This window comes from Venustampulla echinocandica, assembly GCF_003357145.1.
Source record: "Venustampulla echinocandica strain BP 5553 chromosome Unknown scaffold_9, whole genome shotgun sequence".
Taxonomy (NCBI): Eukaryota; Fungi; Ascomycota; class Leotiomycetes; order Helotiales; family Pleuroascaceae; genus Venustampulla; species Venustampulla echinocandica.
This window is the reverse complement of record NW_022474214.1, coordinates 1,160,454-1,297,203: the sequence shown is the minus strand read 5'-3', so window position 1 is coordinate 1,297,203 and position 136,750 is coordinate 1,160,454. Positions and strand designations below refer to the sequence as shown.

Below are 136,750 nucleotides of genomic sequence, written 5' to 3'. Positions count from 1 at the left end.
ATTAGAAGAGATCACTGCATTACTTCGCTACGCAAACGAAACAGAACACCTCTGTTAGGATTCCCCGTCGGAAGAATAACAGAACCGTTACATTAGAGTCTGCGCCGCAGCATCTCTGACTTACGTTTTTTGAGTTGATCGCGTTGGAGTTCTAAGCGGTTCAACTTGGCTATAGTTGTAGCTACGACTTCTCGGGTTATTCGTGTCTCGAAGGCAAGACGCTCCTCAGCTCTGTTGAGAACTTCCCATTCATTCTCGGAAAGGCTCACTACATCACATTTGCAACTACGGCGAATATACTCGCTGTATTTCTTTGAACGTTCGTTCAGGACCACGTAGGTCCGGTTATAACGCGCACAATTCGAGCAGCGAGGTATTTCGTTTCCACGGGCTATAATCTGGTCGGCCAGACTATATCGCTCCCTGAGTTTTCTTGAACGTTCAGGTAATATAATGAAGGAAGAAGAAAGCTATACCCGACGTTCGATGTTTTCGATATGACCTTTAAGCTAAGAGACTACGCTAGGCCACATAGGGGATAGTGTTACAAACGCCAACTTTATAGCCTGAAGCTCGGGTAATACGCAGTATCACTACAGAGAACTATGAAGGCATATGACGGGGTCACGTGACAGCAGGTATCACGAGACGAGTGTCACGTGATATGGATCGAAGGGATCGAAGGGATCTTAGGGATAGGATCGCGATCTACTGGATCGGACCTCGACTTTAGATATCCACCCCGATCCAGTAGCAGGAGGATTCTATATAAGTAATATAATTTCCTTACTAGATAGAAGCTTCGTACTCAACTTGATTCTTGAATATCAATTATAACAGTTTACTTTGATTACACTTGACTCCCTCCGTGATTCACTCACCTTGACATCACTTACGGATTATTAAAAGAGATCACTATATTACTTCGCTACGCAAACGAAACAGAACACCTCTGTTAGGATTCCCTGTCGGAAGAATAACAGAACTGTTACACGAAGCTCTTATTTAGTAAAGGAAATTATATTATTTATATAGAACTTTCTTACTTTTAGATCTAAATGAATTTCTAGAATCTTTATAAATCTTTAATAATTCAGCGGATCGCTTAGTAGGCCCTTGATCCAGTTGTCACGTGACTTCGTCACATACTTTTATAGTTCTCTGTAGTAGTAAGTTATACTACTTGAGCTTCAAGCTATAAAGTTAGCGTTTATAACAGTAGTTTTGTGATATTGTAGTAACTACTTGGAAAGTTTATATTTCCTTGATCTGCGGCTATATTATTTCGTTATAGAGGATCTGTAGATTCTGTCTACTAACTAAAAGAATAAAGTTTTCGAGTCTCCGTAGAAGTTGCTAGGTAATCTTGGCTAACTAGCTTTTCGAAGTACTTTTATTAGTTTTCTCAAATAACTAGAGAACAGTTTCTTTGTCTGTAGTTAAGAAGTACTCATGTTAATAAGAGTTTAACAGGAAGCTACTGAGTTCTTTATTCCCTAAATCTTTTCGATTCTTTTACGTAGCGTTAACTAAGCGTTTATACGATGTTTGGAAATCGTTTAGAGCGCGTTTGATATCTGTATTGTGACTGCTTTCGAGCGGTGCTGATACTAGCCGGACATTCTAGCTAGTAATAAAGTAGGCCTTGTTTCTATTGTTACTTCTAAACGTTTGCAGAATGACGGGGAAGCGATATGAGGGTATGAGGGAATCGCTGTGTTTATTGCTACTTTTGATTTTATGACGGGAGTTTAAGTAGATCCGCAGCTCTTTATAGTTGTTTGTGAGGTATAGACATAGGCGACAGCTGTACTTTTGGATCGTCCTGAGGTCTGCAAAGTGGGATATATATGGAGCTGGAACTAGTACTGCAGCTACTTCCTTCAGGTTTGTAATTCCAAGGGTTTCTAGCTTGCCTAGTAACTGCCCTGCAAACGTTTTGCGACTGGCAGTGCTTGTAACATGCTACGTCAGGTGCTGCTTGATATTAGGAAGACTCCCAAGCCTATGCTGGCATGCCTGGCAGATAATGACATGGAAATCCCGGCTGTATACAAGTGGTGGTAGGAGGGCTTCCACTTCTGCGAGGGTGGCGGATGGGAGGGCTTTAGATGGCATCTTGAGAGTAATTTCGAGCTGTTTGTCAATTGTTTTTAGAAGCCTTGAAGAACCTGTTCTAGTCTTATACGGATATCCCCCTAGATCTTCCCTCCGATGTCCTAATTAGAACAGAATATGAGTCTGAATGGGGGTTTTCCTTGTCTATGTCCAACCACCCACTTTCTGGTATTGTACCGGGATAGAAGTAATTGAGATCAAGACGTAATACCCGACACAGATCTGCACAAGTCTCCACAATAGACCGCCTTGGCGCTGTCAGCATCTCCGCTCACGTCGCGTGAGCAGCTTTTGCTTATATAACATCTACTGTGTAACATCGTCCCGAAGCTCAATGTATCCACTTATGCCCGCTCGCGGGGAACGGGTTTGTCATGTAAGTTGACGTTTATCATTATAGCGGACATGCGGCTCTGTAGCTACCGCACCGACGTTGGTGGTCGGTCGTTCAGAATACGCACTCTGCGCTTGATAGAGCGAGTCAGCGTCTAGAGTTGAACCGCTTCCCATTTACTACCGTGTATCTGAGTAGATATAAAAGAGCATTTCTCGTCTTTCATCTCGTTCAGTAAGTGATTATTTACCATCAGATCAAGCACCGCATCCTGTCAATCCTAGATTTTCCCCTTTCTTTATCCATGACTAAACTCATCACCATCATTGGCGCCACGGGCATCCAGGGCGGCTCTGTCGTGGAAACGCTGCTCAAGAATCCAGCATATTCCATACGGGCCATCACGAGGGACCGAAACGGCAAATCCGCCCACGCTCTCGCCGACAGGGGCATCGAGGTAGTCGAAGCAGACCTCAACAACGTGGAGTCGCTGCATGCGGCGTTCGCGAGCAGCCAGGCCATCTTTGCCATGACCAACTTCTTCGACGCCCTACCCAAGCTTGGTGTCGAGAAGTGCATGGAGATTGAAACGCAACAGGGCATCAACCTCGCCAACGCTGCGAGCGCCACCCAGTCCCTCGAGCACTTTGTGTGGTCCACCCTGCCCAATTCGCAGCGAATCAGTGGTGGTAGGGCCGTGGTCCCGTACTGGCACAGTAAAGCCAGGGTCGATGAACACATTAAGTCGATCCCGATGCTGCTCCAGAAGACGACCTTTGTCTGGTTTGGCTGGTATGCCAAAAACATGGAATACCCCTGGTATCAGCCCTCTCCCGTACACCAAGGTGGCCCAGAGAAGCATTACATCCAGCTGCTAGCATCGCCATCTTCAGTGAGAGTCCCGATGGTGGGCGATGAGAGGACCAACATCGGACTCTTCGTCAATTCGATCCTGGAGCAGCCGGAGATGACACTCCCTGGCAAGTATGTCCTCGCTACGGCTGAAGACATGTCCTTTGCGGAGATCGTGTCTGCTTTTGCGGCTGCCAAGGGCTTGGGCGTGGTGCAGCATGTGCGAGTTACTAGAGAGGTCTATATCAAGCTCTGGCCCCTTTGGGCAGACCTGATGGATGACACTCATTTGTACTTTGAGCTCATGGCGGACAAGAGCTTCAGTGGGGAGGAGGCTATCTTGACAGTGAAGGATCTTGGAGTCGAGGGATTAGTCGGAAGCGCAGAGGCATTTAAAGCACTGAAATTGATAGGCTAAGATAGAACGATGAGGAATGCTTTCCTAGACCTTATGTAGAGATATCAACCCACCTTGCCAAAAGGGTTATATGATCAGCCAAAACTTTGTAAACTGTAGCTCCCCGTCCCACAAACCATTTCGTTGCTGATTTTGTCCTCGACCACGGTAATGCACTCCTTCGGCCCAACGAGGATGCCGATTCCAAACGGGTGATTGGCTGTGCAGATGAAGAACCTACACGCGGGCTCAATTGATAGCAGCTACCTGTGGGAGCTACATGGAAATATCAGCAGCCATCAGTACGACAGCTTTTAAGTTGCCTTCAAGCCCACCATGTCGTCTCGAGGACCTCAAAAGATATAAGGAAGACGCTTATAACCCCAAACCACTGTATGCTTCAACCGTCTCCACCCCTTTGCATGCGACCAACATCAATTTCTCAAATGACTCTACCTCCCTCGGGGCACAAAGCCAACGATTGGTGAATTCACTGTACGCCACCGTCTTGTTCGGATTGGCAAGCTGAAGATACCCATCCTGCGAGATCCAAGCGGTCGATTCGGAAGACACGGGTAACATTTGCAAGGTGGGAAACGCCAGGCAGATGCCGCGAGTCAAGATCGAGTAAACACCACAGAGCATAAACGTGATGAGAACCGTCCGGCGAGTACACTCTGCCAGAATCCAGCTATGCCAATCGAGCTTGCCGTCTCGAATATCGGATTGAGCTCGCTGGAGGAGACGCAGAGCCCGCGTCATCAGCAAGCTCTCCTGCAATTCTGCCATAACTCGTTGCTCTACTCCGCCATAGAACAGCCGTATGATATGATACAACACGAGCGCCTGCAGTTTCGCCAAGTTTTGGATCACGTCTTCATCTGGGAGCTGGAGAATCTCGAGTACTTCTGCATCCAAGACCTTGAAAATCATTGACCGATTATCTTTGTTCATCGACCTGCATGCAGCAGCGGAAACAGTAAAGGCTGCTCGCACTGGCCGTGGTAATGCACCAAGATAGAGCTGCTCGTGTAGGAAGATATTGTTCCCTCTTCGGGAAAATTCCTCTGGGCAAGCTTTCAAGTGTGCAATCACCCATTGCCAGGTTTGTGTGTTTCCCATCAAGGGTTGTAAGTCGCCGAGAGGGCCTAGCAGGTTGGGTATCATAATACTCATCACCTCCAGCGAGATCACTTGTGAAGGCGTGGGTTGAGCCAGGTTGAGATCGAGACTCTCGTGACCTAAGCCTAGTTCTTGCTCAAGAAATTGATCAACATCATCGGAGACGTAGCTAGTGAATAAATCAGGGAATGCTCCTTGGTCAGGGGCAGGCTGGTAGACAGCAATACCGTTTCCTACTTCCTGGAAAAATGGCGTTGCATTATCAGCAGATTCAGGTGGTGGAAGTGGATAGTGGCAGAGCTTGTTGAGCCTCTGGCAGGTCATGCAGACGGGAGACGAGCGATCGCACTTTTGACGCCTTTTGAAGCATGCGTCGCACGACCTTCGACGAAGTGACATGTTGTTACTTATTAGTCTGTAGTCATTAGAGAAGCCAGTAGAACGTGGGGTTTCCTTTCCAGGCGACAAGAAAACAGCGAGGTGTTCGGCTTACAAATCTTTGGTACAGCACGGATATTCGGCTTGGAAGCCGCCGCAAGCGTCGGGTAAAGAGAAGTCGATACTACACTACATGTATTTACAGAAGTACAACTTATAAATATAGTAATAACATTAATATGGAAGTTTTAGTAGTTTTATTTTATTTAATTTAATTAAATTAATAGTAATTTATTAAATTAAAAATACTAAAATATTAAAATATTAATATATTAAAATATTCTATATAAGAAAAAGTGATATTATATATTTTTAGGACTATATTAAATATACCGAAGAATATTACAAAATTCAATTTCATATAGTTTGTTTAATTAGAACGTAGTCGGAGAGGAGAGCGCAGCTCTTTAGAGAGTAAGCTGCTCTTTCACCGAAATCCCTCGCACCGGAGCGCGCTTTAGTCAGCGGGTCGCGCACCCAACCAGCGCGTTCCTCTTTCACCGGAAAGCGGGGCGGGCCGGGGGGCGTGCACCCAATCAAGGCGCGCGCGCAGTCCTCTTTCACCGAAAAAGGGGCCCCGCATAAGAGGTAGGAAGGTCCTGGGAAAAGTTCAAATCTAGGCAGCGATCTTGAACTTCACCGGATCTATGCCGATCAGCTCTCTTGATACTTTTCCGCTTCGTCACCACCTCACAAGAGAGGCTGTTGAAGACGAACTTGCAGAGTGTAGCTATAAGTATTACTCCTTAGCTGGAGTCCGGCATCAGCAATATAAAGAGAGAGCTTTTTAAATGAAGGAAGAGAAAACCGTCGAAATTTCTGTCAACAGCAGAATCATAATAAATTGAAAAACTGTTCATAATCGTCGTTAATCTCCAAAAGGTCGGCTTGAATGTCTTTGAGCCAAGGTCCGCCAACTTCCCCCCAAACCACATAGCACTCCACTGCTACTGCCCGTCCTTTCCTTCGCCCTATACCCGCCCGTCAAGATGCGCCCGAATGCTATACCCCTTTGACAGCGAACTCGACCGTTGACGATGTTGGCGAAGAGGAATGGCCGTAGTGTTTGGTTTTATTCTTTGGGTCTTCCTGGCCGGTTTGCAAAGTAATATCCGTAGTCCTAAGGATGCGATTATTATTCAAAGCATGAATATTAATTTCGCGTTCCTCGTTTGCGGAGACGATTCCAGTGTCCTTCGTGTGGCTTCCAACAGCATTGAGCTCTAGATCATATGTACCCTTCTTGCCGATATTGTAAGCTGTGCTCTTTTGCGAGGGACCCAAAAGATCTTTAAGCTGGTTAAGGATATTGAATTCAACCTTGAGCTTCATGCTGTAGGCCATCCCTTTAAAGCTGCACCAGACGCCCCAGTAACCAAGAAACTCCAGAAAAAGGACGATAATATCCATTATGACGATAAAAATGTTAGCGATAATGAGATCTCTCATGACTTTTTTAGCGTTCGTTCTCCAAATCATTTCGTTATTCTTGAGAAGCTTCCGCGTCTCAAATATATATATGGCGGAAATGATACCTTCCTGGATACCGAATACCACCACGCCAACTTTGTCTATAATAGTAAAGGGTTCATATGAAGATACGGATCCAGTTGAAACTCCCTATAGAACTGATTAATAATATGTTAGTAGTAATTAAAGATATTAAGAACCTTACCACAGTCGAGAGAGCAACTTCAGTAAGTGAACAAGCAATAGCATTAAAAATGATCATACCCAAGACCCATCTTAGTACTCGGGGATTGCGAAGTACAAGATGAAGCCGAGACCATAAAACCACAGATTGGGCAGTAACCATAACCGCCCATCCAAGAGCACCACCCGTATTCACAACATACGTATTCCAAGGAGTAAGAATCATAAGAACGATAAAGGTCTGATAGAAAGCGATTCCTAATGTTGCGACGATCAAACTGTAGAAGTAAACACCAGTATAGCGTTTAAACACAATAAAAATACGACCAAAAACCTCAACACTATTATACATAGCAATAGCGGAAAAGCCAATGAAAATAAACACAAGGGCAACAGTGTCCAGGGGACCGAACAGTAGACCTGGCGGAGATGACATGATGAAGGTGGTCTAATCATATAACAAAGTTAGCAGAGGAAGGGCAAATAATTAATATAGGCATAAACTGACCTATAAGCAAAATTGTGTCTTGCAGAACTAAAGGCTCATGTGTTTTTATCCTCTAGAATACTTTTGGTGGGCGACACTGGATAAATATAAAGGTACAGTTGACGTGTTCCCGGGAATGGTTCTCCCCGCGCGCTTTGTGGCGCAACAGAAGCTGAACACCACTACGCCCCCTAAATACTTGTAATCGCTGTGCGAGAGCAACTAGGCCACGACAAGTACGAAAATACGAGATACGAAGAACGACGACTTTAAAACCTGACCATTTGTACGGAGAAGGTCGTGGCAAGAAGTAACTAGGCTGCTAAGTCTTTACGATACAATTACCTAGATAAGTTGAGTAATTTTACATACAATCATTCAAACTGCCTAAGTAATTATATCGCCCAATTACTTAAACTACAGTATCTGAAACATTGTATCCTAAACGCCTAGTAGTCTAATTGGTCGGATTTCAAAACCGCGGTCCTTTGTAGTTAATGGAGGATCGTTTTGCCAGCGGCTTGTAGTGTTTTACAATATCGCGTCACAAAGTCACTTTGGGGTGGGTATCTCTACTGCTTTAGTAACAAACTCGAGTAAAATCGGAACATTATACTCCGTAGGTTCGAACCTGTAGCTAATAAATAGGCACCTTGTATATAGATACGAAGGCCTGTTTTACATGCAACTTAAAATCCCTTCCAGCCGTGCTACTGTATTGAAATAAGCCTCCGCCCGAACCTCCACAGTTTTACCAAATTAAAATAAGCTTCTGCTCGAACTTCACACAGTTTTACTCTATTAAAATAAGCTTCCGCTCGAACCTCCACCTTCGCTCGAACCTCTCCACCTTCGCTCGAACCTCTCCGCCTTCGCTCGAACCTCTCCACCTTCGCTCGAACCTCTCCACCTTCGCTCGAACCTCTCCACCTTCGCTCGAACCTCCACCTACTACTCCGTACGCAAACGCTAGAAGCTCTATACTGCTGCGGCTGTACAGGTACGTTCTGTTGTACCCGCTAGCCTGATCAGGTGGGAGAGGGGGGATTGGCGCCGGCCTCAGGCGAACGGGTATCTCAAGCGAAAGGTTTGAGACGGTTCGTGCGCGACGTGCCCGGCATAAAGCTCAATGACGCGTTGATGGTAATCGTAGCCCGATTAGTACCGCGAAATGATTAGTTACTTATGGCGAGTCGAGATGCTACTGCATCGTATCAAGGTTGATCACGAATGTCCGTCGACCTTCGTCGATAATAGCCACCAGCATTCCTATTTTGGACATTCCTGGTCTTCACCTGGGTGACTAGTCGTCGTTCTTCTCGAAGTGACAGTCGTCGCCCCTGACCGGTCACCTACTTTCGAAAGGTGACCAGTCAGAGGGCGACGACCAGTCATCCACTTTCGAGAGGTGACCGGTCAGAGGGCGACGACCAGTCACCCACTTTCGAGAGGTAACCGGTCAGGGGCGATGACTAGTCTCGAAGTGACTGGTCGTCGCCCTCAGACTGGTCGTTGCCCTCATTTATTTATTTATTAATTCATAGGCTGTCCCAGCCGCCCTTGTGGCGGCTATGCAGCGTACGGCTACAAATACAAGTGCTCCCACTTTCCGTTTCCAGAGAATAAGCCCTTCCTGGACAGAATTGCTTCCCTTTCTATCTCGACGCAGTTACACCTCTACTAATAGCCTTACTAGTTGTTCTGTATCTATGACTTGTCAGGCCTTTCCTGGCCCTCCTTTACTTCTATGTACTAGTTGTCACTCGTCTACGCTACGTATATTTGAGTACTGTGGACGGGACTGCCCGGAATTGCTCAAGGAGCCTTGTCCGGAGGGTCATCTTTGCTGCTTGTACTGCCGTTGTCGAGCTACAGAGAATGCGTTTGATGTCCACACAAAGACGCTTGCCTGCCCACATCTTGTGTCTCTCCTCTACCCAGTCCCTGCATTCCAGGAGGATGTGTCGTACGGTCTGGGATCACCGAGCTGATTGCTCTGTGCGTGCCTATATGTGTGTCGAGTATCGCTTTTCCTGGACGTACTCCAAGTTTGAAGAGCTCTCTGCCATGCTTGGCCGTTTCCCAGGACAACTCCCATTCGTCTCTCATGGTTTGACGGACGGTGGGTTTCGTTGTTGCCGTCAAGATCCGTAAAGAGTCTGGCTCTGGCGGCGGTTCAGCATGTGTTCGAGAATCCGGGTTATAGCCAGCGGCTTCCTTTGCTGCTTGGTCCGCCGCTTCGTTGCCTGGCACTCCGACATGTGCTAGGACCCATCGAAATTCAACCTCCCATCCTAGACTCCGGAGCTCGTTGAGTAATTGTATGGCCTCAATAAGGATGTATTGCCCGGATGGACACTTGGGATTCTGTATTGCTTGAATAGCGGCCTGGTTGTCGGTGAAGATGGCGCATTTGCTAGGGGTGATAACTGTTGCATGTATGTCGAGTGTCATCTGCAGTGCTAATGCTAGTCCTTTTAGCTCTGCTGCGTATACTGTGGAGGCGGTTGCTGTGCCCATGTATTCCGTCCGTCTAGTGCAGATGCGGCTGATCTGTAGCGCCGGTGCTAATGCAGCTGCGCCGACATGACCATTAATCCCGCTTCCATCGGTATAGATACATATCGTTCCTGGCTCTGCGGTATCGTGTTGTTTGATTGCTGCTTCGGCGGATTCGGCAATAAAGACGGACGGTGGAATCCACCATGGCGGCACAACGTGTTGTTGGCGTTTCTCGATTCGGTCGAGTTGCACATTGTACTTGCGTTCCAGGATACTCGAAAATTGATCGAGGGGACTCTGCGCGCTACTTCTCCGGGGGGTCCTCCTCGGAACTCTGTTGTTGTCCGCCGGTGAGGCCATGTCTTTGTGAGAGGGCGTAGACCTGATACGTATTGTGGCTTCCAGGGCTGTTTGCTCGAGTTGCTGTGGTGCTGGGAGCAGATGTGCCTCCACATCGACGGCAGCTCCAGCAGTTGTCCGGAAAGCTCCGGTGATAATCTGTGCTGCCCGTTTCTGTATTTTTGCGATAGCAGCTACTATGGAACTGCCTCTGCCTGCTCGGCCACTCCCAGGGATGTGCCATGCAGAACAGCCATAGAGCATCTGGGGTACAACCATCGCTCTATATACATGCCGGAGGTTGATTGTTCCGGTACCCCACGATGAAGATGCTAGGGCTGACAGGGCGGATAGTCGTCCTGTAGCTTTTGCTTCTACTTTCTCGCGGTGGTAGTCCCAGCGGAGCTTGGTGTCCATTTGAATGCCTAAGTATCGGCATGATGGGGAGGCCTGGATCGTGGCATGTGGTAGGCGGAGAGCGTGCGTGCTATTCGCTTTGGGGTCTCTGGTAAAGTGTACGAGCTCGTACTTCGCCGGCGCAAATTGGGAGCCATGCCGCAATGCCCATTCCTCGGCTTTCCGGTGGATACCCTTGAGGGTCTTGCAATTGTGTTGTGCTGTCGCGCCCACAGCTAGGATAGAGGCGTCATCAATATATCCCACTGCCTCCGTGTCCTGCATCTTGCATATCTCAATGAGGTCCGCGTTGTAGAACAGGTAGAGGATCGGCGAGACAGGCGATCTTTGTGGGATTCCTGTTTGGATAGGTGCAGAGGGTGCCGTGTATTCCTGAAGCTTAAGTGTGGTGGACCGGTCATTCAGAAAGGACTCCGGACGAGTGTCTGGTTGACCCGACGCTTCTGGAGGTTGTGTAATAGCCGTTCCCGAGAGACATTGTCGTATGCTCCCGACACATCAAGTAGAAGTAGCGAAGCCACTTGGCTGTCGGTCCATGCTTTATGTATCCGCTGGGGGAGAAAGTGCATAGCGTGTTCAGTCGATGCGAGTTTCCTCCCCCCGGTGTGACGGCTTGGGAGGAGGTTGTGAACGTCGGCAAGGTAGGCTAGCCGGCTGGCGATTATGGCTTCTAGTACCTTCCCTAGCGTGTTAAGGAGAGCAATTGGCCTATATGACTTGGGTTGCGTATAGTCGTCCTTGCCCTGTTTCCGGAGCACTACTGTGATTGTCTCTTTGAAGTGTGTGGGGCAATAGCCCTGCTGAAGACATGCGTTAAAGAGCTTGCAGAGGCTTGGGAGGAGTATATTGAGCGTCAGTTGTAGGACGCCGTTAGTGATGCCGTCAACGCCTGGGGCTTTGTTCGGAGCTGCCCTGCGTACTGCTTTCTCAATCTCCGGTATAGTGATGTCTGGGCACTCGATTGGTGGAGGGTATTGGTATCCTTCGATGTCGGAGAGATCGGCGTTGAGTGGAGGCGGGAAGAAGGATTGGCGTAGGATCTCTGCCTTCTCGTCTGGCTGGTGGGCGAGCTCTCCGTCTGGTTTTAATAGTGCCGGCGTGCAGGCGGATGATATAGTGTGCCTGTTCTTGGCCCATTTGAAAAGGTTCCAAAGGCCTGGGTTGTGATGCCGATGCATCTTCTATTCTCTGACGATGAGTATTCCGGAGGATGTTTCGGATATGACGACCCTTCCTGTTGCGCGCCTCTCGGTAGGCCTCATAATCATCCTCTTGCCTTGTTCGTTGCCATCTTCGGCGCAGCTGTTGGACCTCTGTGCATATGTCCTTGCACTCTTGATTGAATCCTGAGACAGAGCGCGGTGATGGTTGGACCATGGCGTTGCTACCTCTATACCTGCATTAATGGCCCTGATAATCGAGTCCACGTATTCATCAATGCTCGTCCTGTCCGTTAGCTCTGTGGCATACAGTATTCGAGACAGCTGCTGCTCAACTACCTGCCGGAGACGCGGTATGTCTGTCTTTGTCCACATTCGTTTCCTTGATAGGTCGGCATGTCGCGGGGTCCAGTCAATAGCTACGGCGATTGGCAGATGGTCAGAGTCATGGTCTAGGTTTGTGTCGATTCTGCAGTGGATCAGCCGTGACGCCACATCATCTGAGCCAAAGGTTAAGTCGATTGTTGATTCACCCTCATTCCACCTATGTGTTGCAGTGCCAGGGACTGTGAGTAGCTGTAGTTCGGACACCTCTATAATTGTGAGTAGAGACTGAGCGGCCGAAATCCCGTTATTATTGTACCGATGTGTTGTTGACCAGAGTGGATAGTGTAGGTTGAAATCCCCGAGTACGAGGAGTCTCTCGTGAGAATCTACCTTGGCAATAGCTTCTTCTAGGTCGGAGATAGTTCTAGTTCCGACCTCGTTATAGACATTGAAGACGCAGATCTTGCTGTTTGAGCCTGGGCTGGTCATCTCCAGAGAGGTGATGTCCTTGGAAACGTGTTGCACGTTCCAGGTGCTCGGGTCGATCCGTTTATTGATGTAGAAGCATACTCTAGTTTCGGCGTCGTCACAGTAAGTCAGCTGGTAATGCGTTTTCAAGGGGTGGTAAGTCGTAGCGGTAAACGGGTTTCGCCAGGGTTCTTGAATTGCTAGAATATCGTATTCCAGAACCTTCTCGTCACTGAACAGGCTGGCTAAGACGACATCTCTTGACTTATGAACGTTATACTGCAAGATTCGTAGTTCACGGTGTGCCGTCATAGATTAGGGGTGGCGGTGGCACTATGTATGAGGGACTGGCTCCGAGTTGCCCTAGCACTCAATCGAGAGTTCGAAAGATTCGGTATTGGCTGGGAGGTCTCGCTTTGAGGTTGTCTATAAGTCCAACTAGGGGCACTGGTAGAGCGCTGTCCTCCTAGTTTTCCGATGTTGATCCTGAGGTTTTTGTCGTTGCATTCCGTCTTGATCAGATACTTCCGCAGGTTCGGCGTTGTGGGAAAGTCCTTGCCACAATAAGGGCATATCTTCATGCAGCTAACGATGTTGAGGTTGGCATTTTGAGTCGGCCAGTTGTCATACATATCCTAGTGCTGGGGACATCTGCATCCCTTATAAATCCCTCCTTGAGCTGTACGAGTATCCGTCGCTAAAGACGTTGGTGGAGAGATTGTTGTTCCTGATATGTTGTGCTGCAAGTCGTCGATGTTATTACTTGCCAAGTTCGCTAGCTAGAGGTCTGCATCTATTGAAAACTCTCCTTCTATTCCGTCCGGGAGGTATAGATTTGTTTGAGATGGCTCGCTATCTAGTAGCGCGAATTCGGCGGTCTCTCCGCTCCGCATGTCTTCTTCTGCTTGAGCGCGGGTGGACAATCCCTCGGTTGTTATAGTATGTGGATCGGCTATTAGTTGTTGCGGTGTAGGCTCTTGTTGTGTTGCTGGTGTTGCCCAATTCTCTGCGATTGACTGATCGAACGATGTACGTCTTGCTGTGATCTCTGGGAGTACTTGAGCTTCTTAGGTTGCTTGATATACCGTGTACCTTGCATCTATGCCTTCTGGTACTGTAGAAGCTGTGCCTATCTGTGTCACTGGAGGGCGTGGTCTATCGGCTGCTCCTGCATCAAGTGTAAGAGTGGGAGTGTCCGGAGAAGGGGTTGGGGCTTCTGATATTTGGATCGTTTGACTAGCTCTAAGATTGCGTGTATAGCTTGTCCGAGTGTCGTTGGCCTTAGAAGTGTCGTCTCTCGAGGGAACATGCTAGTAGATGTCCCGGATCTGCTTAGCTTACTCTACTCTTCCTATCTCTTTCTTTCTTGCTAGGCAAGCGTTGCTCTATACTGTGTGGGCACCTCTACAGACTACACATCTGGGAGTGAACCTTTCCACTCCCTAACGTTAGTTTTTGGAGATTACAGTGTAATCTTGATATTTTTGTATATAATAATAAAGTGTAGACTGTGTGCAGAGTACAGTGTAATCCAGTTAACCCCAACTTTACAAATAAAAGAAGTTTTCATCACCTAATTGCCACATGGCCGTAACATGGCCGTACATTGTTAAGCCAGAACTGGCGGCATTTCCACGATTCTATTCTTAGAAACTTCAGCGCCAAATCTGGCTGACATAGTCTGTGCTCATAATTATCCTCTGGGGAATGAGCGACACCGATTTTGCAAGCGACTGTACAGTAGAGTATACAGAGAAAAGAAGTATAAGCTAAAAGTAAAAAGTCGGATATTTGTCACACAGAAGAAGTATTTCCCTAGATAGCCGATTTTATTAGTACTACTTTTCGCTTTAATTTAATCGGAAGATATCGGAAAACAGAATTTTCCAGCTAAGAATAAATAACTATAAATATTTTTAGTTATATATTTGATAATTATAAATTTTATTAGAATTTTATTAAAGTTATTATAATTATATTACTATAAATTAAAGTTTTTGATTATTTAATTAGAAGAAATATTAATTTATATAATAATAATATATATTATAATACTAAAAATAACTTTTTAATATTATAAGAAAATTTAATAATCTATATTTAATTATTTTATAAATTTAAAAAATAGAAAAAATTTAATAATAATATTATAAATTGAAAAATTTATTATAATATTAAAGAAAAACTTTTATAAATTCAAAAGAATAATAAGAATATAATTATAATTTTCGGAATTATATCATAAACTGACAATTAATTTTAACAGTAACAAATAATAAAAGTAAGATTTTATTCGAAATGTAGTAGAAGAAATTAAAAGTAAAGACAGGACTAATACTCTGCTGGCGCGTGCACTCACCAGCAAAGCATACAACAACAATTTACCACCTCGCACTATACCGACTCCTCCAAGCAATCTATAGCACAACACTATCGACCTCTAAGCAGCAATCTCAAACGCTTTGAAGACTTCTGGAATATCCGCTACAACAGATCCGTTCTGTGCAAACCCAGCCAATTCTTCAACCAGACCATGGTCCATGTCGACAATGTTGTACTTCTGTCCATCACCAAGGAACAACACATCCGGCATCGTTGAAGTGCAAGTCCCCGGTGCCGATGAACAAGCACCTTCTTGAGCCCCCCTCTTGTTCGAGCGGAAGCCGTAGCCTGCACCGGTGTAAGGTCCTGAATTAAGACACTTTTCGGTGCCGCCAAATAAAGTGTCGATGGTCTTCACTCTGGCACAGTTACCACCCTCGTGTCCTCTCAGCTCGAGGAACCAGTTGGTCGGGACAGCGTAGAATATGATACTACCGAATGTTCCGGAGGGGATACCGCAACATAGCTGTGGAAGTACGTTAGAAATTGTGTGGTTTAAGGGGGTGCCGAGTTTATGGAAGGAGAGAATGTTTACATTGGGGTTTAAATTTGTGCAAACCCAGCCTCCACTGCGGGAATCACAGCCGTTTCTGATTCTGAGACCGACATCAATTGCTGAAACCGATGCTGTAAGACCGAGAATAATGGTGAGGAGTTGCATATTGAAGTTGATTTATAATTGATTCTCGAAACGGGGAGGTTCGGTGGCAGTTGAAGATCGATGCAATGAAGCTTGAGAAGATGGATGCGATGAAGAAAGAAGTAATATTGTTGCAGATTTCCTCATCTTTATACAAGTTCTCGGTGTCGAAAAGCAGTTGTTTCTTGAAAATTTGTCAGATCCTTTCTGTCGCATCATACGTCTGTTCGTACAAATCAGCACAATAAATTTCAGTACATTATTAAAGCGCGCAAGTAAGACTGAAAATTTGTCTTGTCAGATCCTTTCTGTCGCATTATACGTCTGTTCGTACAAATCAGCACAAGAAATTTCAGTACATTATTAAAGCACCCCCTACTTACACGGTGCTATGTATTCTATAGGTCTCGCTAGTGAACACAAGTGAGATAAGCACAGTATCTCGATTTATTGGTAAGACAGATGGGCCATAGTGCATGTTTATTACTGTATTTCAGCAGTCAGCCGTAGCCGCCCGAGTGTTTTACCGACTCGTATTGGTCCAAGTATAACACGCGATAGCGCGCGCTCCAGAAAGTCCCCATGTAGCAGCAAAGGCCCCGGAGGGCCACCAAGGGGAGCTGTACGCCACGTGCAACGGTGGCGCCGCAGCCGAGCATAGGGCGTGCATCGTGTCGACCCCAACACACTACCCCGGAGGGACACCTTTGAGAGAGCGCAGGCGTAAATGACGGCCTATCGTGAATTGATTTGCGCTCAGAGAGCGGCGGTTATAGTTAGGAAAAGGATAGGGTAGTAAGCTTGAATCCTATTCAGGTTAGTATCTCGTACTATCCTTTTCTAACTCTATAAAGAACGTGAAATATAGAAGTATACAGAGGGAACCGCAACGACCCAAAGGCCGACAGACGCTCAGACGTTCACCCAACAAGGGCTACTGGACACTTCCCGAAAGACTACTTCGTAGCAGTAAAGGCACAGAGACAGCAGCTGAGCCGAGGGAGAGTTCTATGAGTACTACTTTATTCTAGGACGAGATCTTGTCAAACAAGTTATCTGTCCTCTTCAAGGATTTAATAAATAGTCCTATGAGTAACAGAGGAATTAGTTCTCTGTATTTCACTTATTCGTCTATATACGAAGTATAATTGACAAGTATCTACATCGTCCAAGTACTAACATGAACTTCTCAACTCTTTCTTCGAAAAGTCGTTTCGTAGAGTATATAGTTATATAGTATGTCAATTCAGCTTTGATAAAAGTTTTCTTCACCGATAATAAATAAGCCGAAAACTATAGAATATACTGATATTAATTCAGATATTTCCGAAAGACTTTTGATTGAATCTTTACAAGTCCGAAGTTTTACACGAAAAAGAACTCAACGTCTAAGAACGAAGTCAGTTTATATATTAAATTAATTTTCTACTTAATTCTAAAAGACGTTAACTTTGATAAAAAGTAGTCAAAGTAAAATTAAATAACTGATTTAGATCTATTAAATATAGCAAAGATATCGTCTATATATCGCAAATAAAGAATCAAGTTGTCTTTTAGTTTATTTTATAATCGTATAATTAATTTAATAAATTGTTCTTTAAATTTAAAACTAACATTTGTAAATGTAAAAGTATATAATGTTTTTATTATAATACTATTAATTTGGAAATAATATTTATTATAGAATCTAAAACAGTTGTAAGTTATAATAGTTTCTAGAAAGTTTAGAATCTGTCAATAATCTATTCTGTCGCTACTATTGTAATCAGCTAGAGTTTATTGTAAATGATCAATAGTTTCCGTAGTTAGAACGTTAGTATAAAAGGATTCTACGTCGCTTATAACAATCTAAATATTTCCGACCGAGTAATAGTTTGTTCTTTTAATCGAGAAATAACTTCCCTAGTTGAATCTACAACTTAGAGTATCTCCTTCTTGTAGAATATCCGAAAAGTGAAATTACAGATTTATAAGTTATATCTTATTACTTAGGAGTAACTAGGAACGATAAGACGAAGAGTCTACAGAGTTTTATGTACTTTTAGGATAGTATAGAATTCTGGGATAGTATTTTCATCGTTAGATACGAATAAGTATTCAGAAACTTCGTCAGAAAAGAAAAATGACTTTGCGATTTCAATAATCCGTTCGAGAACTCTGTGATAGTATTGTTCTATAACATCTTTATGAGTGATGAATTTATATATCTTAGTATCGGACAATATATGTTCATAGTAATATAGATATTATAGTTTCGAAATAGTAGCTAACTCGAGGTTTTTATCGGTAATCTTCAGTAAGAACTTATTCGACTACTAGAAGTCTTTGATAGATTTTATATCTAGATTGAATATATGAATTACGGAAGAGTTTAAGTCTGTTGTCTTTTCGAATAGTAAGTCCTTTCCTTTGCGTAATCCTTTCTCGATTGTATCGTTCTATTCCTCGGGTAAAGGTGTCCACGACTTTTTAGTTACATAGAATTTCGATTGTTCACGAAGAATTAAACGAAATAACTTATATTATAATATTTTATAATTAATATTTAATTAAACTACTTTTATAAAAGATAATATTAGTTAGAATATATTTTACTATAAAGTAAAACCAATATTTATAAGATTTAATACAATAGCTTTATAATAATAGGATAAACTAACTTTACACCTTTCACTTCCCCTTTCCACACTTCCTTTATCCCATCCTCGACGGCGGCTAGCCCGCCTCTTCTCTCCTCCTTCGGATAAGGCTCAATGCGACCCTCATCTAGCAGACGTTGCGCAACCACATACCAAGCCTCCGCAAACTCACGATCATGCGGGCGGGCATCCAAGTTATACGGAGGGGCCCAAGCTACGGGGTGTCCGAACTGGGTATACGTGCACACCCAGTCTGGAACCACGCTGCGGCGAGTGTGGCCGCGTAGAGGGAAGGCATCCAGAGCCACATAGCGCCCGCCGGCCGGCCCCAGGGCTTCATAGCAGGTGCTCATGGATGCCGTATCGCTGATGCAGTCCAGTGCCAGCGCCAATGAGTCGCCGATGTATTCACGCACGTCCGCGCCACACTTCGGCGAATGGTAGTCGAATGTCGCGGTTGCGCCAAAATGCATGGCACGCTCTGATGATGCCGGTGAGCATGTTGTTATGGGGTTGAATCCGGCTATCTTCAGGACTTGGATTGCCATAGCGCCCGTTGACGTGCCGCCGCCATACACCAACACTGCTGGTCTACCTTCGATACTGGTGGCGGTTTTTGAGTCTGAGCTCACGGTTGATGGCATAGGCAGCTGGAGATAGTTGAATAATGCCAACCCGACCGTGGCCAGCGTGGCTCCGATGGTCGATGCTGTTGTGAGGTCCATGTTGGCCGGGACATGCCAGACAAGGCGAGCGGGAACAGCAGTGTATTCGGCAAAGGCGCCGTTATCGAGGCGGAGGGGATTGTTCCCAAAGACGCCACCGAATACACGGTCGCCGAGTTCAACAAGCTTCATGTTATTGTTGGCTCGGAACTTGTCAGTCTTCACATCGGCCCCTAACTGCACAACGATGCCCGAGAAGTCAACTCCACTGGTCGCGCCAGGTGATGGTGACATGTCGGCCGATTTGCCATCGACCTGGTTGATAGAAACAGCGGCAACTCGAACCAGGACTTCTAACGGGTCTAGGACCGGCAGTGCTGATGCGGTGGACAACCCCACGGAGCTGGGCCCTGAGATCTTCACAGCAGCCTGCGTGGCTGGAATGATAACGGAGGCGGCCATTGTGATTTATTGAGCTAATTATCTGTGCCTTTTCTCTCTAGCTCAGTATGCTCGAGTTATCGAGAAATACTTATGCTTTTTCCCGAGAGTTTACAAGAACTAACTAGATTGCCCAAGCCAAAACGATAATGAGATTAATGATCATAGCATACATGGCAATTTGGACCCTAGACTATCAAAATGACGAAGCGAGGATCATATGCCGAGACGGGCAAGATCTCGGAATATGCCTTACGTGAAGATAGCACTTACCTACGGGGAAAAGGTAGGGAAGAGGGTCCCTGAAGACCGAAGACCTAATATTCTACGGGAAATAGTCTTTATGTGTCTAAAAAGGAGATTTCCGATTGGGCGGAATACCCGTAGCGAGCAACACACCTCGGAAAATACCTCGGAGTATTCTATTAAGGAAAGCATTTTCGTATATCGCATTACCTATTATTATTACTCTATAGACGTGCTCAAACAATCGACGAAGCCTTCAACCTGTCGCTCAAAATCTTTCAAGTCTGTTCAACCTAGTATTTTGAGCGCTTGAACTCGCGACCTAGTTGCGAAGATAGGGGCTTGATTCAGTTCGCGATCTGTAGTTATCAACCATTATACCCTATATCTGCCCCTGCCAACGACAACGATGAGAACCACTGTCATTGATATCTCAGTCTGAAACTCATCTATTTCTCAACGACATTCCTTTTAGCAACATGACGAAACGAAGCTACGTCGAGGAGCCTATCGCCATTGTAGGATCGGCATGCCGGTTCCCCGGCGGCTCCAACTCACCTTCGAAGCTATGGGACCTGCTCGAACAGCCTCGTGATGTTCTAAAGACATTCGATCCCGAACGCCTCAACTTGGAACGCTTCTACCACCCTGATGGCGAAACTCATGGCTCGACAAATGTTACGAACAAGTCTTACCTCCTCGAGCAGGACACACGTCTCTTCGATGCCTCATTCTTCGGCATCACTGGTATGGAGGCTGCAGGGATGGACCCACAGCAGCGCATGCTCTTGGAGACGGTGTACGAAGCCTTTGAGTCGGCGGGCATGACCCTAGAACAGCTCAAGGGCTCCTTTACCTCAGTACATGTCGGAGTCATGACAAACGACTGGACTAGCATCCAGCTTCGAGATCCGGAGACCATTCCACAATATACTGCGACCGGAACCGCGAATAGCATTATCTCGAACCGGATCTCGTACGTGTTCGATCTTCAAGGTCCATCTGTCACAATCGATACCGCATGTTCCAGCTCTCTGGTAGCGTTACATCAGGCGGCCCGGGGTCTGCTCGACGGCGACGGCGAAGCTGCCGTCGTGGCCGGCGTGAACATTATCCTCGACCCAACCCTGTATATTACTGAGTCTAAGTTGCACATGCTTTCATCCGACTCACGATCCCGTATGTGGGACAAGTCGGCCAGCGGCTATGCTCGGGGCGAGGGGACATCGGCGCTGCTCCTCAAGACACTGAGCCGAGCGCTGCGGGACGGTGACCATATCGAAGGCCTGATCCGCAGCACCGGCGTCAACTCGGACGGCCAGAGCCCCGGCATCACTATGCCATTCGCTCCGACCCAGGCTGCTCTTATTCGTCGAACGTATCGTCGCGCTGGACTAGATCCTATCAAGGACCGGCCTCAGTACTTTGAGGCTCACGGTACCGGCACTCCTGCAGGAGATCCGGTCGAGGCACGTGCAATTAGTGACGCTTTTGTAGCGGCCCATGGGCCCACGTCTTTTGACAATCCGATGTACGTCGGATCCATTAAGACGGTGATCGGGCATTTGGAGGGCTGCGCGGGCCTCGCCGGTGTGATGAAGGTGCTGCTGGCCCTCAAGCACCGGACTATTCCCCCCAATCTGTTATTCAACGAGCTCAACCCAGCCATTGCACAATACTACGGACCGCTTCAAATCCCCACAACAGCGCTGCCATGGCCTGAATTGCCCACCGGTACGCCAGCACGTGCAAGCGTGAATAGTTTTGGGTTTGGAGGCACGAATGCCCATGCCATCATCGAAAGTTATGACAACGGCGTTTCGGTACGGGAACACGACGAGCAGATTGGTGTACTCGGTCCCTTGCTCTTTTCAGCAGCATCGGGACCGTCCCTGCTGCGCACCGTCCGATCATATCTAACGCACCTGGGAGAGCATCCCGAGCTGGATATGGGCGACCTGAGCTGGCTGCTTCAAACGCGCCGCTCCACCCACAGGGTGCGCGCCAGTTTCTCTGGGAAATCACGAGAATCCATTCTGGAGAATATGCGAGCCTGGGTAGCCACGTATGAGAAATCGACGGGTGGCAGCATCGGATACCAGCCTCGCCTGGTCAATCCAAAGGAGATCTCTGGCGTTCTGGGTGTCTTTACCGGCCAGGGCGCACAATGGCCCACTATGGGACGGGAACTATTCAACCGCTCCCCATTATTCCGACGCACTATAGAAGAATGTGAGTCTGTTTTGCGGGCTCTGCCCGGTCACGATGCGCCCACATGGTCGCTGGTGCAAGAATTGCTCGTCGAGGCCTCCTCGTCACGCCTCTCAGAGGCCGTAATCGCGCAGCCCATGTGCACCGCTATTCAACTTGCTTTAGTCGACTTGCTTGCTGCTGCGGGCATTGGTTTTGATGCAGTGATAGGGCACTCGTCCGGAGAAATTGCTGCAGTATACGCTAGCGGCATTATTACACGCGCGGGTGCCTTGCAGATCGCTTACTACCGCGGCTTCCACGCGCAACGGGCCGCCGGGGAACAGGGCCAGCGCGGCGCCATGATGGCCGTGGGTCTCTCGCTTGACCAGGCCTCTCAGTTCTGCAGTCGCCTAGAATTCGTAGGACGTCTGCGGGTCGCGGCTAGCAACTCACTGCAAAGCGTGACGCTGTCTGGGGATATCGACGCCGTCCAAGAGGCAAAACAGATATTCGATGCCGACAGTGTCTTTGCACGCTTGCTCAAGGTCGACACAGCATACCACTCCCACCATATGCAACCATGTGCTCAACCGTACCTACAATCCCTGCTGGCGTGCAAAATCGAGGTCCGGACGCCCAAACCAGGCCAATGCATTTGGAGCTCGAGTGTACGGGGAAATACGGAACTGCTTGGGGGTGATTTGAGCTCCTTAAAGGGCCCGTACTGGGTTGCCAACATGGTGCAGACGGTTCTTTTCTCCCAGGCTGTCGAGTCATCGATCTGGCACGGCGGACCTTTCGATGTCGCTATCGAGGTTGGTCCACACCCCACCCTCAAAGGCCCTGTGGAGCAAACCCTCAAGGCCGTTTACGGCTCAACGCCCCTCTACACCGGCGTCCTCAAACGCGATGGCAGCGACGCCGTGGCCTTTTCGACAGCCATAGGGGCGGTTTGGACGCAGTTAGGCCCCTCGGCGATTGACTTCGCCGGCTATCGTGCAGCTTTCTACCATGGGCAGCCACCAGTGCCTCGAGTACCCCAGGACCTGCCAGCTTACGTATGGGACCATGAGAAAATTCATTGGCGCGAGTCAACGATGTCACGGCGTTATCGTACAGGACGCGATGCGAGCAATGAGCTGTTGGGGAAACGCACGCCTGACGACAACGAGCGTGAGCTGCGCTGGCGCAATGTACTACGCCTCGGCGAACTGCCTTGGATGCGTGGCCATGAGGTGCTTGGCGAAGTGCTGCTTCCCGGTGCAGCCTATGTGTCCTTCGCGGTTGAGGCTGGCTATCAGCTCGCGGCCGCTGCGGAGCGCGAGGTCGTATTGCTCGAGGTTGAGAATGTAGATATTCTCCGGCCCGTGGTCGTCCCTGATAATAAAGACGGTGTCGAGACCTTATTCACAGTCCAGTTGCTCAATGGTTCTTCCCTGCGTGGAACAATCGACAATGTACGAGCTAAATTTTCATACTACGTCTGTGTGAACCAGACTGCTGGGACCATGGTTCATGCAAGCAGCGGTGAGCTTGTGGTCCATTTTGGCAAGCCATCCGAGTCCGGGGATATGCTACCGCTGCGTGATCCAGTGCCCGCCAATCTTATCGACATCGATTGTGCCCGGGTTTATTCTATGTTCGAGGGGATCGGGCTTAAATACACAGGGCCATTCCATACCATGACGAAAAGCAGTCGATGTCTTGGTTATGCCACCGCCAATGGCATCTGGCCCGATAGATCGCTGGGTAGCGGCAGCATTATGCATCCCGCCTTGCTTGACGTTGCCTTTCAAACTCTGATTCTCGCCCGAGCTCATCCCGCAAGTGGCCATATCACCACGGCAATTCTGCCCTCACACATTGACCGTGTACGAGTTAGCCCGTTGATGCCAATTTTGCAGAAGCAACGGTCAGGAGATGGGGAGATGAGCGCCGATTTTGAGAGCTGGGCAGTTAAGCAAACTGTCACCTCCCTGACCGGGGATATCAATGTGTACGATGCTGCGTCGGGACGGACCTTGGTGCAGGTCGAAGGCCTGGCTCTTAACATGGTAGGCGAGCAAGATGCATCCCGCGACCGTCCTGTGTTTGCCAAAACGCTATGGGCACGAGACGTAGTGCTTGAACTGCCGGATCTCGAACGCAATGCGGCCCATGATACCGAGCTGCTCCGCTTGTCCGAGGATATGGAGCGCGTAGCGCTATTCTATGCACGACGCTTGATCGAGGAGACTGCTTCTGAGGATAGGGGCAAGTTTAAATGGTATCATCAGCGCATGTTGGAGGCGTTTGACGAGCATTTGGCACTGGCGGCCAGTGGACAACATCCTCTGCTGCGGCGCGAGTGGTTGGTCGATGGTCCAGAGATATTGAAGGGAATGGACGCGGCACATCCAGATGCGGTCCAATTGCAAATGCTTCATGCGGTGGGCAACAACCTCGCAGGCATCGTCCAGGGACAGATATCGCAATTGCAAGTCATGACTAAGGACGATCTGCTCAACCGCTTTTTCATGGAGGACTTGGCTTGCATTCGCGTCAACCAGTTCCTTGCCGATACGCTACGTCAAATTACCTTCAAGTACCCTCGTTGCAATATTCTTGAAATTGGTGCAGGTACTGGTGGCACGGTATGTCTCTATTCATTGTTTTCGCCATGGAGCGAACATGGAAATCTCATTTTACGTACATGATACTAACTTATGGTGATATATTAGACAAGGAGTGCGCTGAAAGCTATTGATGATGCTTATATGTCCTATACGTTCACTGATATCTCATCCGCTTTCCTTCCTAGTGCGGAAGAAAAGTTCGCAGGCTATTCTCACAAGATGATTTTCAAGACGCTCGACATTGAGAATGACCTTGATAGCCAGGGGTACGCACCCCACTCGTTTGACATCGTGATTGCGGCCAACGTTCTCCACGCTACTCACAATCTGCACAAGACAATGCGTAACGTGCGCTCACTGCTTCGCCCTGGCGGCTACGTCCTGCTGTTCGAGACCACTGGCGAAACCCTAAGCATTCCATTAATGTTCAGCGGCCTCCCTAGTTGGTGGCCCGGTGAAGAACCCGAACGTAGGCTCCGGCCCATTATGCCTCCCCTCCACTGGGAACAGATTCTGTCCGACACGGGATTCTCGGGGCTCGACATGGTTGTCCATGATGTTGCCGTTGAGTCTAAGCACACAACAGCGCTGCTGGTCACCCAGGCCACCAACGATACAGTTCTGCGCTTGCGTGAGCCGCTGGCTGACCTTGCAGCTGTCCCAGCCCCACTCGAGCCGATTTTGCTCATTGGCGGGAAGAAGCTGGCGACTGCTAAAATGCTAACTGAGATACAGAAGCTACTGCCCCGTGCCTGGCGGTCCCGTGTGCGAGTAGTGAGCAGCGTTGACGACATTGATCTTGCTAAAATAAACCCCGGCACTGATATCATCTGCTTACACGACATCGACGAGCCGTTGTTTGTAACTACTATGACAGCGCCGCGCCTAGCCGCTTTACAAAGCTTATTGATGAAGTCACGGAACTTGCTCTGGGTGAGCAGCGCTACTACCGGGAAAACGCACTCGCCCCGTGCCACCATGTTCCACGGCATCGCGCGTGTGGCGGCCGCTGAGATGGCACACTTGCATGTGCAGATACTTGGGCTTGAAGCCGGTATAGTACCCGCGGCGGCTGCCCGCTTTTGTCTGGAGGCTTTCCTACGCCTGAGAGAGACAGCGGAGGCGGCTGTTGGCGATGCCGCAAGCGAGGGAGCCCTGTTGTGGGCACACGAGGAGGAAATGGAGGTGCTCGCCCATGGCGAGGTCATTATCCCTCGTGTTGTGGCGGACAAGGCTTTGAACGAGGTGTATCTTGCATCGAGTCGCACCGTCACCAAGCGCGTAGATGCCACCGACTTGGTCACTCACGCTATTCCTGGGCCGGCTAGGATGATGCTACAGGCGGGTGATGATGTGGAGAGGAGCGCCAACACCTCCCGTGTACAAGTCAAGTACGCTTTACACATTCCAGCCAAGACAGGCGACGGAATTTATCTTGTCTGCGGAACATCTGCTTCTACTTCTTCTCCCGTCATAGCTATATCTCACAAGAACTCCTCCGTCATCATGGTGCCCTCTGGACACCTCGTAACCATCGCCCCTGAAGAATGCACGCCCGATATACTTGTGGCCACAGCTGATCGCCTATTCGTGCATGCTGTTACTGCCCTCGCGGTACCCGGCAGCCCTGTACTCTTCTATGGTGCCGAGACAATACAGGCTAAAGAACTAACTGCTGAGCTTGCAATTCAAGGTAGCGGCGCCATTTTTGCAAGCTCGGACCCCGATGCCCCCGATACTTACATCAAAATACATGCCCAGTCCTCCAAGCGTGCCATTCAACGGGCCGTGCCTCCCGATGTTACATTATATATCGACTGTCAAATGTTCCCATCCGCCGTAAGCGACACACTCGGGGACTCCTTTATCCTGGGCGGTAAAGCTTGGAATCTTGATGCAAGACTTTTAGAGGACGCTTTTAGGACTTCCAAGTTGGCGGCGGCCACACTGCTAGAAGATGCTTATTTGTACGCCAAAAAGACGACAGCCGACCTGGTAACGACGCTGCCGGCACATTCATCTCTGAGTTGCGATGTAGTGGAGGTGGCTGCGCTAGCCGGTGCTCAAGTATCATCGCTTGCACATACGCGATACGTAACTGACTGGCAAAGGCGCGAATCTCTCTTGTTGATGGTGCCGCCACTTGATACACGAGGTCTGCTCCGACCTGATCGGACTTATTTGATGACTGGTGCTGCGGGAGGTTTAGGTCTTTCCATCTGCAAATGGTTGTTAGCCAATGGTGCAAAGCATATGGTCATCACGAGCCGCAATCCCAATGTTGACCCGGCTACGCTTGAAGATGCACGACGCGCAGGCGCCTCTGTACATGTCCTTGCTATGGACGTGTCTAATAAGGCCTCGGTCAGCAGTGTTGTGCAACATATCCGAAACACAATGCCTCCTATTGCTGGCGTGTGCAACGCCGCCATGGTGCTTACAGACAAGCTCGTACTAGATATGGACATCAACCAGCTGAACGGCACACTCGCACCAAAGGTAGACGGTAGCGAGCTCCTGGATGCAGCTTTCGGTAATGAAGCCCTTGACTTCTTTATAATGCTTTCGTCGTCAGCAACTGTGCTTGGCAACATTGGCCAGGCCAATTACCACGTGGCCAATCTATTCATGGCAAGCTTAGCGGCGCAACGACGATCGCGTGGACTCCCAGGTTCTGTTGTACACGTCGGCCATATCACCGATGTTGGCTACATTGTCATGGCTCGAGACCGCACCGCCCAGCTCGAGGAGCACTTCCGCACCATCCGCCTAATGCCACTGTCCGAGACGGATGTACACCATGCTTTCGCCCAAGCCATCCGTGGCGGAAAACCTGGCAGCCACGTTTCGCCCGATATTATCATGGGCGTGGAGCCCGCCGAAGAGCCCATGGCATCCGACGTAGTCGAAGTATCCGAGAGCAAGATTCCGTGGCTGGCGAACCCGCGCCTAGGTCACCTAGTGCCCGTCGCCACGCTGCATGGGAGCCGGCAAGCGCAGGCTCAGCTTGGGGTGGCAGGAGCAGGAAGTCTTCGACAACTGGTGCAGGATACTGAAGACGAAGAGGAAGCTGTGGCGGTGGTGCTAGAGGTCTTCTGCGCCAAGTTGGAAGCCACGCTGCAGCTACCAGCCGGCCGGGCTATGGAGAATGCGCAGCGCGCCATCATTGACCTTGGTATCGACTCGTTGGTAGCAGTCGAGATTCGGACTTGGTTTCTCAAAGAACTAGGCGTCGAGGTACCCGTTGTCAAAATTTTGGGCGGAGACAGTGTACAACAAATTTGTATCACTGCTGCGAGAACGGTTATGTCGAGGAATATCAAGGCAGAGAGAGCTGAAGAGATCAAAGCCAAGGCCAAAGCAAGTACCGCAGTTGATAATTCGATTGCTGCTTCCGCTGCTAGTTCTTCTCCTCTTACTGTCCCTGTTCCCAATGCTCAAAATGGATCGCAAGTGGAGGAAATTACTCCTAGCGTGTCCGAAACGGACGATGACTCTGCGAGATCGATCTATACCAGTCCGGATACCGATTCCTCTGAGACCACAAGCACCTCGCTGGTCAAGCCTACTGATAGTTCGTCTTCTTCCATAACAGAAGCCAAGAGCGAAACTGAACAAGAAGCTAATGCAACTGAGGTTGAAATAATCCGCCAAGAGCGCATGTCACGGTCCCAAGCCAGAATCTGGTTTCTGAGCCAACATCTGGATGACCCAGCAGCTTACAACATGGTCCTCTCAATCTGACGCGCTTTCGACATGCCCTCCAAGTAGTGACACAACACCACGAGTGCATCCGCATGTGCTTTTACCAGCGGGTCGGTGATGGCCATGCCATGCAGGGCCTGATATCGTCCTCAGCCTACGAGCTAGATTATGTTCCTGATGCCGATGATAATGATTTGCGTCAGTCATTAGCCCGTTTGAAAACACGCACTTGGGATCTCCAGGCAGGACGTACACTGGGCGTTGCCGTGCTGAGCCGTGGCCCCGAACTGCATGACTTCGTCTTTGGATATCATCACATTATTACCGACGTCGTGGGCTGGTTTATGTTTTTACAGGACTTGAACCATGCATACCGCATGCAGCCTTTGGATAAGGCCAGCATCGGCTCCCACCTTGACTATACAGCCCAGCAGCTCAAGTTGGAAGAAGCGGGCGGCCTGTACGACGAGCTACTGGCTTTCTGGCAAACCGAGTTCTCTACCTTACCTGACCCGCTCCCACTACTGCCGTCAGCCTCGGTGCGCGCCCGCCCTACCCAGCAGGCACCTGGGCGGACTGGAAAGAAGATTCATAGCGATTACCGGACTATGGCGGTCGAGCGAGTGGCTGCCGTCAAGGCGACGTGTCGTCGGCTACGCATAAGTCCCTTCCACTTCTACTTGGCGGTGCTAGAAGTGCTGCTGGCGCGTCAGACAGGGACCGAGGACATCTGTGTTGGGATCGTGGACGCCAATCGAGGTGACGACGAAAAAGTTGCCCGTATGGTTGGTTGCTTTGTGAATATGCTCCCTGTGAGGGTTCGCGTTGAGACCCAGAATAGTTTTGCTGAAGTGGCCCGCGGAGCATCACGCAAGGCGCTCGCCGCATTTGCACATGCTGGATTGCCTTTTGATGTACTCCTGGACGCCGTGAAGGCTCCTCGCTGGGCAGATGGCACCACACCTCCATTGTTCCAGGCAGCGTTGAACTACCGCGGTGCTGGCTGGTCAGACCTCCCTCTAGGCGCAGACTGCCGTATGAAGTTGTCTATGGACGACGGAAAAGATGCGGAGACGCCGTATGATATTAGTCTGGGTGTGATTGATATGGCACAGGAGTGCATTATTGATCTACATTGCCCAGCGACATTATACAGCACGGATGCTGTAAAAGGAAGTATGTATTATTCTAGCTGACATTTTTATTTGTATTTGTACTTGGAAGCTACCTCACCCCCCCCCCCACCCCCGGGACCCCCTTCCATTTTTTTGTCTTTTGGAACATAGGAACAGGATTAACCATGCTGTAGTGATGGATGCCTACATGCGCCTCGTCGATGCATTTGCGTCCGATCCGGATATGCGTATTGATAAATGCTCCCTCCACGGCGAGGCTCAGGTCAGCAAGGCCCTCGACCTTGGAAAGGGCCCCGTGGTAGATTTTGGCTGGCCAGCAACGCTGTCCCAACGTTTTCTTGATATGTTCAGCCTCCACTCTACCCAGCCTGCCGTTATAGACAACGGAACAACTGTTTCGTATACCCAGATCGCTGCCCGTGTCAACTCGGTATCCAACGCGCTCCGCACTTCTGGATGTACCGCAGGCGACCGTATTGCCGTGCTGGTAAGCAGCAGATTCTCTTATTATTTCACTCTATTTTGGTAGTCAAAACGTTCAAAACATTTTTAGAACGTTATTCCAAAAGCCGAAATACTCTCTGCTTTGTATAGAATCACAACTAATTTCCAATAGTGCGAACCGTCAGCAGACTCCATAGTTGCTCTACTAGCTATTCTTCAAACCGGCTGTGTATACGTACCCTTGGACACTAGCCTACCAACGGCACGACATGCAGCTATGTTCCAGAGCTGCGAGCCTATCTTACTGCTTTTCCACGCAGCCACCGAGAAATCTGTTGCCGAACTGAGCAATGAGACCAGCAATCTATTCCGCGAAATGCGTATCGACAATATCTCGCCTACAAACCCCCTCTCCAGGATGTCCTGCTCATCAGACCCCACTGCGCCTGCTGTTCTGCTCTTCACCAGCGGCTCCACAGGCACGCCTAAGGGCATCCTCCTGAGCCAGGGCAACTTTGCTAACCACATCGCCCTCAAAAAGCAGGAGCTGGTCTTGGGTCAGGAGCATGTTTTACAACAAAGCTCACTGGGATTCGATATGTCATTGATACAAACCTTTTGTGCGCTCGCCAACGGCGGATGCCTAGTAATTGCACCCCGCGATGTACGCCGCGATCCAGTGGCAATGACAGCTCTAGTGCGCAAGCATCGTGTCTCCTTGACCATCGCAACGCCCTCCGAGTACCTAACGTGGCTGCGTTACGGGTCATTGTCGTTGCAGGGCCACACCGCGTGGCGGCATGCGTGTATGGGTGGTGAGCTTGTTTCAGAGGAGTTGAAGAATGGGTTCCGCCGGCTCAACCTGGCGGGACTACAGCTGACCAACTGTTATGGCCCAACTGAGATTACTGCCGCAGCATCGTTTCAGACGATCGACATGAACAGTGCTGTTGTCAGTGATTATGAGATTGACGACGAGGAGCAGCATCTGAGAGTCAAGTACGCCGTGGGAAAGGCGCTGCCAAACTACTCGGTCTGCATTCTCGACGAAGCAGGCCGGCCGCAGCCGGTGCAGACTACAGGTGAGATTTGCATCGGCGGTGCTGGTGTGGCGCTGGGGTATTTGGGCCTGCCCGACGAGACACGCAGCAAGTTTACCACAGATCCAAGTACAGGCTACCGTGTCTACCGCACCGGTGACCAAGGACGTTTGCTCGCCGACGGTACCCTGTTGTGCTTTGGCCGTCTAGAGGGGGATACCCAGATCAAGCTGCGCGGTTTGCGGGTCGAACTCCAGGAGGTAGAGGTGGCCCTGCTCCAGGCCGCTGATGGCGTCCTATCCACCGTCGTTGTTTCCCCGCGGGGAGATGTTCTGATTGCACACGCTACCATATCTTCTGGGCACGAAAGTGCAGTCGGCACGGCCGAGCTGGCAGAAATCCTCAAGCGTTTGCGGTTACCACAATACTTCATTCCAGCAAGCATCATCGTGCTTCCAACTCTGCCTACCAATGCGAACGGAAAGCTTGACCGCAAGGCGATTGCAGCTTTACCACTTCCCATCACCCGAGATGCAGATGGCACGCCGCTGGACCCTCGCCCTCAGGAGAAGATGAACGTCCGTGAAGGCGAGCTGCGCTTGTTGTGGGAACGGGTACTCCCCGCTGTCGCAACGGCAGAGCGAATCACTCCATCGTCGGACTTCTTCCTTTCCGGAGGCAACTCCATGCTACTCATGCGCTTGCAAGCTGCTATCACCGAATCCATGGGTGTAAAAGTACCGACCCGCGTGCTTTATGGCGCCAGCACATTAGCTGCCATGTCGCGTGCAGTCCAAGAGCGCCGCGAGGCCGAGGCGGATGACGTCGATGACCCTGAAGACATCGACTGGGCTACCGAGACGGCTGTGCCTGGATGGCTGAAGCAACAGATACGCGAGACACTGCAGCCAAGTTCGACTAAAACCAAGAAGACTAAGAGCAAGGCTGGTGGTCTTGAGATCGTTCTTACGGGCGCCACGGGCTTTCTTGGTGGCCGCCTTCTGCATATGCTACTCGACTCGCCAGCTGTACGTGCCGTGCACTGTATTGCTGTACTCCCTGACGATACACACCTGCTGCCCCAAAACAGTCAGAACAAGATCCACTGCTACACCGGCAGCTTAGCAGACCCAACGCTGGGCCTTACTCCGACCGAGTCCGAGCTATTAGAGCAGACGGCCGATGTGATCGTGCACGCCGGCGCCAGCGGGCACTGCCTAAACAACTATGCAACGCTACGAGGGCCTAATCTTGTCTCCACGCACCGACTTGCCTCGCTAGCGCTTCCCCGCGCTGTGCCCCTCCTCTTCATCTCTTCAAACCGTGTCGCTCTGCTCGGTGGACGTACCGCACAGCCGGCCGAGTCACTAGCAGCTTTCACACCTCCTGTTGATGGCCGTGAGGGATATACAGCGAGTAAGTGGGCAGGCGAGGTATTCCTCGAGAATCTGTCAAACTACTATCACCAGCATCACTCGAAGGGGAACTTGGCGGATGGGAAGCAGCAGCAAAATCAAACGAACTGGAATGTCTCGGTGCACCGACCATGCATAGTGGTCGGCGAGCAGGCACCAAATTCGGACTCAATGAACGCAATCCTGCGCTTTTCATTATCGATGCGTTCTGTCCCGCGACTGAGACGGGGGACAGGCTTCATTGACTTTGCTCCTGTGGATGGGGTGGCGGAGGAGATTGTAGAGGCAGCGCTGCAGATAGGATCTGGAGCAGTCGAGAGAGACAATCTGGTTGTAGCGAAGGCTGAGGATGTTGCTCTCCAGTTCAGGCACCACTCAAGCAATGTCAAGGTGCCTCTGGATAAGTTCCGCGATTATTTGGAGAAGGTGTATGGTGGGCGATTTGAGGCACTCGAGATGCGGGAGTGGGTTGTGAAGGCTTCTGGAGAGGGCATCGATCCGTTGATCACGGCGTATCTAGATGGGGTTTTAGATACGGACGAGGAGATGATATTTCCTTATCTTGGGAAGGATTAGAGGGTTTTGTTATTATGATTTTATATGTTTTGCAATTTTGTTAGCACGGTTACAATGTATGAATCAATTGTAAGATTTTTAGTTATTAGATTTTTACATGTTTTGCAATGTTATTTGTTAGTACTGTTAGAATGTATCATTCAATTATAGAACTGGCCAATTGCCTCATTTGATAATTTTCCGGATCAAGCCTCTATCTCGCTTAACTTATGCTGTACAGCATGTATCAGAGAAGCGATAATCCTGAATCTAATATATGCTCACTATCACGAGTTTCAATGATCTTGATTTCAATTCTGGACAAAGGGAATACTGCTGAACACACACATAGAATAGGTAGAATAGGAATTTGAAGCTTGGCGGAGGTTGCAGGCCAAGTTGTCCCCTATCATGCATGCCTCCTCCTGCCAAAGGTCCCTAAGGGGTATCCTACAAGCTCCGATCGCTACTGATTCGTGGAGTACCTACCTCCCTCACCAGTAGTACGTGGAGGTAGTACAACGATGTGAGAGTGGTGTATCTAGATCAGCGACATACCCCGTGCTTGCTTGCTCATTGAGGAGAGCCGTTGAATAATCCGGTCCCACAATACGCACTCCGAGGCCGAGCCTGAAGGATGATGTTTCCCCGCCGCCATAATATGTCCGCGCATGTCCATCACCAAATCAGATCGTACGGGGGTGTTGAATAGTCCGGGCCCACTCTGCGCATTCCGAGGCCGAACCTAATCGACGCGTGGGAGTTTCCCGCCTATACTACATTATCGCTGGTCAGTTACAGTAAGTACTCGAGTAAGGTCTTAGGAAAGCAAAGTATAGCCTTCAAGCTTGTCGAAGATATAAAGTCAGGCATAATGACTCGTTATACGTCTGAACTGCTTATTCCTCCTGCATCTTGTTGCCATCGCTTTCTACTCACTCCAAACCTCTCGTTTCTGCTCAACCGCTCAAAAAGTCTAGTGCCCCGTTGCGTTACTTTGGTCACAAATTCCCATCATGTCATCTCCCACTCCCAATGTTGCCGAGAAGCTCGAATCGGTGGCGGCCATCCTAAACGATGCTGCCAAGGGCCTCCGAGCTGGGGCCAAAGCAACCCCAGAGCAGCATGCCGTACTCATCGAGGCTCTCAAAAGCACTGTCGAGCTCGTCAATGAGCCCCGCGACGATATCTCCGATGTCATGACGGCTTTCGCCCAGGGCACTATCATCCGGCTTTTTATCAAGTGGCAGGTCTTCGCCAACATTCCCCTCGATGGGGCCATCCCATACAAAGATCTCGCCGTCAAGGTGGCCGGCGATGTCGCCCTCATTAGTGAGAATATTCCGAGATCCCAACAGGGTACTCTTTTCGGCGAATGCTGCTAACTGCTATCTTCTTTCCGTCTCTTAGCCCGCCTCTGTTGGGTACTGGTCTCGACGGGAGTTCTACGCCAGGAAGGCTCAGACCAAATTGCGCACACAATCAGATCAAGGGCCTATGGCCACCGCAATCCGCTCCAAGCCATGATGCAGATGGGGTTAGTTCGACCTCCACCTTCTCCTCCTCCAACTAAGCCCCCAGGCTGTGCCTATCCGCTAGGCAAGCATTCTAACTGTCGGGAGGTTTGACGAGTATCTACCACCACTCCTCGCTCTACCACGGTACTACGAGACCTACGGCATCAAAGAGCCGACCGAGAAACTGTACACGGTCAAGGCTTTCGCCGAGGGCAAGCCGGGCCAGTCCGTGGCCGACATCACCCTAGCAGACCCTGAACGGGTCGCCACTTTCGTGCTGGCCATGGACTCGATGGAGAACATGTATCCGCACGACGGGATGTACAACTACAGCTGGGTGGCGGCACGCGCGGGCGAGTCGCCGGACCGGGCGCTGATTGTCGACGTCGGCGGCGCCCAGGGCAACGCCCTTCAGGCGATGTGCAAGAGCACCCCAGGGTTGCCCATGAGCCGCTGCGTGCTGCAGGACCTGCCGGAGGTGATTGAGACGGTGAAGAAGATTGGCGATGAAGGGATCAAGGGCGCCAGGTTGATGAGCATGGATTTCCACAACGAACAGCCGGTCAAAGGTCCGTCTATCTTTCTCTCTTCTGTCTTGCGTGGTCGGCTCAACTAATGCTGTGCGCTCCTTTCTCCAGGTGCCCTCGTCTACCACATCCGGCGGTGTCTCCACGATTTTGGGGATGACGAGAGCGTGCAAATCCTGCAACACCTGTCCGATGCCATGGCGCCGGACAGCCGGGTGCTGATTGGGGAAGCAGTCATGGACAACCCGCCGGCGCGCTCCGTGGCGCTGGTGGACTTCTTGCTGTCGACGGTCGGAGGCAAGGAGAGGACGGTCGATGGCTTCCGCGAGATCGCCAGCCGCGCGGGGCTGAAGGTACGGGCTGTTCACCAGGGTAAGCAGCGGGGCATGTCGATTGTCGAGTGTGAAAAGGAGATATAGGCGTAAATGCCACTTAGCTACTCGCTCGACTAGAATGAATACCATAAAATGGGTCTACAAGCTTTATTATTTAAGCCGTTGTATAGGTAAAAGTTTTACTTCATGCTATTTTAATGGCCACTAGTGTGTATGTAATATAGACTCGTGTTAAATTCTAGAGTAAAAGACACAATTTCACATAGGAGCATTCATTAGTATCATATAGGCCTGTGTAACTCTAAGTTGTAATTCAGATGCAAACTCTGGCATTGAAGTGTCAAGTTGTCCTTAGCATCTGGCATTACATACCTTACGTGAATACTGTAATATTGTGTCACTAGTCTTTAAGAATACTTTTTGAGCGTTGTGACTCATAGGATCTAGGTGCCAGCTACATACATGTTTTGAGGAAGCATAAGGTAACTTGAAAAGAAGTAAAATAAATCTTAATTTCTTTATTTACACGGAGGCTTTTGTTTCTGTGACTTCAAAATACTTCGCCGAATAATCCAAACCCGTAAGAGCTGCGACCCGGCCTCATTTTATCTTTACTAAAGTGTCGGCATCCTATGATCAATATCGTCGTTAAATATCCAGTTCAGTGGCTCGGTGTTGCCCAGGTCGAACATACCATCTGGGTTCATAAAGCCCCAGTCTTCCATTACTTCTCCCGGTGTGGCCACTGACTCCTGCAGAAGCATATCCTCCTCAGCTCCCTCCTCCTGGCCCTGGGTCGCCGCGATTTGTTTGAGGATTGGCAAGCATTCCTCCTCTACATTCTCCGCAGCCCTAATCAGAAGTTGGGTAATGGCGTCCTTGTCCAGGCCGCGCTGGAGTCCTTCGACCTGGGCCCCAACCACACTCATGAGTAAATAGCCCTTCACATTAGTCTCACCCACCTCGTTGCCCCGCAAGCACCAGGCCTTAGCCTCGTCTAGCACGGTCAATAGGTCCGGCCGCAAAGGCACGGGAACCAGACTTTCCTCTTCTTGTAGCTGCGTCCGGAGCTCCATCGAGATGAGCAATGCAGCATGAATAGTGACCGTTGAATAGAATCCCGAGCTGCAGACCGCAAGCTGCGCTAAATCGTCCCAGTCTGACGAAGTTGCCTCGGTGATGGACGTGAGACCGGAAGACGGATACGCCGCCCGCCAGATTTTGAGCGAGGAATCAACTACAACCTTGCGGGAAAATGCGTAGGCTGTCTCGTGGAGTGCCGGGCCGAAGTACGGGACATGAAGAGACGAGAGATATCGATGCATTTCGAAATCCACTGCCCGGATCTCGAATGGAGAGAGCGAAGATCCAGTAGGTGACGTTCCAGTGCCCGACTTACTAAAAGCTTGCAACGTTCGACCTAGTTCTCTGTATGCCGTCCAGAGCTGTGCATCGAGCCGAAGAGTTTCCTCGTACGTGCCAGAGGAGGAAAGATCGTTTAAGAACTTTACTACAGCGAGGCGCTGTGAAAAGGTTTTGTGAAGTGCTATTGAGATAGACACTTGCGTGAAGACATCTTCCGGCCTTGGCACTGGATCGTTGGTGGCCACGAGCTGGTCGTCGTCGAAATTGCCGGGAGGCGCAGTATCAAAATCGTCAAGAGAAATAAAGGGAGGTCCTCCAGAGGATAAACTAGACTGTAAGGTCATTTCCAGGATCGTGTTCCAAAGTCTTCGTCGCATTTCGGCAACAAAAACCGTTCCTTTAGGTAGGTGAGCAGGATCTCGATGTAGACCTAGGAAGACTGCTTTCTTGAACACTGTACCGATCGAAATCCATATCGAGTCTCCACCGGCTCCTACTCTTTCCTGGGCAATCAAAAGAAGCAGGCTAGTCTGCAGAATAGGGATGTCTAGCCGTGACTTGAACTTGGGCTCTGAAATCCAAGCTATTGACTCGTGAACCCAGTGGACAGCTGAGGCTCGCAATGAAAATTGCTTATCGTACGTAACCGCGCCAATAGCAAGCACGAGTTTAAGCTGAACTAAGAAAGCTGTATTAGGGTCAGGGCTATTCTGTGAGAGCCAGAGCGTTTGGTAGTCCCTGCGGAAAGTAGGGATATGTAGGACTCGATAAATAGCCTCCGTCGTCCGGAGGTAGCAGTCGACTAGCGCATCAGCGATCACTTTAGAGGGTAAATCGGACGTGGGTGGTGAGGGCCATGGAGGTGTCCGCCGCGCTTTAATGACCCTTGCCAAGGATTTGCACCTTTCTATTCCCATCCAGGCGTTCGATCTACCTTCTAGTAGATGGGGCTCAATGGTCTCCCAGATGTCGCGTATCTGATTCTGGTTAGGCCACTAATTCAAGAAACCCCGACCACTAATAGGATGTGAATACTTACTAGGAGTACTCCGTTTACTCCCCAATGGCTTTGGCCAAACAAGCGTGTCTTATGCGTGATGCTGCGGGCAATGGATTGGGGTTGGCCGGTGGAGCCAGTCTCACAAAGGACATGAAAGGTTCCGCCGAGATGAGAGCTTGTCTTCTCGATGCTTGAGTTCGGGGGAGTCGAGACGGGAGACTGTATGGTCTGTAGGGTTGATTTCGACAGCTGGTCTTCAAGCTGGCGAATCCTAAGCTTCAATTTCAACGACTCGGCATCTTGGGCGGATAGCTGGCTCGTAGGCGTCGATGGGTCTGTTGACGCGGCAACGTGTGAGCTTGACGAATGGCTTGAACTATCAATGGGTATTGACTCTCGAGAGCTTGGAACCGCTAGGCCAGGCCCAATTGTTTGATTGCGAGAAGGTGAAGGAGGAGGATGGTTGGGATTCTCATAGATACAAGCCCCGCTTCTGGCCCGCCGACAGTTGCTACAGGGCGTTTCTCGATTGCATCGGATCTTGCGCTTCCTACAGAGCGAGCACGATCTACGTTCTGGCCGTCAGCGCACGTATATCACGAACGAGAGTTCTCAACCTACACAGCTGGCCGTCGTCGCCGTCCATCGTGTTCAGCCATGGCTACCTTGCGTCACGTGAACCCGTGGGCTTTTTCTATTCAGCTCGAGCAGGGAGAGAGAGGTATGTCGCAGATAATTGGTTGGCAAGTTTTTTTTTTTTTGCAAACAGCCAAGGTTAGAGTGGGGAGTGAGTATAACGAGTGAGTATATAGTCAGTCATGCAGTGGAGGCGGCAACTGGGCATGTAGTCTGTCTGTTTGTCTGCACCGCGTCGAGTTGGAGTCCAACAGCTGATGTAATACCCAACTCCGAGCCCGACTTTGAGTATATATATGCCCGAGTCCGAGGATACGCCCGAGTCCGAGTCCGCCACCCACAAAGTATCTCCGACAAGCTCCCCCTTTCTCCAGCCCCACCATGTCTGCGGCACGTACCGTGCAGGACATGGGTACGCACAGGCATGCCTGTCGCCCGGGGTCAACGGCCAGGGCCACTATCGGCACTTGCGGAGAATTCGTGGGCGATGCAACTCGGTGGCTTCCGAACCCCACAAGGCTTTTTGGGGTGGCTGACGTAAAACTTCTGCAGATCTATCTCTGCTTACAAGTAGAGACCTGTTATTGGTGGCGCATCAGCTAGATGCCTGAAACTATGCGACATTCCTGTTCAGGTTATGGACCTTAGATCTAGGTAGTATTACGAACCGTTTATGCATGGATGATGAATAAATTGATCTTCGGCCCAATCTGCACAGAGATAAGGGGTTATACCTTATATAGGGCATACAGTACTAGATCGAAGTATGTACTTAGTTGCACAACTTACATTAGAAGACGTTTCATATGCAGTAGAGAATATAGGTAATATTAGGTAAAAGAAGGAAACGGTGTATGCACTTAGTTATATAACTTACATCAGAAGATGTTTTATATGTAGTAAAAACTATAGGAAAACGTTTTATACTCCGTAGATCACCAAATATCCTTATAGTATACATAGCCACTTCTAAGAAGTACAGTACATAGTTAAAGGAAAGCCCGAATCACTTCCAATTGACAAGCACCGTCTCCCCATCCTTCAGTTTGGTATACCTCACACTGTCTCTCCATACTATCGCCGACTTCTCCACGTCCCTGGCCTCCGCACTCATGCTTCCCGGCTCCGAGCCATTCAAGTAGACGCCGCCGTTCTGCCACCGCGAGTTCATAGCAGCATCCATGACGTCTCGAGCGGACGTTTGAGTGAAACGTATCGGAGGATTCGTCGTCGTGTAATACATCACTCGGGCGACGTTGGCGAGGATGACTTTGTGGAATACGTTGCGGACAAGCCAGTTGTTGCGGCGCACGAGGCTCGTTACCATGGTGCCGGGATCAACACCCACGACGGTGATTTTACTGATGGCTGGGTCTTTTCTGAGGCGCTTCTGAAGCTCACTCCTACGGTTCTGCGGCGTTAGAAGGTCCTATGTTCCCAGTGCATGTGTTTTGGGGGAAGAGGGGAGGAAAGGCCGTACACCATCATTACAATACACAGTTTTGCCGCTCCGTACCGACGAAACCCACCGTTCAAAGTCGGATCCTCTGCGGTGGTGCTCCAGGAGCCGTCGGCAATAGCATCGAGATTCTCATGGATGAACGTCTTCCACTTCTCATCCGGGTAGTGCCGCTCGATAATGGGGTAATGTGGGTCATGCGCAACACTGCCCAGGAACACGACGCGCCCGTTCTGGGGATCCAGACTTCGCAGCAAGAGCACCGCAAGCAGCCAGTGGCCCAGGTAATTCGCCGCGAAGCTGCTGTCGAACCCGCCCTCGGACTTCTCGGTCCACGTCTGCTCTTGAAACTCCTGGAACCCGGCATTCAGCACGAGCGCGCGGATGGGAGGGATTTCTTTCCTCGCTACGCGTTCGTTGATCGCGGTGGCGACCTGGCGCACGTTGGAGAGTCGGGTCAGGTCGAGGGACACAATCTCAGGGGCAAAGGATGCTTGGGCCGGGAGAGCAGACCGCAGCGCTGGGTTGGGCGCGGCTATATCGCGGACGGCGTAGATAGTGTGATAGTTTGGCAGCGTAGAACCTATGTGTGCAACGATGGCACTGCCAAGGCCACCATTGGCTCCCGTCACGAGAATCGTGCCTTGCGGTTTGGACATCTGGACCTGTGTTATGAGATTTTGCGGGTGGAAGGAATTTCGAAGAAACAGGTTGGGAAGGGAGAGAGAAATTGACGATTAGAAAGTGACCATGAGGTCGAACGAAATGATATCGAATGAATAAAGAGTGCGAGGCGGGGGGGGGGGGAATTCCGGGGCGAAATTACTATATACAACCTACAAAGTACTACTTGTGATATTACTCGTCCCCGTACTAGCTCCGTTAGCTGCTTTATGGGCTGTACCTCCGCACAGGCGGGGATGCGTGCCCCTGCCCTGGATTTTTGTGGAGGCTGCACAGACCACTGCAGGTACCGTACCTTATCTCCCCACTTATCGTGTACCGAAGCAAGATTCCCATCGAATTATATGTTTTCAATATTCAATATACTTCGTACTACTGGCCCTGTTGAGCATCCAGCACGTAAGCGCTCCGGTAAGTGACGTCTACCGGGAAATCCATCGGAGAATCCTTCGGAGAATCCTTCGAGGAAGGTCTAGCGATACAACGGCTCCTGTCCCTTAACAAAACGTTATTGTCGGGGAATTGGCATAATAACTCTAGCTGACTGTGCCTCTGCGGCAGATATCAGCACTATTCATCTATTTTGCGCTATAGACGGCATCAATCGCGCGATTCTCCGCCGCAGTATATACCTATATACCGGTATTGACGTTGCATCAGTCCGTCGATGGCCTTAGCCAGTTTCCATCTAGAGAAAGAGCTCTTCAGGGCCATTACTCGCTACGTGCTTTTCATCTAAGGGGTGCCTTCCCTTGATCTCCTCTCATCAATACTTGACTTGGTTTATGTCAGCATCGTCAGTCAAAATGGATATCATCAACTCAATCGACATAATCAACAAATTCAGCATTGGATATAGTCTCAATGTCCCCTTGCTCCTTTTATCCTCCGGCTTCGTTGCCATCGCGTTGAGCAGACTTCTCGGCGCGGGCGAGAGCACCACCGACCAGGACGGCTGCCAGCCCGCCGCACGGCTCTGGCAATGGGACCCTTTCCTAGGGATTGACGTCGTGATCAGCCAGGTGCGGGCGTTGCGGCGTGATTATTACCTCGATTGGTTGCGTGACTTGCATGCCAACCGGCCCAAGACGTTCACGTTGCGCTTCTTCGGCATGCGTTGGTTCTACTCGATCGAGCCCGAGGTCCTCAAAGCTGTCTACGCCACCAACTTTAAGGATTTCGGCGTCGAGCCCATCCGCCGCGACTCCAGAATCACCATGCCTTTTGCCGACAAGGGCGTGAACACCACGGATGGCGATGACTGGGCCCATAGCCGCGTCCTGATCAAGCCCTTCTTTGAGCGGGACGTCTACCACAACACGGAGCGCATCGCACCCTTCGCCGACCGCTTCCTGAGTCTGCTCCCCCAAGACGGCGAGGAGGTGGACGTCCAGCCGCTGATCCAGCGCTGGTTCCTCGACATCACGACCGAATTCATCTTCGGCCAGTCCATCGATGCCCTCGTGGACCCCTCGCGAGCACAGATTACCTGGACGATGATGGACTGCCTTCGCGGGGCGCGGCTGCGGGCGCAGACGTTCCGCTTCCTGTGGGCCTTCAATTGGAACTGGTGGTTGAAGGCGGTGGACGAGGTGCACGACTTCATCAACCCCCAAATCCGCTCCACCTTCGCCGAGATGGATGAGCGGGACGCGCGACAGAAGAAGGGACTGGCGTTGGAGCCGGAGCGGACCGATTTGCTGTGGCTCATGGCGCTTCACCTCCGCGGCGACGAGGCAGAGCTGCGCTCGCAGCTGTGCCTCATCATCGTGCCCAACAACGACACCACCTCCATCTTCATCAGCAACTGCATCTGGCACCTGGCGCGCCATGAGAGGGTCTGGAAGGAGCTCCGCAAGGAGGTCCTCGCGCTGGGCGACCAGCCACTGACCTTTGATGTCCTGCGCAACCTTCCATACCTCAACGGCGTGATGAACGAAAGTAAGCCCCTGCCCCTCCCGCGCTGTCCCGTTCCGGTGAAATGAAAACAATACAATACATACCGCTAACACACCGTACTCGTACCCAGCGCATCGTCTGCTTCCCAACAACGTGACGCAGGTGCGCGCCTGTCTGAGTGACACGGTTCTGCCCGTGGGCGGGGGGCGCGACGGACGAGCTCCCCTCAAGATTCGGAAGGGGGACATTGTGTCCGTGACCAAGACGCTAATGTACCGCGACCCCGATCACTGGGGCCGCGATGCCGAAGAATACCACCCGGAACGCTTCCTGGGCCGCCGTGGCAGTTGGGGGTTCTTGCCGTACGGGGGCGGTCCGCGTCGCTGCCCCGCCCAGATGATGGCGCAGACCGAGGCCGCCTTCATGCTGGCCCGCATCGCCCAGACGTACAGCCGCATTGAGGCGCGTGATCCAGAACCATACCGCGCGGTCATGCGGATTGGGCCGTCCAACAAGACGGGGGTGAAAATTGCGCTGTACAAGTGAGTCGCTTAACTAGCGGCTATGTATGTTACTAGAATTAGCGTATAAAGATATATAAAGCAAGAAATTAAACGAGTCAAACAATTATTTCAAGTGCTGTGCGATTTCGTCGCGATTACTAGCCAAACCAGTAGCGAAGTGCTTAAAATAATATTTTATACCTAAAACGTCCAACTTAAAACTATAAGATACTAAGCACCTCAAGAACGTGTGGAAGGCTTACGTTTATTAACAGCAATAGCTATTTTTGAATATAAAGTAGCTAGTAGCTACAACTTTACCCATGCTGCATTTCCACGCTGAGTTTGCTTTTCAAATAAGTTTGATGAGTATATCTTGTTTTTGAAACTCCTCGTCCACGATTATCACGTATTTCTTGTTAACAGCCTGTTGATACCTGCTCCAACCACCATACCATAGGCCCGGGATTCTCAGGACTCAGCCCGTTCGACGGAGTGGGGCCACGGGGTTTTGATACACGCCCTGGCGCTGCTCGTTTTGATACACGCCCTGGTGCTGCTCGGGTTGTTGGTATATTCTATGTAGAAAGAGATAAGGCACAGGGCCCCTCTCCAAATCCTGCGGTAGGGGCGAAAACAAGAAATTTCGTAAATCGATCGGCTGTTCATTCCCTCGTTTTTACATGTACGAAGTATACAATAGCTCCCTTGTACAGATTGTACGTACACCGACAGTTAGTGCTAACAGGTCCCCTGCTAGCTCTGTTACCTTCCTTATGGGCTGCACCTCCGTAGAGGGCAACTCGAAGTATGCCAAGTTCTATAAAGCTTAGAGGGATACCTTGCAGGCCCATTGTTTTTGCTGGGGAATTTCACTTTGCCGTTATTGATTTTTGCTGTGGGTCAAAAGCTCTTCGATTCCATACTCTGGAATTATTAATTCAATAGTGAGATGAGAAGAAAAGCCCAATTGAAAGAGCAACTGTACTGGCATGGATCCCGGCCCGGCTCACAAGCGACGGCGGCCGGCAGTAGCATGTACCGAATGTCGTCGGCGCAAGATCCGGTGCGATCGTGCCTCTCCTTGCGGGCCTTGTAGCAAGGCCCAATCGAGTCTGCGATGCGTGTATAGCACGAGTAGTAGCCCGAGGCAAAGTATGTATCCAGCCCACAACGACGTCTTTCGTCAACATAGCGCTCACACAACTAACTGGTAGACCACGGCCAGTTAAACCTAGGCCCTGAACTTCCAGAGGAAAATCTCCTCGACTTGGACTTCTTCGATCTAGACTCGCAGACGCTCCATGATGGCATCGACCTCAATTGTCTCACGGGCCTCGACGGCGCCGATTCGCCTCCAGCGCTAGGGAACCACCTCTATAGCTCACAATTCCACAACAACAAAGAGCCGCCCTGGATGGGCACGAACCTTTCTTCCACCGAAACGTGCTGCTATCAGATGGGCTCGGAGCCGGTCCAGCAGCCGTCCTTGAGCGAAGGTTCAAGCGCCAGCTCGGAGGTTCAATTTTTTGCGGAGCTCGGCGACAGTAACCATGAGAGCCCCTGGTATGAGCCATTTACACGATGTGAAAGCCTGCGCTTCATCCTGCAAGGCCTGACCGGCCGGCCACAGGACCATAATTTCCTTAGACGGCCCGAGCATGAGATGGTGCGGCCTCTGAAAGAAATGTTCGCAGGGCTGGACCGAGTGACGCGGGATGAGCGAGAGAGCAGGGCTCTCGCTGTCGTTTTGCGGGCCAATGCCCCCTCGATAGGATTCGCGGCCTGGGACCTGCTGCCGTCCCGCCAAGTATGCGATGCCCTCCTCGGCGCGTACATCAAGACCTTCGAGTCGGTGCTACGCATCCTACATGTGCCCTCCTTTCTGGGCGATTATGAACGCATCTGGAAGAGCCCCACGTCACGATCCATGGATGCGGACAATGTGTTTTTGTGTAAATTGCTCGTGGCGATTGCCCTCGGATCGTGCGTCTGCGTTCACCCCTCGGTTTCCATCTCCGTGGCCCCGGACCAAGTGAGCGGCTGGATTGCTCATGTCCGGCAGTGGTGTGCGAACAAGATGGTCGTACATTCGTCGGCGAACCTGGACATGGCTCAGATCGCGTGTCTTCTTGCGTGGGCACGACACACCCAGCATCACTCCGCCTCCTCCACGGGCAGCACTTGGTTCCCCGTGGACCACGATCTGACCCGAATGGCTCTCCAAATGGGCCTGCATCGGGAGGTGCGTGCCCGTTCTCCAGCTATGCCGGCCGAGGAGGTCGAGATGCGCCGGCGGCTATGGGCGACGATGCTCGAGCTGTCACTGCAGCTGTGTTTTGACGAAGGCTTGCCCGCTCCGCTCGCATCTGAGAGTTATGACTGCGAGACGCCTTCTAGTATCGCCGACGAGGACCTGACCATGGGTGCTGTGTCCCCCGACCGCTCAAACTTCACGCCATCGACGATCCTCATGCTCCTGGCGCGGACGCAGCGACTTCGCCTGCGAATCCTGCACATCGTCAACGCCCCGGGTGTGTCCAAAGATTATGACGAGGGCCATCGGCTCGCAGCGGAGCTCAATGCCGTATGTGGTGCCAACATGGACATGCTGCGCTCCATCAAAACCCCCAAACCCACCCGATTCCAAACCAAGCTCTTGGATCTCTTCACGCGGCCCTTTGTGCTGGCGCTCCACGAGCAGTTCCCTGACCAAGCCGTCACCAAGTCAAGCGACTACTACTCACGCCGGATGCGCATGGAGGCGGCGGCACAAATTCTCGCAAATCCATTGCTCTCCGTGCCTACACTCGCGAAGCACCCCGTGTCAGACCTGGGCTTCGCAGAGGCTTTAAGCCGAAGTCCAAGTCCAAGCACCACGAGACCATTTGCAGCCAAGTCCACCGCCCTGGAGCGGGATGCCTACGCAGCGCTCTGCATCCGAGGTCATGGGCACTTCGCGCTGGTGCAGCGACAGGCCACGATGGTGCTGTGTCTGGACCTGATCAGTGAGCTGGAGGAGAATGCATTCCCGATCACAGACGGCGCGTGCCGGCGACAGCTCCGCGATGTCGTGCGGGGCGGCGTGCGCGTCTTCGAGCGCCGGGTGCGGGCCGCGGGTGGGACGCACTCGACGCGGGAATTCCTGATCTTTACCTGCGCCAGTACCTATATCGATGCCATGCTGCGGGGCTGCCAGGCGCGGGAGATCGACGAGGCCGTGGTTGAGGCAGCACGAGCGGCGTTGGCGGTATGCCACAAGGTGATGGGGCGTCCTCCGAGCCAGCAGGGGGCACGGAGCGAGAGGTCCGGGGAGGGACGGAGCGAGGAGGATGTGCAGCTGTGGATGCTTGGTGACGGACAGCGAGGATAAGATAAGATGGGCGGTGCTCATAGAGAAGGGCGCCTGGCATTGCGAATGTAGTATTTGTATATTAGTGTTTTATAGTATATTAGCTCGATATATATATATATATATATATTGTTAAGAAAATAAAAGTATAAGTTATATAACTAGAGATATATTTTATTATTCCGGACTTATATAAATATAAAGAAGAAACTATCACGGATATAAATAAAAGTATTTTATAATTAAAGAATTATTTCTTATTTGACTATAATTGTAAATATAAAAATATTAAATTAAAGAAGAACGAAGAAAGAGTATACTTTTTCTAACAGTATATATTCTCTCGATAAATTATATAAAATTAATTATAATATTTTAAAAACTATTATTTTCTAAAATTAAAATATTATTTATTATTTTAATAATTAAAACTTTTTTAAAATAAAAAAGATTCTTTTTTAGAAATATAAATTTTAAAAACCTAAAAATAATAGCTTAACCAAGAGTATAGAATATAACAGCTAGGTCTCTTCGGAGTAGCGTTTCGGCTCTACCGAGACTAGAGCACGGGCTTATCTCCTTACAAACCCAACTGTGATGTCGACCGCTCTATGTCCGTTACAACACCCCACAATACTCCGTAATATTCCGGAATCCCCTCCGCTATGCGCGAGATTACTGGAACCTCCTGTTTATCGAGAATACCGCTCTATGTACACATTCTCCATGGCCAAAAACTCAGCCTACATATCCCCAAGCGATCACACCCAGGCTGTAGTTCATAGACATTGTTATAGAAGTTGATTTCAGCAGCTGAACACGAATTTCTTCCACCAAACATCACTTTCCCAGCCAATAAAAGTTTGTATTACAGCTATGGAGTCTTTACTCGCTGGCGTGCCGCGTCTCGCGGTTGGTGAATATTTCCTACTAGGCACATCCTCTGTTATCCTCGCCGTATGTGTCACTCTTTACCAAGCTGTTTACACTCTTGGGGAATATAGCGATTCGGGCTTGCCGTTAGCTGGAGAGCCCCCTGGAAAGAAGACCTTCAGCCTCCGGACGCGTCTAAGATATTACTATGACGCTGCTGCTTTGTATACTGAAGCCTACCAAAAGGTTAGTTAGCAAAGACACCATTTCTAACCCAACGGATATGACTACTACTTGGACTATACGCTAACTCAATCAACAGTATGCGAAGCAGGGAAAGGCTATCTTGGTGCCGGGCTACGGCTCTCGCGCTGACTTGGTCCTGCCCGAAAGCTCAGTCGAATGGGCCATAACACAACCCGATGCAACTCTCAGCTTGTCGCAAGCATTCCTTCAAGCCAATCATTCAACTTACAGTCTCGGCCACTCCAGATATTGGGGGGATGGGTGGCAATTTTCTTTGGTGAAGACCCAGCTAAACGACATCTTATCCACCCTCATTCCCGCGGTACAGGATGAGCTTCATCACGCCATGCCCAAGTACTTTGGCACCGAAACCCAATCGTGGAAAGAGATTGACGTGGGAACCTCCGTCCAGATGCTTGTGGGGCAGACCTCCAGCCGTTTCAATGTCGGACTCCCGCTCTGCCGCAATGAAGAGTACCTAGATCGGACCCAGAAGATCATCAAGGGAGTCATGATTACCGCAATCGCCGGAAACGTCTTCCCAGGCTTCCTGCTGCCCATTGTCGGTCGCCTCACAAGCTTGCATACTTGGTACAACATCAGTCGGGTCAAAAAACATCTCAAGCCGCAGTACACCGAACGCCTGGCGGCTCTGGGAAAGGAAAAGGAGGATCAACCCCAGGACCAACTCCAAATTATGATGCGATTTGCACAGAAGAAGCGCCCACAGGAATTGAACGATGTCAACATCATGGCCACGCGTCTAGTCGCCGCCAACTTCGTTGCCATGCATCAGACTTCCGACACGCTTACCACTATGCTGCTCAATATCATGGACTCCGACGCCAAATACAACACCATCGAAGTTCTGCGCGAAGAGGCCAAGCGCGTCCTGGGCAACGGTGAAGTCGGTTGGAATAAAGAAAATTGCGCGGCTATGACCAGCTACGACAGTGTGGCCCGCGAGACCATGCGCTGCAGCTTCCCGTTCGGCACCCGTGGTCTACTTCGCAAGGTTATGAAAGACGACGTCGTCACGAACCTCGGAGTGCCGCTCAAGAAAGGCAGCATCGTGTCTTTCCTCGCCTCGGCCGCACAGATGGACCCTGGAAAGTATGAGAATGCCCTCGAATTCGACCCGTGGCGCTTCTCACGCGTGACCGAGAAAGACCGCAAGGAGAAGCCGGGCGAGGAGTTTCCCGTTACCTCAACCGGCCACCACCCGCAGGCTTTTGTGACGACCTCGCCCGAATATCTCACCTTTGGGCACGGCAAGCACGCTTGCCCCGGTCGCTTCCTCGTCGATTTCGAGCTGAAGATGATTGTAGCCTACATACTTCAGCACTACGATCTCAAGTTCCCCGACGAGTGTAAAGGCAGGGCCCCACCCATGAAGCATGTAGCTGAGCTGAACATGCCGCCTCCGGGGGCCAGGATCCTGGTCAAGAAACGCGTCTTGTAGACCTGGCAAATCTGTAGGCCATTCAAGGAGCCTTTAGTGTGGCAACTGCTGGTGAGCCGGCATACTCTTTGCAGTGGTAATGGATCATGACATCCCTTGGCACTGGTGGTTCTTTTTTCTTGTTTGAAGAGATTGGAAGATTCAACGTGTATCTCAAAAATGTGTGCAGACAGTTTTTGCTCTAGAGAATCTCCTATTTCTTTAGAAATCAGCCAATGTCAAACATGATTGTATCAATCAAAAATGCAGTAACGTATCTCATTCGAGTGGGTCACTTAAAAGGTTATAACACTACAATCGCTAGTATAATGTGACCACGTTGTTCAAAAACACCTTCCATTAAGCTCAATCGAAAATTAAGATATGTTGTATCTATAGACATTATATTGAGACTGGTTTTAATGACCGGTAGAGGTAAGATCTAAACCGTAGTAGCCTTAATAGGTATGCCGCAAGCGAAACCCCTATTCAGATGTCCTGTAAGCGAAGTGAAGAATTATGGTCATGTGATATGTAGATATGACACAGACATGATCTATGGGAAGTGCGCGCCATGGGCCGGAGTATTACAGATGTGCCTTTAGCATTCTTAGACACCCTTGGCTCGAAGACAGCCCAGAAGAAAACCTAATTGCGCCAATACAACTTGTCTCTTGACAAACTAGCTCTCTTCCGTCGCCCAAAATTATCTACTCAGGGAGAACCGGAAATACGACTGAAGTCTTGTCAGCGGATTCCTTCACATGCATCACTATCAGGACAATATGAGGCATCTAAGCTTGTCTATTCTCTGTCTTAACGCGCGATAATGGCCGGTTCCCGCTGTTCTAAATGTCTAAGGTACGGAGTATAGTAAACTTTATCGGGATATCCCGTTGAATTCCCCGCCAAGTTAGTCGACCCGACCAACTTATCGGGCCCTATCCAACTGAAATCGGAGCTCCTTCAAAATAAGGCATAAGTGTATTACCAACGGCTTTGTAATCAGTAAGGACAGCTTCCCTCGTTTGAAGCTTTGCGCGGGAATTAAAACCTAGACAACAGGCCCATTGAGGGGAACTGAGCTCGACGGAAAACTCGGTTAAAGAACTCAGTATAATCAAGTATAGGTAGCAGGAGGCTAGTTTATTTTCTAAATCCAAGTCCCTCTCCAATCCAAACATTGCTCTCGATTATTGCAACACTAAACTTCAGCGTCCATGGCCCAATTGTCCAACGAGAAAATCATGGAGGATCTCCCTTTGAGACCTGTGGGTGAGCTGCGCACAATAATCCCACGGACTTCAATCTGTACATGAAATCTAATAAGAAACAGGCAACATGGAACGATTCAACATCGTCCGCAACTACCTTCATTTCTACAACAATGTTCAAGTCTCAGCAACTTACACTATTCCCTCCTCCCTCCTATCAAACTTCCCTTCAAGCACCAGCTCCAATCAACTCCAAAGCCTTATCTACGCGGGCACGCAAGAAACACTCAATCAACATCCTGTTATGAGCGTTGTGATAGAAGACGAAAGCACCTCCAAGCCCAAATGGAAAAGACTGAAAACTATAAACCTCAACGAAGTCGTGAAGCTCATCCCTGGAGATCCAAACGCAAGCTCGGATTCTTGGGTTCAAGATGCTCATCGAGAACGCCTGGATCGTTGTGATGAATTGCCTTTGTGGCGAGTCATCGTAGTTACCCAGGACTATCCGAAGGAGGGAACTGAAACCGAAGACGGTCCCGTACAATTTTCTCTTGGGTTCTTCGCCCATCACGCTATTGTAGATGGGATATCAGCTGTGGCATTCCATCGTACGTTCCTCGATGTGTTGAATGGTTATATAGCCAACAATACCCAAAGATCCTTGGATGAGGCCGAGACATCACTCGTGCCCGCTCCTCGACTGCCACTCATCCCCACCCTCGAAGAGGAAGGAAGCTTTGGCGTCCAAATCTTGTTCGCTCTAAAACAGGCCATCAAAGCCCTCATCTACAACCGAGTTGACCCCTTAAACTGGAGCGGCCCCATGTCCGATCCCTCACTGCCCCGTCCACCAGTTTGCAACATTCGCAGTTTTCTCCTTCCCACCCCTCTCACCAACGCCGTGCTGGCGAAATGTCGAAACGAGAAAACGACACTCACTTCGTTAATCACTGTTCTCACAAGTCGAAAGCTAGCGGTGATGTATCCGGATTACAAACGGTTTACGGGCCATATTCCGTTCTCGGTTCGGAAATTTACGAAGCGAACGCAGCTTGATATGGGATTTTTTGTTACGACTATCGAGCCGGCTTTTTCTTCGGAGATCAAAACACCGTCGGGTTACATATCCTGTTTTACTCCCTCTTCCCCATCAGAATCCGATGGTTTGCTATGGGAAAGCTGCCGAATAGTCGGCAAGTACGTCACGGAAAACACGAAATCACCAAATAACCAACTAGTGGGAATGGCGAAGTTCATCCCCGATATGGAAAAAATGTTCATGGGTAGTCTGGGCAAGAAACGATCGCGTGCTTTTGAGGTCACAAATCTTGGGGTTGTGGACGGAGGTCTGGGTGAGGATGGGAAAGGGTCAGATGGTAAAGCGAGTTTTGATCGGCTGAAGTTCTCGGCGTCGTTAGCTACGTCGGGGAATCCTTATGTGGTTAGTATTGTGAGTACGAAGAATGGGTATATGGATATTACGATGGCCTGGGAGACGGGCGTTGTGAGCGATGATGAGGCGGGGAAACTGCTTGGGTGGATTGATGCGGAGCTGAAAAGATTGGGTGGTGAGTAGGAGGCTTTGGTACTAATTATAGCATGGTGCACGAGAGATATATGACGGATTAAATCTAGTCGTGATGTGTAATAATTAAAATAGATATATACAAGTTTATAATATGAGGGTACGAATGTGACACTGCACTATACGTCTGGAAACCATCAAGCAGACTGAGTGTCAAAGGCCATAAAGCCACTGTCTAGTATTAGTATAGCTACTCCCATAGGCCTGTATGAAAATCAACGTTGGCTTTTGAGAGGGAGCTTTCAATTCTGATACAGTATCCTCAAATATCAGTGAGAATCATCCAGGAGCTAAGAGGGCATACGAATACTTCTTCAGTATCTCATATTCGCGTCTGTCAAATTCAGCTTGGCGTTTAGTCGACGGCGAATATCAGACTCAGTAGGCAGGTCAAGGGAATCTCGGTCTTGAATAAAATTCACAGTCTCCTTCTGGACTGTTAGAGCATGAAGAACTCCTGGCTCCATGCTCTCTAGGTCCTTGTGTCATATGAATGATATCATCCTTTTCCTGTGGGAGGGTAGTTCGCTGCTAACTGCGTCTATGGTCTATATGGCTTGCTATTGCCCGAGTCCGACCACCACCGTATCCGATTTCTCGATGTCAAGTCGGGCCAATCTGCGAATTTCACGATGTGTGATAGATCAAATTATCAGAAGACCGTCAACTATGACCGAGCCCGACCGCCAGATCCGATTCTCAGTGTCAAAGTCAGGCCAATCTGCAAATTTCACGATGCGGGATCAAATTATCACGAGACCATGAACTATGACCGAACCCGACCCCGACCCCGACCTCGAATCCGAACTATACTCAATCGACATTCCACAGTTCTTTCTCATGATAATATAAGTGCGTCTTTCGATCATATCGTATCGTTATTGCAGAGCTCAACAGTCATTCGAAATTCATTCACTCGTCGTTTTGACTGCATTCAACCGAAGCTGGGAAATCAACATACATTTCTGTATCACAAATATCCGGGCATTTTTCCCCTTCCCGCAAACAACAATGTACGATAACGAAGAACCAAATATGGATCATAGCGCCAGATCAACCATCGATGATGGTAGAGACAGTTTCCGCCCCTTACACTCGCCAGTTGATGATAGTACACATACGACAGAGGCGGAAAAAGAAGCGCATGAATACATATCTGGACCGAAGCTCTGGCTCGTCACAGCTGCCGTGACCCTGGTGATGTTCTTGACGTTGCTTGACACCACCATCATCGTAACGGTATAGTCCGTTAATAATCGAGTATCTCTGTGTGGTTGCTGATGGAGTGCATAGGCTATTCCTCGAATCACGACCGATTTTAGTTCCTTGTCTGATGTCGGATGGTATGGTAGTGCATATCTTATAGCAAGGTAGGATATCCCCATTGCAATTTTTATATTTGGAAGATCCCATACTAATATTGATGTCAGCTGTGCTCTGCAGCCATTGACCGGGAAGATGTACAGCCAATTTAGCTTAAAGGTATACATCCGCCACTGGTTCCGGAGATGGAAATATGCTAACTTTCTAAAGTACACCTTTCTTGCCTTCCTCGTCCTATTCGAAGTCGGTTCTGCTATTTGTGGCGCCGCGCAGTCGTCGAAGATGTTGATCATTGGACGCGCAGTTGCTGGGCTGGGTGGATCAGGACTGAGAAACGGGGCACTCAACATTATCACGGAGTCTATTCCTTTGTCAAAGCGACCACGTAAGTGTTGTGTTCTTGCTGGAGCTTATCCAGAGCTAATATGAATCAGCATACTTTGGAGTCATGATGGGTCGTAAGTACAGCCATACATAAGACCTTTCGTTTTCTAATGAAATTTAGTTTCCCTATGCGGTGCTGCGGTAGGACCTTTACTTGGAGGTGTGTTCACCAAATATGTTAGCTGGCGATGGTGTGAGTTAAAAAGTTATGTTACCTTCTACCTATTCTGACCTCCCAGGTTTCTACATTAATCTACCCGTCGGTGCTGCGGCCGCCATCCTGCTTTTAGCGATCAGAATACCCGACGCCAAAGAGAATAAGCCAAAATATTTGAGTGCTATCTCTGCTCTATTAACCCTTGACCTCGTCGGGTTCTTCTTGTTTGCACCTTGTGCCGTTATGTTTCTCATGGCTCTCGAATGGGGAGGATCAAAGTATGCATGGAGCAGCGCTACAATCATCGGTCTATTCTGCGGCGCAGGTGGTATGTTGATCGTATTTCTAGGTTGGGAATATCGTGTCGGTGACGAGGCGATGATTCCCCTCAGTATGGTGAGAAGACGAGCCGTCTGGTCCTCATGTCTAGTCATCTGGTTCTTCTTCGGAGCAATGATGGTGTACTCATACTATCTACCCATATACTTTCAGGCTGTGAAGGGTACATCACCACTGGCGAGTGGTGTAGATGTCCTCCCCTTAATCATCAGCCAAATGATTGCATCGATTCTTGCAGGTAGCTTAGGTGTGTATTTATACTCTCTGTTCTAGAGGGCTATAGCTGACATAACTTATAGTCGGGAAAGTAGGATACTATATGCCTTTCAGTATTGCAAGTGGCATTTTGATGGTTATTTCAGCTGGATTGATTTCATCTTTCAAAGTAGATACCTCGACTGGGAAGTGGATCGGTTATCAAATTATTGGAGGCTTGGGCCAAGGCCTTGGAATGCAGATGGTAAGAGATCCTTTAATAATCTATAAACATATGTTCAGATGTACTGACTCATCTTCTAGCCCTACATTGCCATTCAAAACACAATCCCACAAGAGCATAATGCAGTCGCACTCGCACTCATCGTTTTCATGCAGAATCTAGGAGGAGCGATATTCCTGGCCCTTGCACAGACAATATTTACCACGGATCTACGCGGTGGGTTGGCAAAGTTTGCCCCAACAGTAGATGCCGAAACGGTAGAGGCAGCTGGTGCTACAGGTTTCAGAGCTGTGGTAGATCCGGTGGAAGTTATTGGAGTTCTGAAGGCATATAACTCAGCTATAACCAAAAACTTCTTTTTAGCTGTCAGTTGTGCAGGAGCAACCCTTCTCTGCTGCTGGGGAATGGGTTGGGTGAAGATCAAGAAGATAGAGGAGAAGCCTGAGTCTAGAGAAATGACTAGTAACTGAAAACTCAGAAGTTTACTAGTTTATATAATATCACTCTCTTTTGTTCCGTTATATATTCTTTAGTATTTAGAGAAACTAGTATACTATATATTAGTAATACTATCTCTTATTTATAGTTTTCATCAAAAAGAATTCACTTTTCAGTATTTGCGATACTTTATTCTATAGATCTAAATTCGTAAAGTAGTGTTTATAAACTTCACTAATATAAATACAAGCTTTATTAGTAACTTCCTCAAATTTACTTTAAAAGAAAATATATTTATAATTATTTAATAAAATAAAAATTAAAGTTATATTAAATTTGTTTTAAATAAAATAAATTATATTCTTTTATTTATATTTTCTTAGCTAAAATTAATATTATTAGAAATTATAGAATAAAACTAATATATTTTTCTCAAATATTATTTAATACTTTCTTTGTACTTAATAATTGCTTCTTAGAATTTATAGTATCTTTCTTGTTAATAGTTATTTATTATATAACTTCAAAATATTTCTATTTTATATAAAGTATAATAACAATAGAAGTACAATATATAGAAGTACTATTAATAATAGAGAAATACTTGTCGAGTTTAAACTAAGAATTAATAATATAAATGCGGAGGTGTTGAATTGAGAGTATTGAGAGTTCAGGGTTGTTAGCTCTAATATTGAAGTTATTAGAATTTAGTAGGCTTGGTATACTGAATAAGTACTAACTACTATATTTTGGGTAAGGAATCTGTTTCCTTATATACTTAGCTATTGCAGTGTCTATCAATATATTCATCAATACTACGATTAATATCACTTGGAGCCTCATTTCCTAACAGAGGTCATCTCTTATAACTAGCACGTGCTTTAAAAGCCCGTTTAGTGTAGTCATATAATCCGATAAGATACCACGGTCGGCCTCTAACTTGGTGCCTTCCGCGCGTTTTGTAAGCTCGTAAAACTTCTTCAGGATACTCATAACCTCTGATAGGGAGTCCCAATCATCTTTATTAAGAGTATCATGACACAAAATACGCTGTCGCTCTTCCGCCGACGATGCCTTGTTGTAAGAACCGTGCAATATTCCAGGAAAAAGGTTCCTCGGACCACCCGTCAAGCCTTAGCACCATCCACGCCTCCAAAAAGGGGCAGTAATATATATTATTAAGAGTTCTACTATTGACATTAGCCCGCTAAGCTTAAAGGCCGCCTGCTGATACTAGCATCACAGGATGTCAATATACATATATCTCAAAGGCCACGCTCAAATTAAAATGAAAGTTGTCAGGATTCGGGCCCACTGGCGCTTGAGGTTGTAGGCCTTCCCGACACCTTTCCCGACCAGCTGGAATTGGGCCTCCTCAGTTGCTTCAACAGGGCGCAAAACAAAAACATAAAATATATCCTTTTTATCCCCATTCATCATCCTCGACATCTCCATCATCCCATCAATCCCATCATTCCCGTCATCGTCATCATCCCAAACATCCCCATTATCAATATAAATTCTATCCTCATAATCATCCTTGTCATCCCTCTTGTTGTTCCCAAATGTCGGTGTCCAGAGCCAGTCACCCTCCTTAACCCTCGTAGGCAGGTGGCACAAGGGATATCTGACGCGAGGGGAGCCATCGATGCAGGCACAGTGCTCAATATCATGTCGGTTAATCCTCTTGCAAAGAGTAACAAAGTCGTTGTTCGATAATTCCATCGACGTTGAAGTTTTGCTGGGCTGAAATTCGAGAGTTCTCATGGCACATTTTGGAAACACGGTGAGGAGAGCTGAATCTTCCTGCTTGTCAATTTTGAGCCTTCCAAAACCAAACCCTGGGATACCAATCTTTCTACTTTTACGCTCAAGTCTCCAGCCATGGTTGGAACGACTGCGGAGTCGTTCGGGATCTGTTCTCGCGCTTTCAATAAGTCTGTAAAGATTTCTCAGACTGGAGACCTCATCTTCGGTCTTCCAGTTAGGCACCCACGATGGCAGAAAAATATCTTCGTCTTCCCGTCGATCTTCTTCCTCGCTCTCCAGACCTTCTTCGTCCGAATCCTCTCTCTGTAGAGGACCCTGTAGTCGTTCCTGTCGCCGTCGTTGAAATCTTCTTTCCTGTCGGGCTCTCTCCAGTGCCTCGAGACCAGCAGCCCACAAGCAATGCAGGTCTTTATCAAGTTCTATGCACACTCGCGCCGCCCATGTGAAAGTCTCCTCCACGGACAGCGAGTAATCCGCTTCCATGAAATCGTAAAGATCCCGGGGCAACAGCGAGAGCAAACAGTAGACCTTGTCTCGGGGGTCTGACGATTCACGCTCCTGCGTCTGTGCCAGTAGGTGAAACAGGGTCCTGTCCTCCCCAACCTGGGCAAGAGTCGGGACGTCTAGAATCCTGGCGCCGCAGAAATGTTCGGCTTCGGATAGGCGATTGAGCGAGTAGATGGTTTTCAAGAAAATCCGGAAGTCTGCGTACTGGGACCCGCAGCAAACAATGGAATCTGTCGAAAGGCTAATCTCCTGCAAAGTCCAAGCCCGTCGAAACCATGCTCGAGACAAGATTTCTCCGCCAAAATCCAAGAGTTCGTTGAAATTTTTGCCGTAGGTTAGTGACAAATCTTGTCCATCCCTCACTTTCTCGAGGATCTTGAAGAAGTCTTCGCTCTTCTGCGTCGCCTCGCCAAGCCACACAACGACACATTGAGCAATGTTGTAGATGCCGCCCATCATTGTAACTTGTTGATTCCTCTCTGGAATGTCAGTCTGGTTGATGCAAATAGCATCTACCCATAGCTTTTTATCGGGCCATTCTCCCCATATCTGATGTAGTGCGGTCCATAGATTGGACGTAATAGGAACCATTTTGTCATTGCAAACCATGGAGCGCTCCCTGACAGAAGGGTCACCCCAGACGTAGGATAGTGCATCGAACGGCTCTGGTTCAGTCAGAGAGATCACTGACATTTCACAGTACACTGGTTGTTCGACGCCCGTAGCCGATCTTTCAGTGTCCTTCTCGATTCCCTCGATGCCTAACGTTGGTCTCTTCAAGGTTAGAACGCGTATGCTATGTGGTGTGGGAAGAGTTTCGTAGAGATTCATGATGTAACAAAGGCTTTCTAGTTTGGGTTTATATCTAAGCAAGATTTAGCATATATTGAGCTCATAGGCGTTTGCAAAAAGGAGAATAGCGTTTGCTGCAGAAATAATTTGTGTAACTCATGAATAGCGTGGCGCTCGTTGATTCGGAGACATGTACGGGCGACGATAACTACCTTGCCTTCTTTTCAATTTTCGCATTTATCGAACCCCGTAAATTACTGAATTTTTTATAATTTCGTACTTTTTGTACCTTCTTTTATTCTTAACTTATTACTCTTTCGTACGAAAATAACTATACATCGTCCTTCTATTTCGCTTAATATATTTCAAGTAGAGTTTTAGCTATAAGTTTATAACGAAGAGCTTAGTAATTAAGAGATTATTCAACGATTATTAGAACGTCGAAGTATACTTTATAAACTTACTACTATCGAAAGATATCTTCGAAAGAATATAATTAAAGATACTTTTCAACTTTAAATTCGAATTATACTTCTTTAAGTATTATATATTATATTAATTACTTGATATAATAATATTTTATAACTTTAAAGTTTATTTTTAATTAATTTAAAACTAATATTTATAAAATAAATAAAATTAAATTAAAAGTTAAATTATTATTATTGATAGTTAAATATATTCTAGTAAATACTTTAAAGTATTAGAAGAAACTACTAAGATATATTCAACGACAGGGAAAACTACGCCCGCGAGTGTAGCGAAGTAGTATAATTAGTCGAGGATATTATAGCGAGTATACTATACTATCTAACTAATAATCTAGGATCTTTTATCGGTAGGGGTGCGGAGCGGGAATTGAAGCCGGGGAGAGCGTAGGCGGGCTACTACTGATATATCCTGTGTTTATAGCGTCGAGGGTAGGTACTATGAAGGCAGAGATGCGGGAGTACTTGCAGGAGTACTTAGTATAGATTGCGGATAATATAGGGATTGGACAGGTGGCGAGATTCGCGAAGGTGAGAGGTCTTGTTTTTGTTAGTTTTTAGTTTGGGGTGTTCTACTGAGGATAGAATTACTAATATAAAGTTGTAGGCGACGGATATTGATAAGTAGTATTTTGCGGATAGGTGTATAATTGTATAGACGGGGGTGCTAGTTTAATTCAAAAACATATTGCGGGATATCAACAAACCTGTCTATAATTTCCTATACCCAAGAGTGGAAGGTCTCCTTATCAACAAGTTCTACTACTTCACCACCACCGCCTCAACACCTTCAAAATTAATCCCCGAAATATCAACCTTCCTCTGCCCACTCCCCGCCCCTCCAGCCGCCCAACTAACACTCAACACCACCTTCTCACCCGGCCATAGCGTAACATAGTTATCCGACCACACCACCGGTAGCACATCCTCGCCCTCCCCATCCCTCAGCTCAAGACGTACAAAATACGCCGCCACAGCGGCCTTATTCACCAGCGTGATGTCCACCTTCACCTTCCCATCCACTATAGCCGCTTTCCCTGCCGTAGCACTCAAATTCGCCGGCTTAATTGTCGCGAGTGACTTGTAACTCGCGAACTTCGTGACAGGGGTGTAGAACCACGTCGAGTTATCCCAGTCCAATTTATCCACTGTCGGCGCGAGCCAATATACGTTCCTACTCAACACCTTGCCAGCCGCATCACTCAGCATGAGGCGAAGGAAAGCAGCGTCCGTTAAAGCTGTCGCTTGGGGGATAGTAGCCACTTTCTGCGAGTAGTTGGGCGTTGTAGTCGCCTCTACCGAGCGCGAAACCAAGGTCTTGCCATCTTTGCTCAACAAGTCAACCTTAATAGTTCTCGACCCCTTCTTATCAAGCGTGTGGTTAATAAGCCACACATCGCCCTTCGCGCTGCCATATCCGAATGCAACGTGCTCCGCCCTCCCGCCGACTTTTGCGCCAAAGTACGATCCAGCAGGCTTGAGGTAGTAGTCGAACAGGTTCCAGTGGAGGCTGGGCCAGGCATTATTGAGCATCCAGTAGATGATACCCGTGGAGGGGCGCTTGGCACTCTGGAGCGCGGAGTACCCTTCAAATTCGGCGCGCGTGGCTTCGTAGTCCATGGCTTGGGCCTTGAGGAGGTAGTCATCGAGGGAAGTGGGGGCACCGTAGCGGGCGTAGAGCGCATCGTTGTAGATTTTGCGATCGTAGAAGGAGGATTCGATGGTAGACATGTGGTACAGACCTTTGTCGGGGGCGGTCCAGAGATCGTTCATATCGGACTCGGTGAGGAACTTTTTAAGAGATGAGAGCTCAGGGGTGCCGACGCCAGAGCCAAGTTCGGAGCCGAAGCCGAAGGCGGCGCCGTATTGGGTGTCATACCAGTAATTCGGGGGAACCCAGTCGTAAGGGCCTTCTGTGGGGTATAGTTAGCAGGGAATAAGGTAGAGTCGGGTCGGTAGATGTGAGGACATACCCATCTTCATGCCCGAGGACCCCAAATTCTCAGGAAATCCTCTCAGTGATGCAGAAGCAATGATAGGAACATCCCAATCAAGCTCTTTCAACTTATTGACATAGATCGGCGAGGCGCGCTCATCAGGCCAGAAGTCACTGCCAACAAGGAAACCAAGTAAGCTGGCATGGCCCTGCATCATATATGCCTCGTGCTCCATCTGCTTTGCTGCAGTCACATAATCAGCGTCAACCCACTTCACTCCCTCGGCCTCATCGTTATATGTCCAACCCTCCCACTTATCGCAGCACTCCCATCCAGTGAGCACCATCATGCCCATGCGGTCGGCGATATCGTACAGCTCGGGGTGCTCCTGTTTCCCCTCGAGACGCACGGTGTTCTGGCCCATATCGAGAATATACTCGAACTGCTGCACAAGCTTGGCCGGGTCAAAGCGCAGGAACATGTCGGCGGAGTAGCCGGCACCGGTGACGAGGAAAGGGTGCCCGTTAACGGCAAAGGCGCGGTCCTGGTGGGAGTTGAGCGAGGAAGTCACATGGCGGACGCCGAAGGTGCGTTGGGCGGCGCGGTCGGAGACCTCAGATCCGATATAGGCGGCGAGATTGAGCGAATAGAGGGGTTGCGCGCCCCATGCTTTTGGCCACCAGATCTGAGGGTCTTTGATCTGGGCTGTCAGTGTGACGGTCTTGGTTTCATTGGCTTTGAGAGTGTAGGAAGCCGAGATAGGAATATTTGCGCCGGAAGGCTGACCGACCGAGCCTTTAAGCGTGCCCTTGACTGATGTGGCCCCGCTGTTCTTCACGACAATGTTGATGGTAGCTGTTACGCTGCTGACGGCATTGCCTATGTAGTCAGTAACAACGCGGGGCTTCAACAGTGACACTGGTCCAGTCTGTGAGACGAAGACCTCACGCCAGACACCCGTCCCATTGTCCGGTGGGTATGGGTTCCAGTCGACGTAGCCTAGAGCAAAATCCTTAAGATAGTTGGTTGGATAGGCGCGGATTAGGACGGCGTTCTTTCCCTTCAGCAGGTGCTGGGTAATGTCGAACTTCTCACCGCCATACGCCCCCGCAAGAGTTTCCTTGGATGCAAGCTGTTTCCCGTTAAGGTACAGGTCTGCCTTGGAGGATATGCCGTGTGTCTCGAGGAAGTAACGCTGGTTAGCCGCCGGGTCGAAGGTGAGCTCCTCGCGGTAAAGCCAAGGTACGTCGAACTGAGATTTGTCGACCATAGTCTTCAAGTTGTCGGAAAAGAATAGGGCTGTGTCGTTATAGACATTGTTCTCGAGAAGCCCGGCCTGTGTTGAGTCTTTTAGCGGCATTCCCGGTCTTTGACATGCTTGGAGGTATCGAGCTGATGTTCACACATACCATGACAGTTCCCCGGCTACCAACACGGTACCACGACGATACGTCGAAGCCAGGCTGTGACACGGCGAGCATGTCACTGGAAGCCTCGGCCGTCGACTGCATATACCAGCCCTTAATGGCCGCGGCATCGCCGGCAGTCTTCACAAGGGAACAACCATCGATGCGAGCTGGAGAGGCAGTGACCACCTGAACAACGGCAGCGGCCACACCAAAAGAAAGTGAGAGCAAGCGCATAATACCTCGATTCACCAAAGAGCCGTTGTCGAGGAATTGGTTCTTTGTGTTGCGCTGGGTGCATTCACAACCAACATCCCGCACTGGGAATATTCTCTCTCAGTGCCATCAGGGCTACACGTTCGACTTTATATCCCCGTTCTGGACGGCTATGAGGGGTCTTGGGTGTCTTGGCTGACAGGGCCGGCTGGGCTAGACCGTATGTTGCACCACTTTGCATAGTGCTGCAGCATACCACTACCATACCAGCAGGGTAGCATTGAGGATAATTAGTGCGACAACTTATTGCGGCTTTGACAACAGCGTTGCGGTTGCGGTTGCGGTTGAGGTTGAATTTGTTGATAGCTATTGATGTTCGAGACACATTGATGTTCATATGATAGTGGGGATAACCTCAGCCCGGTTGTCGATCTTACTATAACTGTCGTTAGCGTCAGTTAACGTTCCCCTGAGCTCAGAGCTTAAACCTTGCCAGCACGGAGCTTAGCTTCGCCGGCTTCCGCGTCGCCGACTTTGCCGCGGAACTATCACCGAGAGTTGGAAGTTTGCAGTTTCCTAATATAGATAGATATAATATACGATAATCGCCGGCAAATATCTTAGTATGTCGCGGCGCGTGCTTCTTTTCCCCTTGGCGCCACTAGTCACCAACCTAAAAAGCGCTACAACGTTTCATTGCCGCCGCCCAGGTCTTATCTGGGGAAACGACTTAGTGCGGGGAAAGCTTGGTATCAAAATAGTCGCTGATCCCTCCGTGTTGTCGCTTGGCCTTTTAAGAATATCCATTGGCAGAGCCACAACTCTTAGATTCATCGTCAACGGACAGTACAGCAAGTATGAGTGAGGAAAAACAAGTTATCGCGTCCATCGTGGCGGCAGGAGACTGTGGGCAGTGATGGGAAGCCAGTCGACGCCGACGAGCTGAGACGGGCACAGATGGGTATTTATTCTTGTTGCCAAGCAAATCATGGAGTATAAGCAGCCAACTCTCATCCGCAAAGGTCACAAACAAGAATTGGCGCGCCATTTTGGAATTTTCAGTCTCGTCGGCCTCGCATCGACGACGACCATCTCCTGAACAGGTGTGCAATTTATCGCACGTGCCTCTGTACCACACAGCCAGACTAATATTGTATCCAGGTCTTGGACTTGGGCTGGTGACTGAGATTTCCGCTGGCGGCCCAGGAGCCGGTGAGTTGTAATGGCAGGTCTATTTATCGGGGCCCAGGCTTACTTGAGATAGTCATCTATGGCTTCATCCACGTCTGGATCCTCCAGTCCTTCCTGGGCGTATCTCTCGCCAAGTTTGTCTCCTCCTACCCAACCGAAGGCGCCATGTACCATTGGATCGCTGCCATCGCCCCACGGCGGATGACCGGCTACCTCAGCTTTGTTAAAGGCTGGTGCACTGTGTTCGGATGTGAGTCTGAGCATGATTTTCATGTGTGGATGGAGAGCTGACGCGAATCAGGGATCTTCACAGCCGCATCGACGAATCTGATTTACTCTCAAAATTTCATTCCATTGATTGTATTGTACTATAGAGATCTCGTGATCAAGGCCTAGACGACATTCGTGGTGTACCAGGTCTTGAACTTGGCGACGGCATCGATCGTTATGTTTGGCAACAAGGCCATCCCCGGGCTCAACCGATTTTCACGTGAGCTTTGCGGCGTTTAAACTGGCTCTGGTGAGGTGCTAATGAGTTGTCTAGTTTTCTATCTTCAGATCGCTTGGTTCGTGATTATGATAACGGTGGCTGCCACTGCGCCATCTCACAAGGATACCGAGTTTGTCTTCCGGACGTGGATAAACAAGACGGGTTGGGAGTCGAATGTGATTTGCTTCATTACTGGGTTGGTGAACCCGCTATACAGTCTTGGTGGGCTGGACGGCATTTCTCATATCACGGAGGAGATGCCAAATGTATGAGCCACCCTCTTAAATTGCGTGTTTTCTGGACTCAGAGCTGACCTTTGTGTAGCCCTCACGAAACGCACCACTTGCTATTAGTACGTATATCCCTGATGTATTAATATGAGATTCCTGTTAACAGTGAACAATCACAGCCATCACCCTCTCCATCGCTTTCGTGACTGGCTTGACATATCTCATCACCCTCATGTTCTCCGTCCAGGATTACTCGGCGCTAGCTACCACTTCCACTGGCCTCCCGCTCGCTGAACTCTTCCTGCAGGCAACTCAGTCAGTCGGCGGTGCTTTTGCTCTAACATTCATGCTTTGGATTGCCATTGGGCCCTGCATGGTCGGCTCTCAGCTGAGTATGACTTCGGCGTCTTGACTTCCACCCCCCAAGCTGATAATCTTCTCCAACAGGCACCGGACGCATCTTTTGTGCCTTCACCCATGACGGCGCCCTCCCCTTCTCTTCCACGTAAGGCTTCACAACCCGTGTCTTACCCCGCCATCTAACAACCCCCTAGCTGGACTAAAGTCCATCCCACCCTCCGCATCCCCTTGAACGCCCAGCTTGCGGTCACAGCCATAATTGCGATTCTTGGATGTTTGTATCTCGGCTCCTCGACTGCCTTCAATGCCCTCCTCGGCTCGGCCGGCACCATCAACAACCTCGCGTACCTGGTACCAATCCTCACCAATGTGCTGATGCGGCGAACTACATTGCATCGGGGCACCTTCCATATGAGTTATGTCGTTGGAATGACGGTCAATATCATAACTTGTATTTGGCTCGTGTTTGCGATTGTGTTTTTCTCGTTTCCCTACGTGAAGCCCGTTTCTAGTATGCACCCCCAACTCTACCTCCCCTTGGGTCAAAGTACAGATTGGAATGCTAATACGGAATAGCACAAAATATGAACTACACGTGCGCCTGTGTGGGAGGGTTCCTTGTACTAGAGACAGCGTAGTGGTTTGTGGCTGGGAAGGAGTGTACAGCGAATATTTTGAAGGCGAAGGAGGAGAACCATGTAGCGGAGGTTTTAGGGCGGGATGAGAAGAGGGAATGAGTGCAGACTCTTTTGGAGGTGTACTATGTTTGGAACACTTATTTACTTTATTTTATGTGGGGTAGATAATTACAGTTACAACTGTGAAGAGTATTGCATCCGCCCCGTCTGCTCTCCGGTACACTTATCGATATTATAGTCTATAACTCTAGTTAATACTAGTAAGCTCTACTACTTTACTCGAGCAGATTAGGAAATAACAAATAAGAGTACTAAATATATATATATTTATATTAGTAGTTTTAAAGCTCCCGATACTTTAAAGCTTCTTTTACTTTTAAGTTAAAATAGTTTATCGTTATCTTTACCAAGTCAATCTTTATATAATAATAGCTTAAAAGTATAAACTCTTTTAGAATATTTAATAACTTTAAAGTAAAGTATAAATAGCAAAGTATAAAAGTATATTCTATTTAGTTTTCCTTTTAAAGTTTAATTAAAATTATATTTAAAAGATAGTTTCTAGATTTTAAAAATTATTATAAAAATATATTATAGAAAAAGTACTTCAATTTAAATCCGACTTTAAAGTTTATAAGAAACTATTCTGAAATAGAATATTATAATATTACTAAGTTTAGAAGTTTTACTTCTAGAAGTAAAAGAAATCTTAACTTACTTTAACAAAGTAGTAATTACTAAAAAAGGAGCTCACTTAAGTATATACATATTATATGTATATAAAGAATATAAATTTATCACTAAAAGTTTAATAACTATAGAGATAAATAAATATAAGCTTCGTGTTCTAGATCTTAGTCGCTACTTTAACATCCTCGATATTCGCCGCCGCTTTCTTCATCTCTACTAGCGCCAACCTTTCTGTCCTAGCCAGCCTCCATCCCTCACCATAGAACCACTCGATCGCGAGCATTGGGGATAACCCAGCAGTGACGAATGAAAACATTAAGAATGTAGGCCCGGCACCGATGGATTCGATAATTAGCTCCACGGACGCAACGCCGATGGCGCCAATGGAGCAGCGCATGAGGTTATTGACTGCAGTTGCCGAGGCCGAGGCGCCGGGATACAAATCAATGACGAGAGCGCTATTGAGTGAGAAAACAGCCGTAGCAGAGTACGCGATGAAGAATTGTAAGACAAGGGGTACGGCGATTTGGTTCACGCTGAGTGAGAAACCGTAGAAAGCGGTCGTGAGGATGAAAACTAGGACGATCCACCAAATATTTCGTAGACGGGATTTCTCGATCGGAAAATCCACGAGGGTTTTCTTGTTGAGCTTTACGTCGTCGGGGATTCCTTTGGCTTTGCGGTATTGCCCTTCGACGATGCGGTAATCGTAGTCCATAAGGTAGCCCGTCAGATAAGAGCCGGCAACGCAACCGGCGCCGTTGGGGAGGAAGGCGAGTCCGACTTGTAGGTCATTGAGGTGGAAGCGAGCTTGGAAGAGGCCAGTGGTGCTGGAGGTTACCATGCTCCAGACGGTGTAGACGATGCTGCCAAAGAAGAGACTGACAAAAACGTCTTTCTCGAAGAGGAATCGAAGAGGGGCCACGATGCTCGCGAGTGTGACCTTCTTCTTTTGCACGTTGTCTGGTTCCATTATTGCGTCTGGCTGAGGCTTGAATTTGTAGATAAATGGTCTCTGGATGCCGGTCAGGCGGACAGTACCGTTGCCTGCGATGCTTCGCAGGGTCTCAGGGAGGAGCATCAGTATCAGGCCCAATGCAAGGGCACCGAGGCCGAAGAGGAACCAAAAGATGGCTCGGAAGCCGAGGAACTGTGTGATAATACCGCCAAAGACGGGTCCGACTGACTGTCCCATCATGCGAACTGTCGTTGTTAGTGGTGATATTCCTTGGGGGTGGAGGTACTTACTGCCGCCAAAGACTCCGATGAGTCCTCCACGCTCACGGGCAGTTGTAATATCTCCAATCACTCCAGCACCTATGAACAATTATTAGTCTTCCAATTCTGATCATCGGATAGGCATTAAATTTTACCAACTGAGATTGTCGCGGCACTACCAGCGGCTTGAATACCCCTAAAGACCATCAACGACGCGAAGCTATTGCTGAAGGCCAGGCCAACGTTCGCAAGCAGATATACCATAAATGTACCTGTAAATGTGTCAGTACTATACCCAATCGGGGGAGAAGTTTCAGTAAGCCATTTCGATTCCAAAGCGATCCAAAGTTGAATTTCCTGCCTCTGAACTCGAAGAATAGACGAAGGGCCCGAATAGGGGTTGATGCCGTTGAGGTTACCCGAAAGACTCACCAATAAATGTAATACGTCTTCCTTGAGTGTCGGATAACGGTCCCCAGAAGGATGGTGCGAGTCCTTGAACGATCATGTATACGGTGATAGTCAGGCTAACAAGCGAAACACTGACTTTGAGGTCCTATAATGTGTTAGCGCGCCACCGCAGCACTCGATAATCATCAAGTATACTGTAGAAATTTGTCCAAGTGCAGGAAAGTATATGTTACTTGATAGTGGCGAAAACAATCCTGCGAGGGACACAATATAAACCAGCTTCTTCTTCGTCTTGAGTGTGAAGACATGATAAGGCGGTTCTGGCAGCGTCTTATCCAAACTAAACACACTGCTTGCAGACGATGAGACACCCTCCGGTTGAGATGATGCGTTGCGATTGTATTCTTCGACCTCGTCATCTCGTTCAGCCGCTCGTTGTGACCGACTACCTCGAGGGCTCTCGAAGTCGTTGAAGTCAGCGAAGACCAGAATACTTTGTCTGTTCCAGGCCATCGATGGGATGCGGGACTTTCGTGCCATGACCCATCCCCCTGTTCCAATATTTTGGGGGCGCGGTTCGTCTAGGTGTTGGGCGAAGGCCACACGAGGTCCCGATGTTGGCTCTACGAGGGGTTCATCGGTCAACGATGAGAGGGTTGCAGCATGATGTGCAGGAGACGATCGATGTACAGATCCCATGATGGACGATGAGAGTCAGTCTCGACAAGACAAGATGTAGTTAGAAAGTAAGTGTAGGAACAAAAAATGGAACGCTCTAGCTAGAGTTTGCCTATTGTCTCTTATATACAATACCTCCCCTAGGGGAACTCTAGCAAAACCTTTATTCAAACAGCAATAGTAGCGGAGTGTAGTAGTAGATACCGCTTATAATTGGGGCGGTGGTTGGCACTGGCTCAGGGTGGACAGGGCCGCGGCTAGAGTTTACCTATGATCTGTTATAAGATGTAACAGCCTCCCGTAGGGGAACTCTAGAACACCTTTGTTCAAACAGCAATAGTAGCGGAGTGTGGTAGCAGATACTGCTTATAATCGGGGCAGTGGCTGGCACTAGCCCAGGGCGGACATGGCCCTGGCAACAATTGGCCTATTGTGTCTTATATAATGCAACAATAAGTCAATGCTCAGAGTCTGATGCGCGGTCAATCTTTTTGGATGATTTTGACTGGCGTCTCTTAGTCCCCAGACCTACAGAGCCTTTGAGATAGTATAGAAGCAAGAAAGTTATGGAGGCATTAAATGTATTGGATATTACAGTGAATAGACGAGACCTCGAGTGAGTTTAAGTATACTGCTCTGAGATTTGTGGATAACCGGTTGACCGGAAAAGATAAGATTAGAAGTAAGCGGGCTCGCACAACGGCCGAGAAGATCCAGGAAGACCCTCAGTAGGGGATATTGACGATTTTCGTGCCAAGTCCGAAGTTCAAGATCCACACTACTACGAATGGTTTGCGGACCTGGCACTTGCATCTCCTAGCATCTCCGAGCTATGAATAGCTCTAATGTACAGTTTGAGCAGGTTCAGATATACATTGGGACGAGAGGATGACGTTGGCCGACGTATTGGGCCCAGAGGAACAGCCGCCACTTAGCATCCCAGTAACGCGGGTCTGGATGTTTGCTCTTGGTATCAGAATTCAGCAGAAGCCACGCGAGTTTCGTTTGAGTAGTACCGACTTGGTATCTTAAGAATGATCGGCGTCCAGGTGTCTAGGTGCCGGTCTCTTGACTCCTTACTACGCATCGTCGTTTGCATCTCTTTTCACGAAGATCAGAGCGTCAAAGTCACCATGTCCAGGGGCTGCACGGATGTCACTCGACACGAAGAAAGGATTGATGCTATATGACTAAGAGCTTCTCATACTAGTAGAAGCAATCGATCTGCTTTCTGGATAGTGATCATTGAGTGGAAGACCTACTATGTATACTCAAGTGTGAGGATGAAGGAGGCGAGCCTACGATGCGATAATCAGTGCATAGGTGGAGTGACAGGTCACCGGACCTGTATCCAGTAATGGAAACTCAAACCGGGATGCCTCCGAGAGCATCCCAACAGCGATCGTTGGCTTTGTTTGATGGCGGCAGCCACACTTCTTCGAAACTTGGCGATCGGGGTCTCCAGACACTCTAGATGTCCCACCTAAATTTCCTTGCAGTCAATGTTTCTCAACGAACCATTACGGCGCTAGAATTTTGAAACGCGATTCAAATCGAGTACGAAGTAGATCACGTTTGAAACTAAGACCCAAGCGGAAGATGCTTGTGGGGCAATATAGGAACCAACCAGTGTTTTTCTGAAATAATAGCGCGCGCCGGGCCTTTCCCGAGTACCGAATTATACATTCAAGACCAGGAGGGTTCCATATCATATGCTGACCCTTCTGAGATAAAGCGAGTAGCCTCAAAGTATGCTTGGAAAGGCACGCATCTAATGACGATGAGAGGTCGTGGCCTCGCCCTAGAAACGTGTTTTGATGCGGTAGTTGTGGGTGGTACATGCACTGTAGTACTGGTACCAAGAGAAGAGGGGAGGATCAATAAACTACTGATCGCTTCTGGAGTGGGATCTGTTGCTTAACTAGTTTGTTGATAGAGCCAATGAGGCGAGCCCACATTTGCCTTTGCTCAGCCAGCGGGCTCGTTGCCACGCCAGGGGCATGGTGGGTCTTGTTAGGTGTAGGGGTATAAGGACAAAGTGTTTCCGTAATAAATATTTATCCTACCCTTATTTGGCCTGTATATTTTACTCTTATCGATATTGTTACGTTAGGAGGCAGATAGAAATAGAATCAGGTTATAAGTGTGAAAAATATCTAAGCCTTCGCTGGCCCCTTCTGCCCGTATACGACGTAGCTGTAAAATATAGCGTTAGCACGAAAGAGCTGAGAAATACGAATTAGACGAGCAAAACTCACATTGGCCAATATGCATGAATATTCTTATTCCTCAAGTCCTTTCTGACGCCCACTAAAAATACCTGCACTTCATCGTGGGTCCATCCCAGTACACGAGTGAACAACGCCACTATCATCCCTTCCAACCCGGAGTCAAAATTCTCCAAGCTCCACGCTCCTAGCTCCTTAAACTTCGCGGCTTTCGGCCACGTATTCGTAGGCCACTTGTATACCATTTCCACCACATTTTCAAAGCCGGCATCGATCATTAGTTGCTTGTACTTTTGGACGACGTCTACTGGTCTACCCATCTTGGGCCCAGCTTCAAGTATGAGATTGTTCATCTGCCTAAGCGCAGAGTCGTCTGGCCACGAATTATCGTCCGCTCGCATAGGGACTGCGCAGTCTTGCATCTCTAGCCATCCTCCCGGCTCCAGGTTGCTAGGAGCAAGTTAACGCCGTTCTGGACTAAAGAAAGGGAGAAATAAATTACTCCAAGCACTGTGTAAAGAATTTCGGCCAGTCACTGAAACTCGCATTGAGCATTCTTGTGTGAATGAGATCGAACTTTTGCGCGAACGCCCAAAGCTCTTCTGCATCATCGACTTCAAACCTCAGATTTGGAGAAATGCTGCAAGAAGTTATTTACGATTAGGGTTCGTGGTTACGCCCGGGATGCTCACAATTCCGGCTGGATCGGACTGAGGTCTACACCAATGACCTTTTGGTACGTTAGCAGACTTTCCGCTGAAAGGAAAGACGGCGGATAATACATCGGCCTCGGGATGTTCATCGGCTAGTAACCAGGTAAGTAACAAATTCGATACAGACGACAAATGGCTCACCAAAGTCGATGGCCCAAATTCCAGTTCCAGTACCGACATCAAGCACTCGATTCAGCTTATCCCCAAATGGACACACAACCAACTTCGAATCAAATGTCATCAAGAACATATGGTGTTGTAAATCTTTCACTGGTTAGGAAGGCCAAGAACGTTCAATTGGACTTGGACTTACCCAGCCGATCATTTTCCCTCTGAAAACCGTCAGATGTGAGGGTGTTCGGCCAGACCATAGAAACTTTACCTCGTCATTTGGTAGGATATATTCTTCATATTTGAGAGATTAGATAGGCTAAAGAGCGTTTGAGGGATAACAACTAACTTCCATCCTTGTAGGCATGGTACGTTCGGCCATTCTCTTCGCGATAACGAAAGATACTCGAAGACAATGACGTTGTTGAGTCTCTGCAGGAGCATTTCAGCCACTAAATCCAAAACTTGAAGGAACTTAGGTCAAGCTCACCGAAAGCTCCCCAACCCAAGTCCAGAGTCGCCGTCATCGAACGTGTCAGGCTGGATCTGCGCCGAGCAATTAGATCAAGTGATGCTCGTACTCTCAGGGGATTCTTACATCGGCGTCTGGCCCATGATTCTGGTCCGGCGTATTCGTACTCATGATGTGCTGTGGAGCTTTCAACGCTAAATGCTAATCGTCCCCGTAAGATTGAAGAGGGAGAGAGAATAGAGTGATGAGATTTCGGGGAGTCGCAGAAGTATAGCGCCATCTTTTCTGCAGCCCCGCCGCTTGTGCGCGGCCCGAAGCGACTGGGTTGGTGCGCATCCCCATAATTGCGCGGGGAATCGGAAGTGTCCCGGGCGAATCAGCCAAGCCGGGACTACGGAGGTACAGCCCATAGGTAAAGTAATAGCACTAGCCAGGGAGCCCCCAGACGTAAACAAAACCTATCCTTTCCAGCACAATTTTCCTTGCAATTACACCTCAAATAGGATAAGCAAAGACGCCTCACATAGGGGCCCCGACTAGTGCTATTACTAGACTTATGGGCTGTACCTCCGTAGTTAGATGGAATGACCGCCTTACAAATGGGCACCGCACAGTCGCCGTGTACATGGCTACTCTCAGTAGCTTCTCTTTCGCCCACTGTTAGATTTCTTGGAGAGAGGAAATTTTAATCCTGATTGCACCCGCTCTGTGCAACACAGGAAGCCTTGGAATGGCGATTCTTTCGAGCCTGCATTATGACCTCGGCGTTGGGCTCCTCATCTTTGTCGCAATTGTTCATGCTGCTCGCACGGTTTTCAGTGTGTATTTCGGCCCACTGGCGAAGTTTCCCGGCCCCAAACTCGCAGCCGCAACACTCTTATACGAGTTCTACTACGATGTAATCTGCAAGGGCCAATACACATGGAAGATAAAGGAACTTCATGGGCGATACGGTCTGTACCCCTAAAATGATAGTCAGTGAACGAGCTAATCCTGTTAGGGCCAATTATTCGAATTAGTCCATATGAGCTCCACATTGATGAGCCAGATTATTATGAGGAGCTGTACTCCACCAACAAGCCGCGCAACAAATACAAGTTTCTCGTCGCTCAATATGGCCTACCTGATACAAGTTTCGCAACCATCGACTGGAAATTCCATCGGTCGCGACGTGCGGCCATGAGTCCATTTTTCTCTAAGCAGAACGTCAACCGCCTGGAGCCGATGCTAAATCATATGGTCGAGAAGCTGTGTAAACGGATTGAGGAGTACCAGGCTTCAGGAGAGCCATTGTTGATCCGTCAGGCGTATATGTGCTTTACGACTGATGTTATTACGCTCTATGCCCTGAATCGCAGTTGGGGATTTCTAGACAGTCCTGATCTATCACCTCTCTGGGTTGAGACGATGAAAGCTGTGGTTAAGACGGGGGCACTTGTGAAATATTTCCCGTTTCTTATGGTTCTTATCGAAATTTTTCCTATCAAGGTTATTGAAAAAATAGATCCAGGGACAGGGCTACTTCTACGGTTCCGCGAGGTATCCCTTATTAACATCCCATACCTAATTAAATACTCACTTACTAACTCGATACCTTATCAGAAAGTGCAGCAAGACACCCAGAAAGTAATCGATGGCAGATATAAGCACTCACAAGAGCAAACTGATCTTGGGATGGACAAGACTATCATTCACGAGCTTCTAGAGTCCGATCTTCCCCCCGAAGAAAAACTGCATTCTCGACTTTGGCAAGAGGCCCAAGTTGTGATTGGTGCCGGAGCAGACACAACAGCTACGGCGTTGAATGTCACGCATTTCCATGTTCTTGATAATCCGGACGTTTTAAAAATATTGAGAGCAGAGCTCGAGACTGCTATGCCAGACAAATTTGCACCGGCAAAGCTATCTGTTGTAGAACGTCTGCCGTACTTGGTTAGTTGAACCTTGCCTTTGAGAGAGACAACAGGGGTTGACAGGAGCTACAAGGGTGCCGTGGTACAAGAGGGCTTGAGGCTATCTTACGGAGTAGTTTCTCGCCTCCAACGCTCGCATCCAACAGAAGTCTTGAAGTTCCATGACTGGGAGATTCCTCCAGGAGTAAGATTTGCCCACCTATCCTCCCCTAATGTAAGTAACAGCTATCTAATCTGTTTGAAACAGACACCAGTAGGCATGACCTCGGTCCACATTCACGAGAATGCAGACATCTTCCCCGAACCTATGAAATTTAAGCCAGAGCGCTGGCTCAAAAAGGTCCTCGAAGACGCACCACCTCTTGACCGATACCTAGTAACGTTTACAAAAGGCTCGAGACAGTGTGCTGGAATAAAGTAAGTCGCACTTTCCTAGTATACATGCTGGCTCGTTGCTACCCAACGTCGCAAGTCGCTAGACTAATCTCTAAATGTGACAGTCTTGCGAGGGCTGAGTTGTACCTTACGCTCGCGACAATCTTCCGTCGATTTGAGGATCAGGCTCTGTTCAAGAGTTCAAGGTTGGATGTCGACGTTAAACATGATTATCTTCTGCCACAACAAGATGCTAAGAGCAATGGAGTAAAGGTACTCTTTAAATGAACCTTGTCTCCTTTTGAAATTTTTCTTGGGGATAGTAATAGCTTAGCTCTATATTATCAATATAATATACTCGCTATTATATAATTATCGAGAAGATATAATTGAAATAATAATTACGAAGTTAGATAACTCTACTTAGTAGACTTTACTAGTATTTTTACTTAATATTATTTTATACTCCCTTATATTACGAATATAAATAAAAGTACTTTAATTAAAAATCTATCTTTTTATTTGACTCTAATTATAAATACGAAGATATTGAGCTAAAGAGAGGAGAAGAGAGAGTATTACTTTTCTAGAAGTATTTATCCCCCGAAGTAAGTCACGTGACGTAGGTACGTGATATTCCACGTGGTCGGTTAGTGTAGGTAGGCGCACGTGTCAGGCGTCGCTCTAGAACATGTGTTAGGCGTAGGCCCATATGTCAGGCGTAGGTGTACGCGTCGGTCGTAGGCGCACGTGTCGGGGGTCGCTCTAGAACTGTTATACGCGCCGAGCTTATCTACTCCCTAATATAAGTAGTAGGTATATCTTCAAGTCTTTCACGATATTAAGCTTACTACAAAGAGTTCATTCGCTATGCAACGGCTGGTTGCATGCTCCAAGTACGCCTTTGCCTTTGGAGAACCGGACGAAGTCATCTCCAGAAACTATGACTACCTCCTGCCAGAAGACTGCCTACCGCTGTCACAGGTGCGCTGCCGCATCACGGATAGCAAGTACGGATGGCGATACAAGCTGCTATGGGATGGCATAACCTCTTTTATCGACATTGGGATTGGTTTTAGGAGATACGTTCAGGCGGAGGACTTACTCGTTGCACTAGTTGTGATTTCAAATGGGCCATTGTTTGTTGACGTCCGTCGCCAGAGCGTCATGAGAGATGGGCGCCTTGAGCTGTTGCCTGCAGGTGGTGGCTTACATCTTCAGTTCTATATTCCCGCCGCCGCAACCGGTTAGTTAGTTGAGACTCCCATCTATCTTCTTTCTGAGGCTTGGTTGACTTATACCTATATATGGGAAGACAAGAGCCCCTTTATTTGGCCAGCCATCGGCAGAGCGTATGAAATTCCAGCAGGTCTTTCCAAGTCAGAGTTGACGCTGGCGAAGTCCTGGCTGAGCGATTGCATCACGAGGAGGGGAAAACACCAGAACTGTGGCAAGAATGAAGACCCCCCTCTCTTGCCTACTCGAGTGATAGATGTTGGATCCTTGAACGCGGACATTTGTTTGCATGTATCGTACCCTGGAGAAAAGAGCCACTACGTTGCCCTCAGTCACTGCTGGGGCGGAGTGGTACCAATCAAGACTACCACATCTATCATCCACGAGTTTATGAGAAGGCTCCCAGTCGAGATGCCGAAGACCTTCGCCGATGCTATTGCCGTGACAAGAACTCTGGGCCAGAGATATCTTTGGATAGATTCACTCTGTATTCTGCAGGACTCGACGGACGACTGGATCGCTGAATCTTCCCGCATGGATCAGGTGTATTCTCGGGCACTCTTTACTATCGTCGCGGATGCCGCCAAAGACAGTACTTCAGGGTTTCTCGAACCGCAGGCGAGGAATGTTCGGAAGACCTCGGTGGTTATCTGTGACCTTACTACCTTGACAGACATAACAGCTTTACCCACTGCTGTCCACATACGGGAAAGAGGTGACTTGGCATTCCAACTTCCCTACCATGACTTCCATCCTGTCTGGGCTGAAAGGTCAGAACTTCCTCCACGCAGCAAACTATCGACGAGGGCCTGGGCGTTCCAGGAGAGACTCTTGTCCCCACGCACGCTGCACTTCGGTCCCAGCGAGATGGCCTGGGAGTGTCGTGAACTTTGCAGCTGCGAATGCTCAGCGACAAACGAGCGGACCAGCCGCATCACGAATCTATTGAAAGGCTCTATAGCCCTGCGGCCAGTCCCCACACCCAGTGGGGTGTCGATGCAAAGCGTTCTGCGCAGTCTTGATAACGCCTGGCAAAGAGACATCGTAGAAGAATATACCCGGCTGGACCTTACCAGGGATACAGATCGATTGTCTGCTCTTGCTGGTGTAGCTATAAGGGCTTCGACCCTGCGGCTAGGGGACCAGTACATGGCTGGGATGTGGCGCAACACTATCAGAGCAGGTCTCTCATGGTATACTACACCAGGACGACCTAGTCGTCGTCCTCCTAGTGAAAATGCACCGCCAACATGGTCTTGGGCGTCGGTATCTGGGCAAATACAGCATGCGCGTGTTGCTGACGTTCCAAGCGATGCTCCTTTCATGGAAGTTCTTAGCGTGCAATACACCCCCGACGCCAGGTCACCGATGGGGGCAGGGCCACAGACGCCTGCGTCGCTTTTGGGCTCGGGTTACCTGGTTCCTATCGATAGCGTATGGTTCCAGCCCTTTATCGGTGACTCAGATGTGTGCTACAGGTCCTGCTATCGTGTGAAGTGGCCTTCAAATGTAGATTTGCCCGAAAACTGTGTTGTTATGATGGACGTAAATAAAGCTACTGCCCCCTACGATGCAAGCATTCAGCTGGGTAGATTGGATGATATGGAACTAGAGAGCATGGACCTGGTCATGCTTTTAACGGCTCTGTCAAAGGGAGTAGTCTATGGATTGGTATTAAATCGGCGTGGTGCGGGCGGGGATATCCCTGAGTACGAGAGGGTGGGCTTCATCAACGGGATGGACTCGATAGGGGCATTCGTCTCATGGAATTCAAGTTCATACTCGGCTACTCCAATGTTTACGGGAGACTGGGAGCCTGATGAGAGTGGGGGAATAAGCGATATCCTCGAGCGTGCTAGTGTCAAAAGAAGCACGATGAAGATTTGGTAGCTAGGCGGCGAATAGAACCCAAGAGATAGCCCCCTTACTATATTTCTCCTATATCCTATTATTTGTTTAATAAGTCTCTAGTAGATTTTGGATTACTTCCCAGATACGAAATTGCTAATCGACAAACTCAGTCGTGCCAACATCAAAATCTGGATGCTCACTGGAGATAAACGAGAAACGGCGATCAACATTGGTCATTCGTGTGGCCTAATAAAAGCGCATTCCATAATATTCAACCTGAACGATGAAGACGGGGGCGACATGGTGGGGAAGGTTCGCTCTACCATTTCAACTCTTGAAACGGCAGCTCACAACGCAGTTGCCGTTGACGGCAATACTTTGGCAACCATCTACAATGAGCCTTCCGGGTCCCTCAAAGTGCTCTTCTTTGACTTAGTTCTCCTAGTAGATTCCATAATCTGCTGCCGTGCTCAACCCGCCAGAAGGCTCAGGTTGTAAGCAGTATCAGAAAGCGCGTACCGAACTCGGTTACTTTGTCTGTAGGAGACGGTGCAAACGACATTGCAATGATCCAAAAAGCCCATATTGGCATCGGCATCACTGGTAAAGAAGGTTTCCAGGCAGCCCGCAGTTCGGATTATTCCATTGCACAGTTCCGATTCTTGCAAAAGCTTATTTTGGTTCACGGAAGGTGGAACTACATCCGAACGTGCAAATACGCCCTGGGTACACTCTGGAAAGATACGGTCTTCTTCTTGACTCAAGCTCTCTTCCAACGCTGGAATGGATTTACGGGGACGAGTTTGTATGAGCCTTGGAGTCTAACAACATTCAACACTCTTTTTACATCGCTTCCCGTTATAATTATTGGCATTTTCGAAAAGGATCTTGAAGCCTCAACGCTTTTGGCTGTGCCGGAGCTATACAGAATTATGGGCCAGAAGAACCGCGGTTTTAACTTTTGAATATACTTTAGATGGACGGCTATGGCTGTGGCGGAAGCTATGATTATATACTTCTGCATGCTCAGTTTATTCGCAAATGCGGCGATCACGAAAGATAACACCCTGTTCTCTATGGGTGATCTCAATTTTGTCGCGGTGGTCATTGTCATCAGCATGAAGCTGCAAATCATCGAGATGCACAACAAGTCGATCGTCGCGGGGCTTTCAGTCTTCCTCTCTGCCGGCGCAGTTTTTCTGTGGAATATTGTGCTTGCTGCAGTCTATCCACCGATATCTATGTACAAAGCATGTGGAGGCTTTTTCAACGGGTTCGGACAAAATCCAACATGGTGGATGACGCTGGTTTTCATTGTTGCCTGTGTATATATACTCGAATTCAGCGTCAGCGCATTCAGAAAGGCATTTCTCCCAACAGATACAGATGTCTTTCAAGAGCTCGAACGGGACCAGGCTTACAAAGAGCCGTTCGAAGCAGCTGCTGTGCCTGGATCGCGGCAAAGGTGGGAGATATATAGTAACAAGCTAGTAGATACGAGAAATAAGTTAGATATCCAGTTAACAGTATTACAGCGCTAGTCTAGCGATCGCCTAACAAAGTCTCCGCTAAATCTCTATATAATTAGACTTTATATATATAGTAACTTATACTTTATACTCTTTCCTTTTCTCGTCTTTCTTTCTTAGCTTTAGATCTTACTTTTTAAGTAATCTACTTCTTAAGAACTTCGACTTATTAGAAGTTTATAATTAATTTAACAATAAGAATAAAATAAAAGTAATTACTTTCTTTATATTCTAATTTCTTACTTTTTAATTTTATTTCTAATTATATTTTTTCTTTTAATAAATACAAGTTATTTTAAAATAAATATAACTTTTTAGTTTTTTACTATTTAATTCTATTATTTAATAAAATAAATAAATATAAAGTTATATTTATTATAATATTATAGTTAGAATAATAGTTATAGAATAGTTAAATTATATTATAATCTCTATATCTATTACATATTCTTTTACATTCTTAGCGAAATTTATATATAAATAATATAATTGAAGTTATAGCTAGTGAGGATATTTATAGTACTACCTACTTACTTATTACTAACAATTAATTTCAACGAAAATAAACTAGCTGTCGGATTAGGCCACTTCCGATAATTGTTGATAGAGAAATAGAAAGGAAGTCGCAAAGATCCTCGTACATAGAGGGATGTCGACGTGGCGCACGTATCAAGTTCAGTAGAAAGGCTACCCTGTATTGCAGGCTACCTAGGAGCCGCGCAGTTATCTTGCTAATACACGAGGTCTTACAAAGTAATATTAGGGGCGTCTTAATAGGAAAAGAGGTGATACTTCATGAAATAAATGAATTGAAATTATTATAAATTAGTTTTTGTAATATTCAGAAATAGAGAATTTAGATGAGCAAGCTGTTGTGTCATCTATCCCCCTCCTACGATCTCCCTTTATCTCACGATACTAGACAAGATCGTTGTACTCCCGACTTTTACTTTCCGTCGGCTACTAATAGTCGTTTCGACCATTGCTTCTTACTCTATATAGAAATATAACCTGGGAATTTTTAACTGTATGAAAACTCCGTCCGCTTTCTTGCTTGACTTGCACTAGCTCAAGGAGTAATATAATATCACAACACTTCCCTCTCCAAGGCGCTATTTTAGGAGTCGAGCCCTTGCTTCCGAGACAGAGGTCTTGAGACGCTATGCCTTGATTGATTGTTATATATGGTTCCAGCCGTTGAAAATCAGCTTCAGTAAGAGCTAGATCTACTCGCAAAACGTACTGTAAAGAGGGGCTTGTATCCGCCTATCCAAAAGCTTCAGGTAGACTTGCATATCCCGGATATTCTCGTCGTCCGGCGTCTTAGCTCTCATGCGGGCCAGAAATAGGGTCGCATGATTTCGGATATTCGACCTGCAGAGGTGGGATCCCCAACGCCCTCGTCAATCGATAGCCCCGCTAGTCACCGCGATGACGGAATCATATTTCAACCTCATATCGCACATTCCTTCTATAAAAATTTCGTGCAACCAAGTGTAACCTTTCCCCCCGTCCGATGTTTGTGTTCTTCTTTTTTGAGACTGAATTGAAACCATGCGATTTAAAACAACTCTCCTCTCAGCCGCCTGGTGCGGGGTAACTTTAGTGGGGGCACATGCCCATCACGAGCCCGATGCTGAGATACCGCTTCATGAGCGGGAATTCGAGAAGGAATCGGCGGAGGGGCTGGAGAAGAAATGGGGTTTTGAGGTGAGATTTTACGATTTCTTTTTTTGTTTGTTTGTTTGGGTAATGATGTTTTGGAGGGTTGGAGGGGTGAGGGGTCTAAAAATAGAGGGAGCTCAAATTCTCTCAATCTTTCTCGCACTCGCGCGACGTCTTACATTGGCGCTTTGTGGTATATATAAGATCTCTCTCCCTCCTCTGATTTTAATCTTTCTTTTCTTTCGAGAATTTGAAATTTGGGGGCAGCGGGGGGACATTTTGAAAATGGAGAATAGATTAAAGCTAACGGATGATGAATGAAGTGGTCATTCTCAGGAGTGAGCACCTTCGCACATCTCGAGCATGTCAGGTGCTTGACGAAGCCAGATACGCCGTTCGATATCGGCATCTTGGGAGTCCCATTTGATACGGCTGTTTCTTACCGTCCAGGTATGTGAACTTCATATCCTTACCTCACACTCATAAAGGATGGAGTGAGATCACTCTCCATTTTAAACCCATATTGACTCAATATAGGAGCACGATTCGGACCTCGCGCCATACGAGCAGCCTCAGCCCGTCAAACCTCATTCCGAGGCTTCAACACCCGCGCATCCATAAATCCCTACTCCTCATGGGCCAAAGTCCTCGACTGCGGCGACATTCCCGTCTCTCCCTTCGACAACGCCATCGCTCTGGCTCAAATGACATCCGCCTACCTAGAACTCGGTCACCGGTCTTCTCTATCTTCTTCCCTCGCTCACCCAAAGATCATTTCTCTCGGTGGCGACCACTCATTAGCATTAGCAGCATTAAGAGGTTTGAAAAAAGTATACGGAAAACCAATAGCAGTCCTACACTTCGACGCACACCTCGACACGTGGCATCCATCCAAATATCCCACGCCATGGCCAAGTAAACAAGCAGATTTCACCCACGGAACAATGTTCTGGACAGCATCAAACGAAGGACTCATATTGAACGGTTCCAGCGTACATGCTGGCCTACGAACAAGATTAAGCGGTTCCGATTGGGGTGATTATGAAGATGACGATACGCAAGGATTCCTCCGCATCTCATCCGATGACATTGATGATTTGCGCCCCAAAGGAATCATCGAGAAAATCATGGCTAGAATGGGGACAGAAACTCCCGTCTACCTCAGCGTCGACATCGATGTCCTTGATCCAGGACTCGCGCCCGGAACCGGAACGCCTGAACCGGGTGGATGGACGAGTCGAGAACTGATTCGCATTTTGAGAGGTATAGAAGGATTGAATGTAGTAGGTGCGGATATCGTGGAGGTTGCGCCGGCGTATGATGGTGTTGGGGAACAGACTGCGTTGGCGGGTGCGCAGGTTGCGTATGAGATTTTGACGAGTATGGTGAAGAGGGGGCTTGTCGATATGGGGAAGGTGTCTGAGGTTCCGAAACCAACTGTTAAGGGAGGCGTGAAGGATGAGTTGTGATATTGTAATTGTGTTATGTTAGAGGTGAAACGAGAGGGCGCTAAGGATTAGGAGTAGCTAGATATAGCGACGAATAAGAAGACAGTAGTTATAACCTAAGCTAGTAACTTAGTTTAAACGAAAATATTCTCTAGTTTTACTTTTAAGTAATCTTTATTAAAATATTTAAGATTAATTATATAAATAGTATAAAGTAAATATAAGCTCAGTTTATAGAATAGCTAGTTAATAATATAAAGTTCCGGAAATAAGACTATCCTCTTTACTACGTGTATTCCGATTATTACTAATACTACTCTTTATAAATTCTCTCTTTTATCGGTTTTCGAGACTCTATATACACTTATTATACAGTCGATAGATGTACGGATATTCTTGAGCTCCGACCGGAAGCTTTAGTCAACCGCACCTCATCGATGACGAACCTTCCCGAAGGCGGCGCACACATCAAAACTGCTATTCGTACTTCTGAAAGCTGTGAGAGCTATATTTCCCGGGTTTCTTCACAGGCGTGTTTTCTGGGGTCTAATCTTACTTCACAGCCACCTCTGAAACAGTATGCTGATGTTGATACCCGAACATGCTGATGCCAAGAGTCTATTTCAACATCCGCACCAACTCCACAGTCCCGGAAAATGCGCAGTCCAAGCCCGCCCTTTCAGCCGCACTCGTCTCCTCTCACTCTCTCGCCCTTTCGCCGTTCCTCGTTGGCTGCTTGATACCCGACACCTCGGAATCCATCTAGCATATCAAGCAGGTACGAGCATGTATGCATGGCCTTGAGGTCAAGTTTGCTGACCCAAGGGGGGGAATGAGCCTGCTCGTCAGCTTTAGCTATGGAAGATCGAAATGTGTAGCCGCTGTCGGCCGACTCGCACTCGGAGCAAGTATATAACTGTCGCAAGTGCTCGTCGTTATGGTTCATAATTGCTCATCTCCTTTATTCCCCCTTTTCTTGCACTTTTCCTTTGGTATTCTCCTTGGATAATCTCCTTGCAGCTGCTCAATTACGACTCTTTCTCGGGCAATTTCATTTCGTCCTTCTTTCGGCACTTCAGAGCTCTTTCTCTGTTGCTGATCAAGCACAACACTTGTTCATCAACTCGTCCCTTCTGCAAGCCTACAACCCTATCTCCCGACAACCGCCAACATGGTGGGCCTTAAATTTGCCTCCGCCATCCTTCCCTTCGCTGGCGGCGTACTCTCAGCAGCCATTTCCCTTCGCCAAGATCCGCAGACTTCTGGCATCATCTGGCCTATCTCGTACATTGCGCTCGGGGACAGCTTTTCTGCGGGGATTGGTGCCGGAAGATATACCGACCCCAATAATCCTTTGGTCGTTAGGTGCAAACGGATGAGCGGCTCGTATCCGACTCAGGTGAAGGGGAAATTCCCGCGCATCGACGACAAAAATTTCTTGTTCGAATCTTGTTCGGGGGACAAATTGGGCGGTATCGACAGCCAACTTTCGAACCTCGGGACGTCGAGAGCCCAAGTTGTTACTCTGTCGATTAGCGGCAACGATTTCAAATTTTCCAGCGTCGTCGAAAAATGCGTGTACAACGTTCTTGCCTTAACCGACGGTACAGCCAATTCCCAGTGTGACGAGGCACTCGAGGAGGCCAGGGCTCTGGTTAGTGACGAGAGCATCTGGCAAGCATATAAGGACCAGGTCAACAAGATCATGTCAAAGGTCATGATTGCAGACATCAGAGGAATCCCCATACCTTGGAGTGTGCTTGTGATCACCGGCTACCCTCAATTCTGGGGCGAGGTTGTTGACGGCGACAAGTGCAGCAAGACCCGTTTCCCGGTTCCATTGGAGATCTTTGGTATCGTCAAGAATGGTAATCTTATGCGCGAGAGCGTCCGTAGATCAATGAATGAGATGGTCAAGAAGGTCAACAAGAAGATCCAGGAGGAAATTCTTCCGATCAATAGAGACAAGATCGAGTTTGTGGATATCGACCCACTCTACGCAGGTCATCGGTTCTGCGAAAAGGGTGCAGCTGACCCTATCGGCGCCAACAGCGACTCGGTGTGGTTCACTTCCTTCGAAACTATCTTGCAGGAGACAAAATTCGCGCCTGATCCCAATAGCATGCTGGAACAACAGTGGGCCCCATTGACCCAGAGCTTGAAACCGGGCGACGACCTTCTACCGAACGAGCTGCGGATTAACTCCAATTTCCACCCCAAGACTGCTGGGCATTCTCAGACAGCCGAAGCGGTCCGCAAAGTGGTTGTAGACTGGGGAAATCGACATGAGCATACTCCAGTCCCTCCACCCCAACAATGTTTGGCCACGGATGCGCCAAACCTTCCGCAAAAGATCTTTATCAGTTCTGGCACAGTTGTTGATCCAAATGGCTTATTATATAGACTTCGTGATAGTAAGTTTCCCTATATTTGCTCAAGCTTTCCATATTATAATCTTTGCTAACAAAAAAACTTGCTAGCTCTTTGCAATAACAAGTGCGAAATCCCTGCTGGCATTGATGCTCAAGCAGGTGCTATCGTCACTGGCGCTGGTGGTCGCTGCGAGATCTCCGTCGGCATCCAAGGAGGCTCGGAAGGATACGCCGTCCGCGATCGGTCCATCTCTGGTGACGAGCAAGTAAAGCTGTGCTGGGATAATCTTGAGAGACGTAAGTCCATATACCGTACGCCTCCGATTGGCTCTGCTAACATACTCTCAATAGTCATCACCACATGTGTCCAAAACCAGGCCAAGCACGGCTGGCAAGGTGGCATCGATCCCAACCCTGCGTTCTATGAAGCCGGCTTCCGCACGCTCAACCCCCCCGATAATAAACACCAGACCATCGATGAGAACCATGCTCTACAGAAAGATCTCTCGGACTTCCAGAGTATCTGCGGCAACGAGGACGGAGATTGCCAAGCAAATAGTTGTTTTGGTGCTTGGGGAATGTGTACAGATGGGAGGTATAGAGGTTGCAGGTGCGCCAGAGGCACGAAATTCAATCAACTAGAACCCTTGGAGAACGACATGAAGTGCAAGACTAGCTGCTGCAATACTTCGCCAGACCACTGGTACACGGCCGACTGGTGTAATGCCCACTGCGGTGGTATTAGCAGCCAATTCTGCTAGATTGTTAGCTAGGAATGAGTCATGCAGTGACGGATGGCTCTGCGGGGGACGTTTGTTTGGATATTTCAGATACGCTTTACCACTCTATATATAATAAACGAAATAATCGTAAACTCTAGTTATCATAGTACAGAAACTCTCCAGAAATTATACAAAGACAGTATCCGAGGTGCAATTACTGACCCGTAAATAGATTAAAAGTCCCAAACATATTATTCACGTGTGATACAGCTTAAAGCGACGCAAAACTGGCTCTAAGAAAAACCCATTGTAAAGTAACAGCTACTTATAACTTTAAGCATTAGTTATTTATTCTATTATAACTATAAGTTTACTTAATTACTTCTAATCATCTTATCCTTATAATAATAATAATAAACTAAGTAAATTTGAATCGTTGATCTATTGACGTAGAACTATATAGGGAATAATAAAGGACTATAATTTCCTAAACTCATCAATAATTTGGCGCAAGATAGCTGTTGCCTTTTGGGGATCTACCCTCCCATCCCCGTCTTTTCTCATCATCTTTCCGACGAGGAAGTTAATTTTACCCTCCTTCCCAGCCAAAATCTCCTCAACAACCTTCAGGTCTATAACGCTCCTGGCCAATCCTTCATACTCTGCATTAGACAACGGCGAGAACCACAAGCCTGCTTCATCAACTAAGTCTTCGGTCGACCGTTGATTCCCGGCCAACCCTGACACAAATAATTCCGAAAGGATCCTCTTGGCCGACTTCCCTGTAATCTTGCGAATATCGAGAAGATATACAAGCTTGGCTAGCTGGTTATGAGGGATAATGCAATTCCCATCATTAGCCATCCCAAGAGGGTTATCTTCATCAGCGCCGGGATGAGTCAACCCACCCATCTCATGTAAAACCCAATTACCGCAAAGCTTCCCTACTCTCTTGAGATCGTCGTCGGGGCTGAGAAGCAGGAAGTCATCTATCACGCTTCGGAGATATTCGTAGCGTCCCCCATCATTCAACGACACCACAGATGCCGCATCTTTAAAGGTCAAGCCAAACTCGCCTACAAGAGCTTGCACTTCTTGTTCAGGAAGAACCCCAAGATTTTGAGAGAGATAGTCGATTAGATCGTCGCCAATAATAACGGCTCCTAGATCAGGATCTGGCATGTACCTGTAATCGACCTCTCCTTCCTTTCCCCTTAGTCTCCTCGTTTCGGTGCTACCGATTGTCCAACCTCTAGTTTCTCCTTCAATCAGGCCTCCAGACTCGAGGACATCAATTTGCCGATCGCGCTCTGCAACGATAGCATCTTTAACAGATTTGAAACTGCTAAGGTTTTTGATTTCCGTTCGTTGGCCCAGCCCTTTTACACCCCCGTACTCATGATCGCCTACATCGCCATCTCGTCTTCGCACGGAAACATTGACATCTGCCCGCAATCCACCAGATTCCATGCCAAGAACACAGGCATCTACTGCGTTGAGAATAACCTGGACCTTGCGGACCAGAGCGGCTGCCGTAGCTGGATGGTGTATTTGTGGGAGTGTGATGATCTCGATTAGCGGTAAACCAACTCGATTATAATCCAACAGATGTATGTCCCCTGGCTGAGAAAGGGTTTTTGCGGTGTCCTGCTCCATCTGGATTTGCTTGATACCAATGGTGATTTGCTCCCCGTCTTCCTCCGCGATCCCGTCATGTGCATAAAGCGTAATGTGCCCTTCCTTTGCAAAGGGTTCATAGTACTGTGTTATTTGATATCCTGCAGGTTGATCCCAATGGAAGTAATGCTTGCGGTCGAATTTACTTCGCCTCTGGATTTTGCAATTCAGGGCAAGGGCGGCGCGAATAGCAGGGAGAAGTGTCGCCTTTCGGAAGATCGGCTGCGAGCCTGGCATTGCTAGATCGAAGTGGGCAACATGGGTATTCGGCTCATCGTTGATGGTGGATGCGGCGCCCGAAAAGAGTTTCCGGGCGGTATTCAGCTGGGCGTGTATCTCAATGCCCACGGTCAACTCCCATCTGTTAAGTTTTGGATTGTCCTCCTTCCGCCGGCGGCTCGCCGTGTCCGCCTTTCGTTTCCTTGCTTCATCCTTTAGCTGTTTGCGGAAAGGTATTGTGGCATGCTGGGTAGTTGTAGTCGTGACTGACTGATCGGTTGGTGTTTGTGTTGTTGGGGCTACTGATGCGACGTGATATCTTTTTGTGACCATGGACTTGACGATCGAATGCTTTCCAGTCTTTGTGCGGCTAATACATATACATCCCTTGGTGGGAATCTGGCCCTGGAACAGATATTTTCGCAGTATATGGGGGGCAATCCACGCCATTGACAGGTTCGAGTGAAGAGAGACAGCCAATAGGGCGGAAATAGTAGCAAGTTTTCCGAATTGAATATGACAAGGCTAGTAGCTTGAATCGGGTCGGGCGGGCTCCAAAGGTAAAGGCTGGGCCTCTATGAGGCACACACAATGATAGGGCGTTGGCAGACAACCCAAAGGGCTCTATGTCGGCGTCACCTCAGTGCAGAGGTATTATTAGCTGGCCAGAATATGCCCAGTCGAGTCATACTAACGGAGGCAGTTTTCGCACATGTGTACCGGGTAGTGGCGCTGCTGTGGGTGGAGCAGATACTGCAGACAGGATGTGTGCGTATGTGTATGTGTTAATCGTGTATTGGCCGTGAAGGAGTGTATTGCGAGGTAGTCAACATGCGTCTGATAGATGACTTGCCGAGTAGAACGGTAGCACGTCGCCGGGTCGGGCAATCGTCAGGAGGAGGCGCCAGCCGCGTTCACTCAAAGCCCATTTTGTTCTCGTGGTGGTTCTCGTTGTAGTTTTCGTGGTGTTGTGTAGCGGTGCTGTTGTGCTGTTGATGTTGTTGATGTGCAATTGTTTTGTGGTTTCTGCGCCGCGACCGGAACCTTGAACGTCACACCTCCACGTGCTGAAAATAACTCGAAACACCACTGGAACTCTTGTGTACTCGCCCGGACACAACAGCCCTATATCACAGCATCTATACCTACTGCCCCGAAATACAATACATATATTCGAAACCTCAACCCCTCGAAACCCCTCTCCCCCAAATCCCCGAGATCATGCTCGTCGTCATCCTCCACCCCTTCAGCTACGCATACTCTACAGTATCATCGAAAGACAGATCATGGACAGCACACAGTAATCTAGACGATCCACACTCTACGACAGCATCCGTCCAGAGATAGACCTCCAGGAGCACCAAGAAGGTCGGTCATAGGTATTCTAGGTATGTCGTCCAAGCACCCTTTTGAAGATACCGAACTCGGCTTACCAGTATACGATTAGTTGCCATTGATTTTCTTTTGAGCTATAACATCCAAGCCAGGACGATCTCGTTCCGGTTGGGTTCCTGCACGATAGTACAATGACTACGAGCTACAGCACCTCTACCGTCGAAGTAATCCATGCAATTCCTGGGAATGAAAGGGACAAGTTGAGGGCCAAATACCAGACCCAAGATGAGAGGCCCTCCGAAGCCAACGATACCATCCACCGTCTGTCTACGCTGTCGCAGGGACCGGGACTAGGAATGCCACCACCCATAGCAAACACAGGTCGGGAGAGGGAGCGGGAGCGGGATAGGTCTCGACGATACCATAAAAGTGCTCCAAGCACCGGCATCAATACAAGTAGCGGCAGCGGTAGTAGCAGACACATGTCCAAGTCCAAATCAAAATCAAAGAATACCGGCGCGAAAAGGTCCAGCGTACTCCCCTCCCGGGATAGGGACCATGCTTCTGATGGATCACATTTCCGCCACAGACGCTCACATTCTAGTCGGAGTCAAACCGTGTCCTCTTCCGCGTCTTCCTCCGAGGAAGAGGGCGAGCCTGTGCAGGATCATAGGACGGTGTTCACAAACACGAGGGCTCGACTCACGTCGCCATCTACCATCTCAACCCTGACGTCCGCGACCAGCACAACCAATAAGTCCAGCAGCTCTAGCGGGAGCAATTCCACCGTCACTCAGGCCTCGATCGCCAATCGCTCGAGCTTGACAAAGAATCCGGACATATCACAGATTCCAATGTCGCCCGCTGTACCCGATGCGCCTGATGTTTTCAAATTTCTAGACCCGGAAGGGTCAGTAATCGCTTCTGGAGAACCTGAGGAGGAGCCCGGCGTGGGTGCAACCGCCCACTGGAATCGAGGTCAATTGGAGGGTGTGGCGACAAAGTCAGCGTTGCCTCCGCCGACATTACCAGAGTATTCCAGTCCATCCTCATCACCGCCAAGCAGCTTCCACGGAGATGATAACTCGTCCGAGGCAGCTCATGACGTCGAGACGGATCGGAGCACGAGTCCGGAGAGAAGTGTCGCGGGACAGGAAGAGCCCGGACAAGGCCATGACCACGACCTAATCAATGCTGGCCCTCCAATTGACGAAACCTCTGCCAAAATAGCATCGCAAATCGCGGCTGCCCAGCAGAGGCAGAACTTCCATGGGTCGATGCACCCATTTGGGACGCCTACTATGCAAAGGGGCCCAGCAATTTTACCACATATCCCTTCAACCGCCTTGAGCTCTCGCTACACACAGTCCATCAAGCAACACCCCCTCCCGAGAGCAGAGAAATTGCCTGTTACTGGGTATGAGCTTCTCGCGTCCCAACTTTCATCGCGTCGCTACCCTTGTGAGGCCGATACGGGAGAGAGGATCAAGCCAATATACCGAAAATTCGAGGCACTTAACCATCGACTCTTACTCCACCTGCAGGACGAGCTGAGTGAGCTTGAAGAGCAGCTTCACCGGTTAGATCACACTGATACCCAGTCCCGAAGGACGGCGAATGATATTGCTCCTGCATCACGCAGAGCAGCAGCGGCGGCAGGCGGGGAACTGCAGTGGCACAAAACTGATGTACTTGGGAGAATCGGCTACAAGCTCGCGCAGTATAGTATGGAAGGTTCCCACATAGCAATTCCTTTTACTGACTGCCTCTTCAGATCAAGCCCTGTCCTCTTTTAACTCTACCAGGTCGCTTGCCGCTCCCGATCCTGAGGATATTTCCAACTACCGCACATATCTTCGAACTGTAAATCCTATTGCTGAGGCCGAGACGCATTTTCTTGACCCAGAAGGTGATCTTGTCTCGATCTATTCTGGCCATACCCTGACCTCGTCTTCGTTCACGCCATCGGACCAATCATCCTACTCGTCTTACGCACCATCAACCATCCCATCTGAAAACAAACCCGAAGGTCCCATTCCAGCCGGAACGCAGAGTCAAGATGTGCTCCCCGCTGTTGCAATTTCCCTTGCGGTTGCAATACTTGTTCCGATTCTTACATTCTCTGTCATCCCTGGCTTTGTAGGCCGCCTCACCGCTACGAGCCTGGTTGTCGGAGGCGTCCTGACCGCCTCTATCCAAGGAGGGGTGGTTGAGCAGAGAATGCTATTCCAGGCCGAGGGTTTGATATGTTCAGGAATCTACTGCGGGGCTATGCTCGTTATTGCAGGGATCCTACCTGGTTGATCCAAATTCCGGGTGATCCGAGTTGGGGGTTTTCGGTGCTTGTAAGTTTTGAGTATTAGAGTTCTTACGCGGATAGTAGCTTGATACCCTTTATTTTAGTAGGATGTGATGAATTTGACTGTCTAAATAGACTTGAAATGCTTGTCCCCTGCCGCTCATATTTACATTTATGTGTCGATGGTTACTCGTATTGCACCAACAACCGGGTTACCGCGCCGCTTTATCTTCCGTCCACTCGGTCCTAGAAACCCCTACATAGATGACGACATGCTATAATATATTAGGTAATGGTTATAGAAGCAAGAGCACCGATCCGATCGGCTGCTTTGTACAAATACAAGGCTTACTTTGACTACTTGGTACGCGCGCGCGCACACTGGACACCCACTTTGAAGATAATCCCGTTTGTTATGTCCAATACTCTGTAGGTAATTGCCAATTGATACCGTTAGCTACGGGGAACGGCAAAGATGTCAACAACCATACATCCCATCACCATAATAGACCACCCGGGTTCTTCGCAGGCGGACATTGAGAATGAGCCCAACTGGGGAGATGGTCGCCACCATAAAATTGGGTACCGCAATCGACAAGATCGCGTTGTAGGATTAACTCATCGAGGTGATGAGAAGCAAGATGTGGGCGACTTCGATAGAGAGGCTCTCAAAGACCTTGCGCTGTTGCATGATCGTGTCAGAAAAGGCGACCTTGTTAATTTTCGCGATGCAATAACTCAGCAAAAGGCAAGTAGTGGTCACTGCTACTATCTCCTCGTAGAAACGATTATCTATTAAATGGGATTAACTGGCTGTAATTTGTAGGATTTCCACCTTCGTCACCCAGATGTTCACTCGGCAGGATGGCGCTACGTTCTTGATACCACTGAAGACTGGATCAAAAACATCGAAAATTGGCCAGCAAATGTACAAAAGAGGGAAGCCGCAAAGAAAGCGCAGAACCTGCAGAACGACGGGCCCAAAACCCCCGATCTCAAACAAGAGGATGATTGGCGGAGATCGCTCGGGCAGAACAAGCACCATGGTGCGTATGCCAGCAATTCAGAGGGCGACAAAGTGCACCAGGGAGATAAAGATCCCAAGAAAGGCGCGAGTGAACGCGAAAAGCTTCATGGGAAGTACTCAGCGCAGGAAATAGCGCTACTGCGCAACCTTCGGCATGAGAAAGATTATATCTACAATCTGAAACAGAATAACGGCAAGAGGAAGTCGCCAATTGGGAATGGAGAGCAACTTATTTCAATAGACGAAGCCGACCAATTTTCTCCGGACAACTGGATCCCACGATCCGAAAAGCTGATCCGTCTCACAGGCAAGCATCCATTGAATGCGGAGCCGCAGCTCACAGCACTCTTCGATGCCGGCCTCATAACGCCGAACTCGTTGCATTACGTGCGGAACCATGGACCGGTCCCGCATTTACTCTGGGAGACTCACGTACTAGAAGTTGAAGGGACGAATCTTAAACTCAGCATGGATGACCTGAAGAGTAACTTCGAGCCTATTAACATCCCTGTGGCTTTAGCTTGTGATGGCAATAGGAGAAAGGAGCTGAACATGATCAAACGCTCTAAAGGCTTTAATTGGGGCTCAGGGGCGGTAAGTTGTGCGTACTGGAAAGGCCCTTTGCTCAGAGACGTTCTGCTTGCAGCTGGCGTGCCCGAGACGTACCCAGAGGGCAAGCGATATTGGGTGAACTTTGAAGGCGCAGATGAACTCAGCGACGGAAAATACGCAACCTGCATACCATTTGAATATGCATTAGACCGCAGAAATGATGTCATCCTGGCCTACGAGATGAACGACGTTCCCCTTCCCCCTGATCATGGGTATCCTCTGCGCCTGTTGATTCCCGGCTATGTTGGTGGGCGGTGTGTGAAGTGGTTGAAGAGAATATGGGTTAGCGATAGGGAGAATGAGAGCCATTATCACATCTGGGACAACAGAGTACTACCAAGTTTTATTACCGAAAAGGACGGAGATTTTGCGACGACTATGTTTGCACATCCGGATACCCTATGCAATGAGCAGAACCTAAATAGTGTTATTGTGAAACCAGCTCAGGGTGAGAGAATTGCTCTTACGAATGCGAGGAAAGGAAAGACATACAGGATCGAAGGATATGCTTATGATGGCGGTGGACACGAGGTTCAGCGGGTGGAGATATCTCTTGATGGGGGCGATACTTGGCTTTATTGCATAAGGAAGGTATGAAAAGCTGGCCTGCCGAGCGAGAGCTGACGAGGCCGTGCTGATACTTTGGGTGAGAAAGTTCCCAGAGGCTCCTATCAGACACGGCAACAAGTACTGGACATGGTTGCATTGGCACTTGGATGTGGAAATCATACATTTGCTCCGAGCAAAAAGTGTCAGCGTCCGATGCTTCAATGTATTCAAAAATACGCAACCCGAGCGTCCTAGCTGGAACATCATGGGGTAACTATTCTCCGCGCTAATACTTGGCATTGATTCATTGCTCTGGGTGCTTTCATTAACATAGCTGATATAGTATGATGAATAACTGCTGGTATGTTGTCATCCCCGAAATAGTCGAAGAACCCAATGATAGCGTTCCCAATATCCTCTTCCGCCATCCTACCGAACCCGGCACCGGCAATGGAGGTTGGTTAAAGGAATCTACAGACGTGCAAGTTTCAAATGCTAAACAAGCCGCTGGGGGGCCCCAGAAGCAGTTTACGCGAGAGGAGATAGAGAAGCACGATAAAGAGGGCGACTGCTGGGTTGTGATTGACGGGAAAGTATATGACGCAACCAGCGTCCTAGGCTGGCACCCTGGTGGTGTGACAGCAATACTGGGACACGCGGGCAAGGTTCATCAAGAGACGAGCGATGAATTCAGCAGTATCCACGATGGGTATGCGTATCAGAAATTGAGCGGTAGGTACGAACTCCGTGGTATTTGACGGAGCTGTTTTGACAGTGGACCTAGAATGCATCTTGGGCATAATCACGGACAGAGCCAAGGACTTCATTAAGACGGCTGCTGAAAAGGTTGCAGAAGATAAAGCGAATTCTAGCAGAGGCGACGAAGATGTTGCATTACAGAAGCATAGGTGGCTCGTACCGCTTAAATTCAGCTAAATCATGCTAACGATAGCCATAGATGGGTACCAGTACGGCTCCAAATGCGTGAAACCATTTCTAACGATACCCGCAAATACACGTTTCGTCTCCCTGACCATAAAAAGACACTTGGGCTTGCAACCTGCCAACATATCCAACTCGGGTTCCACTTCAAAGATAAAATGGCCATCAGGTCCTATACACCAACCAGGCCAATATTTCCCAACGAAGAAGATGGGACATTTCAACTCGTGGTCAAGACTTATTTCCCCGATGAAAATCAACCTGGGGGAGCCATGAGCAACATTCTCGATTGCATGCCGATTGGAGAAGAGGTCGATATCCGGGGCCCAACTGGTGATATCAGCTACGAGGGCAATGGGAAGTTCAATATCGAAGGGGAGGAGAGGAACTACAGCCGCGTAACCCTCGTTCTTGGAGGGAGCGGTGTTACCCCTGGATACCAGCTTATTTGTCGTATCCTCCGAGCTAAAGGCGATACGACTGAACTCAGGGTAATCGACGCCAACAAGTCCCAGGCTGACATTCTATTGAGGGATGAAATGGATAAGCTGCAGGAGGAACATAAAACGCAGTTCAAGATCACGCACGTCCTAAGCCACCCTGGGGATGGCTGGAAAGGGCTGAGCGGTTATGTGAATGCCGATATCATTAAGGCAAATGCGTTTGAGCCGAAGGTGGGAAATGCGGTCTTTCTGTGTGGGCCACCCGCCATGATCCAGCATGCTGTGTTGCCAGTACTAAAAGGTAATGTTGTGTGTCCTATAGGATGGTCTAAATTGCTCACCAGGGTGTATTACAGATTGGGGTTACGAAGAGGGAAATAATTGCTTTGGTTTCTAGAAACCTTAGTCCTTTGTTCTCTGGTCGGATAAGACCCGTTGCAAATTGCCAATCAAATCAGGTGGGAAACGGCAGGGAAGTGTCAACGCCAAAGAATATATTCTTAGCCTTCGTCTGTATCCATCTTCTGCTGTCCGGTACCTTCTGCCAAATCTGACATGATTGGATGTTGTAGCTGATGAGTCCAATCTTACTCGCATCATCGTGTACAAGTTTGACGCCATCATAAAAGTATGCCGACTTTAAAATTGATACCTACCCCTATACTATTTAAGAGCGTTTACTGGAACCCTAAGTAGGGATAAACTTAACCTAATACAATCTGGTTTGTGGTTAAGTCTGATCATGTGCCTCAAATCCGTACAGCGGCGGAAGCAGTTTTACCATCTTAATCCTTTAATCACATTTCCTATCCCTTGTTAATCCCTCGAGCCTATGACCACACTGACAATACAGATGGCGTCAACTAGGGCTTAGGCTTGTCGACGTTGTTCACCAAGCTTGTCTGTTGCCCGGCTTTTAAAGATAGCTCGAAGTCCCTTGTATATTACTTGCAAAAAGCAATACACTACGGTATCGGCGGCACAAAACCGACGTACCACATGGTCTCGAGATGTAATAAAGACTTATTCCGGGATTTAAAGAGAACCTTCAGGATAGACCAGGCTCCGAGACTGCCATGCTAGACTAAACTTTCAGAAAAACCCTGAACAATGTATTGGATGAATACCTTGGGATATTTGAGCTATAATATTACGATTTTATCAGAGGGTTGAAGATATTGTACGACCCCACAAGGCATCGCGAGGGATTAATGCAGCTTTGGATGTAACAAAAAGATTTACAAAACTCGTCGTCGACTGGATATTCGACGCCTAGGATAGGTATACCGAAAGACACCCCGGTTTGCTAACGATAAAGGGCGCGTCGACACAGGGTGAAGGAAATACTCCCGTGACCCAGTCAAAGCTGGCAAGGTCGGGCACAGACCGAACACTCTCGCGCTGAAAAAACAGCGGGTGCTGAGCTCCAGACGCAAACCCATTCGAGCACGGAAACAGAACTAGGAGCAATCTGGAAGTTTGTGGGAGGCTGGGGCCGAGCCTTGGGAAACACAAGATGATTACCTAGGTTTGCAAATGACAAATCCGCAGGCAATAGCCCGAGTGACGAACTCGACTCTTAAGATGAGAGCGAATGCTAGAGATACCAAGCTAGCTCACGATTCCCAAGACGAGAGTGCAGATTTTGCTGAAAGCATTGGAGTCAACAGCTTTATTGATGATAGTTCACAAGTAGATGACGAAAATGGCGAGGGATCTTCTAGTGACGAAGAGTCTGAAAGGGGAGATTTCCTCGAGAATATTTGCAGATAAATATGGCTTAGTTCACTTGAGAAGAATAGTAGAAGATTAATTGACATCATACAGCTATTTCGTATTCCTAAACGTGACGTAAGTGATTGATATTTCCCATTACCTATTGCTTGTTTCTCGCTTGCCGCCTTCTTGTCAAGAACAAATGCCGAGTATAGTAGGTGGCTAAAGATATATGCGCGCCTCCAACTGTGATCAATTGCGTGTCTCTTCCGTATCTTGCGTAGTGACATATTTTATAGTATAAACTTCTGCCAATCTCCTGTACCTCCAGAGCCAGTGTGCTAAACATCCCGAAGGGGCTTAGTGATAGTATATTAATAGTCGAAGTTGCTGCAAAACTCTTTTGGCTAGAAATATCAGGCACTTACAACTATTACTTATATGTCGCCGATATCGAGCTTGTATACTATTTCTATACAATCTGGATAGTCGGCGTAGAGTACTATACTCTGCTATTCGAATATCTAGCTGATCGTAAAGTAAAGCTATTCCTAGGTCTACCTACTATATCCTCTATATCTAACTGAATTGAGATATTCGAGTAGTGTAAATATCTCAATTTCGGTCGGATATTTGCGCGATATTAGATTTATATCTAGGTAAAGGCCGTTAGTCCTTATAATACTGGCGAAAAGAGTTTTGCTCCAAATTCTCCTAAGAATGCGCTATACTTACCCGTTGGCGCGCCTGAACCCACACGTCGCATTTCGGACTTACGTAATACGCGCTGGCTGGTGCATCAACTCTACTTCAACATCGATTTAACAATACTCTAGGATCAACTTATTATTTGACTCTCGCAGCGAATGTCGAAGACGTCAAGGGTGGATATCACGGAAATGATGTATTGATTAAAACGGGAGTCTTCACGCGAATAAATTCTTTTTATTAGCGTAACAATCTAACACGAGAACAGGACCTGCCAAAAGACATGGTACGCTCTATGCGGCCTCCTTCCCCTTTCTCTTCTCTGGCTTGGATGTGCTGTCAGCTTCCTTGCTGCCCACGCCCTCTTTCTCGATGGCCTACACTGTATCCCCGTTCTTTGAGGATGCAGCTTTGACAGAGTGCCTGACCTTTGGCTTCGGTAGTTATCTTGCGCTTAAAAAAAGCCGCGTATTCGGTCCTATCAGAATTGACAATATCCTCAACCTGTAGGAGAACGTCAACTTCATTATCGCCAAACCCAAAATAAGTCAACTTTTCCCTTCTTAAAGAATTGGCTTTCGTAAGAATTTCGAAATCGGGCATATTTGGGTGGAGCTTCTCGGCTTCCTCGATAAACGAGCAAATGCCCATAAACTTTTCTCTGCAGGCAATATAACGAGCATTTGCTCTATCAGCGTCCATCGTCATCTTGATATGATCTTCCAGCCTATTTTGTGCTAAATCTTGCAGCTTGCCCTTTCTTGCCAGCTGATCGTCTTTCGGTTCCTCTATTCTGGCTTGCTTCACCACGTCTACAAGTGACGGATTCTTTGGCAGAATGGTGGGCGCCTCAGTGGGTCGTACTGCCTTGCGGATAGCAAGAGGTTGCTGCTCTTCTGGTGTGGGAATAGCAGGAGCTTGTTGCTCTGCTAGTCTGGGGCGCTTAGCAGGAGCTTGTTGCTCTGCTGATCTGGGCATATCAGGAGCTCGCTGCTCTGTTGGTCTAGCCATTGCATGAGCTCGCTGCTCTGTTGGTCTAGCCATTGCATGAGTTCGCTGCTCTTCTGGTCTAGGCATTGCACGAGCTCGCTGCTCTGTTGGTCTAGCCATTNCTGCTCTGTTGGTCTAGCCATTGCATGAGTTCGCTGCTCTTCTGGTCTAGGCATTGCACGAGCTCGCTGCTCTGTTGGTCTAGCCATTGCATGAGCTCGCTGCTCTTCTGGTCTAGGTATTGCATGAGCTCGCTGCTTTGTTGGCCTGGGAATAGCAAGAGCTCGCTGCTCTGTTGGTCTGCGCATATCAGGAGTTGGCTGCTCTGCTGGTCTGGGGCGGTTAGAAGGAGCTCGCTGCTCTGCTCTCCTCCGCCTCTCGTTTTTAAAACGTTCGATTTGGTCTGTCGTCATCGGAGGAGGCTGTGGGCAGCCAAAGGCTTCGACCGAGGCATGTTCCTGCCCGACTTTTCCTTGTTAATAAACATCTCAGATTCATCAGATCGAGTACGGAAATTCGACCTACCGTACGCGCAATAGAGCAGGTACTCGGCAGCCCACTGTGCCCGATGAACCTGGTCACCGTGCTCCACCTTCATGTCCCGTAGATGGTCCATGTAGCGGTTGATGTGTGGTTTTGTATGGAGGTTGGAGAGTTTCGAATTCGAAGTTGAGGAGATGGTATAACAACGCAACCCAGAGCCGCCCAAAACATCACGTGAGAGCTTGACAAGTCTACTCACCGCCATCGAGGCCATCTTATACTGGAACTGGACTGGAAGCAATGGGACTCGATAACATACGTTTAAAAAGACTTGTCAATATATACCGGAACAGGGCAACTACTTCTATTTAGCAGATCAACGAATGTGATCCATAAGTCTAAATTACAGTCGACGGCGTCCTCTTGACATATCCACTTGCCGCTGATGCGGTCGAAGGCAGAGCAAATCCACAAGGAAACGACGATTCAATGTAAAAGCTCATTGCTTTACATCTCGAATGCCGAATCAATCAACTGCTGTTGAAGTGACGGTCATCTACCCATTTGTAGCTCGCTGCTACTAACGCGGTTGAAGTACAATAGAATCCATGCTGATTCCATCGTCCATGTCTCTCTTGTCCTTGATGCCTTGGAGCCAGTCTAAAGTCTTCATCCTGAAGGCGAGCTGCGCTTTGCGCTCTTTGATAGTTGCCATTGATTTGGCTGGATCCTCCTCGCAAAGCTTCTCTGTGTCCTCCTCGAGCTCTTTCGTCATCTGCCTCATGGCTGAGATCATCTTCTCCTGACGCTCCTGTACAATCGAGACGCGTTCGTCCATCTCCTCTAAATCATCCCCATATCTCTCCACGTCCTTTATCGACTCGAGCAGCTCAATTCGCAACTTGGCCTGGACCAAAGAAGCTTCCATGTCATCCGCAATCCTTGCGCTCTCGACGAACGCCTGCAACCGTACTTCAAAGAGATCGTTTTCTACCGTAAGGGTTGCGTTCCCAGGTTGTATTGGGTTAATCCCCCCGTACTCGACCATCGACGATGCTAGCTCTGTGATAAGCGTTTCTGCAATAGCAAGATGATCATGCCTCCAGACCTTTAAAATAGGTAGCGATATATGCTCGATTTCGATATTTAATACTGCAAGACACTTAATTATAAGTGCCCATAGGTTTGGGGTATTCTTCATCCCACAGTCCGGGCTATATTCCGGCATCCTCCCTCCTAGATTCTGGGAGCAGCCAACCTGGGCAGGAGATTGTAGCTGAGGTGTTGTCCCACTTGGATCGATGTCGAAGCAGATCCTATTCGATAGTAGTCTGCAAAATCTGCGGTCTTGTTCTCGGATTGGTTGGGTAAAGGCTCTTTTGCCTTCTCTAGTCATCTCTCGGAAATAATCTAGACTGAGGTTCGACCGGTTATAAGCGTATTCGATTCTAGCAGCCTCTTCCGCATTCGCCTCTTGATCCTTTGTGGAATTCTCGTCGATGATGTGTTTCTGACCATCGAGGTATCTAATTCTAGTTAATGCTGTAGGCAGATATCCCTTGGTTGGTTTTAGTAACATACCGAGTTATAATATCTTGAAGGGCTTTCCATTGCTTCGAGTTGAGCCCCTTACCTGTTCCTTTTACAAGGAATGTGTTTAAGTAAACACCAGGGCATCCGTCTTTTGTAAAAAGCTGGGCAAAGTCTGGATCTGCTTTATATCGGTATCCGATTGTACCATCAATTATAGCCTCAACTATCGGTTTCGGGATACTTCTTAGCAGTTGTGTTGCCTGTTTCTCGCCGTTGTAATCATCGATCAAGCGTTCTGCTGATGCTTTTACTACGCTATTATTAGTATATATGTTTTGCATGGTAGGTTATACTTGCTCCGGTGAGTATCGATATGTGGCTTGGGCTCGAGTAACTCATTATTCGTCTCATTGACGATGCATATTAGTTCTGCTATCAAATCATCAGTTATTGATCCAGGGCAACGGAGGACATCAAGCATTCTCCATTTTCTCTCTGCCCAACACGGCATCTCTGCAGTGCGCTCTACTCTATATTCTTTAGACGCGATAAGAGACATCGTCGTGAATTAATATAATATATGTCAAACGTTGGAATATAAGCGTCGCGGAGTTGGAAATTCGTCGGACGAGTTGATTTTGATAGTTAAGGGGGGTGGGTCACGTGATATACACACGCGTTAAGCGAGACCTACCCTCTGGATATCCCGAAGACGCGACCTGCAACACTCGAATCCTCTTCCATCCACATCCACATCCACATCCACATCCACATCCACATCCACATCCACATCCACATCCACATTCACGTTCACACACAGTTAGAAACCATGGCTACGAACGAATACCTCGATACAACCCTGGGTTTGCCTCTGGCAAATGATCAGGGATCTGAGATCGACTATATGTCGCAAGATGAGTTAGAAGATGCCGAGCAGACAGCTCACGGCTCCCACGTCCATAACCTCCCCCACCAGGGCGAGATCTCGAGAGATGAGCAACATGCTCTAGCTAACTATCCCCAGATGTCCCAGGAGCAGCAAGCTCCGACTAATCTGGTCCAGATGTCCCAAGAGCAACAAGCTCGCGGCTTAGCAACATCGAATGATTTGGACGAAGGTTTTCATCCTTAACCCCTTACAATTTGTGACTACATATGCTAACCAAGGCTCAGATACCGAAACTGTTCAATATGGAACACAGCATAGGGGAAATCTCCCGATCTCCATGCAAGGAATAAGAGAAGCCCTCCCAGGAGCCTCTACGGTGGCATCATCAGTGGTTGCCCCCGAAGAGCACCAAGATCAGTTTGTGCCTCCACCAGCCAACTTGACATGTGGCAACTGTGGTCAGCCAAGCCACTCCGTTCAAATGCGCCTTTCTCCGCTTGATGATGGCGGCTTCATCAACGCCTGTCCTTGGTGCAATACCAATTTACACAACGCTGCGACTTGCACCCGGCAACGGCGCACTACAAGAGAAGCTAGGACCTTCTTCATTGTCAAGAGGTACAATAAACCACCCATCCGATGTCCGTGGGATCTTTGGGACTTAGATCTCGATGCTTGGCGACGGAGGCCCCAATGCCCACAAAGCGGCAGATTCGCCCTCGAAAGACATCAAGTACATAGGCCACAACTTCCGTTCCAACACGTTGTAGATCCTCTAGTGGCTCAATTCGACCAGATTCCTGCCGCTGAACAGACCCCAGAGGGGTGGAAGGCAAGATTCGGAAACGCGTTTACCCGGGGTGAGACCGAGCCAGGTCTCCCGGTGAATGTACTCTACAGACCAGTACCCCATCGTCATGCTGCTGCGCGACGGGGGGGTCGTGGTGCTCTGGCAGCTGAACAGGCACCGCGCTTGAGGGACTCCATGCATAATCCCGAAAACCGTCGATTTACCGGCAATAACCCCGGCAGAGATTATTCACGGTGGTCCAGATCTACCCACAATCCGCGGAACCAATCCCAGCCCGCATATGGACCTAGAATGGGAATGGGAAACGATCCTCAGTTAATGAACTTCGTTGGATCGGCCCTTGAGATGGCCGGCTCATCCACTTTCAATCGGATGATGAGCTTAATAAACTCCCAATCTGGGACAGTTGCCAACAATGCTGGGGCCACGTTCGGCAACTACCGAGGTGGTGGCAGAGGAGGACGCAGAAACAGACACCGCGGCAGAGGCGGCGGAGGCGACATACGATCCCAGTATCGTGATCTCCCTGGTGGCCCAAACAGAGGGCCGGAAAGAAACAGAGGTGGCTATCAATAGATACCCACGGTAGCATCCCAAGCATCGGGACAGAGACAGACAACACGAGATAGCATCCCAATCATCGGGACAGGGACAGAGAGAAAGCAGGTTGATCCCAAGCATCGGGAGTAAGAGACCAGGTAGAATCCCAAGCATCGGGACAGAGACAGAGAGAAAGCAGGTTGATCCCAAGCATCGGGAGTAAGAGACCAGGTAGCATCCCAAGCATCGGGACAGAGAGAGAAACTAAAATTAAAGGGGTGGCTATCATTTAGATACCCACAGTGCGATGATGTACTCTGTTGAGTACTAGATATATCAATATGAAAGAATCGCCGCCCTAATTTCCAGTATCAATCGTGACATGTAAATGCCTGAATCTATGCTTGAATGTTAATTTGCGCGATCCTCTCCAGTTGATATTTATGCCAGCGTCGGTCGACCTTTCCCATCAACTGTTTGGCTCACTACTTCTGCATCTGTAATGATTATGTTCGCCAGTTGCATTAGATCGCTATTAAACGCATGAACCAACTTGCAATGATTAATATTCCACTATGTACTATAGGAAATCCCATAACTCACGAGATTGAGATCCTTAAATGTTCTTGTGGGGAGATCTTCTCAGAGTTTGTAGCTTGAAGCATTGGCAATGGGGTATTCATTGATCTTATTTCTGATAAAGAATATGGTCAGTAGGAGTCTTCGAGTCTTCTAGCCGGAAATATGATAGGTTGATGGTATGGATGTATATTTCGGCCAGAGGTATGCGTTCCATGGGTATGCTATTTCTATGTCCCTCTGAGTAGTCGCTGGTGCGATCGACAAAGGCGTGAGCGAGGTCGTCGAAGGCTAGTGGCCTCGTCAACATAACCACCCTTTATTGTTCTCGACCTTCGAGGGCCACATGTTACTCGTCACCATGACTCTTGAACCCGGCTTATCGTTGACCCGTCGCCATTCCCCGGCGTAGGTAAACATAAATTCAATTCATCTAAACATCACGTCAAGCCTCCATCCAAAACCTCCATACCGCAATCCTTATACCATCAACCTCTTACAGCGCACGCCTCTCGACGATCCTGTAACGACGGGATGCTTTCCCCCATTTTGCCACAACATCCATCCTAGCGCTCACCACCTGCCATCAGCCTAAAGTTTAACTTATGGAATTGCAGGTTCTCTACATGTCTTTGATTCTTAGTGTTCCTGGGCATGACCAGCCACACAACCGCACTCATTCTCAGATTGAGCCCATTCCGGACCCTCACAGCACTGCTGTTCACATCGCTCAAGTTCACACTCCTGGTCCAATGTCAAGCTCTATTTTTATCTCGCCTGCCATAGTGTAAACCTTTGCACACAAATTTGCTATAACGGAAGGTACAAGAAGAATGAAATAATAAATGGCATTCCTTCATTTTTGCCTAAAAGCACTTGCTTGCTGAAATTTTTCTTTAAGGTTATTCCGGCTGTTTAGTATAGCGCCTACTACTCTATAAAAGAGCGGCTATTACCTAGATAAACTATATTCAACGGAGGGGCGATCACTCAGCCACTGGCGGAGTTTTGGAGATGTAGCAATTAAATTCCTTTATATCATTTGGAGCAAAATTCAAAATGCTCTACCTAGGTAGATGATTTGTTTTTCTAGTAGTGTGTATCCCCAGCCGCAGCCCATACTTCTTCCAACGCTGAGAAATCCGAATCCAGCCATTGTAGCATAGGCTGTGTATTCATAAAGTCATCAAGGAAATTGTTGCTACAGAGATCGCTATTAAGGTCCTGGCCTAAGCTTGGAATTGACTGGGGCGTAACGTTAAATTCCGACTGTAATAGAGCGGGAGAATCGTATGCCACGATCGGGTGAGGAGGAGGGGATTGGCTTCGTATAATCGGTCCGTTGCTAGAAGCGTTCCGGTTAAATGGTACCATTCCCTTACCACTGTTCGATAGGTTGTTGGGTTCTAATGGTGTGGTGCAGTCCTCCGAACTCAAGATGCTAGAAGCTAATGAGGAGAATGGGATACACAGTTTGTAAAGTTTTGCAACGGAGATGCTCTGGGTAATTATGTTCATTAGCTTTGTCGCATTAAATATAAAAGCGGGTGGAAGAGGGCTATAACTATACAATTTCTTTTGCTTCTTCAAGATATGCAACAAACTGTAGCATGATATTGTAGTCTGGTGTAGAGCGGCTTGAGATAACATTGCAGAATAAGACGAAGAAGGGTGTGAAAGGATAATGGAGGATTGTCCTATTGCATAGTTTAGCAATATATCGAGTGGTAATGATATCGATGGAATAATAATTATAATCCATCGCCACGTAAATATGAGGCTCAAGGTTCAGCTCGGGTAGAATTAATACTAACCAATGTGCAAAGGAATTTTGCATATAGGCACTATTATACTGTGACGAGTAAGAAAGTTCCCGGGCTCTTTGAACGGCATTCAATGCAGATCGTGCGGCATCCAAATACGCTTGGTTATATTCCGGACGCAATCGTTCTGCCCCGGAGTGGAACAGTACTGTCTTCACCGAGTAGTATGCAAAGTCCACCATAGCTGACTCCATCTCCGAGTCGTACTTATCGCCTATCTGTTTCATTTGATTTTGTAACTATATATATATTAACCAAGCAAAGCGCGCCGGACAAAGTCAGAGACATACTTCTGTATTTAGCTTCCAGATTTGATTCATCTTGGCCAGTAGATTCGACATGAGGGCCGCGCGTCGACTCGCTCCGTTAGCTAGCCGTAATTCGGTGGCAATGCAGCTTTGGACCTGCGCAAGCTGGAGATAAATGGTGAAGTTGTCAAGGATAACTGATGTCGTAGTCGGTGGTTTGAGTAGGTCAATTTCAATTATGGAGTCCTGCAGAAAGGCTGGACGGTCAAGATTCATCGCTAAACCCTTGTCGTTCTTGTAGCAGATAGCGAAGCAGTAGTATGCCTCGATTGCTATGTCACGAGGGCCATTTTCGAAGGTATTGCCCTTTTTGTGGAGTTTCATGTCAAGGCACATAGTACTAGCAGCTTCTGTGAGGAGCCAGGCTGCCGAAAAATCGCCAGCTTCTTGCGCAAGCATATTCTGCCGCATGATTAGTAAATCATCTTTGAGCAAAAGAAAAGAGAACCTACACCATAGAGGAACCCCTGAAGATTCTCGAGGCTTGGTGAGGCTTGCAGAAGAATGCGTGAGACTGTGGTTCGTGCCGTTGAAAAGTAGTCTAGTGCTTGGAGACGTAGCTGTTCTTCCAAACCTGTGCTGTCGCCGTGTCCTGAGAGAACGATCTCCTGCAAGAAATACCCAGCATACGCGGCAACGCATATCAAGTTAGCAGGGCTGGAGTGATTCGTAGGTTTATTGAGAATATCTTGAGCCATCCGAGCGATCGTCTTCCGCGATGTAAGTGGCATGAACTCGTTGGAGCATACCGATCTACCGGAATCATCAGCTAGTAACAGGTCAGAGTATAATCTGTAGAACATATTTCAGAAACCTACACTGCAACATCCACTGTATCAAGGTTATATGTGGGATTGACAGGTTTTCTAGGTCCTGTTCCAAATTTCTTTCGCTTGAGGGATCATGGTCAATCATTGATGTATTCAAACTTTGCTTGAGAGAGGATAACGCAGACTGAAAGGCAGCCTGCTTTTTTGCACTCAAGCCGGGAGCACGAGTTAACTCTTCTTGAATCATCGTCTGAGCTTCATAAGCAGAAAAGGGGGGAGTAACATGCGATTCGGCGGTAGCTGAAATGTAAGCAAAATTCGATCCACGAGGTGACTCGTACTGATAAGGATCTCCACCGAAGGCTTCCATACGAGTTCTCTTTCGAGGGGCCGTCTTGGTATTGTGGGGATCTATGATAGATTTAGTTGTGAGGGCGATCAAATCGCTAACTGAGCTTTCCAGAGTCGTTATACGTTCTTTGATCTCATTTATGGCTTCCGAGCTAAATTTAATGTCAGCAAAACATGCTTTTGTAACAGTTAGATTCCAACATACACCTCTTTAGGGAATGCTTCTCGAGACCTTCGCTCTGGCTTCTGACGTTCTCGTAGGCAAGAAACTCGAGAATCCATGCAGTTCCCACATGGACTCCTTCGATCACATCGTATCTTTAATGAGGTATTAGTCCAAACATAAAAACATATCCATTTAATGTGGCAAGGACTTTATTAGCAGAGCTCAAATTGGAAATTTACCTTTCTAAAGTAGCAGACGTCGCACTAAAAAGAGATTTTGATCAGCTTCTTCGAATTCAACTCTAGAGATATTATGATGAAAATGCAGGCACAGAGAAGATCAAGGAACCTCGGGTTGGAGAATCACATCACGCGGAATTAGTCACGTGGTTTCCAGTCTTTCGAATCCATATAGGCAACCGCTACTTTGCATCCATTAGACATGGCCTATAAGTTCCCTGGGGTTAGTTTCACATTAGACAATAATGGAGCATACAAGAGTCGACTCCTAATGACAACACCCCATGTCACGTGGTAATCCACGCTTTTGCCCTTAGCAATAAGGAATTTCAAAGAGAGCGGGTGGCTGTAGAAGCGGAAACTATTCCAACAGATGAACACGAATGCAAGCGGTACGAAACCATGCAGGCTGAGAAGCAGGGGGGGTCTTACAGCAATCGGCGGCAGTGGATCTGCTTTGCTCTCGCACAGGAGAGGTGACCGCTGGGGTTTTCGAGTGTCGTCCATTTGATGGCTGTTCCGATGGACGTTATCGGCACCGAGAGGCTATAAAAGGGAAGACGATATCGCATTAGTTAGGAGGTGTGTATTCCATATTGCGAAAAGATTTCGTCGTTTGAAAACGGGGGCGAGTCGGGCCCTCGGAGGCCGAGCCCCCGAAACCGATCCATGCCATCAGAGCTAATTCAGACAGAAAACATTGGCAGCATCCAATTAGTAATACCAATCTCAAAGAAATGGAAAACGAATATGTTAGGCCTTGCATTTGTAAGGGGAAGATTTTCCTACCCCAAAGGCTGGCCAAAAAGCTGGGTGGACATACCACGTGCCAGAGTAAATAGGGGGAAGGGCTTGCATCGCGGTCCAAGTCTATAAAACTCTCTACATGCCATTTTCGTCGCTACGAGTGTCAAGTTGAGTCCCGAATAATGTTCTTTACACCTCGTATCCAATTTTACCGGAGAGCATTATTATAACATTGGTCTGAAAGTTTCATAACGCAGCACACAACAACTTTAGCTAATTCGTCATACTCGGTACATAAGCGTAACAAGTGGACTCGCATGTTCATCACACTGGCATAAATATTATGTGTGTTTCCCCTTCCATATTTCAACTGGATTAGCTCGAGTAGATAAGGCAAGTAACAACACCCAGGACCAGAGTCAAAAAAGGGAAAGCATGGGCAGCATTATTACGCCCAAGCGCGGCGGATTTGGTAGCACTAGTAGTAGAGCTAGTATTGATGAGCGTAGAAGTAGAGGTAACAGAGGCTAAATACTGTGAGTCTCTACCGCAAAGTAATATATAGGTGTGACTTACTACTCTGTGCACTGCTTATAGTGGGGTTTTTATGGGGTGAAGGGGCCGAAGTTGCAGAACTAGTGGGGTCGGAGGGTACTCCAGATGCCAGAGTTGAAGGCGGATACGATGTGGTTAAGGTCGCGGGAGTTGGAATAGCTGACACCGGAAACGATGTGGTCAAAACTGTGGAACTTAGAACAAATAACCCAGACGACGCTGGTGATGACGACAAGGTGGAGGAAGCTGTTGCTCCAGTTGACACGTCAGTAAAGTCAGAGCTGTCGCTGATTTCAAACTGAACGCTATAGTTTGGCCCTGTGGAGTCGATGATCTCGAATGCGTAGGGTCCCTCTGGGAAAGACCCTGCGGGAGTCCAGGAGAAGCTGGATCCTATTAAGCCGGCTTAAGAATACTTGTCAGCATGGTGACTCGTGATATATCTTTAGGGGTGACCTACATCCGATAGTGCTGGCATCCTTCAATGCGGTTGAGGGGCCATTCTTCAATTTGAGTGTGACCGGCCCTGAAGCATCGACCCAAGTGATAGCGAAAGGGGAGCCAGTTGAGATGCTATTGAAGTTCGAATTGCTAAATTTAGCAGCCCCAGCTACTAAAACATTGATAGCCAGAAATACAGCTCTAGAATACATGGTGGTGGGGGAATTTGCTGAGGGATCAACCTAAAGAGTTATATAAAATCAGCCAACCAGTCTCACATTTCATCGATACTCTCGCGCCATTTGATTCGATGTGCATGGGATGGTTGTACTCACAGAAATAAAAGTGTTGTAAAGGATAGTGTGGTTGATGTATATAGTTCCAGGACGTATGAATTTTTAAGCAGGAAAGAGGTAATTGACCAAGGGAAGAACGCAACTTATATCCGGCAGATATCCGTATAAATAGCATCAACAATAGCTGCGTCACCAAATATCCAATGCTTAGCACACCGACCCGTTAATGTGATCCCATCGGGCTTACTTTGGAATTAAATGCGATGTACATAGCATCCAACCACAATAGAGCCCTTCCAGGCTTCTCACTTGAACAACACTTGTCATCCACTTCAAGATGAATATGCCGACCGGTCTCCAGGAACTTCCTAGATTCTTTCAGTTACACTCCGCCTAGCTTGGCGAGTCGGAGTTCGTATAATGCCAACGAGTCAGTGAAAGTTTCGGGGCCGAGCCTCCGACAACAGTTGTAGCGGACAGGACTTGGCTCTGTGTGACTGTTCTCAGGCTCTCAGCGTTGTATAATTCCCAGAAGTAGTTAGATCATACTTTAAATGAAAGATTCAATAGCAAATAGCGATGGAATTACCGGGTTTGAAGCAGTTTAAGCTATTATATACTTGCTCAAAACCGACATCAGTAAAGTGACTGGAGCTGTAAACCACTTGATTCACTCCTTTCAAGCACATCGAGAGGTCGCGTGTGAAGCAATGCGCTCATGTAGCCGGAGGCTTCCTCCGTCATACCCACAAAATACTGACCTGGGAGTTCGTCAGCTTTTGATTCCAAGACACAACTGCCCCAAAACTTGGGTCTGGAGCGCCAACTCCGAGGACCAAGGCGATAGAAAGGTTTGTTTCTCAGGGGCTGCCTCGTCAACGCCACCAGCTGATCGTTACTCTAGCGCACTATTCGGGCGTCCGAGGGCCCGAAAATATTTAGAATTATAGAATATGGTCCAAGCTCTCAACAACAACCCAACTTCCGAATGCTCATTAACGTTTTAATAGGAAAGCCTTGTTTGAAATGGCGAAACTTCTCTCCGGGGCGGTGCACTCTGCTTTCTCTAAGCTGAGCCACAAGCAAGAGTAGCCAAGACAACAGTTGTAACCATTTTCACTACCCAAGCCACTCTAAGCACTCTCCATAATGGATCCACTTTCTCATCGTTGGTTTGGTATATATGTTCAAGATTCCGAGTTCAATGTGTCTGTACCAAGTGATTCTATCCCAATACTTCAAGAAACTAGATCCCATAATACAAGTCAAACACTTACGCTCATTTCCCCACAACCCACAACCGTTCATGGAAACACATCTTAGCCAGCTCCGCCAGCATTCTGGGGAGAAAGCCGCGTCGGTTTCCACGTCTTCTCTACATTCATTTTCCAATGAACTATCCCCTCCAGCTAGACTGGCGCCACACCTCGGTCCGCTTACCCTTGACCACGACCTTCCCATAACGCCAAATGTTTCTCCTATCGAATCTGAGCCTGGAGCATTTCAACAGCTGACAGCTGATTGTGACACGTCAGTTTCCGGTGCCTTACCAATGCAGTTGTCCAGGTCCTTTGTAGAGCATCAGGCATGGTTGGTTATGGAGGACGAGGCTGTGAAATATTTCTCGAGCCAAACTCGGTGCATATTCGACCTCTTCCAGAAATCTGCCGACAAATTTAAACCAGTCTCAACAGGATCCGTTGACGATGTTGTTAGACTAGCGATATGGTGGTTTCTTGATGCTCGCATGAAGCTGGACCCTTTGCTCAGGGAAGGTTCCTCGTTTCCCTTCGCCCAGGAAGACAACAAGATTCTCCTCCAACGTGCACACTTAAACCTAGCGAAATCTTTCTGGATCCTCCAAGAAACCAACAATCTCAATCATGAAGCTTCTAGCAAGAACATTTTTGAGTCAGCTGAATTTCGCGATGCTGATCATACGGTTGCAGTGCTGTCACTTCGTCTTGCCGTTCTCGTTCGGATACGCCAGGCGATCTGGTCCATGCAGCGAAGTGAGCTTCTTCCCCTGTCCTTGGATATGGCTTCTATATCGGAGGATGCGGATACATCAATCTGGGTATCCTATCCTTCGTTGAACCTCAGCATTGACTATCTCATAACAGGGCATTACGCTGCTCCTCAGGACAAGCTCAATGAAGAACTGCCTCTCTCCGCATTTTTGCCACTAGGTGATACACGGGACGCATTCCACTACGGCGGAATGCATATCGATCTCTTTCTGCTCGCTGAGTCTTCTAATGCACAGCAAATCAAATATCCTGCTATACTGTCAATTATACGAGCACGAGATGAGCGATGCTTTTCTGTTGCCATTGGGACCCAACATGGGCTCCTGAATTTTTCAATACATTCAAGCCGGAAGAATCAGCCAACATGGGATGATGTCACATGGGTGCCCGTTATAAATGCCTTGGAGCTCAAACTACGCACCGGTTTTAGGCTACAGCTACGTTGCAGCACTTGGGATTTTAAAATCCTCAAAGGGATGTATGACTACTATTGTCAAACACTTTTGACCTTCCAGGCATCTCAGGACGAGACTCTGCTATTCGAAACAGGTATTAAGTCAGCGAAGTACCATACCAGTCAAGTGGCCGAGTTTGAGGATTTCCCAGCAGGCGTGATCGCAAACTGCACGTTTCGATTATTCGAGGGGACACTTATACAGCAAGCGGGGACGGGACCACGGCGGCTGCATCGCAGTTTTCGGATCGCAATCATCACACCACCGTCAGCCAAAAACATTACAGTCAGTTCTCAGACGATCTCGCCCGGACGAGCAATACAATTCGGCTTCATGCGAGGAGATACCGGAAGCCCAACACTAACACTTAATATCGACACCCACGACGCAGAGAGAACATGGATCCTCGACTTTGACGATTCCCAGCAAAGAAACACCTTATTTGCACATCTGACTGGCTGCTTTCTATGCCAACAAGAAACGGTTCTTGCGCAGGTTCACATAAGCCACTTTTCGGTCTGCACTGGGCTCGAGGCACAGACTCCAGCCCAGGCGTTTGATGATTGTCAATGGCACAGTCTCCGGGTGATCAACAAGCAACCAACCGATCCAGACGGGCTGAAAATCGAGAGTAGCCAGCCAGTCTTATCAGACTATCTTCGAATCATTGTCGACTCTCCTAAACTAAGGGTCACCGATCGTGTAAATGTCGGCATTGGCGAACTAAAGATTAGACGTAACGTTGTAGCTTCCGGCCACGAACTTTACGTTCTGCGTCAGCCGCAGCAGGACATGACTTGCTCTTTATCCAACTTGGCAATATCAAGCAATGTTCCGAAAAACCTGGAAGAGATTCTGGAGGGCATCAAGACGCAAGAATCGATTCGTGCATACACTTTCCCCAACCTACCTGATCTCCACCTATTCCAGTTAGCTATCACCGGCTTCTCGGTCCTGTTCGATGGAAGTCCGGCGTCATTCTCTATCTCGCGCCGTAGGATGATAGTGCCGGTTCATAAGGAATGGTCTGCGCCCCATACTCGACTCCAGATATTACGTCGCGGAGGGATGTTCCAGCTAGCAGCGTTCTTCGAAGGCTTCAGCCATGGCAAGTGTATGAACTTTGCCTTGAAGGAAACCGATATCTTCAAGAAATCCACCAAAGGCGGGAAAATATACTTGAAGATTATCGATGCCAAATTTTCGCTACCACCTGGGGGGAAGAAAGATTTTGGGCACGAGAAAGGGTTTGTTAGCTTAGATTCGTTGGATTATCCTGGGGAGCATTCTGATATTTGTATTGGGTTTGCGAGTAGTTCTGGTAAGTATGGTTATTAAAACGAAGGTCAAGTAGGGGCGTTTGCTAACTTTTGCTCTAGACTTTACCAAGTTCTCTCAGGCGCTGCCAGCACTCGTAAAAGTTAAATAGATAGTATTCAAAAGTATAGTGATGCCAGATTATTAGAATAGATCCATTTTTTTTTAGAAATAAAATGCGGATTACCTAGATATAATCTGAGTTCAATTGCTCGACACTATGGCACGCCTCGTAATAAAGTGGCTGTCGCACCAGAGCCCATCGCCTCTGGATATAGTCTTGAATCACTGACCGCGCGACCAAGCTCTTTAGTGCCTCCGCCCCACGAATCTCACTAATAAGAATGAACTATTCAAAAAACGTTCAAGATCAATGTCTAGCAATTGAAAAATTATAGAGTGAGGCTACTCCCTAGGCTTTGATTGTAAGAGTGAGAAGGGAGCATTACTTTTGTAGTTCCTTGAGCAAGTTATCACGGAGGCAATAAACGTGATAGAGGTGCTTTGTGCATTCACACTAATGATTCAACTGTCTTTAAATATTAAACTGGTTTAGATGCCTATCTTGAACTCCAATGCACCAATATAAACTTACGCTCAAAGCATGTCTCGTCAACAAAATATTCCACCTATAAGTTATAAACCTCCCCAAACTCCTTCCGCAACATCCTCCAACATCCTCAACCCATAAAACCTTGCCAAATTCCGATATATGCTCAGTTTCCTTACTATCTCCTCTCGTTTCACACTCCCCGCCCACTCCCCACTACAAGCACAATGTTCCATAAAATCGTTGACCCTTATAACTTTACATTTTATACACTTTAAATCTTGCGTGCACCATTCAACAACCATACCCTGCACAGAGGCAATTAATCGCTCCTCAATATTGAGACGATTATACTCAGCATCACAAAATCCGCATTTCCAAGGTCTTGAGCTGGCATCTTGCGCGGGAGTCCTAGTTTCGGGGGCCAGATCCTCATCGCGGCAGAAATCCAGATCGCGGGCCATCGTACAGTTCTCGCAAATTATTTGCTGCATTTTGAGACTTTCAGAGGGATTCTCGAAGCGTGCATCGTTGCTGAATTCTCGGACTTCAAAGAGGGCGAGGAGTTCTTTGCGGAGGAGGCGTGCTTCCAGAGTGATATTTTTGTCAAGCGAGAGGACTTGCATGAGGGACTTGACGAGCTGAAGGACCGGATTACTGAATTTGAGATGCGAGCCAGGGAGAACAGGGAACTCATAATCAGACGCCAGTTCAGGATGTAGCATTTCGTCCTTTTGGCGGCGTATAAGACCTGCGATTTGGCGCTTGAGGGGTTTCTCGAATTCCCTTCCGAGGACGATCTTGTCCTCTTTACCGTCGCCGAGATTCTGGACTGGCAGTTGTGTTGCTCTGGGAGTGGATTCCACGCCATTCAAGGCCCGAGGCCTTTTGAGCTTGTGCATCACATCAATAAACTCAACGACCCAATCATGGAAAATTGGTTGAAGGGGCTGTGGCAAAAACTTGGCAAGTTGCCAGTTCATAATACAATCAAGAGTCTGATTCTCTGCTTCGATGACCTCTTGGCATGCCTTGCCGCCATAGTTGAATTCATCGTACCAAACAAGATAGTCCCAATATTCCTTGATCTCGAGGTCGAGGAAATGGAACAGAGGCTTGGCCTTGATGGATTTGAGTATATACTGGCTGTATGCATAAGCGTTACCGACTTCAGCTTTGGTAGTCTGTAACAATAAGCGATTTGCGCTGGCAAACACAACATGAGAGCCAACTCTCCGGAAGTCTGTCATAAGTTGTTGAAAAGCTTTTCGGGACATCATTTGCACATAGTAATGCAGTGATCGATCATATAGGAACGAATCTGGATTTTCGACCCATCGTACGAGATGCTGTACCATGATATCCGCCATATTGCTTCCTTTGCAGGCTTCTGTCCACCAAGCCTTGACCATTTCACGAAGGACAGTGACGCCTGCGGTTGCAAAAGTATTGTCGGCATACAGAATGGTTGTTCCATCGCTTGGTTCATCTGATGGTGCAGCTGGGTTGAAGGAGACGGAATCACTACCCTCGAGCTCATTTATAAGAGAAGAAGTCAAGATAGTATTAATTGTGAGATTGCGAACATCGAGCTCAATGCAAACAGATGGATATGTGCCGGGGTTATTGACGGAGGGCATTTGGACGACATCTAGTGGCCCGAGAACATCATCTTGTTCATATCCAGCATGATCTGGTCTTGGGCCACCTGACCACCACAATACCACGTTGTTCTTCTGAAGTCGCCTGGCGTAGGCAATATCGATTAGAAACCGGGGATCATCTCGCTCGAGGTTGCAGAGTGGGATATCTCCATATCTCGCCAGCTCAGTCAGGTGCAAGACCCATGCTCCAAGACTGAGGTAGTGATTCACCAGGCGCTTGGCAACGAAGGCTTGCCATTGGAGGGGTGGCAGGTTGCTATCGGATACTTCGCATTTAAGCGACAGGACTGGAAAATCTCGCAATATTGCAATATCATGGACAAGCATTCGTCGCTGAGGTGATTGGATAACAAGCATAAGCGGCTTTGTCTCGTCATTTTGAATCCGCTTAATCAGATCGCTAACTTCCAGAAGAGCTTTCCGTCTTGTCGTAACCTGATGTGTTTTAAACTGAATGGCTTCTTGGTATGAGAAACAATTTTGCCACAACTGGCCATCTGCTTCTTGATTCCGTTTTGCAAGCATATCTGTGTATATCTTGCCAATGTTCGGGAGATCCTGGTTTGAATCCTTTGACTTTTGCAATATTATAACATGGGCTTGGTCTTTTGCGGTTGAAAATAACGCAAAAACCTGTCGATCACCAGCCACAACGTGGTACAAGTAGAGGTACGTGACAGGTGACTGTGAGAGATATGGTTGTTGGGAAGGGGCTCTGCATAGACCGGCCAGATCAAATCCAGATTCCAAACCCTTACCTAAAATACCAGGTTGCGTTTCATCAAAGGTGCAGAGGTTGCCAAGTTGTAAAACTGCCCTGACGTGTAATGGAACCTGCTTCTCATAGACGCCTTCAACGCTCGGGTGGTTGAACAACAGTGAGAGCTTTTGTGCCTCGTTGACGTAAATGTCTTCGGACATGGTGAGTTTGAAAAGGTGGACTGAAGGATGACCATTAGGTAAGGTATGATTTACTTTCTGTGCCTCGCATCCGTCAATTTCAATATCGGGAAGTTCCTTGCCCTTCAGGTTCAGGAAAAGTTGTCTTGGCACCTTGACCTTAACGGCGTGAATCTTAAAGTCAATCAGCACAAAAGCCATCAATACCCCAGGACTCTCTGTGGCCTGGAGTTGAAGCACCTGCCAAGTGCTCTTATAGGTCATCTCAGCTTGGGTTCGGAAAGTGGCACCAATGTTGTTCTGGGCACTAACGCGGCTCTCGCCGAATAGATGCCGGCGCCGAATCCGTGCTTGTTTTTGAATCTTCCACTTCTGTTTCTGATATTCAAGGAAGCCGAGATAATCCTCTGTGGGGATGGGCATCTTGTCGGGCAGAGCTGCGTATGGGTTGACCGAGACGGGAGCAGCGGGCTCTGGAGACTTCCGCTTCTGCGCTTTCTGCGAAACCTGTGACAGAGCAGCGTCAAGAGTCCTGGGTTTGAGAAGTTTAGTCCCGTAGTCTTCCATATCAGCCGTCCTTGCATTTCCCAGATTGGCTATTTCGTCCAAGGGGGCGACTTTGTTAAACAAGTCTGTCATTTTCTTCTGTTTCATCTTGTCATCCTTGACATTGATTCTTCGCTGCAACCACTCCGGATGAGGTACTCTTGGAACGGGATTCCTCACTTTCTGCAATGCAGCTGGAATGGTGATCAGTTTCTGAATGACTGAACCGAGACGCTCAAGATAGTAATCCCAATCCAAAAGGGATCTCGGGTCCATGTCCGCAGGATCTTCTTTCAGCCATTTCTTCAAGAAAGCCCTCTTTATCAAACTATCCGCCGAGAATATTGCCACGGGAATGGCCCGTTCAGTAACAGGGGCGTTTTTCGGTTTTGCGCAGATAATGTACTTGCAATTCAAGCCTTTGTCTTTTACCATCTGCTCTCCTAAGAAATCGGCGAGGCGTTTGGCAGTGGTGATAGAAGTCGATTTCTGCGTCCCATATTCTTCCAGCGTTTTCGACATGCTCCTATTCTCGCAAATAAGATCGATCAGTTCCTCGTCTGCAAGCGTCCGGCCTTTAGAGTGAAGCACGTCCAACCATTGGTTTGCTACTTTTGCAACGGCGCTGTAAGTCTCGGCAAGCGTTGTCCCTTCCAGGAAGAACTTGAAAATCTGCTGCTGGAAGATTTTAATAAGTTTAAGCTCCCCTCTCCGCTTGACTTCGAAACCTTTTAACTCTGCGAGACTTCCATCATCATTAAACACAGCATAACGTTTCTTCAGATTCTTATCCTCCTCTTTAGAAGTAGGTAAAATCATTGCTCGGTACGGCCCGTCAACTTCGAAGAAAATTGAGTTATCGCTGTGAGTCGCGTATTTAAATGTCTTCGAATCAACTAGCGTCTGGTACTGGTGGTTGGTGAATTTTGCGTGGACGAGATGGTTCAACATGACACAGGGGTATGAAATGGCGAGCTTCTTCCCACTTTTTAGTTTGAATCCATAGTTTTCTGGGAATGTCGCAGGCAACATGCACCAAATCCCGTCAGTATCCAGTTCCAGGGGACGGCCAATTCGCTCGACAAGCTGCCTGGCCATTTGAATAATATGTGCCCCTGTCAAACACGTCACACCAGCCATTTCCATGGAATACCACCGAGAACCTTTCCTCATCACATATCCGTAGAAGGAATTCAGAATGACCTTGTGCGCCAGCTGCAGGGAGTCGAATAAAATAACCATCTTTTTGCCGTTTTCAATCTCAGCAGGCGAGGCACCGGATGCTTTGAGCTCCTCCGTTTTCCCCTTCCAGACTTTCTGTTTCCCTTTGTAATCATATCGTCTGTCCCTGAAATCTCTGACGGTATTGATATAAAACGGATTTTCTCGTTGGCAAATTATAGCCTCTCGCTCAATAGTCTTCGACTCGTGTATCTTGTGGTAAATTTTCTGGCTATAAATCTGGAGCCGTTTTCGGATAAGAGATGCTTGTTCATCCGCTGGTAGTTCTTGAAACGTTCGGGGGGGGCTAGTAGGATATTTTCCAGGGAACCTTTCGTTCTCAAGCGAGTTTCTGATCATAAGATACTCGTCGCGTTTTGCTGGGAGGTACTCTGCCCTCCAAGCCCAGGGCATGCGCCTGTCGCAGGTCTTTCCCGGTCTATTGAAGTCGCAAGCCGCGCAGTCCGACTCTTGAATCATGGAATCCGGCTGTAATCGATTGGTGGTCATGATATTGGGATACATAGATGCGACATCTAGATGGTAGATCAGAGGCCGCTCGCTTCGATTGGCGGTGATCTTGAGGCTGTTCAGCCGATCTGTGATTTCTTGCTTTACCTCGTCGTAATTCGTAACATCATCCAGCGATTTCTTTTCTTCGACCGTGATGCTGAACTTCAGAGCAGCGTCCAGGTCGTGTAGAAGCTCGTCAATTGCTGTGGTATCAACCGCGAAATTAACGGGGATATCAGCTCGGAAAACTCCAGCCTCTATACTCTCGACATGCCCGCCAACGTAAGTTTCCGACTCCAAAAGATGGCCTTCCCAGAAGGACTCCTTCGGTGAGACATGTTTATTTGGTAGCACTATCTCCTTCTGATAAGCCTGGACCATGAGCAGCATTTCGCAAAGCGTCCCTGTTCCTTTCCTGAGGACGGCATCCGGTCCGAGTGGAATGATCGTACACAAGGAGAAGATGAAAGGGTGTACATATTTCATATACAGATAATATGTTGCCACTGCATCTGATACCGAGTATTCCGCAAGGGTCTGAGGGCGCTCACTTGCATACCGAAGCATCAATTCCGGATCCAACTCGTCGGGATCATATCCAAGTTTGGCTGTCGTGACCGCTTTCAAACCTCGGCTACCTTGCGGTAAATAACTGTCTCGATTGACCCAATGAAAACAATCCATATGAGCACTATAGTCACAGCAATATTGATCATCGGTGCCTTTCCTCCAGCCTATTTCCTGGTACATGTCAATGCCATTAACACTCGAGCGCGCATCAACAAAGGGCCAATCGAAGAAATCTCCGTTATAAGTTGCTATAACAGTCGGCCGTGCTTCCTTGATATGTAGAAAGAATCGTTCGATGACTGCTTTTTCATCCGGCTCGTTGAAAATCATGAAGGGGCCATCGTATTCTGGTTTGGGGGTGTACTCGAAGTCCTCGATATCTTCGGATACAATCTCTCGGTTCGTGATAAGAAAACCTTGCCCATCAATCATATAAGAGATCATCATAATCTGGTCAATCGCCGCATCTGGGAATTTCAGAGGCAATTTCGTCGTCTCGATATCGTAGGCCATCACCACTGGATCTGCTCGTTGAAGTCGCTCCTCTAAACATTTCATGGTTGTATGGCCATGTTTTGCCTCCACCGTATACCATTTGCCCGTCCGTATATCTGCAAGTATCAGCACCGATTTTACTATCCCAATGGACCCTTCTCACCCATGTCTATCATTACCCGCACATGATATGGTACATCCCATTCCCGTATATCCACAATGAAATCGCTGCCATCCGTAACAGAAGCATTAAGTCGTCTATCGTCATCTCGGTCGTCATCAAAGAGGTCAAATCCTGCATTTGCACTGTCCACTATTAGATTATTTCTCCAAATTCCGGGAGAAAAGCGAACCTAGCAACCTCCGCATAAGTATCCATCGCATTCATATTCTTCTTGTTCTTCTCTGCAATGGGCATGATATCTCTCCTAGCTGCTAGCAGATCGCTGACATTATGAAATCTGAGCTCAAAAAAGGTCCTGCGATAGCCCAGCAAATGATTGGGCATCTGTAAATCCTCCTTCTCGACCTTCCTCAGGCTTTTTACCACGCCCCCTCCAGGCGCTCTTTTTATCCATTCCTCTGCTTCTGGTTCATGACCCCTCTTGACCGCAACCAAGAAATACGGATCATACTCAAGCGTGGCCTTGAACGTCCCACCATCCTCTTCTATAAAGTAGCAATCCAAGCCCGCCCTTCCATCCGCAATTTTTTCGTCCTCTATAGTCGTCGGCTTGAGATTGCAGAGCCAGCCGACTTTCTTCTTGCCAGAATCGTAGCGTGCGAAACCCATGGACTCATCGATTGAGTCCGCGAGCTTGACGGCCTCGCGCTTTTCATCTGCAGAGGTAGCTTCATTGCGGTTCGAAGATGTGAAGGTTTTAGTTTTTGAGGGCCCGTGGTAGGCATTCTTTCCTCCTCGCCGATAGCCATTTTTTGGCAGCCGCGGTCCGGGCATGGTGGCCGTGGCGAGGGTAGGAGAAGGGCCACTTGATGGTATGGGAGCTCGCGCGATTTGCGCTGGAGAAGCCTGTTGAAACGGTTGCAAGTCTACTTAAAGAGCTGCTTCTCGTGCTTCGGACCCAGCATATATATCAAGAGTTTAGGGATTGCAGGGAAAACATTGAGGTTAGCGGTGCTCGGGTGGTGTCGTGGTGTCCGAAGTGCTTGATATGAATTGTTTCTGGATTCTAGAGACGGGAGTTCGGGCGACGCGAAAGACGCGTTGAACGGATCGCGTGGCGCGTAAAGTGGTGGACAGGGACCACGGATGGCGGCTGGCGGCTATGCGATAAACGACGGTCCATCAATAACATCGAAAATCCGAACCTGTCGGCTCTCCCACCATCTTCCTCCACCTTCTCACCCTCACGGCCCAATCCACTATTGGTATTGGCCACGGACACAATAATGGCAGGTGATACGCGAGATTCTGCTTCCACACCCTCCCCCATCACCTCCCATCCTCAACCTCGAGGGCCTCCGCCCGGCGAAACCTCACCACCTCCCCACGTTCAGTCCCCCCCCAAGATCTACGAAGTATTTACTGGCCCACCCCCAAATGCGAATGCGCTTCCGCAGGGCTCCGGCCAGAATACTGCAGGAGGACATGCAAAAATGCCAACTTTGTCCGAGGGAATCAAGACGGTACGGCTGGAGGATTTCAAACAAATGTATATGTATCCCTGTGTAAGAGAGAGCCTGCTCATGGGTATTGGAGGCGGCTTTGGGATGGGAGGAATCAGAGCTTTATGGGGCGGTATGTTGGGACCTCTCTCGACCCAGTCCGCATGACAGGAGGAGTGCTAATTTACTATTGGGAATACATAGCCCGAATACCCAAAGCCGCCAATTGGGCCGTAGGAACATTCATCTTCGCAGCGTTCGCCAACTACGAATTCTGTCAGTACCGGCGCATGATAGAGAAAGCCCATATGAAGCGTGCCGTCGAGATAATCGACCGGAAGAAGGCCGAGAAGGAGGCCGCGGCCCAGGCGAAGCGGGAAGAGAGGAGGCGGCTGAAAGAGGAGGCGGACAACAAAGCAGAAGAATCCGGTAACAAAAGCCGCTGGAGGTTTTGGTAAACGCAATCAGCCAATGTATGTAATATAGGTAGGTAGTGTTATGCTGTATACGTATTTGAGTCCAGCCAAATGATGTTTCAAGACGGAACAGATCATGGATCGCTTCCATAACTGGTCGTGATCTGCTGGCATAGAGGCAAGGTTGTACTCGTCGTGGAGTTCTTCGTACTATGAAAGTACATGTATGTATCTATATACTGCGTGCTAGATGCCAACCCCAACATTCTATAAGCCGCTGAGCCCTAGGGCGAGCTTGAAATATTACATAACCTTGACCCAGAATCACGTGGTCCGAATCCGGTTACTTAAAAGGGGCAAGTTCAGCACTTGGTAGGTGTTAGCGTGCTGCACTGTATTTGCTTTTGGCGTCAGGGTGCAGAGGTGCGATGTGCAACAAAACTCCACGCTACATGTGGGGCACGGGTCGTCACAGAGTACCTAGGTACTTAGGTACTTATCAAGTGATCATGAGCCTCAATGATTCAATGATAACCCCCGCCAACGACACAGCATCTTAGCACCACACAAGATATCGGCTACTACTTCTCTAACTTTAGTATCCAATATCCCACACCTCTTTTCGCCTATAACATTACTGCGTAACATCCGCGATACATATTTGCTTCGCCCAGGAGCCCGATCAAATATCCATCCTCTATCGTACAACCTTGTACCCCCGAACGCCCCCGCAGTAGTTCACGTCAGGCATATCTCTGCTGCCCCCCGATGACAATCCAATTCCAGCTATGGAATCCAGTCGATCTACAGCCTCGGATACACCGCTCATAGCCCCCTTACCATCACCAAAGCGGAAGCGCAATGTTCCTCCAACACCGCCGCCATCCTCTTCGGCGAAGGAGAAAATGCGACTCGAGACCGACGTCAAGATATCTACAGTTGGTGTTGATAATGGCCTAGCGGGAAGTCCGCGGACGAAGGTCGCGTGTGACCTTCAGGGCATGCAGCTTGAAGATAGCATTGTATCCAAGCTAGAGCTACGGCCTATGTATTGTCCAGCGATTCGGAATAGGCACCAGGCTGTGTACGAGGACGGAATCGATGAGGATGAGGCCCTAAGCAGGAAACGTTCCAAGGTGTACGAGATCCCCACAACGCCTGAGACGCGAATAATCAAAGCTTCGCCAAAGCTGAAGGAAAGGACGGCAGTCGCCATAGCCTTTGGGTCCCCTACGGCACAGGATCCACATATACCTGAACAGCCAACCGAAGTGGCGCTGGGTGAGGATATTGACCACCATATCGTATTCAAATCAGGTAGCTCGCTAGGAAAATTAAAGGGAAGCGGGCTTGGGAGGGCATACCCAGGTATCAGCCAGCTACCGGACTCAAATTCAAGAGGCAGGAAGCGTGCAGGTACACCGCCGCTCGCCACCTCGTCGGCATCCAGCTCCCCTGGGGGCGGAGGGAATAGGATTATTGATCCCGAACGCGCAGCCCTAACCTGGCATGACGACGAAATCACTGGGCACAATACATCTGATCCAGAAGACGATGGGGAGGGTATTAATGGGATCGGATTTAAACCCACCCCAGCGGAAGCGTATGCCCGGGCCCAGAAGAGACAGTTGCAGATGGCAGAGTACAAAAGTCGCGAGGCGCGGGAAGCGCGAGCGAAGAGAAGTCAGAGGCGCAAGGGGAGCGACAGGATGGAACAAGTTGAGCGAGAACAACAGAGACAAGTGAGGTTCCTAGATGTGGAGCAGAGTAGCGTGATATCTATCAATTGAGCTCAGGAAGATAGTCGATGGTGGGATTTATACTACCAAGCTTCACATTCGGCTGGAACAAATAGCCCCAGGTTCTTTTTAGATTGTTAAGCTTCTTTAACATAGCAAGGCATAGCGTAGGCGTTTTCGGTTCCGTCTCGCCTTTCTCCCAGGAGTTTGATCGATCGAGGCAATATTTTGCTGGTTGTCCGGATTTCTAGGGGCGCGATTCGGGCTTTGGGTTCATTAATGGCTCCATTGAGTCGAATACAAATCTGATTATTATCATTTTAATCAGGCTTGGTCGGGATGAAATATAGAAAGTTAAATCACCCTCCCCGAGGGATGCGTTTCGTTCCCTACCATGTCCCCAGCCCAGAGTCTCCCAAAGCCCTTATGTTGGTCGACTGAACTCTGTCCCAATGACGCCGAGTAAGCCGACGAATGAAATAAGTTAACCTGCACTTGGCCTTGTTCCTCCTAGTCCTCGCTGACCATAGATGCCTAGTGAATGTCTATGATGTGCGCTACCATAGGCCAGAAGTAGTTAAGAACAAGCACGTAGGTAGTATCAGAGCTTACCACGTGAGTGCGAGGAACTCCTCGAGCATCTTCTAATGTGTGGCCGAGGTGAAGGGGAAACGCTGTCCCCAGTCTAGTAATATTCACGAGTTGAGGAAAATTTATCATTTTTAAGATCTATGCAATGACTTCTATGGAGAGACGGTGCTGTCGTGGTGGCCTTCGTGATAAGCGGATACCCAACGGTGTACTCATAGTAAGGCTGCGAATGAAGAGTAGTAAGACTGCGGGCTAGATGAGAGGTGCTAGAGGGATTGAATAAACTCGAGGCAAAATCCCAAGAGCAGGGACCGACATAGCTAACAAGCATTGGCTTAGAAGCAATTTCACAGGGTATCCAGAATGTCTCTTACGATTCATACATATATCATACAATACCTGACTAAACCTACAGTTCGTCATTTCCCTCAATTGCCCCTCGACTTGACCTGGTTCCCTTTGTATGTTCCTCAACTTCAGGCCCCCGCGCGCTCTTCAGTTGGCTGGCCGACTTGACTGTTGAGGGATGCATCTCGGGCATGCCCAGTCCCGCCGGCGGAGACCACGTCACTATTCCTTTTGCAGCGGATTCAAGTCGCCTGCTCTGCCCTTCTTGGCCCGCGCGGCCGAGAACACCAGCAATAACTTGGATGCAACGGAGACTAATCGTCAGACGTTAGCATTGGCTCAATTAGAAGCAACGGAGCAAGGGGAAGGGCCAACCTGTCGTCATTCGCGGGAATAGGATATGTGACCCAGGTAGGATCCGCATCAGTATCAATGACACCGATCGTAGGGATATTGTTAAGTCCACATTCGTGCAGCAAGATATAATTCTCTAGCGGATTCATGCAAACCACTAAGTCTGGCTTGAGCGCTTGCCATCCCTCCATCTTGCTTTCGAACCCAGTCGTGACCTCCACATCATTCTCGTCCACGACTTTCATGCCACATTTTGACAGAATCTGATCGCCATTGGTTATACTGCCTGGAATCCATTTTTCAAATAGATGGCAACCTTTTGCTAGCTGAGCAGCCCTGACAACGCAAGATGATTGGCCCGCCCGAGTTCCAACGAAGAGAATCAGTCCACCATGATAAGCAACACCCTCCACAACTTTAGCAGCGCGACGTAGATGTGCCGCAGTTTCTTCTAGGGAGATGATGTGGACGCCCTGTCTGATGCCGAAGATGTATCTCTGGTTTGTCGGGTTCCACAAGCTCGTACTATGGCCCAAATGACTTTGGCTTGCCAACAACAGCTCCAATGTGACGTCTTCCGGCTTCGGCGGGTTCAAGATCAGAGATTCGGGCTCGTAGTGCTTCTCTACAATAGAGCCTAGCTTCGCGGTACGTTTCTTGACATGGCGTTTGAAAGCGTAGGTGTCGCTAATTTCGTCGGATGGTTCACCTTCGTTGGATGGCGGAACAAAAGAGCTGGTAATGTGCAATTGGTTTATGGTAGCTTCGATTGAATGCGTTTCTTTGAGGTGGTTTTGAATGGAGTGTTCTATTGCTTGGGTTTCGTGGGTGAGAGCGCGAGCGAAGGGTTTTCGGAAGGGAGTGCGGAGAGCCTTGCGGCCTAGAGAAGCAAATCAGCATGCCAATTTGGGATATTCCGAAGGGGGTAGACTGTTTTACCATGCCGTATGGCTACATTTCTTAATATCATCGTTCTTATGCAGCTGAGACGTTTGTTTGGTCGCTACAACAACTTTTTTGACTCGCAGACGGGGTGTTCACGCTAGGACTCCAAGGTCAGGTGATGCGCTCGATCTCGCGTATAAGGTACCTAATAAAACATTAAAGTACTTAGGTACTTCAACGTATGACATATGGTAAGGAAGCGGCTGTCACCGCACAAAGTGATAATTGATCAAAGTCTTGTATTAATTCAAGTAGTATTGCTAAAGAGGCTAATTAATGGTTGTTCTATATATGTAATCCAAACAAGCTGCAGAATAAGATAAGTTCCATTGGATCCTAGCGACTGGCTGGGATGATAGAACCACACAGTCCTAACTTATATCTACAGGGAAGCGTCCGAATGCGCCTATTCAGTCCGTCTTGGTTTATTCGAGCGTGTTAACGGCTTGTCGCACGGGTCAACGCAAACACACCGACAATAACAACCGCAAGAGTGACGATAGCGCCAGGCAAGAGCAACTCATTCGGGACGCCAGCAAGTACTTGCTCTTCTGCCTGCTTGCTGGTTATCTTCCGATATCGAGGTTTCACGGGCTGCTCCTCTTCGCTCTCTTCATCCTCGTCAGAGACAATTCTTCGTCGTTCTCGGATGGTGTTTGACGGTAGTGGAGTCTGCGCTTGGCTGGTGATGACTGGTTGAGAATCAAAAGTGGCTGCAATTGGTGGCTTTTCGGGATCGTGAACAAACAAGTCGACTTTATCCCGGCGGCCTTGCCTAGCGAGTAAAATTGCTTCGAGAAGATCGTGATCTGTGGTGATTGAAACTGTATCGCCGTCATCGTCCAGGTAGCTAAGGGCGAATCCCGAGGTGCCCAGCTTCCCGTCTTCAAATGTAGCAGCTCCCCCCACAGCCTCTACCTCGGAGCCGAGCTTCGCAATCACAGCAGAAATGAGTTCAGCTAGTCCATTGGCACCAATAACTTGAAGTCTGTGCACACGACCGCTAGGGGCCTTGAATTTGAATGAAAACGGAACCTGTTCAGCGGGAGTATCTGCCGCTGGGCTCAGGCCGGAGTGTTGAGGAGATCCCACATGAGACGCTGAGTCCCCCGGAGCAACGCTTGAGTCGACTACCCTTTCGTGACCTCGAGAGTGGTCAGGCGACATCAAGGACCTGCCACCTGCAGTGTGGTGGTGGTGACTCCCTTCTCCAGAGACCATTGATTCCGTCTCATTGTCCAAAGACATCCAAAATTTGTTCCAGGCAGGACCCTCACTGTCTCCGGTTGACATGGTGTTGATTTGTTCAAGGGTCGCGTAAGTCAACTTCAGAACGTCGACCATGCCCACAATCTCACCTGACTCATTCATGACGGGAAGATTCAAATAATGACCGTCTACGAGGGAGTTAGCCCGAGTCTATGCCCACAGTCGCATTGCTTACCATGCATCTTTCTCAATGCCGCCTGAATGCTCATATCCATTGGAGCAAAGTCAGGGTGAGGCGTCATAACACGCACAACACTGCAAGTTGCAGGATCCAGTCCAGGAGCGATCACACGCAGAACGACATCTTTGCTTGTGAAAATACCAGTAATCGAGTCTTGGTCTTGGACGAGAACAGCAGTGGTATGGTTCTCTTTCATCTTAGCTGCAGCCTCCTTCACTGAAGTCCGCACGCTAACCGTGACAGGAGGCCGGCCATCGAGGACGGATTCCAAGGTAGGGCCGGACATTTTCGACCGAAGGGCCTCGACATATTGAATGATTTGTTGGGGCTGACTCGATCCCAACTCGGACTGAACACCTTCTAGGGCATCATACAACTTCCGTGATGAGCTGTAGGCGCGTTCCAGCTTCTCCATAGCATCGTAGAAGCACTTGGTAATATCAAGAATGCCAGAGATATCTTGATTCTCGTCCATGACAGGTAGATGGCGGAAGCCTTTTCGGACCATCAGGTCCAAGGCATCCGTAGCGCTTGTATCTGTGCGCGCACAAAGCGGGTTCTTGGTCATGATATCGGCAATCATGACATTGCTGGCCTTGATGCCGGCACCAACAACCCTAAACGCAAGATCTTTGGCCGTGAAGATACCAGCGATACGATCGTCATCGTCGGTAACGAGAACACAGTCCTCCCTTTTCGCAGCCATCAATTGTGCAGCCTCTGCAACACTGGTATTTGGCTTTATCTGGAGAGCTTGACTCGGTCGCAGAGCGAGAACAGTTCCTGGTGGGGCTTTCCGCGAATGTCTTGACCGCGAAGTAGTGTGTTTCTTCTTGCTGAGGTCGGTTTCGATCTTTCTCCGGATAGCCTAACACAAGGCGTCAACAATGCTTGCCACTGGAGGGCCGCAACCTGGGCGATACTGCAGACATACCTCATCTCTCTTCGACTGCTTCTGTCTGCTGGCACTCATCGTGGATCCGCCTGCTTCACTTTGAGCTTGGCTGGCGGAGCTTGCATGTGCCTCAAACGCAGGACGAGGGATATTTGAAGCAGGACTGTTGGTGAACGCGGGTATCGTTCCTCGGCCTTGCCCACGGTTGGGCGTCCCCCGCATGGTACCGCTGGAGGCCATGGTATTGATATTGAAGGGTGGGATATAATATGCGGAAGGACAACCAGAAGCGCTGAAGCAACGAATTGATTATACTGTGTAGGCGCGGGGGATGGCCTGTCGCACTGGGCCAGTGGATGTTGTCTGGTTGACTGGGTCTACGGTCTGTGGTTTGCGGTCTATTGGTGTTGTGGTGAATGTGGTATTGTGGTATTGTGGTATTGTCCAGATGTTTTTTCGGCGGTTCAGGGGCCGGCTGTTGATAGGGGAACGAGGCTGCGCGTCCTGAGGCACCAGCATGGCTCCTGGTTGCCCGGCAAGACCGCGTTGCTATGGCGAGTTTGTTGACATCGTCTCGTCCTCGGCATCTGGAACAAACCGCATCCCCATTCACATCCACATCTACATCTACATCCACATCTGAACAAGAACTTAAAACATACAAAAGCTTCACCCCCAAAAACTACATTGAACCAAATTTATACCTACGCAAACCCTCTGGTCGCGAAAACACTGCTTTAAAAGACCTCCTTCGGGTTTTCAAAGGCCAGAGGGCCAGCACAACCAGCCCAGACAGACTCCACCAGAGTCTACTAGTACTGAGCGGCCCTACAAGCTAGATCTGCCCGGCCTAACGGCTTGCGCTGCGTGAGGTGAGGCGATACAGAATGCTTTTGCCGGCTCTCCGCTCTAACTACTCCCCAGTCTCGGAACCTACAGGTTTGCTTAATTGCAGTACCTACACGACAAACGACATCTCCGAACTCTTCGAGCATTCATAATGCTGTCAAATCCAACAACCAACCTTCACACCCGACAACGACAACACCGACGACAAAACTCGACCCCAACGGCCTTCGAGCCAGTGAAGGCAACCAACCTGCGGAAAATACAAAGACATGGCGCACATCGACGTGGCATGAGTCTTGATCAACGACGACGACAATCACCCCCGCAGGATATAGAGGTAAGTACTACTAACCAAGGATATCAAACGACACAACAGCATATATTGCGAGAAACGCAGCAGCAGAGACTGGTACGCCCGGGCCAGCAATTTCATTTCGACAATGACGAGAACTACCTCAGTTCACCGGCCGTCACACCACTGAGACAATCATTTGATGCTGGGAGTATGAATTATGAGGAGAGCGGACCGTCTCAGAATTTATACGGCAGACCTATCAACTCGATAATGAGTGTCGACCCCAGTAGCTTTGCTGGGGGCAACGACTTCAATCTATTTACTTCAGAGACCATCTTGACGACGGCCCCATTCTTGAACTTTTCGCCAGAATTTGAAAATGGAAACCAAATACCGGATGGGAAAGCTTGCAGCAGGAGGTGCTCTAACGGTAGAAGAATTAGCGGTGGGATTTTTGACCGAGTTTCTCAGTTTGAGAACCTAGCACTCCAGTCACCAGGACGACCAATAACACCTCCAAATCAGAATGCTTTGAGTAAGTTGATCTTGCCCTTTTGTCTAGTATATATATTTACAAACTTTCTCAGACTATTTTCCACCTACTCCGACTGATACTCCGCATGGACGGATCGCCAAGCACGACCAGCTAGCTCAGCGGTTCTTTGATTCATTTGACACGTCCATGGAAGAGACAATCAAACCAAAGAGCACCCAGAGGGGGAGAGATGTCTTCGAAGATATGAGAAGGGAGGCAGAGATGAACTCCATCCCAAGTCCTCCAATGCTTGCTGCATCTAGCTTTGATTCTGCCCCAATGCCAACTTCAAACTTCATGAACATGTCAAACATTGATATGAAATTCATCAACAACGAGGCACAATTCGGCGACGCGCAGGTTTCCCCAACTTCGACCAACCCTTCCCCAACCGTGTCATATGATTCATCTCCGGAGGTGTCCAAGATGACATTGATGGCCGGTTCCCTTGCAAACGAACCCGCCCCAAATGCCCCGGCGATGTCATACCCGGAACCCCCCTTAAATAGTGGCTACTCTATTTCACAGTCGCCGGCCCCTTCTTCGCCCCACCGCCGGTCCGAATCAGTGTGTAGCATCAATATCGAAGAGGCAATAACAGATACCGGCATCACTGTCGACGATATCGCTACCTTCATTGATGGACCAGATCCCCAGGATGGGAAGTGGATATGTCTGTACCCAGGTTGCCAGAAACGATTTGGGCGAAAGGAAAATATCAAATCGCACGTCCAAACGCATCTAGGTGATAGGCAATTCCAATGCCCACACTGCAAGAAATGTTTTGTTCGTCAACATGATCTTAAACGGCACGCCAAAATTCACAGCGGGATAAAGCCTTACCCTTGTCAATGTGGAAACAGTTTTGCTCGGCACGATGCCCTCACTCGCCATAGACAACGCGGAATGTGTATCGGTGCCTTTGATGGAATCGTCAAGAAAACGATGAAGCGTGGACGTCCTCGTAAGAACCGACCCGATGACGAAAAGCGCCACCAAAAGTCTTCCCGAACGCGCGCAAAGAACAAGGCTATGTCCTCTGCCTCGTCGACAACAGGATACTCGGAGAGTAACGGAGGGAATTCGCCTCGGAGTGACCTTGACCTCCTTGACGACAACGCCTTTGGAAATTACCAGTTGACACAAGGCACATCTGGGATGGAGATGGAGGGTGGTAGCTTTGTGTACTCGCAGCCACAATCACCTGCGGCGAAGGGATGCATTTCCCCACACGCCATTCAGAACGCGGCCTCCCCAACAGCCTTCAGTACTCGCTCGCAGTATTCTCATTCAGCATCAATATCTGAGCACTTACCCTCACCACCTCGGTCTCCAGCTAAAAGCGTGCAAAGTCAATATCATTCACCTCCTGGTCTTTGTGATTCCTCTTCATCGCCTGCTCCAAGCAATCACTATTATGATATGGATAATATTTCTAATCATGGCGACGAGATGATAAATCTAACTACCCTGACAAATATTTCAAATCATGACGATGAACTTTTTCTTGAGGCGTTCACTACGGAAGACACGAATGATCTCACCCAGTTGGAGCGGGACCCGGATCTACTTCTTGGCAAGTTTGACGAGGCATTTGGCAGTGTTAGCAACGACGACTTATTCAAGGAGGAAGGCGATGTTTTCTTTGGAAGTTCATGATCTCCTCTAACCGCATAACAACGGGAAGAGAGGCGGAAAGTGCGAGATCTATGGTTTTTGAATCCCATGTGTTGCGAATTTTGCTTGTATGATTATGGCTGCGATAGAATATGCTGGGCTGGGTGGTATTGGTATTGGGTGGGCTTATCGGAAATCTGGCACGAATTCCCTTCCTTAGGTGTTGTTTTTATCAGCTTTTATCCTCGAGTCGGACTAACCTCGACTTTTGAATAAAGATGGTGTCTGTTATGATAATGAAGGACGGGTGACAAATGATGCCTTGGGTCACGTAATGTTAGATAGATGTTTTCGCAATGTTGGATGAAAGTAAAAGAGGATGATCCCTCCTTCCTCTGTCCTCCGTCGAGAACCAATTGCGTTACTCTCGCGCCCTTCAAGTGCCTTCAAATTTCTGGAAAATGTTGATCGAATCGTCCTCTCACTACGCCGCAAGATATGAATCTACAACGACAGTGCGTCCACACATGGGTGTGGAAATGTGATTTCTTGCCTAGGCACGCAACTTTCCGGCCAAGGCTACACTACAATCCAATTCCATATCCGGATCGCTAACCTGCCATGAGAAATAATCCAAACAATGCGCCTCGCGACAGGAGTCGTTAATTCTATAGTCCAAACTAGAAAACTCCATGTGCCCACTGCCTTATGTCATGGTAGTGTATTCTATTAATTCGTTCACACTTGGAGGAAAAGAAAGTTATGTCATCCAACAGATACTCTGCCTAAATGCCACGAAATATATTCTAGCTCAAATTTCCTCCATATAATTTTTTGGGCCTGTTTTGCTGGTGGCAGTTTGCTAGATTCCGGACGAAAAGAGACGATGACCTGTAGTGGGGAATATCATGAGACTACTCCATCCTCTAGCTAATATTTAGAAGTCCTACTCTATATATAAAAGGAGGCCAAGCGTTCTCGTATAAGTACTTCGCTGTTTTGTTGTGGTCTTGCACGCTCTCAAACATTATATTCACTCTGTCTTGCTTCGTATGCCGCCGACCGGACTCTTTTTTTGTCGAATCATCTTACACCAGGTCTATCAAGTGCTAATGTAAAATAAAGTCACAGCAACGAGGTAGCATGATATTTCAGTGGAAATATCCCAAATTAAACTGTAAATTTTAAAAGAATGTAATTGAAGTAATTCCTTACTCAGTTCCTCGAATGTTTTAGTTCATCCCCCCAATACCTCTAATAATGCCTTGCTACACTTTTGTCCGTTTTCAATTCTTCCTCAATAGCCATACCTCGGCGAGCCTTTGCTCTTACGACTCTACGCGCGTGGCTCCTTACATCTGCGTTCCAGGTCGACGATGTCAGGACCACCAGTCAATTCCTTCAGGTATGAATTTAGCATCAAGCCATCCATTTTAAAACAACAGAGTGATAGACACAAACCTTCCTGTCACAGCATTTTGGGGTTTCCCAATCTCTGCATTCCCACTCGTCGTCGCGACGTCTCTCTGCTCGTGAGCCTAATATCTGTTAATATTACGCTCGTGGTATTGTCGGTAGAAGGAGAAGCAAACAGTCATCCGAATCCCTCCTACGACAGCAGTACCCAACATCGTCCCTATCGCAATGGAAGCGCCTAGCTGTAGTAGCGGTGACGAGGGCCGCAAGGAAGAGAATTGAAATTTTCATGATTGCTACCAAATATCTTTGACTATATGGGTGGGGTCTTTTGGGTATTGCTCACGGCGGACAGGAGCTTGGATTGTGAATTCTTAGACAGAGGGAGTGCATCTCGCCTTTTATACCTCATCTCCCCGATCTCAACGGCCTTACAAAGAGAAGTTAGTGGCCTGTTGCATTTGGAAGCCGAAATCCATACCTGGATAATACACAGGGCAGCGAAACCCAATTATCCATACTGATAGGACTCTGAGCCCTGGGTCGGCCATTTCCCGGTCAATTTCCTGATCGTGGGAACACTCAGACCCGAATTGTCACACTTTGACTCTCTGAACTTCTTCCTCCCTTCTCCTCTCAAGTCCATGAATATGGGACGGTATATGCGGGGAAACACTTTAAACGTGCAGAGGAAGCTTCTCGTAACTGGTTACACCAGGATGCCATTGGAAGGTTTTCGGCTCAAAATATAATGAGGGGTTGAAGCAGCATCAAAAATGCCCGACCCTCGAATGTTTCTCCGGATCACAATCTAAATAACCATGTTATGTTCTTGAGCAATCACAAGAAGTCAAGTACTTATGTTGTGTTCGTAAGCTCTTTTAACTGCATAGCTGAACGCACTTATTCCCATGTGCGGGGAGTTGTTTAGCGCTGCATTATACTCTTCAGGCACGGCTAAAAAGAACTTTTAATTTAACAAAGCTTGTTTAAATGAGACGAAAGTCATGAGATAGTTGAGTTGGGATTGTAACATCGTATGTCGTTCTAATCGGCCCTTGCTGACCTTGTTGCTCGTTGCAACAACCATTCAGGTAAAGGGCATTCCAAGTACTAAGCTAGACTTTGATGTGCTATGCCTGTTATTATCAACTCTATTACTAATTAGCATAGGTTTTAAGTGGTTAGTTGTGAGATTTAAATTTCAGTCCGTATGGGAACCACTTCCTTGGAGTGGAGACTAATAAATCGATTTGGTCTTATTAATTTTATAATTAGCTCCATTTAATTCCCTAGTCTATACGAAGTACTATGATGTAATTGAATTATTTCCTACCGTTAAACAAAAACCAAGTTAAATACCCCACACCAGTAGCGGAGCCCCCCGCGATTGTGTAACTATACGGAATATAGTTGGCCGCACCTCGGACCGACTTGATAGGGAATCTTCTGACTCCTGTACTATCTATTTGATTATGTCTTACCTATAATTCTCTTCACATTTGACAGTGTTACCATAGAGAAAGCTTAGAAACAGATGCCCCTGTTGAGACCAGCCCACATTATATTCACCCATAGGCGTTAACAACCAATCCCAATATCCACCTATTATTAGATTCAAAGGAGATCAGAAATATTAAGCTCTAGATTGTGTCAGAAAAATTAAAAATTCACAGCCTTCCGTAATTCCTAATCCCTTGGATCTTCCAAATGCCCCAATTTAGGTCCATAATTAGCTATTCTAACACTAGGTATAGGCTCTATTAGACAGCCACGACGGCTGACAGTCAATTTGGCAGATAATTTCCTCTAAAGGAATCCCATCACGATGCAGTGTAATTCACCATATATTTAGCTTAAAACTAGATATTCTCAATCTCATTTATAAGATATAATTAGTAGGCCGTGTAATGGTTGGAGGGGGCATAAGCCAACCTCCTAATTTATGTGATCATTACCAGATTCTCCTTACTTCAAGGAAAGCCAGTCATCGAGGTGAACAAAAACTTTAACCCTTTATTTATTCTATCACCATATATGCGACCCATCACCAAGCTGGGCACTCTTTCCGATGAATGGAAATATCACACCTATGTACAAAAGATCCGCAATACATAATAACAGGAAAATATCATATCCCAGCCGGCTGAGTAACACAAACAGGACAGCCATCCCTTATTTTGTCTCTCAGTAACCGGGCGTGCGTAACCTTAGCGCCGACACTATGTATCACAGCCCACTCCCCATTCTCGTCCAAATCTACGTCCGGCGGCGTTTCCGGCCGCGATTTATTTCGGTAGTTGAGTAAATGGCTGAGATGGAAGACGTGTCCACATGCAAAGCCGACGAGTGTTTCCATTTCGTTGTCAGACAACGGCTCGTGGCAACCGACGCAGCGACCAGGACCGGAAGGCGATTCGCCCTTGTGGTTGGGGGCATCCTTGACTATAACCTCGACATGATCTCGCCCTTTTTGAACTACATCAAATTTGACACCTTTGCGTTGGCCAGAACGAAGTGTGTCCTGGGCTAGTACCACTTCGCCCCTTAGGACTTTTGCAACCCCAGAACTGATGCTCCATTGTATTTCATGTTCTTTGATCATCCGACTGAGGCCCTCTCGTAGACCTTCAATCTCTAACCCTTCTGGAATGCGACGGACAAGTGTTACAGGATCAATTGCTGTCCCCACTTCTTCCAGGAGACCGCATATAAACCGTGGTTTATCCATTGAGTAATCGAGAAGATCTTCCCAGAGATCACTGTCGTTCTGCTCTTTGGCAAACGAGATAGCCTGCGAGACATCGGCCAGGCGATCAATGATGAGATACAGCGCCCGTTTGGTCTGGCCGGTTTTGGAGTATAGATAGACAAGCTCGGGAATATAGTCTCTCTCTTCGCACTCATGGGTTGCCTGGATCTTGTTAGTATCATATGAAAGGCAAGAACGAACTAGGGAAGGTACCTTTTCAAAAGTATAGGAAGTAGACGACTTAAGAAGGTCCATGAGGAGATCTCGGGCATATAGGGCAAATAAATGGACTGCGAGGTCCGCAAACTCATTGACAAGGATTCTACTTTCTGCCAGAAGCCTATCTCGACTCTCGCTCTGCCCATCCTCAATTCCATCGCCGCGCCAAAGAGAGCTCAGATAAAAGAATAGATAAAGAGACATGTGTTTAGCTTCCAGTTGGTTAACGACTACCTTCGGATGGACAATTCCTTGTCTGGCCTCATTGACAAGCAGGTCAATGGCTTCAGAGGTCAATTCTTGGAGCTCTTTGAGGGAAGCTGTCCTTTTCTGTTCTTTCGAGACGCGCAGCAGGATGATGCCAGGTATATCATCAGCAACAGCGTCGACGAGGTGGTATTCCTTGATCAAGCCCAGAGCAGTATCGGCATCCTGGAGGCGGATGTAACACTTCAAAGCTTCCCGAGGTCGTCCATTTGCTATGTGGAGCTTGCCCAGGCTCTCCATGATAATTCGCCAGTCTCTTCCAACCTGGCCATCTTCAACGCTATCCTCGCGGACATCACGATATTTGAGCTGGTTTTCTAGCACATTAGTGACGCTCGTAATGTCAAAGAGATTTGATGGCCATTGCTCAAGTAGCTCTCGCACCCTTGGGCGATTGTGGCGGATGTAATGACCAAGAAGGACCTCGTATATCTGCGAGGGAAGTGGAGGGCGTAATTGAGTCGTCGGTATAAATGATACTATCTCATCGAATTTCTTCGCCCCAACGAAAACGTAAACCCATTCTTCCCATTGCTGGGCCGTCCTCAAAACCTTTCCACAAATTTTCCCAGCAGCAACCCAATCATCAGTCTTGATCAGCTGCTGTATCCACAGTTCGCCGATACGACGTTTCTCCTTCTCAACGGCGGAATTGATTAACAGACTCGCAGAATCGGCCATTGTGGCGGAATCCTCATAGAAATCATCGTTGCTTGGTTGCGGAGATGTGTCAGGCCCAATTTCTGCGAGCTTTGCTAGCGAAGAAGATATTATCTCGGGGTGCTGATCAATCAGATCCCAGGTTTCCTGGTACTTCTCATGTTCTGCCAGCCATGACAGGTGGTCCGAAAGTTCCCTCTTTGTCGCCAATATACAATCATAAGGACTGTGGATAAATATTTTCATACCATGAGCCTCAAAATGCGGATGAACATTGTGGGTGGCGTGCCCCATTTTTGTTCTAGCAGTACTGGCCACACTTTCAGTTTTGTTACCAGATCCCTTGCTACCGTTACTTTGAATGCTTGCAGCGGAACTGAGGAGAGTTGCTGCATTGATTGTAGCATTCCACATTCCACTTCCCATGCCACTTAAAACCTCTAGTGTGCCGAGCGACGTCTGCGCAACAGGAGGCGCCCGGGTGGGAGGTAAGATACCAAGGTGGTAGTCCGTTGCGGATAACCTTTCAAATCGACTTACAGTCAAAGTATCTGTATCGACTTCCTCGGATGTACCGAGATCGATAAGACGTAGCTCCGGTGATAAGGCATTGTGACGGTGACGGATCCCACCTCGGGGTTCACTGCTGGTTGAGGCCGTCGATCCTTTTGACTCGTGCATCTTCGGGGGCTGATTCTCCTCATCTTTCTCATCGGGTGTGATATAAGCAAGTACAAGAAGCAAAGTAGGGGTATATAACGACAATCCAGAAATAATGCAATCCATGCGTAAACTATGTCTGTTAGCAAGGTACTGATAGATACATGGAAGGATGCTTTACATTTTGATAATTTCAGGGTATCCTACTGTCCGTTCTCCAGCATGTTTCCCAACACCAACGCCGCCAGGATGCACATTGATTATCCAAATTGTACCACCCCAGCCAATGAGGAGCTTTTCGATCCGCTTGTTGTCCTTAGGGACTTGTTGTTTTACCTTTGCACTAGCTGGTGATAATGCAGAGGCTTCCCGCATTTTGGCATCATCGTCGGGCTCGATATTCTTTTCGTCTATCCACTCGGCTCTTCCTTTCCACACCCCTGCCATTTCTTCCCATCCGTCGTCTTGTGGTCGGTCAACGTGGCCTATGCGTTTCCAGGCCGATTCGGCATCCACGGTTTCCAGGTGCAAGTTTGACCGCATGATCCATACACCATGTTCATTGATCCAGACAACGTATTTACCAGTTAAAGACCATTTTATCGTACTGATTGCTCCTTCGCCAGAATGCAGCACGGTATCTTTGCCCGTGCTGGTACCCAGGCCAATGGTGCCTAGCCAACCAGAGGCAGCCGCGGCCGCAGTCCCAGTAGTCGATGACATTGAGTTTGTGCCAGCTCTGCCACCCACGGTAAGAACGAGATTTCCCGCCAACCCACCAGAGATATATGTACGGTCGTTCTTATAATCTGGCGAAAGGGCCACAGCTTGTACCGGGCGGGCAAAGTCTCGCAGTTGGACATCTTTGAGGTCAACTAAAGACGCCACACAGACCTTCCCATCAATCGAGGATGTAGCTACATAGATCGCATTCGAAGGGGTGTTGGGTACACCTGGTGATTGCTGTGTTTTGGAACTCCATTTCGAGGCTTCGGAAGCTATGGACGGTGTTTTCTTCGGGGCTTGGTTTTGGGAGCTAACTTTACTGGCACCCTTGTAGGCCACGGAAGGTAACGGCGGCGGAAATGGAGATATAGATATGCTAGAAATCGATGCGGAGTGTGCGTGGTAGACTCGGACAGGCTGTAGAGATGGTAAAGATAACACATGCTATTCGATATAATTAGTTCAATGTAAGACCAACCGTAGCTAGGAATCTAAGGGGAAAACCTACAATGTTCCCGTTGTGAGTTCCAATAAACTGCAAGTCAGTCAGCATTGATATTGAATCCAAGAAACCAAATTCCAACCACCGACCATCTTGTCCCCAGCGACCAAGAACGCACTTGTAGCGTCCCCGTTCCGATATACAGCTCCAAGGTTACTCGTCAGTCGAGCGTACTTCAGCTTCGGCTCTTCATCCTCGTCCTCCTCGTCTTCATCATCGTCATCCTCTTCCTCGCCTTCACCCTCCTCGTCTACATCTTCGTCGTCATCCTCTTCCTCGCCCTCACCTCCATCGTCTACCGTGTCCCGTTCCTCGCTCGCAGGTCTTCGCTCTCCATGATTAGAGATCCTCGGGTCGCCATCGTCCTCGGACTGCGATTGTTGTGCCATGTCGACATATTCTTTTAGTCAAATCACATTGGTTGTTGTTGCTAGCAAGGGACAGTACGTAGGTACAGTAGGACTAGACCCCCT

General features: G+C 48.3%; 40 protein-coding genes across 40 annotated transcripts; 21 read left to right on the top strand and 19 right to left on the bottom strand.

The window, feature by feature from the left end:
- Positions 1–2,756: 2,756 nt before the first annotated feature.
- BP5553_09160 (NAD(P)-binding protein) lies at positions 2,757–3,722 on the top strand (the record flags this gene model as incomplete). The annotated part of the gene is made up of 1 exon (XM_032017783.1): positions 2,757–3,722. One exon carries the CDS (start codon positions 2,757–2,759, stop codon positions 3,720–3,722), a length of 966 nt encoding a protein of 321 aa, XP_031866426.1.
- Positions 3,723–4,076: 354 nt separating this feature from the next.
- BP5553_09159 (Uncharacterized protein) lies at positions 4,077–5,222 on the bottom strand (the record flags this gene model as incomplete). The annotated part of the gene is made up of 1 exon (XM_032017782.1): positions 4,077–5,222. One exon carries the CDS (start codon positions 5,220–5,222, stop codon positions 4,077–4,079), a length of 1,146 nt encoding a protein of 381 aa, XP_031866425.1.
- Positions 5,223–6,263: 1,041 nt separating this feature from the next.
- On the bottom strand, positions 6,264–7,350 carry BP5553_09158 (uncharacterized protein; the record flags this gene model as incomplete). The annotated part of the gene is made up of 2 exons (XM_032017781.1): positions 6,264–6,881; positions 6,937–7,350. The coding sequence occupies 2 exons, from the start codon at positions 7,348–7,350 to the stop codon at positions 6,264–6,266; spliced, it is 1,032 nt and encodes a 343-aa protein (XP_031866424.1).
- A 1,866-nt stretch (positions 7,351–9,216) lies between these two features.
- On the bottom strand, positions 9,217–12,926 carry BP5553_09157 (uncharacterized protein; the record flags this gene model as incomplete). The annotated part of the gene is made up of 4 exons (XM_032017780.1): positions 9,217–9,270; positions 9,445–11,031; positions 11,079–11,840; positions 11,886–12,926. 4 exons carry the CDS (start codon positions 12,924–12,926, stop codon positions 9,217–9,219), a joined length of 3,444 nt encoding a protein of 1,147 aa, XP_031866423.1.
- A 2,128-nt stretch (positions 12,927–15,054) lies between these two features.
- BP5553_09156 (Uncharacterized protein) lies at positions 15,055–15,657 on the bottom strand (the record flags this gene model as incomplete). The annotated part of the gene is made up of 1 exon (XM_032017779.1): positions 15,055–15,657. The coding sequence occupies one exon, from the start codon at positions 15,655–15,657 to the stop codon at positions 15,055–15,057; it is 603 nt and encodes a 200-aa protein (XP_031866422.1).
- A 2,602-nt stretch (positions 15,658–18,259) lies between these two features.
- Positions 18,260–19,402, bottom strand: BP5553_09155 (Uncharacterized protein; the record flags this gene model as incomplete). Its single annotated transcript, XM_032017778.1, has 1 exon — positions 18,260–19,402. One exon carries the CDS (start codon positions 19,400–19,402, stop codon positions 18,260–18,262), a length of 1,143 nt encoding a protein of 380 aa, XP_031866421.1.
- Positions 19,403–20,106: 704 nt separating this feature from the next.
- On the top strand, positions 20,107–32,751 carry BP5553_09154 (Polyketide synthase-nonribosomal peptide synthetase; the record flags this gene model as incomplete). The annotated part of the gene is made up of 5 exons (XM_032017777.1): positions 20,107–24,453; positions 24,541–28,164; positions 28,248–29,316; positions 29,450–29,763; positions 29,893–32,751. The coding sequence occupies 5 exons, from the start codon at positions 20,107–20,109 to the stop codon at positions 32,749–32,751; spliced, it is 12,213 nt and encodes a 4,070-aa protein (XP_031866420.1).
- Positions 32,752–33,746: 995 nt separating this feature from the next.
- BP5553_09153 (S-adenosyl-L-methionine-dependent methyltransferase) lies at positions 33,747–35,193 on the top strand (the record flags this gene model as incomplete). The annotated part of the gene is made up of 4 exons (XM_032017776.1): positions 33,747–34,089; positions 34,141–34,267; positions 34,353–34,816; positions 34,886–35,193. The coding sequence occupies 4 exons, from the start codon at positions 33,747–33,749 to the stop codon at positions 35,191–35,193; spliced, it is 1,242 nt and encodes a 413-aa protein (XP_031866419.1).
- Positions 35,194–35,723: 530 nt separating this feature from the next.
- On the bottom strand, positions 35,724–38,133 carry BP5553_09152 (Uncharacterized protein; the record flags this gene model as incomplete). Its single annotated transcript, XM_032017775.1, has 3 exons — positions 35,724–37,451; positions 37,514–38,042; positions 38,096–38,133. 3 exons carry the CDS (start codon positions 38,131–38,133, stop codon positions 35,724–35,726), a joined length of 2,295 nt encoding a protein of 764 aa, XP_031866418.1.
- A 983-nt stretch (positions 38,134–39,116) lies between these two features.
- Positions 39,117–40,228, bottom strand: BP5553_09151 (uncharacterized protein; the record flags this gene model as incomplete). Its single annotated transcript, XM_032017774.1, has 2 exons — positions 39,117–39,513; positions 39,627–40,228. The coding sequence occupies 2 exons, from the start codon at positions 40,226–40,228 to the stop codon at positions 39,117–39,119; spliced, it is 999 nt and encodes a 332-aa protein (XP_031866417.1).
- Positions 40,229–41,059: 831 nt separating this feature from the next.
- On the top strand, positions 41,060–42,698 carry BP5553_09150 (Uncharacterized protein; the record flags this gene model as incomplete). Its single annotated transcript, XM_032017773.1, has 2 exons — positions 41,060–42,194; positions 42,283–42,698. 2 exons carry the CDS (start codon positions 41,060–41,062, stop codon positions 42,696–42,698), a joined length of 1,551 nt encoding a protein of 516 aa, XP_031866416.1.
- Positions 42,699–43,647: 949 nt separating this feature from the next.
- On the top strand, positions 43,648–46,028 carry BP5553_09149 (uncharacterized protein; the record flags this gene model as incomplete). Its single annotated transcript, XM_032017772.1, has 2 exons — positions 43,648–43,810; positions 43,873–46,028. The coding sequence occupies 2 exons, from the start codon at positions 43,648–43,650 to the stop codon at positions 46,026–46,028; spliced, it is 2,319 nt and encodes a 772-aa protein (XP_031866415.1).
- An 855-nt stretch (positions 46,029–46,883) lies between these two features.
- Positions 46,884–48,588, top strand: BP5553_09148 (Cytochrome P450; the record flags this gene model as incomplete). Its single annotated transcript, XM_032017771.1, has 2 exons — positions 46,884–47,126; positions 47,203–48,588. 2 exons carry the CDS (start codon positions 46,884–46,886, stop codon positions 48,586–48,588), a joined length of 1,629 nt encoding a protein of 542 aa, XP_031866414.1.
- Positions 48,589–49,787: 1,199 nt separating this feature from the next.
- Positions 49,788–51,360, top strand: BP5553_09147 (uncharacterized protein; the record flags this gene model as incomplete). Its single annotated transcript, XM_032017770.1, has 2 exons — positions 49,788–49,842; positions 49,904–51,360. 2 exons carry the CDS (start codon positions 49,788–49,790, stop codon positions 51,358–51,360), a joined length of 1,512 nt encoding a protein of 503 aa, XP_031866413.1.
- A 1,020-nt stretch (positions 51,361–52,380) lies between these two features.
- On the top strand, positions 52,381–54,481 carry BP5553_09146 (Uncharacterized protein; the record flags this gene model as incomplete). The annotated part of the gene is made up of 9 exons (XM_032017769.1): positions 52,381–52,608; positions 52,663–52,739; positions 52,800–52,851; positions 52,903–53,077; positions 53,127–53,150; positions 53,198–53,269; positions 53,316–53,819; positions 53,872–54,032; positions 54,092–54,481. 9 exons carry the CDS (start codon positions 52,381–52,383, stop codon positions 54,479–54,481), a joined length of 1,683 nt encoding a protein of 560 aa, XP_031866412.1.
- A 1,246-nt stretch (positions 54,482–55,727) lies between these two features.
- On the bottom strand, positions 55,728–57,557 carry BP5553_09145 (uncharacterized protein; the record flags this gene model as incomplete). The annotated part of the gene is made up of 1 exon (XM_032017768.1): positions 55,728–57,557. One exon carries the CDS (start codon positions 57,555–57,557, stop codon positions 55,728–55,730), a length of 1,830 nt encoding a protein of 609 aa, XP_031866411.1.
- A 1,211-nt stretch (positions 57,558–58,768) lies between these two features.
- BP5553_09144 (Uncharacterized protein) lies at positions 58,769–61,586 on the bottom strand (the record flags this gene model as incomplete). The annotated part of the gene is made up of 3 exons (XM_032017767.1): positions 58,769–59,919; positions 59,980–61,279; positions 61,353–61,586. 3 exons carry the CDS (start codon positions 61,584–61,586, stop codon positions 58,769–58,771), a joined length of 2,685 nt encoding a protein of 894 aa, XP_031866410.1.
- Positions 61,587–62,422: 836 nt separating this feature from the next.
- Positions 62,423–64,412, top strand: BP5553_09143 (Uncharacterized protein; the record flags this gene model as incomplete). The annotated part of the gene is made up of 10 exons (XM_032017766.1): positions 62,423–62,471; positions 62,727–62,777; positions 62,830–63,006; positions 63,058–63,116; positions 63,153–63,246; positions 63,301–63,512; positions 63,571–63,598; positions 63,656–63,868; positions 63,924–63,981; positions 64,031–64,412. 10 exons carry the CDS (start codon positions 62,423–62,425, stop codon positions 64,410–64,412), a joined length of 1,323 nt encoding a protein of 440 aa, XP_031866409.1.
- A 909-nt stretch (positions 64,413–65,321) lies between these two features.
- BP5553_09142 (uncharacterized protein) lies at positions 65,322–67,492 on the bottom strand (the record flags this gene model as incomplete). The annotated part of the gene is made up of 5 exons (XM_032017765.1): positions 65,322–66,367; positions 66,413–66,481; positions 66,538–66,654; positions 66,815–66,938; positions 66,989–67,492. 5 exons carry the CDS (start codon positions 67,490–67,492, stop codon positions 65,322–65,324), a joined length of 1,860 nt encoding a protein of 619 aa, XP_031866408.1.
- A 2,135-nt stretch (positions 67,493–69,627) lies between these two features.
- BP5553_09141 (Uncharacterized protein) lies at positions 69,628–71,166 on the bottom strand (the record flags this gene model as incomplete). The annotated part of the gene is made up of 11 exons (XM_032017764.1): positions 69,628–69,667; positions 69,730–70,149; positions 70,202–70,339; positions 70,392–70,429; positions 70,482–70,504; positions 70,554–70,676; positions 70,726–70,744; positions 70,795–70,817; positions 70,873–70,955; positions 71,014–71,069; positions 71,122–71,166. 11 exons carry the CDS (start codon positions 71,164–71,166, stop codon positions 69,628–69,630), a joined length of 1,008 nt encoding a protein of 335 aa, XP_031866407.1.
- Positions 71,167–71,725: 559 nt separating this feature from the next.
- Positions 71,726–77,335, top strand: BP5553_09140 (uncharacterized protein; the record flags this gene model as incomplete). The annotated part of the gene is made up of 10 exons (XM_032017763.1): positions 71,726–71,948; positions 71,996–72,534; positions 72,598–72,920; positions 72,972–73,122; positions 73,156–73,325; positions 73,409–73,556; positions 74,100–74,529; positions 74,599–76,405; positions 76,541–76,805; positions 76,853–77,335. 10 exons carry the CDS (start codon positions 71,726–71,728, stop codon positions 77,333–77,335), a joined length of 4,539 nt encoding a protein of 1,512 aa, XP_031866406.1.
- Positions 77,336–77,356: 21 nt separating this feature from the next.
- Positions 77,357–77,916, top strand: BP5553_09139 (uncharacterized protein; the record flags this gene model as incomplete). Its single annotated transcript, XM_032017762.1, has 2 exons — positions 77,357–77,849; positions 77,912–77,916. The coding sequence occupies 2 exons, from the start codon at positions 77,357–77,359 to the stop codon at positions 77,914–77,916; spliced, it is 498 nt and encodes a 165-aa protein (XP_031866405.1).
- A 1,537-nt stretch (positions 77,917–79,453) lies between these two features.
- BP5553_09138 (uncharacterized protein) lies at positions 79,454–81,033 on the top strand (the record flags this gene model as incomplete). The annotated part of the gene is made up of 3 exons (XM_032017761.1): positions 79,454–79,609; positions 79,888–80,014; positions 80,102–81,033. The coding sequence occupies 3 exons, from the start codon at positions 79,454–79,456 to the stop codon at positions 81,031–81,033; spliced, it is 1,215 nt and encodes a 404-aa protein (XP_031866404.1).
- A 1,150-nt stretch (positions 81,034–82,183) lies between these two features.
- Positions 82,184–84,145, top strand: BP5553_09137 (uncharacterized protein; the record flags this gene model as incomplete). The annotated part of the gene is made up of 3 exons (XM_032017760.1): positions 82,184–83,426; positions 83,493–83,681; positions 83,736–84,145. The coding sequence occupies 3 exons, from the start codon at positions 82,184–82,186 to the stop codon at positions 84,143–84,145; spliced, it is 1,842 nt and encodes a 613-aa protein (XP_031866403.1).
- A 438-nt stretch (positions 84,146–84,583) lies between these two features.
- Positions 84,584–86,335, bottom strand: BP5553_09136 (Glutamyl-tRNA(Gln) amidotransferase subunit B, mitochondrial; the record flags this gene model as incomplete). Its single annotated transcript, XM_032017759.1, has 1 exon — positions 84,584–86,335. One exon carries the CDS (start codon positions 86,333–86,335, stop codon positions 84,584–84,586), a length of 1,752 nt encoding a protein of 583 aa, XP_031866402.1.
- Positions 86,336–87,528: 1,193 nt separating this feature from the next.
- On the top strand, positions 87,529–89,641 carry BP5553_09135 (uncharacterized protein; the record flags this gene model as incomplete). The annotated part of the gene is made up of 2 exons (XM_032017758.1): positions 87,529–89,062; positions 89,112–89,641. The coding sequence occupies 2 exons, from the start codon at positions 87,529–87,531 to the stop codon at positions 89,639–89,641; spliced, it is 2,064 nt and encodes a 687-aa protein (XP_031866401.1).
- A 470-nt stretch (positions 89,642–90,111) lies between these two features.
- On the top strand, positions 90,112–93,606 carry BP5553_09134 (Uncharacterized protein; the record flags this gene model as incomplete). Its single annotated transcript, XM_032017757.1, has 7 exons — positions 90,112–90,414; positions 90,463–91,866; positions 91,931–92,094; positions 92,168–92,556; positions 92,609–92,732; positions 92,783–93,510; positions 93,566–93,606. The coding sequence occupies 7 exons, from the start codon at positions 90,112–90,114 to the stop codon at positions 93,604–93,606; spliced, it is 3,153 nt and encodes a 1,050-aa protein (XP_031866400.1).
- Positions 93,607–94,745: 1,139 nt separating this feature from the next.
- Positions 94,746–94,982, top strand: BP5553_09133 (uncharacterized protein; the record flags this gene model as incomplete). Its single annotated transcript, XM_032017756.1, has 1 exon — positions 94,746–94,982. One exon carries the CDS (start codon positions 94,746–94,748, stop codon positions 94,980–94,982), a length of 237 nt encoding a protein of 78 aa, XP_031866399.1.
- Positions 94,983–95,926: 944 nt separating this feature from the next.
- On the bottom strand, positions 95,927–96,743 carry BP5553_09132 (uncharacterized protein; the record flags this gene model as incomplete). Its single annotated transcript, XM_032017755.1, has 2 exons — positions 95,927–95,959; positions 96,015–96,743. The coding sequence occupies 2 exons, from the start codon at positions 96,741–96,743 to the stop codon at positions 95,927–95,929; spliced, it is 762 nt and encodes a 253-aa protein (XP_031866398.1).
- A 943-nt stretch (positions 96,744–97,686) lies between these two features.
- Positions 97,687–99,038, bottom strand: BP5553_09131 (uncharacterized protein; the record flags this gene model as incomplete). The annotated part of the gene is made up of 3 exons (XM_032017754.1): positions 97,687–98,632; positions 98,688–98,949; positions 98,993–99,038. 3 exons carry the CDS (start codon positions 99,036–99,038, stop codon positions 97,687–97,689), a joined length of 1,254 nt encoding a protein of 417 aa, XP_031866397.1.
- A 430-nt stretch (positions 99,039–99,468) lies between these two features.
- Positions 99,469–100,915, top strand: BP5553_09130 (uncharacterized protein; the record flags this gene model as incomplete). The annotated part of the gene is made up of 2 exons (XM_032017753.1): positions 99,469–99,757; positions 99,813–100,915. The coding sequence occupies 2 exons, from the start codon at positions 99,469–99,471 to the stop codon at positions 100,913–100,915; spliced, it is 1,392 nt and encodes a 463-aa protein (XP_031866396.1).
- A 1,632-nt stretch (positions 100,916–102,547) lies between these two features.
- BP5553_09129 (uncharacterized protein) lies at positions 102,548–104,992 on the bottom strand (the record flags this gene model as incomplete). Its single annotated transcript, XM_032017752.1, has 7 exons — positions 102,548–102,958; positions 103,029–103,155; positions 103,273–103,520; positions 103,572–103,991; positions 104,042–104,358; positions 104,408–104,862; positions 104,916–104,992. 7 exons carry the CDS (start codon positions 104,990–104,992, stop codon positions 102,548–102,550), a joined length of 2,055 nt encoding a protein of 684 aa, XP_031866395.1.
- Positions 104,993–106,237: 1,245 nt separating this feature from the next.
- On the bottom strand, positions 106,238–107,070 carry BP5553_09128 (uncharacterized protein; the record flags this gene model as incomplete). Its single annotated transcript, XM_032017751.1, has 3 exons — positions 106,238–106,389; positions 106,439–106,822; positions 106,878–107,070. The coding sequence occupies 3 exons, from the start codon at positions 107,068–107,070 to the stop codon at positions 106,238–106,240; spliced, it is 729 nt and encodes a 242-aa protein (XP_031866394.1).
- Positions 107,071–108,460: 1,390 nt separating this feature from the next.
- On the top strand, positions 108,461–111,068 carry BP5553_09127 (uncharacterized protein; the record flags this gene model as incomplete). The annotated part of the gene is made up of 2 exons (XM_032017750.1): positions 108,461–110,960; positions 111,019–111,068. The coding sequence occupies 2 exons, from the start codon at positions 108,461–108,463 to the stop codon at positions 111,066–111,068; spliced, it is 2,550 nt and encodes an 849-aa protein (XP_031866393.1).
- A 524-nt stretch (positions 111,069–111,592) lies between these two features.
- BP5553_09126 (Uncharacterized protein) lies at positions 111,593–118,373 on the bottom strand (the record flags this gene model as incomplete). The annotated part of the gene is made up of 3 exons (XM_032017749.1): positions 111,593–117,531; positions 117,579–117,721; positions 117,769–118,373. The coding sequence occupies 3 exons, from the start codon at positions 118,371–118,373 to the stop codon at positions 111,593–111,595; spliced, it is 6,687 nt and encodes a 2,228-aa protein (XP_031866392.1).
- A 452-nt stretch (positions 118,374–118,825) lies between these two features.
- Positions 118,826–119,499, top strand: BP5553_09125 (Cytochrome c oxidase protein 20, mitochondrial; the record flags this gene model as incomplete). The annotated part of the gene is made up of 2 exons (XM_032017748.1): positions 118,826–119,174; positions 119,246–119,499. 2 exons carry the CDS (start codon positions 118,826–118,828, stop codon positions 119,497–119,499), a joined length of 603 nt encoding a protein of 200 aa, XP_031866391.1.
- A 746-nt stretch (positions 119,500–120,245) lies between these two features.
- Positions 120,246–121,247, top strand: BP5553_09124 (uncharacterized protein; the record flags this gene model as incomplete). Its single annotated transcript, XM_032017747.1, has 1 exon — positions 120,246–121,247. The coding sequence occupies one exon, from the start codon at positions 120,246–120,248 to the stop codon at positions 121,245–121,247; it is 1,002 nt and encodes a 333-aa protein (XP_031866390.1).
- Positions 121,248–122,196: 949 nt separating this feature from the next.
- BP5553_09123 (Uncharacterized protein) lies at positions 122,197–126,019 on the bottom strand (the record flags this gene model as incomplete). Its single annotated transcript, XM_032017746.1, has 5 exons — positions 122,197–122,449; positions 122,511–123,369; positions 123,908–124,831; positions 124,879–125,752; positions 125,819–126,019. The coding sequence occupies 5 exons, from the start codon at positions 126,017–126,019 to the stop codon at positions 122,197–122,199; spliced, it is 3,111 nt and encodes a 1,036-aa protein (XP_031866389.1).
- A 760-nt stretch (positions 126,020–126,779) lies between these two features.
- BP5553_09122 (C2H2 and C2HC zinc finger) lies at positions 126,780–129,117 on the top strand (the record flags this gene model as incomplete). The annotated part of the gene is made up of 3 exons (XM_032017745.1): positions 126,780–126,965; positions 127,005–127,458; positions 127,511–129,117. The coding sequence occupies 3 exons, from the start codon at positions 126,780–126,782 to the stop codon at positions 129,115–129,117; spliced, it is 2,247 nt and encodes a 748-aa protein (XP_031866388.1).
- Positions 129,118–132,622: 3,505 nt separating this feature from the next.
- BP5553_09121 (WD40 repeat-like protein) lies at positions 132,623–136,666 on the bottom strand (the record flags this gene model as incomplete). Its single annotated transcript, XM_032017744.1, has 5 exons — positions 132,623–133,405; positions 133,457–135,182; positions 135,231–136,219; positions 136,284–136,310; positions 136,367–136,666. The coding sequence occupies 5 exons, from the start codon at positions 136,664–136,666 to the stop codon at positions 132,623–132,625; spliced, it is 3,825 nt and encodes a 1,274-aa protein (XP_031866387.1).
- Positions 136,667–136,750: the final 84 nt, after the last annotated feature.